Source organism: Pleurodeles waltl, chromosome 8, assembly GCF_031143425.1.
Source record: "Pleurodeles waltl isolate 20211129_DDA chromosome 8, aPleWal1.hap1.20221129, whole genome shotgun sequence".
Taxonomy (NCBI): domain Eukaryota; kingdom Metazoa; phylum Chordata; class Amphibia; order Caudata; family Salamandridae; genus Pleurodeles; species Pleurodeles waltl.
In genome coordinates, this window is record NC_090447.1 from 262,644,031 (window position 1) to 262,788,209 (window position 144,179).

Here is a 144,179-nt window from a genome sequence, read left to right on the forward strand (position 1 = left end):
TAGTATTGTCTTTGTCTTTTTGGGAGTAGTGTTAGTTTGGTTCTAGTTGGGCTGTTTTAGTTGTTTAGTTTAAGTTTTTCATATTCTACTTTCCCCCTATTCTCCTTTGTTCCCCTTTATCCCCTATTTATCTTTTGCTGCTAAAATGTTGTGTAGGCCTCGTCTTGGCAAGATGGGTGAGGAGGAGCTGGGTGGTTTTATATGGCTGGTGTGCCATTTCCTCCCCCTTATGATTGAGGCATGTGGGCGGGTGATACAGGGGTATCACACTGAGGCACGGAGGCTCCTGTGGGCAAAGGTCTTGCATCACCTGCAACACATTTATCTGACACCAAGGAATGACCACCAGTTGAAGCACCGCTAGGCTGACCTCATCTCCAGGGAGCAAGATCTGCTGGACCACCTGGGGATTGTGATTGGTGGCCCTGTTGGTGAGTATAAATCACGTATATGTGCACAATTAAATGCTCTGTAGTGACATCCGATGATTTGTACAATATCTGCAGGCAATGTTGTTGAGAGTGTGGAATGCTTTGGAAACATACAGGGTCATTTATCGACTATGTTAAGGACCAAAATTTCTAGCTGTTAGGAAGCAAGAGCTCTGCAAACTTACTGAATACTTTTGCTTTTTGTAAGTTGGTGCCGACTTTGTGTCAAACAGCAACACAAATCAGGAGCCAATTAGGTCACCAGGCAGGTCGCTCCCCCCATCTGCCACGCAGCCCCCTGTGGGTTGAACCTCCGTTGCCGCTTTTGCCGCCTGACTACTCGCTCCCTTTTTTCTGTACCCCTGCGCTTGGCTTCTGTGCCACTTTGTTTTTTTCATTCTGTGCCCCTGTGTTTTGCTTTCTGTACCCCTGTGCTCTGTTGTCCGTCTCCCGCCGTCTTTTCCCGCCGTTTTTTCCCCAGGTTTTACCTTGGGTTTTTCCCCGGGTTTTTCCCTTGCTGCTGAGCCCCTGCTGCCCCGCCCCCTTCACTCCCATTGGCCGCCCCGCTCCCACCTCCCAGCTGCTTCTCCCCCCCTCTGCCCTCATATGGAGGCCGCGAAGCGGGCGCGCCGCTGGCACTCCGAAGGCGCGCCTAAGGCAAGCCCGTCTGCGCCCGTCCGCACCTGGACCGCACCCAGCACCAGAACCCCTGGAACCCGCACCCCCCGCAACGCCAGACTGCACTACGACACAAGCACCCTCCACGCACTCAACACCAGACGAGACCACCCCTGCTACAGGGCCAACCCGAAACGCACCCAGGGGCCTTTCACCTGCCGGAACTGCAGATTCACCAGCATCCAACCCTCCACACCACCAGCCAGAGAACCCAACCACCTCCGCTGTATCCTCCTCAACACCCGCTCCGCTCGCAAGCACTCCATCGAACTTTGGGACCTCCTAGACTCCACCGCCCCCGACGTCGCCTTCCTGACGGAGACCTGGCTGAACGCCACCTCAGCACTAGACATCGCCATAGCCATCCCACAGGGCTACAAGATCTCCCGCAGAGACCGCACCAATGGAGTGGGAGGAGGAATCGCCATCATCCACAAAGACTCCATCAAAATCTCAACGAACACCGATGACACCCTCACCACCGCCGAGCACATGCACTTCCAGATCCACACCGACCCCAACACCACCCTCAGAGGAACTCTCATCTACAGACCTCCGGGACCACGCCCACAGTTCAGTGACACCATCGCTGACCTCATCAGCACCCACGCATTCGCTTCCACGGACTACATCCTCCTCGGGAACCTGAACTTCCACCTCGAGAACTACAACAATGCCAACTCCACTGCCCTGATTGACAACCTCGCCAACCCCAGACTCAAACAGCTCGTAACGACACCCACTCACGCCGCTGGACACACGCTCGACCCCATCTTCTCCGCAAGCCCCCACGTCTCCTTCAACCACACAACCGAACCACACTGGACCGACCACAGATGCGTCCACTTCACCTTCAGAAAACCCACCACACCACACCACCCAACAGCTACCACGCCGCTGCAGGGGCAAGGTCACTGAGGACCAACTGACTACTGCCCTCGCCCTGAGACCACCCACCGACCCCACCGACCCAGACACCGCCGCGACCAACCTCACACAGTGGATCAACGACTGCGCCAACATCCTTGCTCCTCTCAAGACCTTTACAACCAACCACACCAACAAGAAAGCCGCCTGGTTCACCGAGGACCTCTGGATCTCAAAGCACACCTGTCGTAAGCTAGAGAAGAAATGGCTCCACGACCGAACACCAGACAACCACACAGCCCTCAAGAGCGCCACCCGCAGGCATCACCAACTCATCAGGACCGCCAAGAAGAACGACTTCAAGCAACGCCTAGACAACAACGCACACAACACCAAAGAGCTCTTCAGCATCGTGAAAGAACTCTCCAACCCCAGCTCCATCACCAACGCCATCCCGCCATCTCAAGACCTGTGCGACTCCCTGGCCACCTTCTTCCACCGCAAGATCACCGACATCCACGACAGCTTCAACCTTGACCCCCCGCACCCACCACCGAGTCCACCACCCCTGCGACTACCACTCACATCAGTCGCCTGACCGTCTGGTCCAGCGTCAGCGACGAAGACACCATCAAAACCATGAACTCCACCACGTCTTCAACAAAGCCAGCGCAGCCATCGCGCCCCACCTCTGGAAAACAATCAACTGTTCCTTCGAGACAGCAACCTTCCCAGAAAGCTGGAAGCACGCCGAGATCAACGCCCTTCTGAAGAAGCCCAAGGCGGACCCCAAGGACCTCCAGAACTTTCGGCCCATCTCCCTGCTCCCTTTCCCGCCAAAAGTGATGAGAAGATTGTCAACAAACAGCTGACCCGCTACCTCGAAGTCAACAACATCCTGGACCCTTCCCAATCCGGTTTTCGCAGTAACCACAGCACCGAGACCGCCCTCATCGCCGCCACTGACGACATCCGGACCCTGATGGACAAAGGAGAAACAGCCGCCCTCATCCTCCTGGACCTATCAGCAGCCTTTGACACGGTATGCCACCGCACCCTATCAGCACGCCTCCATGACGCCGGTATCCAAGAGAAGGCCCTGGCCTGGACCACATCCTTCCTCTCCGGCAAAACCCAGAGCGCCCGCCTCCCACCCTTCCGCTCCAAAACCACTGAGATCATCTGCGGCGTCCCACAGGGATCCTCCCTCAGCCCGACACTGTTCAATATCTACATGGCCCCCCTCGCCCACGTCGCACGACAACACAACCTCAGCAACATCTCCTACGCCGACGACACCCAGCTGATCATATCCCTCACCGAAGATCCCCACACCGCCAAAGCTAACCTCCACCGAGGAATGAAGGCCATAGCCGACTGGATGAAGGACAGCAGACTGAAGCTGAACTCAGACAAGACGGAGGTCCTCATTCTCCGACCCACCCCATCAGCCTGGGACGACTCTTGGTGGCCCACGTCACTAGGCACAGCCCCGGAACCCACGGACCACGCACGCAACCTGGGGGTCATCCTCGACTCCACTCTCTCTATGACCAGGCAAGTCAATGCCGTCTCCGCGTCCTGCTTCAACACCCTCCGTGTGCTCCGCAGGATCTTCAAATGGATCCCCCTCGACACGAGAAAAAACGTTACCCAGGCCCTCATCACCAACAGACTCGACTACGGGAACGCCCTCTACTCAGGAACTACAAACAAGCTCCTGAGACGACTCCAACGCATCCAGAACGCCTCGGCCCGACTCATCCTCAATGTCCCCTGCCGCAGCCACATCACACTCCACCTGAGAGGCCTGCACTGGCTCCCTGTCAACAAAAGGATCACCTTCAAGCTCCTGATCCACGCACACAAAGCACTGCACAACACCGGACCCACCTACCTCAACAACCGACTCAGCTTCCACACCCCCACCCGAAGCCTCCGCCCAGCCAACCTCGCCCTCGCCACAGTCCCCCGCATCCGAAAAACCACCGCCGGCTGTAGATCCTTCTCCTACCTCGCCGCCAAGACCTGGAACACTCTCCCCATCATCCTACAACAGACCCAGGACCTGCTGGCCTTCAGAAGACTCCTCAAGACCTGGCTCTTTGACCAGTAGCACCCCCCCTCCCCAGCGCCTTGAGACCCTCGCGGGTATGTAGCGCGCTTTACAAATGCAGTGATTGATTGATTGATTGAATTATGTATAGATATAGGTCACATTTGCCTGTGAGGTATAGACATTTCCAATTCATTACCAACATTTGTTGATGCAACAGCTAGACTGACTTTTGAAACACTACTTGAGGCTGTAAATGAGTGCAGGCTTCAGGTAAATTGATGATAGCAATGTGGCCCAAACATATGTCTCATGTGTGTCTGGTGAGTATGTAAGGAAAGCGATCACGGAAATTCCCAAAATCTTAGGGATTATTGTGGCCCTTCTTCATTTCGGATACATGTCAGATCTGGATTTGGAGAAATAGGGAACAAGTTCTAGCTGCCCTCAGCTAACATCTTAGACTGGTATTTGGTGTTTGTTGTTCCACCTTTCGTTTAGGGATGGCTGGCCAAAGGTATGCACATGGGTTCATATCTCTATGGTTGGTGCAACTCATCATAGCTGGGCCACATCAAATGAAGCAACTGTAACAACATGAGGGCTAACAACTGTCCCTGCCCCTCTATACATTGTACCTGTGTGTCATATTTTTGTCATGGGCACAAAGGCTGGTTGACTGGTAATGCATTCCTCAAGGAAAGTGGCTTTGGATGTCTCTCTTGGATACACATGATGAGACGAATACACTCCATTATTATGTCTGCTCACTAATGAAGGAGCATGTTTGGCACCACATGACAGTTAGGGCCATCTGCATGTGTGCAGATATGTGTGTAACACTCAAAGGAGACCCATGGTATGTACATGTTAGCCATGCTATATCAGATGCAGTATCATCATGTCTGAGTGGCTTTACTTACTTATGTAATCCTACACATAGTATTTGTCTTTGGAATTGTTGGACAGTGCACAGAAATTGAGCACATTTCTCCCTTCCATGCCTTACAGGTGGACCGGGAGGCGAGGTGGCTAGATTCGAGGACCCAGACAACTCCAGTAAGTGTTGATATGTCTGTTATGTGTTGTGTTTGCTGGTGATGTATGATGGACTCCTGTGTGTTCAACACATAGCAAGGTGTGATGCGCTGGCCAATCATTTGTTTTGTTCCATGAGTGGAATTTCATTTTATCACCATCTTTGAGTTGGCCAATCCTTATCCTATTGTCTTATTTAGGGATTCTAGGTCAGTCCTGTAGTCCCCGCAATGTGAATGGGGATGAGTCATGTGGATAACACTTGTATCAGAAAGAGTCGCACTGGACCTAATCTGTGATTTAGTCAGCCTGTCAGACCCACATTCTCCCAGAATGGGGCTGCTAAATGCTTACCCACAGATTTCTGCTTCCCAATTCACTAATGTACTTATTAAACTGTAGGTTGAACTTCCTAGCAGCATGTAGCTCCACATGTAGTGCTACAAGTATGTGGCACTTGAGTGCAATGGCCTAGGTGTGCATGCAACTCATGGCCAGGGTTTGTTGTAAGTCATGGCTTACTGGAAGTATATTGTGTGGCCAAAGGTCTGCATTTCCAGACATGTGTGGCGCCGGGATTGGTCAAGGGTTTGCTGTCTCCTATTTGTAGATACTCCTTACCTGTGGTGTGTGTGTTGATCCGAACACATGTCTAGCTTTCCTAAGCTTCCTGGGTGTCCATGTTGTTTGAAATTGTTAGTTGTTAGTCCACCCCCACCCTCAAACATAGGCATGGGTTTGTGAATAGTGTACCTAGGACTAATGATGCACGTTTGGTACACAGACATATAAATCAGTGAATCTTTTGTCTGAACCTAGTATACACACTTATTTTTCCCACATGATTACTATACTAGCAAGTCCATTGACAACTTGCAGATCATGTGGCCCTAGATTTCCATCCCGTACAATGACATTGTAGCCCTGGTATTGGCGGAGGATGTGCGCCATGATTGTTAGCTGACAACTGGCAGAACTATAATGCCAAATCATGCCAGTTGTTACCCATCTTGTAGGGTTTGGATGTGCTATGTGTGATAAAACCTCTGTAGGCTGGCCTGCCATGAACTTCCTCAGGGACAATCAATGATCTGTATGATGATAAGAGCTGTTCCAAGTACAATTGATATATTGTCTGATTTACTTCTTGTGCCATTTCACACAATTCAGTTCCTACTGTTAGTTTTTCTATTTGTCTTCATAGCTGCTAATATGACACCCATCCAGGTCCGTGAGTTTCAAAGGCGGGCAATGAGGTGTCAGCACACACTTCAGGTAGAGTCTGGGTACCGAAAAATGGCCCGCAGATACCAGCATGAATGGGCCTCTGGAGCCTGGAGGGCATTCCCACAAGGCAGCCCTTCTTTGCTCACCACAGCCACCACTAGCACCACCACCACTACCACCCAGGTGGCACCACCAGCAGCTGGAACCGTTGCGGCAACCACCTCAGCAAGTGCTCCAGGCCCTAGCACAGCACCACCTGCAGGGCAGCCCACAGCCATGAACACTACACGGTCCCACACTTCCTCAGCTAGCACCCAGACCACCCCAGCTGCAGCTATTGACCCTGCTGCTTCTGTACAGATGCAGCATAAATTGGACCGTGTCCTGTGAGAAATGAGTCGACTGCGGCAGGAGGTGCGAAATGTAAACCGGCAGGTGCGGTCATTCAAGCGGACCCTCCGGAGGGCCAACCTGTAGCAGTGTTGACGGACATGATTCCCTCCCCTCCCTCCCCTTTCCTGATTCTTATACTTTGTGGGTTTAGTGGGCTTAGTGTTAAGTTAGTATAGGATGTTAGCTTAGTTAGTGTTAGTGGGTGGGGGGGTCCTGATTATTTCTACTGTTTCTTTTTGAGTGTGTTGGACAATATTGGGGTTCCTGTGTGTTTAAAAAAAACAATGAAAAAAAAATATATAAAAAAATAAATAAAAAAATATATATATTTGTTTAGTATAGGATAGTATGTGTTTAGGTTAGTATCTGTTGTCCTCCATGTGTCATGTCTCATAAGGGGGGTGGGGTGATGATGTTTAGAATGTTTCGTTAAATGTGATAAGTAAGTTTAGCTTAGGTTAGTTAGGGACAGTTGTGGGTAATGAGTAGTTAAAGTAGATTAGGGTAGGTAAGGCTTTTCCCCGAGTTTTCCCTTCTGTCTTTACAGTTTAATAAATATGTAGTAAACCCTTTACAGTATGTGTGACAGACCAGGGCCTTTGCATGAGTGTACAGTATTTCTACTGTATTACATTTTGTGTCCTATGCTGCAAACAAATCCCAAATGAGCTGTAACATTGGCAGCTACCCCAAAGCTACCTTGCAAAGATTAGACCATTCATTGCAACCACCAATTACAGTTACTATGGATCCCAACATGTTTTTTTTCATTAAGTATGTTTTCAATGTCACATACAGTGCTTCCAGATTTATGATTGGGGACACTGTGTTATGTCTGACTGCAGTCTCATGTCCAAGGAAACCCTTATAAGGTGAGTGGTAGTAAGCTCTCTTGTAGTATAGTGTACATGGCTCACATGGATCATTTGTTACACTGTTCTGCATGATTACTTATTTGGATGTAAACTCATACACCTCCATTGATGCAGTTTGGTGACTGTTCGCTTAGATTTGTGGGCAATGTTACATGTGTTAGTTTTGCATGGAGGCAACATTTTGAAGGCACTATTTTATGGTTTAGATATCCCGTGAGGAAGCATTATTCTGTCCAACACAGCATTATGGTGTATAGTTTCTCTTTTCATCAGATATTACACTCAGGAAGGGCAGAGCATGGTAGAATCCAGGCCACTGTGCATAGTTATCAGACTACATTATTTCAGGACAGTTGTATTGACAAGCTATGTAATTTGACAGGAGGCAAAATTCAGTGGTCTACTGCACGGTTGATGTGTCACATTACACAGAGACAAAGTGGTTGTGTAAGTGCTATTTATTGAAAGGTGTTGCAGTGCTATATGTACATTGTCCATGATTGTGAGTCCATTATAGTGACATCTCCCATTGTGATCCTACACAAGTGCTAAAAGACAATTCATTGGACATGCTGGGGTGATGTGTCAGACAGTGCAGGGGGACAGGATTTGCCAATGAGTTCGTGAGAGATAATCACAAGGCAGGCTGAAAAGATAGACAGTGGTGTGCAGAACAGTACTTGAGTACAGTTGTTGCAAGATTGGCATGTTAGGAAGCGCAGGACCTTGGTAATAGGTGGCCATGTGGCAGGGACTAGTGCTTCCGGGTACTTTTATGTGTGAAGGTGATCTGTTCCATGTCTTCATCTTCTGATGTGTGTGTTGCCTCCTCTGCCCTTGGTGGTGGTGGTTGTGAAGGGGCAACACACACCTCAGTGTGTGTGTAGACGTGGAGTCAGACATCCCGGTAGCTGCTACCTGTGGGGGTCTTAAGGGCAGTACTGCTGCAAGGAGGATCTGCTGGTTCTTAAGACTAGCAGCCACATCACAATGGTAGGCAGCCAGGTCGGCCCTGGGGGGGTCATGATTGCATTCATGCATGCATTGGAAGGTTTGGGGTGTGAGGTGTTGTGGCAACTCCCTTACTACAATGGTGAATTCCTTTACAGTTTGTTGCAGTCCTGGCAGGATGGATGTTACCGCTTGCATGGCTTCTGCCTGATGTGCAGATGACATCATGCACAAACGCATCCCCTCAAGGCTGGCTGCTGTTTTTTGCATACCCACCCGCACCTCCTTGGCCAGCTCCCGCCGTACTCCGACTACAGTTCTCTCAAAGTTGATGCCTGTGTCGTCTGAGTCCTCAGCTGTATTGGAGCTGGCAGGTCTTACAATTGGGGTGGTGGGTGGGTCCTCTGTGATGGCTGCTTGTTCTGTGCTCCTCCTTGTGACTGAAGGTGGGGTCTGGAGGGTTCCAAGGACTTCTTGGAGGGTTTGGTGGCTGATGTTTTTCAGCTCGTCATCCATGTCATCAGGGTAGTCCTGGACAGGCATATCCGCAGGAGATCCATCGTCCTCTGCAATGAAATTGAGTACAATTAGTGCGCCTGTGTTGTGGCATTTGTGATGTGACATGCCTGCCTTGTGATGATTTCACATTGTGATATTGGTTCCTGTTCATTGTTCCTGTCTTTCATATTAGCATTCTCCCAGGCCTATGCCTCACCTGCATGTCACATGTATCGTGGTCAGTTATTAGACTTGTCGGCATCATCTCCTCTAGGTGTTGCTTTTGGACAAATAGTGAATTGCCACCTTCTTGTCCCACTCAACCATCCGTCTACTTCCATTCTCCTGGTGAGACCTTTCACTGGCTGTGAGTGCTCTGATGGCACTAGCAGCACACTCAACAATCTGGACCTGCCTCAGTCTCTGATCTTTCACATCCACCTATATGTAGTCGAAATGTAGTGTATGCAATGCATAGCATTGTTATGGCACAATATGGATGTCAGCATTGGTAATGTGTACAGCTGATGTTGGGGAATGTGTGGTACATTGGATTGCCTTGATAGTCGTAGCAGTGTCCTATTTCCTCCTCTGACTGTGCAGGTGTATTTCAGTGACCAGTTACATGTGTCCTCCCCCTCAATGCTGCTGTCTGAGCAGTATGACATTTGGGATGTTGCATTTTGACCCAGGCACAGGGTGGACCCTGACATATGCAGCATGGGTATGACATTAGTGCTGTGTAGCTCCTAATGTTGATGACATTGGCTGATGTTTGCGGCAACTATGGGCATTCACATTTGACAGGACTGGAACATTTGTTTTGTTTCAGGGGATTGTTAACGTTGTCATCCTAATCCCTCTAATTTAGGTGTGTATGATCCATGGGGATGTTACTGCCATTGGCTATTTGACCAGCACACACAGCGGAGGTGGTTGTGGCAACTGTTGTCAATGTTACATTCCAGGTGTCGATATGGCTAGAGGTTGTTAATTGGTCCCTAGTTAATGTAGGGAGCATAGTGGCTGACGTGTGACGGGATGTCAGTTTGACGTTGTGCCCTTCCCTCCTGGTGTGGCTTTACCTTTGCTACATTGTTGGCATGGCAGCATACCCCCATGGAAAGGTTGTTGGTGTTGTGTTATGGTGTGCCCCAGCTATTCTCTGAACGGGCCATGCCCCCGTGCCGTACCCATTTACCCATGCCACTCCATGTATATGATGACTTACATGCATTGTGTAGTAGGTATTCCCCTCCCCCCCCGGTTGCAGTTAACATTAGTGCATTTTAGCTTCCCATGCGACTTACCCTGCATGTGCGTTGTCTCCTGGTAGTCTGCGCTGTCCTGTCCTTGAATCCCTGTGATGATCTCCTCAGGGATGACGGCTGCGACCATCTCCTCCATGTGGTCCAGGGGCTTCTGGTGTGCTGGACTCCCACCTCCAGTCTGCAGTGCTGCCTTCCTGTTCCTGGCCATCTTTTCCTTGGTCCTGCGCTTGCAGTCATGCCAGCGTTTCTTGCACTCGATGACTGTTCTGCGTACTTCTGCCACACAGTTAATCTTGTCAACAATTTGTTGCCATATTGCCTCTCTCGTACTGATTGGCAACTTTGAGGTGACAAACAGTTGGTGCTGGTGTTCCGTCACCTCTTTTACCAGGATTTCATGCTCCTCTGCACTGAAGCGACACTTTATGTTCTTCTTCTCCCTGTACTGGTTCTTGTGTGGGTCCTCCTGGCTGGTTCCTGGTCTGTTGTCATCTTCCTGGGGTCTGGACAGGCATCTGGGATCCATTTTCACTCTCCTCTGCAGAAATGGCTGTGTTTGCTGGAAATTTTGACGCTATTGCGTCAAAAAACGCTGCATATCCGGTTTGCGGTGTCGTAAATCAGCTCACAGTCATTTCTGCTGCGTTAAAGTTGTTTTCCTTTACGACGTGACGCTGCGGTGTGCATAAACAAAAATGACTTACGCCTGTGGTTTGCGTCAATGTATGAATTTGACCCCCGCATGGCACACAGTAATGGCGTTAGCCGGTGGTAATATTTTTTATGCAAAAATGCATCGGTGCAGTTTTGCGTCAAAAAGTATAAATATGGCCCTTAGTTTTCTCCAACCCGGCTGTATACACAGCCGGGCTGGAGAAACTCCACAACTCCACAGACCACAGGGCTGTGTCTGTATGGCAGTGACTGCTGCTCAGACCAATCCTGGTGCTGCTTACATGCTATGTTTGGCAGGAAAGCACCACCAGGATTGCTCGGGAGCCTGTGCTGGTGTCCCAGTAAATCCTGGGACACCACACAGAGGGAAGAGGAGCGCGAGGCGACAGGAGACGGCATGAAGGGATTTTTTTGTTTGTTATTTCCTCCCCCTCCATCTCCATCCCCTCACCCCTGCCTTTGAGATTTGCAGCATCCACCACTGCAAATGGGTGCAGATTTACAACATCTTAAAACGCACAAAACATTCACACTACAACTCATTCTTTCTAGGTATAAGAAAGGGAGTGTCATGTGATGTATTGCTAGGGCTCTTATTTCCCTAATGCTTACATCTACATAACATAAACGTAGGTACCAGTGAAATGGAGTCTGTTGTGCAAATGCACGCTTTCTATTCTTTTCTTCCTCAACAGTAAAACATTTTGCAGATGGACCAACACCTTTCCTCATACCCCCTCCAAGTTTGGTGGTGATCCATTCTACGTTCTAACCTTGAAGGAGAATTACTCTAGCCTTTTGCTGGAGTAAGTCTCTGACCATCACCAAGATGGATAGGGTTGTCTTAGTGTTTGTGAATTCCCACAATCATACAAGTGTATGTGCATTCATTAATTTGGAAGGCTAATCATGACTTGTCACTCCCGCTTCCCACACCTTTCAGGATTTGATCTGTCTCCAAATGTATGTTTATGACTGAAAATGCCATTCTGTATTGCCTCCAGTGTATCATGTGTGCTACTACCTTTCGTATGTATGTGATTTGTACTTAAGGAAAAGGGGAAGGGAAAAAAATGGTATTGAAACGCTCTTTTCACAAACAGTTCAACAATGTTTCCAAATGAATAGTATTCCAAGGATCTCAAAACCATGCTCAGTAATGCCCTTCATGATGAAAAAACATCCACTATTGTATTAATTGCAATGATTTCTTATTTCTAGTCAATGGGGGATGGAGGTGGGAATCCCCAACATAGCCGGCCTTCTTACTCCCCGTCCACCCTCTCTTTGTCTTGTTTGTATTGGAAACATCGGGAAAACCTCTCTTCCCCTCTCCTTTTTGGATTAATTTTTATGTATTCAAGGACGTTCCCCCATTATTACCCGTTTTATACCTCTCCATGCATCCCAGCACATCTTCCCAGGCCTACTCGCTGTTTCCTCTACCTCTATTGGTACACTACCATCCCTGCTAAAATCTCTACCATTACTTATATGCCAATATCTATAGCCCTAAATATGCTCATGTGCCTTTGCCCTTGCCCATACTACAATAATTCTACCCCTGTCTATACAGTAGTAGTCTAAAAAGTCTAAAAAGTCATTTAGCTGTCTCAAACCCAGTGATTAGAAAATCATAGGGTTTGCGACCACTTATCATTTTTCAGATATCGATAAAATAAGCACTGTTAAGTCGAATGATAATGTCCTAACCACTTTGGCAGTGATGGAGCACCTTATGAGTAGACTGTAATGTTATAGATGCAGTGGTTGAACTGCAAAGTAGATCCCTCATTTCAAGCTGCAGCGTGTTCATGAGTGATGAGTGCAATCATGGTTAAGGTGTTGCATTCTGCTGCACAGATAACTAGTTTCCTGTCCATGACGAATGCAGTTGTAAGAGAAGAAGAATGCTATGTAGGTGAGCCCAAATGCCCATCTTACTCTTCTCTTCTAGTACCCGTTCTCAATATGCGACGGATCTTCCGTCCTTCTCTTCCTCTGTCTTTCCTCTTGGTGTGCTTTTCCCTCTGTTGCTCTCAGCAAATGTCTGCTGTGAAGAAATAAGTGCTGGTCGCCACTGGTAACCATGGCAACACTACAAAATAAAATGATGGGCAGAATGTTGAATCTTTTCAAACAAGTCAAACACTACCCCCCCTCTCCCCAGTGGCATATCTAATCCACCCATTGCCACAGGCAACTAACCAGCTCAAATTAGGCACCTGTTTTAATGTTATGCATTGCGCAAACAAGTTAAGTTACACTTTTTTACGTTCTTAGCATGAAGCAGGCTTAGGCTTCCATGCTGGGAACACGTAATAATATATTTAGCAAGTGCAGATTCTTATTATTGATAGCAACACATCCTGGCAGCCAATAAGGAAAATATAAACCGATGTTTTATTCAACCCCCTAGGGAAGAGAGTTATTGGAGAAGTCAGCCTCTCTCAACTGAAGTGATCTAATGAATGCAGCAATGCACAACTCCTGTCTGACCCCTTCCCACTCTGGAAATGGTCGGAGATTTGCTACAGCAAAAGGCAGGAGTAAATTCTCTTCCGAGGTTGAAAGGTGTTTCAGAATAGCCCTTTACGGGTGTATAAAAATTATACATCGGGGGGGGGGGGAGGGGGGCGTTTTATCAATGCAGCATAGGACTATGTGTACAATATTGCATTAAGAAAATAGCAACTTAGTGAATGAATTATGTAATTATAGAGCACAGTGCTACCCGAGGCTGGACGTTCTAGCAGGGATTTGTCGAAATGTCAAATGATCCTGCAGGTAGTAGGCCTGGACTATTGTGAATGGCTGATATTACATTACTCCTTGCAAGGTTCGTGGATTGCAAAAAGTAGTAAATCTGGACCCCGTTCGAGTGACTCTACTCCGAGTGTCAATTTACTACTTTTTTAATGAATCTGGCACATTCTACCCTTGAGAGAAAATGCGTTAGAAATACAATTACAGTTGCTCATTTTAATTCCGGTACCGATATCTGCGGACAAGAAATATAGCAGTGTTGGTTAGGATGTATACATTGGCCGCTTCAGAATGATTTGGGAATTAAAGCATGAAAAACTAAATTAATATATTTTTAATGGTTGGATTACCGTGGTAAGATGTTATTTGTCATCTTCAGTCATGTTTATGTTTTCATTTTGACCTTATGTTTTAAGCTAATAGGATCACGCCTTTGAATAAATAAAACAATGAATAAAGATATAGAGTGATAATTAAAACAAGTGTGAAATCGCTGAGCAGTGTGTTTAGAAAAACCTGCACCATTAATTAAAAGATAGAAGCCAAACAAAAATAATAATGCACATACAATGCAATTAACAAGCCTTATCCCGGTAGGATGCACCATATAATTAAAAATACAAATGACGTACTGCGACAGGCTTTTAGAACTGAACTCTAATCTGCAGGGAAACCGATTCAGTATTTTTTTAAATGGATAAATATTTTATACTTAATAGTGGGCAAGCATTTTAGTGACCTCTATGAGTTATATATAAATAATTATCATCCTTATATAACCAAGTTACATATGAGCGTTTTACGTAGACACATAAGCCAAGCAGCAGGTGAGGCTTTTAGAACTGAACTCTAATCTGCAGGGAAACCGATTCAGTATTTTTCTAAATGGATAAATATTTTATACTTAATAGTGGGCAAGCATTTTAGTGACCTCTATGAGTTATATATAAATAATTATCATCCTTATATAACCAAGTTACATATGAGCGTTTTACGTAGACACATAAGCCAAGCAGCAGGTGAGGGTTTCTAGGTGAATCAAGTTTGCTCATGTTCTCTGTATTTTGAGAGAAGCCTCTTTTTGCATGGTTAGCCCCACACTTTTTGCCTGATGCTGATGTGTCCTGGAAGTTGTAGTGCCCAAGGCCTCTGTTCACCCTACACTGCATTTGTTATGGGTAAGTCACCCCTCTGGCAGGCCTTTCAGCCCTAAGGCAGCATGCACCATACTATATGTGAGGGCATAGTTGCATAAGAAATATGCCCCCACTGTGACTGTGCCAAACCTGGGACATGGTGAGTGAACAGGGCAACCATTTTAAGTACATGTACTGGACACTGGTCAAACATGAGTTCCCAAGTTACATCATGTCCACTCTGCACACTGGGTTGTTTGGAATCAAACTCGGAATGATGAATCCAAAGTGGTGCCAGTATTGGATTTATCCCTAAATGTACCCAGGGGTCACCTTAGAGGTACCCCCTGCAAAAGTTAACCTAATTGGCATGGTTGCTGACTGGTTCCATCCAGCATGCTACCTACAGACAGCCAATATACAAACCTTGTGGGAGAGCCCTGTCCCTCTGGTTTGTAAGACAATGCCCTTCCTGGGTGGAGTAGCTAACACCCCCTACCTCAGGAATGTGCGCTCTCCTGGCAGTGAGCTTCAAAGGGCTACTCGAGCCTCCAGGCCTGCTTCTACTTTGTCAACCCCCACTTTTGGAAGGAACACATGTAGGAAATCATGCAAAAGATAGGAGGGGGGATCTTACTGAGAATGCACCACCCCTAGGGGCTCGCAGGTGAAGTGGACCCCCCATTTCATTTTCCTCCATGTTGGATGGCAGGAAAATAGCCAATGAGGTTTAGGGAAGTGACCCTTCCCACAGGAAGTGGTGACTGTAGTGGGTGCAGCCACCCAAGGGTAAGTGTCCCATTGGACACTACCAGGTTCCCCAAACACACCCACTAAATTCAGTATTTACTGGCCCCCCTAGACCAAGAAATCAGAATCATCAGGAAGAAAAGAAGCCAGCACCAAAGAACCTGACAGGACGAGAACAGAGGACCTGCTGCATCAGAAGAGGCTTCAAGACCCCTGCTTGCTGGACCAGAGTCCCGGCAATCGCCTCTGCGGAGGAGCTGACCACTGGACCAACCTCAAAAGACCCAGAGGAACTCCAGGAGTCACAAATAGCCCATGATCTCCCTCCTGAGTGGAGGCACCACTCAAGAAACTAAAGAAACCTACAACGAACCAGCAAACTGGTAAGGGTCACCTCACCGACTTGATGACATTTCCGCAGCCAGAGGTTGAAACTGGACTCAAGGACACACTGATGACTGTGGAGACAATAACAAGTGTGCAAACGTTGGTGGCACTGCACTCTCCTGTGGCTGAGTTGTATCAATACCCCAGGTACTGGTCAATGCACTTTGGATAATAGGAAAAACAGCTTCCCCAGAGCTGCAACTGGACCAGGAGGAAATCCCTAACTGAGGTACTTCAGGAACACCCTGGACCTCCCACAAGAGGGCTCTCGTTGTCCTGCAAGGCCCCCAGAAGAAGACCTACGTCCAGCTCCAAAGGGTTCCATTGTGCACAGACTCCAAGACCTCCAACTCACCCTACATCCGGCTGCCCTGAGCCCTGCATCACGGAACCAGCTGTGTGCAATCTTAACAGCCCAAGGGGACCCAAAAACACCACCTTTAAACCTGCAAACTAGCTCCTTTTCAAGGTGGCCCCTTCAAGTGGAGTGCTTGTGCCAATAGACATTCCAGCACGGCTCCGGTCGGAACTTTGAGCCACCTGAGACTCTCCAGCTGGCACAGTGTGCCCACAAAACTCAGCAACCATCCTGCAAAAGAAGAGACTGGTAACTCATCTGTGTGATTTTATGTGCATTTTTCTAGGTGGCCTTCCATTGATTCCTATGGTGCGCAATTAAGCACAGAAAGACTAACTTGTTTAAAATTAAAAACATCATAGCCCAAAAAGTACTTAACGTACCTTGACCATTTTGGTCTTAAAAAATATAAAAAAGTTTAAAGTATTTTAATAAATTCTCATCTCAGGTTATTAATTGACTGTGTGTGGTGCATAATTGATTTTGTGAATACAACACATGATTAGCACATCTCCTGAATTAGCCTAACTGCTTGGCCAACTACCTCAAAAAATTGGAGCATTAGGTGATCTGATTTTTACCTCTGGAAACCAACGTGTGGTTGCCTGGACCCTCTACACAGTGTGCCTAGCTTTGCACACTTCATAGAAGGCCAACCTCCTACATGTATCCAATACAAATGTCCTAAAGGGATCAGGATGTACAATCAGATACTGAGGGCCTGATTCACAAAACCATTTTCACACCAATTTAGTGTGCGAATGGAGTGAGTAACGAGTGTTTATGCACAAATAAGATTTACAAAATTAAAATGTATGCCCATAAAAATTTTAAGACACAGAAAAGCATACTAGAGAAGCATAAGTTTACATGTGATAAATCTGTTTATATGTGGTCTGGGAGTCATAGATAGCCAGGAATTGTCTCCAAAAGGAAAAATTAGAAGGCACCAGAGGTACAGGGGAAGCTTCTGCAGCTGGGGTGGCTAACGAGCAACTGCTAAACATAATAATTAGCTGCAACACAAAAGCCCATTTGATCAACATTTGAAGTCTAAGAGTGTATACTATTTGTTGCTTGCTCACATGGCTCACAGTGTTTGTGGCTAATGTTTTTTCAAAATGGTGCACACAATTCTCATCAATGTAGGAGATGACAGGAACAATAAAAGGGAAATGGATAGTCAAACATGACTTGAAGGAGTCCAGAAGGGAAAATTAGCATGGATGTGCTCCGATGGCATAGAATGATAGGGCTCTCAAGTCAGTGTGGTAATAGGGAAAATAGGCTGGAGTGCCATGACCGGAAGCTTAGACCCATGAATGGAGAGTGAGAAAAAGAAAGTCTCCGATCTATCCACCCCAACACTTTCACAAGTCTCTTCAGAAGAGGACAGAAGATTCATGGAACGCAAGGGAATCTTTGACTGAGAGTACAGGATACCATCTCCCACCCCCATAAAATCAGTTGGAAGACATAGTAACTGGAGGGAACCATAAATCGCTTTCTGTTTCCTCCCCCACCCCTGTCCACATGCTGAGATCAAGGCTGGTAAGACCTTTTACTGTCTACCTGAGTGTGACTGTTCTATGAGGAATTACAATGCAGGTCAGACTGTGTCCAAACATACCTACCTCCCACCGAAAGGGACTATAACCCATAATATGTACCAGCAATATGATAAACACATATGGAAATAATTATAGGATTGGATGGGACTAACTAATGATGATGGAACAAAGTCCTTTCTGCGGCATGGTACCTTTGACACATCAAGATTAGCTGATCTGCAGAAGAGGATGAAAGACCCCAAGAATAAAATAGGTTCCAAATATTGGACAGTCTCCATTGCCAATGGTTGGACTTTATTGCAAATATTCCTAGCATTTGTGTGTTTGGTATTCTGCCCTTAGTGTCAAGGGTAAGGCCGGACATGGTCCTGTGATCACTGTGCAACTGGAGGCAAACTACACTCAACTGAAGAGCCCCAAATAGGGCAAAACTGGACTTGGGTTGTTTGTTTGTAGCTAGGTCCAAACTGAGGTGGCAAGGTGGACAAAAGACAGAAGGGTTGGAATGCTACCCTGAGCAATTGACAATGGTTATATGTTTGCAAGCCTTCCACCGGTTACCTTTTTTGTGTTTCATGTACCAGCGTGAGTGACAGGGGTTTGGCCAGACCTGGGTCATATTCTCACTGTACTACTAGAACCAAGCTACATCTGACTGAAGAGGACCAATCGGGGTGAAATCGGCCTTAGGTTGCTTGTGTTCTAGTTCAGTGAGGATGTGGTCTGGCATTTCAGATTGGACTGTTTCAATTGGATAAGGAAACATACAAGCCAGATTTGCAAAGTGATTGTGATTGCTTGGCAGTAAAGTCACCAGGTCGGAGTATGATTCTACTACTTTGGATCAGTCTAGGACACATGTATGTTCTGCCCTGGGGCATAGGGGCCGGCAAAAGTAAAATACTACAATCAGCCACAGGGCAGCTGTCTAGAATACCTCACCCTTCTCTTAACTCCAGTGGTGTTGATGATGAGAGTCTATCTGCTTCAAACCTTCTCACTTTAAATGAACTACACAGCATCTGGGGGTAAAGTTGGGGTCTACCTGCTCTGTACCCCCTCTAACTTACTGAGTATGAATAAACAATTTCCCAACATCCAGGAGAACCTGGCTCATTTGAATTGTACATACACAATTGGGCAGATGTGAACCAATTATTGCAAATGATAGTGGCCAGTAAGTATAGAAAAAGATTTCTGGAGAAGGTGCCATGGCTGAGAATGGACCCTGGGAATGATGCAGAGTTAAGTGCAGTGACAGATGCTTTGTTGAATGCAATCCCAAAGATATGTCTGGTGGAAACTGACTGGTCATAGATTTAACTGCAACCAGAATAACGGTGAGGTACCAGCTGATTATTTGGACAGGCTTAGTTATGTGTTTGAAAGATTCTTGGGCATAGCTCATCTGATGGAGATGGCTCAGGAAGCTGTGTGCAGGGATTGTTCCTAAATCGTTTGCCCACTATATGTATTAGATGGAAGACAAAGATGTTAGCATAGTTAGTGACTGTCACAATCTACTGTGTCACGTCACAGAAGAAAAAGACAGAGAATGCGGAATCATAATTGATGTTATTGAAACTGGACAATATGGAGGGAGTGACTGAAGGAGTAGGGCAAAGTGTGCACCAAGGGGAAGAAGCTAAGAAGGTGAATTGAAAGGAATTGAAAGAGGTAACAGGAGGGTCCAAGGAGATACCCCGAAATCAGAAAGTTCTTGTTTTCCATGTGGTCAACTGGGGCACTAGAAGTTAGATTACACTAACACTGCATTCAGTGTGTCAGAGCCTCTGGATTACCCTCAGTAAATCCAAACTGTGCAGAACCCCTAAACCAAGTTTAAGGACAACACAAGATGTTTTGCCTATGAAATCACTACGTTAAAACCAGTAAATCAAAGAAACCTTTATAAGACTGTGTCATCAATGATAAACACAGCACTTGCCATATGGACACAGGTGGAAGTCACTCTGCACTCAAATTCACTGAACTCCTTTCTTTGCCTGTTTTGGACATGTCCATTTAGACAGTAAGTATTTTCAATGAGTTACCCACTACATCACATATCCGTTGTCCATTTCTGTGGGACCCATTTGTGATTAACATTCTTTCTTCTAATTTCTCTACCTATCCTTCTGGGCAGAAATATTCTCTGGAAGCTCAAATTCATTGTACTCTTTACCTCAGATGCACTGTTTTTGCAAGTACCTCAGAGAACAAGAGATTAAGGTACTTGCCCTCTTATGTGAAAGTTTAAATTGCTCAGAGAAGGCAGGTCCTGTGTACATGTGTCGAGTTAACCGGATTGTTTTCAGACATATCATCCCCAAGGCTCATCTCTTCGATGAAGCCCATAGAGGTGAAGGTTGAGCCACTGAAGAATTTACTCAGAGTACTTCGGTTCCCACAAAACATGAGGCGAGGAAGGTATCCACGCTGTAACAGCAGATTTGAATAAGGAAGGAGTTCTAGTACCTCTTGTTGGTAGATGTAGGACACCATTTCTCCTAATGCCAAAGGTGAGGAATGCCAGAGTGTACAGATTTATGCAGGGATTTAGGTCTAGGAATAATATGGCTATTTCAAGCATCCTTGGTGTTCCTACCACCACTATCATTCTTTCCTGCATCCCTACCACTTGCCAATTGTTCACAATGGTTGATCTTTGTTCTGTCTTTTTTCCATTGCCATACATGAGGAAAGTCAGTATTTCTCCTTTCTCACATTCCAATGGTCTCAACTTTTGTTAATCCAAATCCCACAATGATTTACAGAGCCTCCCTCAATCCTTTCCCAAGCCCCGAGCAAGAATTTAGATTTGTCAGTCTTTCCCAGGGGTCTTTTCCTATTCAGTACATTGATGAGTTACTTCTGCCATCTATTACTCTAAAGCAGTGGAAGGAAGACTCAGTTTTCCTCCTCATTGAATTGGCTAACAAAGGGCATAAGGCTTCAGATGAAAATTGCAGTTTTGCCTTTCCTGAGTGAGATAGCTTGAGTCATGAGATCCTTGCCATCAAAGCATCGTTTGCCCTTTAAAAGACTTGAAGCTATTTGCAAGTTGTCCCGCCCTGTAATTGTTTCCCAGAAATATTCCTTTGTGGGAATGGTGAGATACTTTAGATGATGGATTTTGGATATATCCAAGCCTTTACAAGAATTTGTCTAAAAAGACACTGTCAGACCTGACAGCCTTTGGGTGGTCTTCCCCAAATCGTTTTGCCTGTTTGCCTCACTTTGAGCTATATCTTATTGTTGGCCTTAGGACTCAGAGCACTATACCACTGCTGACCAGTGCTAAAGTGCATGTGCTTCTACTCTAAACGTGGCAACCTTAGTGCATCCCCAATTGCCATATTTAATTTACCTTTAAGTCCATTGTAAACGGGTAAAGTAAATGGTTCTGTACATTAAATGCCTCTAGTGGGCCTGCATCATTGATTGTGCTATCCACTCAAATAGCCCTGTAAACATGTATCAGGCCTGCCATTGCAGAGCCTGTTTGTCTAATTTCACTGCAACTCTCAGATGGCATTTTAAACTTCTTGCCAAGCCTTAAACTCCCCTTTTATTACATATATGTCACCCCTAAGGTAGGCAGTAGGTACCCCATTTGCATGTTTTGGTATATGTTCTGGGGCTCTACCCCTGCCAAATCAGATCACTGCTGGGCTTGTGAAAAACTCTGCTGGAGGAAAGACTCCTGTGCTGTAAGGATTACCACTCTGTCTGGACTGATTGTTCCATGGAAGTGCTTCTCTACTTTGCTGTGCTGCCCTCCTGCCTGCTGATCTCTGTCCTATTGAGGACTAGGATTAGACCCATCCTGCTGACCCAGAGTAACTCCATAGGCTTGTTGGCTTGTCCCTTGTTCTCCTGCAGTCTCTGGGACTTCAAAGACTGCCTGCAACTGTTCTGATGCTGCTGAACTCTGTCATCTGTGAGACCTATCCTTGCTTGAGGTGCCCCTCTCCAGTCCTAGGCCTCTAAAGTGGGTTCTGCCTCTGATTCCTGCAGAAACCAACGCATATCCTCAAGTGTGTGTAAAATCTTGCTGCATCGCCCTTTGATGCAGACGCAGAGGCTGCTTGATGACATTAGCTCGACAGCCTGTCAGGCTCAATGATGACGCCCTGTGCAGCTCAACTGAATTTGCACTGGTCCATCGTTACCTCAAGTAACATTTTGACTGCTAGTGTCTTCTAAGCACTTTTTCACATTTAATCTTTAGAAAATAATATTTCAGCTTGTACTGATTAGATTTTTATTGTTTTGGCCTTGTTTTACTCAGATTAACATTCTCTACATTTTATACATATGTAGAGTCTTTTTGTTTTCACTGAGTTACTGTATTTTAATTGTTGCACTAATACCTTACACATCGCCTTTTGAGTTAAGCCTGTCTGCTCTGTGCCAAGCTTCCAGAGGGTGAGCACAGGTTGATTTATAGAGCATTACTGTCTTACCCTAACTAGGATTGTGGTCCCTACTTGGACAGGGTGCATACTAGAGAAGCAATTTCTGACAGACACCTTTGAACCTTTGCAGGGGTCTTGTTAAGAACTAAATGCATTTGTAAAGATCAAGCCTGCACCCGAACTTATGGTTCCCTGATTATGCAAAACCTTTTATTTTGTATTGTCATGAGCTTAATGGATTTTCACTTGAAGTATTGGTACAAAGCAATGAGATCAGAAGAGACCAATAGCCTACTATTCTTATATGGTAGACCATGTCACAGCTGGGCTTCAGCCATGCTTACAATCCACAATTCTTGTTGAAGCCTCAAAAACAATGTGCTAAGTCTCCCACTAATGGTTATCATTCCACATCCAGTGGTTGCACTTCTACACACCACCAAAGCCCAGGATCTATGCCCAGCATGACTGTCTCAATATGAAATCGTACTCTTATCTGCCTTTTATATTAATTTGGTTTACAGTCCTGCTTTGAACCCACCTTTTTTGGTTCCTATTAGTGAAGATAGAGAACCGCTTGATTGTATTTTAAGTACTTTGTATGTTATTAAGTCAGACATTGATCAATGTGATAGCCCCCTAACTGATTATGAGCAAACATATTTTGTGGACTGTTCCTGTATCAAAAATGAAGAAAGTCATCTAGTTCCTGGATGCACTATTTGCGCACTATCCCATCTGGTTGAACTTGCCCTCAGTATAATCGCCTCAGAATGATGAGCTCATTGCACTCACCAAGGATTGCAATCTACCCAAAGAACAAACTATTAGTGTGTACAAGATTTGGAGCTCCTCTAGTTGCAAAGGGGGTTGCTGACATCACTTGGCCTCACATTAAAATGAGCAATGTGCTTACAATCTTTTAAATGCTTTGCAATTACCAGAGAATGAGGATGTGATAAATTGTCTAGCTCACCAACAGCCTCATGATGATTTTGCAAGATGCAGATCCCTAGGAGATTCTGCAGCTAAAAATGCTGCCATAATTAAGACTACTGATGTTGCCATGTATGTTGTGAATACCGATTTATTTCCTATACCATCACTGTAGGGTGTACTGAGAGACAGCACTGGGCGTGTGGTCACACCAAAATTTCTACTCCCCAGCCTCGCCAGGTTGTGTCATGGAACAGACCACACCTCTAGGTGTGGCATGATATGTGCTGCTTCGTGTAAAGACATTGACACGGCACCACTGCTGCACTGCCAATATCCCAACAAAATGGCCCTTCCAGCCACTTTTGGAGTTTCATCAGGTAACCCTCACAGTAGAATGCAATCTGATTTTCAAGCTCACACTCTCCCTGAGCGAGCAGCTTAATGGTCTGTCACTCACGACTGGCACTAACTTTGGGCTCTCGCATAAAAGAAGAGTGTCGCAGCACCTAAAGCACCTAAAGATCAATGGGACCGTGATGCCTCTTTCCATAGCATGGGCTGGAGAGATGCTGCGTGCCACCTCATATGGCCATTTTACAATCTGTTAGGGGAAATATATTCCGTCTTCTTCTGGGGGTCACGCGTTCAAAGCTATTGAGAGAAACCCCGCTTTATACTGTGTTGGCACCTGGGATAAATTCTGTAATCCGTCCCCCGGCATTTTATTAGACTGCATGTTCATATTTATGTCAGATGAGCCCCACCTTCGTGCGAGTTACCCTTATTTAAACGAGATTTAGAGGTTGGAGCACATTACATGTTCAATGCACATCCATTTTAACTTGTACTTTTATTTAGCCGTTCCCCTCGTAATTCTAATTGATTTTCCATAGAAGTTAAATGTCAAATAAAGCACAAACTATTATAATACAGCCACTGGGATGGACGACATGTAGTTTCATTAAAGTATTTCATTTATGATTATTTCAGTGACATCATGCTTTCGGCTATAGAGGAATGTAAAATTCACCAATTTAAAGCAAGAGTACTTTATTAATACTTACATGTTCGCCTGTGTGTATTTTCGGTATCGAACTCCTCTTTTCACTTTCTGGGGAATCCAAGTATTGCATATCTTTGAATTCATGTGGAGATATGGACAGCGATGTAATCAAAATAAATCAACATTCTTGTCAAACACTGACAAACCGCTGATGTGTGCCCAGAATACAGATAGTAGCCTATGAAGAACACTACAATTTATCTAAGCAAAGAGGAGACAGTTGAGTGGCAAATTACCTACCCCGTTTACAACCCAGCGGGCAGCCCTGCTTGCCAGCCATCAGAATTGTTTCTGGGCAATTTGATATATTTCTACCTTGTTGCGCGATTTCTTTTGGAATTACTTTGATTTTTGCGTTTTCCTGTTGTGAGGAGACTGACCAAAATAGAGCAAAACACAAAACTTTTAAAAGCGAAGACTGCAATCATTTTTAAACTGAGACGCCTGCAGGCCTAAAGCAGATATTGCCATGATTTTCCAATTATGACACTTTTCCTGCAGTGGCCGATTGTAGACGTTTTCTGGTTCCAGAGAACAAAGGGCCTCATGTATAAAGCCCTAGCAGCACACTGCGCCTCCAGAGCATCATTTTATTGGATGCTCCAGTGGTGCAGTGTGCCAGCCCATATCTACAAGGCCACACAATGCCACCTTGCGTGGCTTTTCATGGCCTTGTAAATATGGACCCCCTTTCATGCATTACATTGTGTGAAAGGGACATTCCATGGGTGTTGCTTGGGTTGTTCCCAAGCAACGCCCATGGAACCCAAAGGAATCGGGTGCATTCCCAGATTTACAAGTCTGGGAATGTGTTAGATTCCTACGTCACCTCAGGGACAGCGTAAGAATGACGCAACGGGGAGAAATATATTTATTTCTCCCCAGTTTTCTTCTTTCTATGTGTGCTGCATTTTGTAACAAACATTGAAACAGGAAAACACCTCCTGTTTTTCTTTTCTGCAGGAAGGTGCCCCTTCCTGCACCAAAACCATCATCTGACAACGCAGTCACCCTTACACCAGGATCCATTAGTATCTGTATCGTCAGTGAGGCCCGACAATGGATCGGCCTCTGGGTCATCCCGGACAGTCTTTCGGGATTTGACCTTGTTCTTGGTCGCCTTTGGAGTCCCATCACTTGTGGAGAGCTCTGAAGTTGTTCTGAGCCGCCTTCTGGCAGGTTTGGTAGTGTGCCACATCAGGTATGTAACAGCTCAGTAAGTAATTACGATTGTCTGTGACTGTGCTTTGCAAACCTTGTTGTAGCCGCATTCTGCATTAAAATTCAATACTATGTATAACTTTATTTTGCGTGGCATCGCTGTATCTTTTAGTATGGTCTTGGTCGTAGTTTCTTGATCAACAACACATAGACTTCTCAGTGAAGATTTCTTTATCTTTACTGCATCACACTGGCTGGATTTGTACTTTGACTCCTTATACGCCAGCCATCGACTCGGCATGTCAACGAAGGTACACGTGGCACACATGAGCAGTCTGCTTGGACAACGGTAGACTCTCTGAGAAAGCACTGTCCTTCTTCAGGGAACTTATCCCATATCCCATCACCAGCTGTAGCATTCTGACCAGCCTGGGTACCCACCAATGACCACACCTACACTAGGAGCGGTAAATCACACGTCTTTATTTCCTCTGCTTGTACCTGTGAACTCCAACATTCTAAACCAGGCCTTCATTACATTTTATTCTAGCTATTACGTCAAACTTCTACAGAGTCTGTTCAGAGGTAAAACAGCTCTGTTTTAAACTTACAAGACACTACAGAATAAGACTGGTTCCTAATCAAGAACGTTTACTAATTTTGAAATACATTTAGGGCCTGATTCTAACTTTGGAGGACGGTGTTAAACCGTCCCAAAAGTGGCGGATATACCACCTACCGTATTACGAGTTCCATAGGATATAATGGACTCGTAATACGGTAGGTGGTATATCCGCCACTTTTGGGACGGTTTAACACTGTCCTCCAAAGTTAGAATCAGGCCCTTAGTCTTGAAGCACGGCTTCTTTGGAGCAATTACAAGATTTTTCAGAGAGCCTTATGGTATCAGGATTCAGACCATGGAGGAATGCACCTGCAGGGTTCTGGTGACATTTATTGTTGAGTTGTTAGGTTTAAATTATAAGCAGATTTCAAGATGCTCTTCAAAGTCATTTAGCTTGCATCTAATGTAATAGCTTTATGTCTTAGAACCTGTGCCTCGGTTGCTTTGTCACCATTATCTGCTAACTATAGTGAAGGCATATGTAGATAGTCTCCTTCAGAGATGGTTTGAGATTATTTTGAATATTCTGACTGGGAGTTTTCTCTATGGTGTGAGACAATGTTGTTGATATTGTTCATATTGCCTTTTTCAATGCCCTATCCGCCTGTATTCTCCTCTTCTCCTGAAAGTAACTATTGTATTCAAAGTTGACCCTCCATCAGATATCTTGGAGGGATTTTGTGGGAATTCTCTACTGTGCAGGATCATGCAGCTTATCTGATACAGATGGCTGCCCAGTAAAAATCAGTTACTTGCAAACGTCAATGGATTTTCTGGATAACAGAATGAAATAAGGGCCTGGGGAATCCCTGAGCCTCTGAAATCGGGAATGAAGATGAACAGATTTCTCACTTGGCCCTATTCAGTTATGGACACTTGGGGACCCACTGTACTCAGTACCAAAGATGTACTATGCCTTTTTTAACTCTTAAGTGTGGAAAACCTTTTTGTCAAAGGGTGCTGAATTAGCATTGTAGAAGACTGAACTATGAGTTGGTTTCAGTATCAGAATTTAAATGTTTGCTTTCTTGAATAAATGTAAACAACCTGTACTGTTAAGTCTTAGGGTCTCATTTAAAGCTTGGTGAACAGAAAACTCTGTAAAAAAGTAATGGATATGCTGTCTGCTGTGTTACAAGTGCCATAGGCTATAATTCAATTGTATTATGTAGGACATGACAGTCACCAAGTTTGTGATGGAATATTCTGACCAGCAAATCTTAAAGAGTGCACTGAATCCTTGTTGAAAGATAAATTATCCCAGGGCAGTGGAAGACAGTGCTGAAATAGACTTCCTTATAGACTGTATTGTTTGCCTGCTGTGAACAGCCTGCAACTTGTAGCTCAGGTGTTTGGTGTGCAGGGATCCAGGAAAAGAGAACTCTGCAAAACATCTAAAGCAATCTTAAGTATCAGGTGTAGGGCAGGGATTACATATTGGGACTGTCACCAGTTATGATTATCATCCTAAACTTCACAGAGCTAGATTAAGTTCAATGGATCCAGGTGCAAAGGAAAAAAAATGCATTTCTCTTCAAATTTCCATCTAGGGGTAATTTGGAATTTTTACAAGAGATTTGGAAATTTTGTTGGAAGCATAGCCAACTTTCTTGGTTTCAATAGACTGACAACATTCAGAAACATCCTTTCAAGAAAGGTGTGACGACCCCAGATATAATACAGTGTTTTTGACATGCCAGGAGCTTCTTATCACTCAAATGTGTGAGCCTTGAAATCTACAAGCTTGCTTTACTAAAAAGTGCCTACCACCAAACCTGGTCATTGATAAAAAAAAGTTTAAGGTTTTTTAAAGTACTTTTGACCTATTGTGAATTTGTGTTGACCTATTTTGGACCTAATTCCTGGTTTGACTTTTCTAATGACTTTTCTAATGAGACTTATAGGAGACTTGTACTGATACAATTGACAAACACTGAAATAATATTTTTAATTATTTCTTGTCAAGCAGGTAGATTTTGTCAAGAAATTGTGAACTTCTTGATTGATTTTCACCTTTTTTATGGCAAGTAAGACCGCAGTGGGTCCTCTTTCTTGAACAAATACAAGAAAGTAGAGGTGTATGGCTTTCAGCTAGTCCTATCTTCATGTGGCCAGCTATATGTGTTTTGGGTTGATTTAAAATACATGTCATATTTTGCCATTTAATGTAGTCTTTGCTTTCAATTCCACCCTCAGGTGGTTGTGTGGTTATGGAGAACAGAATCCCCATTTTTGTTTCTAACCTCAAAACAAAGCCCACATTTACACGTTGGTGTGTCTTCTTGTTTGTAATATTGCATTGAATTGACATGCAATTACACATTCTAATCAGGTTTCATGAAAAGCAAGGTTTCTGTTCGATGTAAATAGTGGATGTACATACATTATGCTAATTTGCACTGTTGTGAATCAGTTTCTTTATTAGACCCTCAATCTTGTAGCTCCAGAAAAAAACAATTATCAAAAAGACACAGTTTACAGAGAGTTTAAAACATATAAATCTGAGGATGAGTGCTATTGTTTCTTCATTTTGGGTCTGAGAAACAAAAGAGAATTCACAAAATACCTAGTAATTGTAAGAGATGACCTAGTAGCATTGTGGCATTTTTCATTTTTGACGCTGTAGCATATGTGTGTTACAGAAATGGGGAACTAAGAGGTGAAAGATGCAATTTTCTCAGCTTGGTCTTTAAGAGATGATACATTTGGGGTCATTTATATTGTTTTGCTCTTAGTTGTTGTATCCTTTCATAATCCCCAACAATTGTCAAGAATTGTAATAATGGTCCGGTGGACCCTAAAGACTTTGTTGGAAAAATAAGTTAAACTTCCAAATCGCTTCATTTCACTTCAAAAGGCAAAATGTGCCCGTTTCTTGCAGACTACTGTGCTTGACTAAAATCAAAATGCACAGTTGACAGATTTTCACATCCCAATACACCAATGGGTTTTTATCCACATAGACCTCTTTTGGGTCATGCAGATACCCCTGGAACTTCCTCTGAATGGTCATTGGTGCTGCCACTTGGTCAACCTCTTTTGCCTCCACCTCTGCACTGGACTTAAGACCTGCCACTTGAAACCAAGCGAATGCAAAGGTTGGGTCTGAGTCTTCTGCTGCTGTTGTTCCCAGTGTTCTTGTTGCTGCTGTAAATGCCTTATTTTGTTATAAATGGTAAAGAATCATTGAAACTCAACCATCAACCTGAGGATGCAATTTGGATTAAAAATAGGCCCAGGTGGAAAACTCCGATCTGCTTGTGTAGTTTTCCAAATTTGGGCACTTTGCTCTGTGAGGAGTAGCACGGAATTCCCGAATTCTGCCATCCTGTGCAAACCAGAGTTTTTTACCCGTTTATGCACACAAGTTTTGTTTTTGGTGCTTGTGAGTGAGCACCAGAATATTCTCAGGCCGCTAGCGAATGCATGCGAGATTTTGCATCTGCTCGTGCACCTTCCGACAATGACAGCACCACAACTGCACCAATGCCACTCACAAATGCACCTCCCAAAACAAATTCTCTAATTGAGAAGCAACTAAATCTACTCAAAAATAGGTTTTCAAGTAGATTTTCTTATCCAGCAGACCACTCAAGTTGTTTTTCAGTGTGAGAAGCCTTTTTTTTTAAAAAAAAATTCCAACGGGAAGGAAGCACCCCAGACACTCCAACTTCCTCTTCCTGTCCATCTCCTGGTCACTTTTAACTTGGATTTCAAGGTGGAAATATCACTCTCTTTGTCTCCTGGATATATACCTTTACATTTAAGGACTTTGTTTTGTGATATCTCACAAGTAAGCTAAAAAAGTATCATACAGGAAGGTGCTTTTTAATAGGACATGCTCCGGTATTTCTTTGTACTTTTATTTGTTCGGGCTGGTGGCATGGGGATTAAGTAGAGGCCTAGGTAATTTGTTTGCATTTCATTCATTTTTCATCTTTTGAAAGAGGAAAATTGTTGCACAGCTCAGTACCTTTTCCTCATGATTGTTACGTTTGCTGCATCCATTTATTTTACTATGAGACCTAGACTTCTCGGGCGGCATTAGATTAAAATAAAAATGTTGGCTATTGTTTGCATTTCATTTTTTTTTTGCAGAAAGTGCATATGAGGAGTAATATTTGATGTCATAGTAGGATGTGTATAAAATTATATTGCTCAGTTTATTTTCGTGCTTTGCATTGCTGAATTAATGGTGGTGTTTTCTTCTCTGTTACCACCATGCCTCAGTTTTCTGGAAAATGTGTGTGTGTGTGTGTGTGTTTGTCATTGGCTACCATTTGTCTTTGTTCTCCCTCATGTGGCCAGAGGCCATTTTGTGTAGTCTATGTCCATAGGCCTGAATGTTTTCTTTGTTCTCCATGCCTCCTTCTTGCTCACTGTTGTTGTTTGACTATGTGGCTGGCGGCCATATTGTGCATCCGGCCAGTGTGCTTTTGCCATAAGCTTGCACGTGTTCTCTGTTCTCCATGATTCCTACTTGCTCGCTGTTGTGGTTTGCCTATGTGGCCAGGAGCAATTTTGTACATTCACACAGTATGCCTTTGCAAAAAGTATGCATGAATGGAAGTGATATCAGTTGACCAATATGATTGAGGATCATTGTAGTATATGTATATTATTATGAATGTGATTTTCATGAACAATGTTTATCTTACATGCATTTTTTGCATTTTTTTGTGCCTCTCTGCCTCACAATTAGTTTGTTCTCATCCTCCGAAACAAAGGTTGGCAATTATTAATAATTTGTTTCATTTTAACTTTTATTTTTATTTTATTTAAATGTAAATTTTTTATTTAAATTTGATTTTTTTTATTTTAATTATTTCTTTTCATTTTAAATTTTTACATTTTTTTATATTAGATTTTATAATTTTTTTAATTTAAATTTGTATGTTTTATTTTTTTAATTTTTAAAATGTATTTATTTATTTATTTGCATTCTGCCTCAATCTGTCCATTCATCCATCCACCAAGCGGCGCAGCTGTGCAACAGCATTAATTTTTTTAGATATAATTCCATTTCTTCCTGGACACTCTACTTGCATCTTTAATTTTTATTCCATTTCCCACTGGACCACATTGCCTGCCATAGGCATTACCATTTATTGTTTTTAAGAATATTGCATTTCTGATGCACTTCTCTGACTGCCAAAGGTGTCTCCTTTAAAGTAGATGGACATAAAGCAAAGAGATATATCTGTACTATGTGTTATGTTCTCCTGATTGGAAATTAAGTTATATGTTGTAGTGGCATGGTTTGACTTTAAATTGGTTGATTTATTACTACCCAGTTAACCAACCACACTAATAATGCCTTTGTCTGTAATAATTCAAACTGCAACAATACCACATTTTACTAAATGTTTTTCTTGCCTGTTTGCTTTTAGGTGCACAAGAGAAGAACATACATAACCAGCAGTACAGAAGGCCTGTACAATGACCTCCATCCTCCAACCTCTTCCACTTGTGCAGCTTAGTGCCACTGACAACTGAGAGCTATAAGCTGGCCCCAAAAGAAAAATGCTCCCAAGAAAGTGGTCATTGAGAAGAAGCAGCTTTCCATCACTGGTGTGCCAACCACAACCTTTTTCCAGAGACATGTGCCTGCTGCAACGGCCTCCAGGGAAGAACCTGGGAGCAGCACTCCCACATCAACAGCACCACCCCAATCTAAGCCCAAGATCATGTCTGTCAGTGAGGCAGCCACTGAAATTGTGGCGATGTGGCCAAGTAGTGACGTTGTATTGGATTTGTCCCTTTTTCAAAAGAGTACCCAATCATTTCAGGAAACAGAGCAAAGTGGACAGCAGCCAGAGCCAGCAATAGTACATTTTTCTGAAGCTGGAGCAGAACAGGGGCTCAATCTTCCTGCCGATCAAGGCCCTCCTCTTTTAGAATCATTGGCTCCCAGATCTCCAGCAAGGAAAAGGAAGGGTACTATTCCACCATCTTCTCCAACACCACTTCTGATGATGATGAGAGGGACATGGAGGGGACCCCTGCAGAGTCTGTGAGATGCAAGGAGAGGCAAGGGAAAAGAAACCTCCTTAAAGCCTTAGAATTATGAAAGAAGATGATGACAATGATGAGACAGTCATTGTGGACACTAGCACAGAGGAGTCCGACACATTTATGCAACCTGCTCTAAGCGATGTTGCACAGGTAGCACCACAAGCTCCCATATTTGTAAAGCCATAGCTGAGGCCTGCACCAACCCCTACCTCAGTAGAAGCATGCACTGCAGAGAGTCAATTAATGACACAGCAACTTACCACCAGTTCTTCAGGCTTTGGTAGTGGCCCACTAAGAAAGCACTCCTCCCAGTTTGGAGTTTTTTAATGTTTAGCAAACAGGAGGAGAACACTGCAATATGCTCCATTTGCCATGCAAGTGTTTGTTGAGGTAAACCTGGTTCACATTATGGTAATGGAGGCCAAACGACCCACATGAAAAATATCATTCAATCCGGCGGGAGGAGTACAATGAAAAATTGCTGAATGTGGTTTGTGGTGGTGAAGGTGAGGAGAGCCAGGAAACATCAGCTGCAACTCCAGTCACAGTGGGAGGTGACAAGGAAGAAGAGGGTGACATCCTCACACAAAGGAGCCCTGTCCCCAGCAATGCACCGGAATCACCCACCTCAGTAACCTCAAAATGGCTCAATAAGACTCAGAGTCAGATGGAGACACCATGGCATACAGTGACTGCTCCACAATACATATTGAGTCTACTTCCACCTACTTCATGAACTCCATTTGCATCAGTGTCCCCAGAAGAGAAGAAAATCCAGGCTACTATTATGGGCATGTTTAGGTAGGAGGTCCCTCAGACCGCTTCCACCGAACCACACATTTTTACACTTGGAAGCTGACATAAATGATAGCACCTGACCTCCTTCTTTTTTCTTTTGTGGAAGGAGTGTAACTCTTATAATTTGTGGCAACCATCTACCTGAAATGGAACGTTCTAAGTCAGACCTATTTTGCTAAAGTTGCTGTCTCAGAGCTGCATCAAAATGTGCTGTGATTGGTTGGACAAGCTTTTCTGCAAAGTGTTGTCCACACTATCCACCTGATGACTGACATGTAGACCAGTTGTCAGGTGACCGAATATATGTGCAGCACTGCACACTGGATCTCTTTTGTGGAGCTAAAGCAATAGCTATCTACTGGTCTTGACCATGAAGAATGTTTCAAGAGCATTCAGTGGAATGCAGCTGTAGCCATGTTCCCAACAGGGAAATCACATACAGCTGCAAAATTCTTGGACAAATTTAACAGCAAGGTGTTGGAATGGCTGTGACCCATAGGTCTCCGAATTGGATTTGTTGCCATGGACAAATGCAGTAACATAGTCAAGGCCATGGCAGATGGTGGGTGTTTCAGGGTCCTGTGTTTGGTTAACTGCATCAACCTGATTGTGCAAGACTTTCTCAAAAAAGAAGACACAGGAAACAACATTTTGACCACCTGCAGAAAAATCTACACACATTTCAGCAATTCTTTTAAAGCCCGGAAGCATTTGCAGATTATTTTGTGAAATAGTCAAGTACTAGTAAAAGTCCTGATGCAAAATGTTACAACACTCTGGAACTTGACCTGTTGTACGTTGCGGCATCTGTTTGAGCAGTACAGACAGATCAATAACTATGTCATTCAAAGGGGAGGGGATGCAATTGGGAATGATGTGACCATGGGTATGGGCAAATGGGGCCTAGCCAAATGCCTGCCACAGATGCTACTACCCTTTGAGGTTTTTACACAGGAAGTTAGCAGAGGATGGTATGATGGGCCAAGCTATCTTATGGTTGCATCTGCCTTAGGACCAGCTAAAGAATGTGTCTGAAAGGTTTGCACTCTGAAGTGTGAATGAAAGCACAGAAGCATATGCCTTGGTTGAGAGCTTAATCTTTCACTTGGCTTGTAATCCAAGGTTGCAAAATGACATCATCTCATCCAAGGAGTACATCAGTGCCACATTATGTGATCTATGGTACAAATAAATTCTGCCAACTTCCATTCCTTTTTTTGAAGGGGATGTTTCAAAATACAAGAGGTGGATTGATGAGCAAGCCGGAGACCTGGAAGAAGAACAGCTGGAACTTGGAATCCCACTGCGCAGTTCTGAGATGCTGCCTTCAACTTCCAGAGAGGGCAGTCTTGTCTCTCAGCAGCCAACACCAGCAACACGAACACAGCAACAAAAGCAGCAGAAGAGTCAGATCCAACTTCTGCAATGGCTTGGTTCAAGTGACAGGTCTTAAGTTTCGTGCACAGGTGAAGACAAAATAGGTTGAGCAAGTGGCAGCACCAATGATCATTCAGAGGATGTTCCAGGAGTATCTGAATGACCCAAAAGAGGTGTATGCAGATCAAAACCCATTGGTTTATTGGTATGGGAAGATTCACCAATGGCCAGAGCTCAGCAGACTGGTAATAAAGTATACCGCTTGTCCTGTAGCCAGGGTATTTGCTAAGCATGTGTTTAGTGCAGCTGGCACAGTTGTTATGGCGAGAAGGACCAGTCTCTCACCTCAAAACATGGAGAGATTGCCCATGATCAAAATGAACCAACATTTCATACCACCTGATTACACTGTTCCTGAAACACCACTGGAGAAGGAGGAAGAGTAGGATTGGGCAAAATCAAGTGTGTTAGCTGACCAGCTTGTGGGTGAGCCACCTAATTGGAGGACAAACTTTTCTTCCTGAACTGAGTATGCCTGTGCCACAATAGTACTTTTTAATTATTTCTCGCTGAACCTCTTTCTTTGCAAAAAAGGTTATAGTGCCACATTATGTTTGTATTTATGTTGCCCTACCATTTTTAGTCATATATGTGGACAGATTGGAGTTGGACCAGTGTGAAGTGAAGAAGCCTCTACATTCCCTTCAGGACATTGGAGACAATGCCTGCCTCCACACATGTTATTGCCTATCCTTTTTTGCATCACCTAGCAGGGCTTCCCCAGAAGATCATTGATTAAAAGACTGCCAGGTGCCAATGCCAAATTCCAATGTGTTGCTAGTATCAAACAGGAGATGCAATTTTGTATCATCTACCACTGTGCTTGGATTGGAAGAGGTAACTATTAACCATTACTCCAATAAGTGATGACATTTTATTGAGTGATTGTGAGTGATGACTAATGATGTATGTGGTGTCAGACAGTGAAGGATGGTGTTCAACTAATTTGTAAACTTGATTTTGATGGTTTGTGATGTTTGGGGGCTGATGGGTGATCACTCTTCTTGAGGGTGTTTGGCCTTTCAAAGTTAGTGAAATTTATCTGCAGGGTTGTAGGAGGCTGGACTGGTTTGTAGTGAGTACCAAGGGGTACTTGCACCTTGCACCAAGCCCAGTTATCCCTTATTAGTGTATAGGGTGTCTAGCAGCTTAGGCTGATAGATAATGGTAGCTTAGCAGAGCAGCTTAGGCTGAACTAGGAGACGTGTGAAGCTACTACAGTACCACTTAGTGTCATATGCACAATATCATAAGAAAACACAATACACAGTTATACTAAAAATAAAGGTACTTTATTTTTATGACAATATGCCAAAGTATCTTAGAGTGTACCCTCAGTGAGAGGATAGGAAATATACACAAGATATATATACACAATAGCAAAAATATGCAGTATAGTCTTAGAAAACAGTGCAAACAATGTATAGTTACAATAGGATGCAATGGGGAAACATAGGGATAGGGGCAACACAAACCATATACTCTAGAAGTGGAATGCGAACCACGAATGGACCCCAAACCTATGTGACCTTGTAGAGGGTCGCTGGGACTATTGGAAAATAGTGAGAGTTAGAAAAATAACCCTCCCCAAGACCCTGAAAAGTGAGTGCAAAGTGCACTAAAGTTCCCCTAAGGACAAAAGAGTCGTGTTAGAGGAATAATGCAGGAAAGACACAAACCAGCAATGCAACAACTGTGGATTTCCAATCTAGGGTACCTGTGGAACAAGGGGACCAAGTCCAAAAGTCACAAGCAAGTCGTAGATGGGCAGATGCCCAGGAAATGCCAGCTGCGGGTGCAAAGAAGCTTCGACTGGACAGAAGAAGCAGAGGTTTCTGCAGGAACAAAAAGGGCTAGAGACTTCCCCTTTGGTGGACGGATCCCTCTCGCCTTGGAAAGTCGTGCAGAAGTGTTTTCCCGCCGGAAGGACGCCAATAAGCCTTGCTACACGCAAATCGTGCGTTTGGCGTTTTTGGACGCTGCTGGGGCCCAGGAAGAACCAGGAGGTCGCAAATTGGACCTGCAGAGAGAGGGGACGTCGAGCAAGACAAAGATCCCTCACTGAAGCAGGTAGCAACCGGGGAAGTGCCAGAAACAGGCACTACGAGGATGCGTGAAACGGTGCTCGCCGAAGTTGCACAAAGGAGTCCCACGTCGCCGGAGACCAACTTAGAAAGTCGTGCAATGCAGGTTAGAGTGCCGTGGACCCAGGCTTGGCTGTGCACGAAGGATTTCCGCCGGAAGTGCACAGGGGCCGGAGTAGCTGCAAAGTCGCGGTTCCCAGCAATGCAGCCCAGCGAGGTGAGGCAAGGACTTACCTCCACCAAACTTGGGCTGAAGAGTCACTGGACTGTGAGGGTCACTTGGACAGCGTCTGGTGCAGAGAGGAAGCAGGCTACCCCCACAGCATGCACAAGCAGGAAAACAGTCGAGAAGGCGGCAGGATCAGCGTTACAGAGTTGCAGTAGTCGTCTTTGCTACTATGTTGCAGGTTTGCAGGCTTCCAGCGCGGTCAGCGGTCGTTTCCTTATCAGAAGGTGAAGAGGGAGATGCAGAGGAACTCGGCTGAGCTCATGCATTCGTTATCTAAAGTTTCCCCAGAGACAGAGACCCTAAATAGCCAGAAAAGAGGGTTTGGCTACCTAGGAGAGAGGAAAGGCTACTAACACCTGAAGGAGCCTATCAGCAGGAGTCTCTGATGTCACCTGGTGGCACTGGCCACTCAGAGCAGTCCAGTGTGCCAGCAGCACCTCTGTTTCCAAGATGGCAGAGGTCTGGAGCACACTGGAGGAGCTCTGGACACCTCCCAGGGGAGGTGCAGGTCAGGGGAGTGGTCACTCCCCTTTCCTTTGTCCAGTTTCGCGCCAGAGCAGGGGCTAAGGGGTCCCTGAACCGGTGTAGACTGGCTTATGCAGAATTGGGCACATCTGTGCCCAACAAAGCATTTCCAGAGGCTGGGGGAGGCTACTCCTCCCCTGCCTTCACACCATTTTCCAAAGGGAGAGGGTGTCACACCCTCTCTCAGAGGAAGTTCTTTGTTCTGCCATCCTGGGCCAGGCCTGGCTGGACCCCAGGAGGGCAGCTGCCTGTCTGAGGGGTTGGCAGCAGCAGCAGCTGCAGTGAAACCCCAGGAAGGGCAGTCTGGCAGTACCAGGGTCTGTGCTACAGACCACTGGGATCATGGAATTGTACCAACAATGCCAGGATGGCATAGAGGGGGCAATTCCATGATCATAGACATGTTACATGGCCATATTCGGAGTTACCATGGTGAAGCTACATATAGGTAGTGACCTATATGTAGTGCACGCGTGTAATGGTGTCCCCGCACTCACAAAGTTCAGTGAATTGGCTCTGAACAATGTGGGGGCACCTTGGCTAGTGCCAGGGTGCCCTCACACTAAGTAACTTTGCACCTAACCTTTACCAGGTAAAGGTTAGACATATAGGTGACTTATAAGTTACTTAAGTGCAGTGTAAAATGGCTGTGAAATAACGTGTACGTTATTTCACTCAGGCTGCAGTGGCAGGCCTGTGTAAGAATTGTCAGAGCTCCCAATGGGTGGCAAAAGAAATGCTGCAGCCCATAGGGATCTCCTGGAACCCCAATACCCTGGGTACCTCAGTACCATATACGAGGGAATTATAAGGGTGTTCCAGTAAGCCAATGTAAATTGGTAAAAATGGTCACTAGCCTGTCAGTGACAATTTGGAAAGAAATGAGAGAGCATAACCACTGAGGTTCTGATTAGCAGAGCCTCAGTGAGACAGTTAGTCACTACACAGGTAACACATTCAGGCACACTTATGAGCACTGGGGCCCTGGGTTACCAGGGTCCCAGTGACACATACAACTAAAACAACATATATACAGTGAAAAATGGGGATAACATGCCAGGCAAGATGGTACTTTCCTACAAGGGTCCACTCCTTTTTTTGGTTCTTCAGAGACCAGACCAGTGACTTTAGTTAACAAACACAAATCTACGCAAAATACTCCAATTCTGTTTCTCTATTTATTCTTCAACAGCAGTGCACTACACAGGTCTATTACACTCAAGTTGGGAGTGGGATGGAGTTAGTCGGAATCAGGAGAAGGAAGATGGAAGGACTTAGGTCAGGACTACCTTAACAGCTAGGAGAAGAAAAGTATCGACTTCAAAGTGAAACCATGATGACGATGAAGACTCTTAGGCCTAGTACACACTCAGCTCTGTGGACTGGAAAGAGATTTGTTGATTTGGAGAATGGTGCTGATTGTGTGTTTGCTGCATGGCTGGCTCAAACATGAAACTCCTCTTTATGTTCTTGCTATGAATCATGTTGGTACACTCCTGACTCAACATGAAGCTTGCCTTGCTTCCTTCTATCCTTCTCCTTTACTCCGTAACACAGTTTTTGTTTTTCATTATGCAGGCCTTCTCATCTCCTGGATGAACGAAACTTGGTGAGAGCTCACCACTCCAGCTCACCTACCAGATAGGCTCAGCCAAGCACCCAAGAGTTACAGACATTCTGAGAAGAATGCAGATGCACAACCAAATTTGGCAATATGGTATCATTTGTCTTTTAACAATCATATTTTTTTTAGAACTGAGAGGGCTAGCTTCACTTTACCATAATTTGTATTTTTCAAACATAGAAGACAGAACATTTAAAGAGTCTCCCTGAGGCTGAAGGACTGTTTGCAATTCATTTAACTGTCATACCCATTCCTTCATTTCCTTCCTTAACATATTGACGATGGTGTGGTTCTCAGAGCCAGATGAATATTGTTGTTGCTGGTTTTTGTGTAGTATTTGTCTTGGTCACACCTTTCCCCAAATCCCCTTTCCCATCCCTTCATCTCTCACCTAGCCATCTTCCCCCGGGGTGTTTGATTTTTATTGAGGTGTGACTTAATTTTCCACTGTAAATTGATCTCACATTTGCTGGGGTGGATGCAGTGAAAGTGACACCAACTCACTCCATGATCTTCTATTACCTGAGCAATAGTCCAAACCGGCCCCATTTATCCACCCTTGCATCATTCGTCACCATCATCATTCAAGCCTTATGTTGTGTGTTGCAAAAATGTTGTTGTTTGTTGTGTAAACCTGCCAACACCACTCCGACTCTGAGACCACTTCTCTTGACTCAAGGATTTCATTTTCTAAGTTTAGTTTTCAGTGAATACTAGCTCCCTATTGCTTAGAAAAAGTTGATATTGCTAGTTTTTATTTTATTAGGTCATCTTTTTGTGTGTCATCAATCACACTGTCATCATGGTAGTCTGGTCTCATTATTTCTATAGTTATGATATAATATAACCTACTAACTCTCTGTTGCCTTTCAATCTAGTTGACAGTGATGTATAACCCTTTGACTAATCCTACAGTTCACATAGGTGGAAGTGGCACCTTGCTTGTGATGTCTTCCCTGTTAGCACACTAGCCTGCTACAACTATTACCACCACCTTAAGATGGCACCTTAGGAAAGAAGTAAGAAGTAAGCAGTAAGAAGACTGCGGTAGCAGCCCTTGCTTCATTTATTCAGCTAATAGAACTATGGATTGAAGTGAACGTGTTTAGTTAGTAATTAACTTCTACTGAACATGTTGTTTGTGTGTATCTAGGTTTTTGTAGGCATCGTAGCCAATCACAATCACCCCCTAGTGGTCAATATAGCTACAGAGGGCAGTAGAGCAAGGTTATAACTAACTGACATACACATTTTAAGCAGATTTAAAAAAAAAAAAGCTACACTAAAAGACAACAGTGCAATCTAAAACACCAAAATAAAGATTTGAGGTGCAAATAAAATGAATTAACATATTCCCCTTTATATGTACAGTTCTAAAACCCACTATTTCCACCCAAAACAGGCCCACCCCTCTACCCAAACAACTTGCCCCATCTCCAACCAACGTCCAACAAAACTAAGCCCAAAGTCAAATGGCAGTCCAAAAAAAATGTCCAAAGAGAAACAACCCATCCCAACTTTCTTCCCGAATCTCTCCACCCACATCAAGTGTCTCTCCCACCAAAAAAAAAAAAAAAAAAAGGGTTTTAAAGGGGGCACTCTCAATGCCGGTCCGGAGATCTGTGCTAACAAGTGTTTAAAAATGAGAGTGGCACAGTAGCAGTACATTGTTGGTCCCCTAGGGCTATTGGAAATTGATGTGGCTGATTACGAGTCACATGGCCATTATTTTTACCCACACATGCCTCACTGTAGTTGACAAATTTAAAAAGGGTGAAATTTGACCTGGCATGAATCTGTTATTAAAGCCATAAAATATTAAACACTTGTACATAAATGTGTTGCATGCCAAAAAATAAATTTTCAAATTTTTTGGTGGGTGGGACAGAACTTAGGAAAGAATACATGACAGACGTACTAGGAGGTGACATATTGCACTCTGGGAGGGAAGGGAAAAACACCTTGTTTGCAATGCATTGACAACTGCTGCAGCACTAACTAAAGCAGATGCACAGACAACATTATTGTACTGCCAAATTACCTATCCAGTATCCACACTTCAACCATCCTTTCACCCATCCATCCAGTTACCCACACATCAATCATTACCATCAACTAATCCTTTAACCCACCTGAGCATCTTTTTACCCATCCACCCTTCACCCACAGAGGCTTCCTTTCACCCATATAGTCTTTCATCCATCCTTTCATCCACCCTTTCTTCTCCTATCACCCACATACACATCCTTTCAACCACCCACTGATCTTTTCACTCATATACCATTTCACCCATCCTTTCTCTTATTTGTCCATCCTTTCTTACCTTTTCCATCAACCCATCATTTGTAGCATCCGTTCATTATGAGCTTGTCTGCTGAATTGCAGCTTGAAGAGGCCATTACGAACTCAACCACTGCTGTAGCTGCTAAAGTAGGGGGTTCACAAGCAATGCCATTTTACTAATAATTGTCACTAAGCAAGCAATATGACTTACCATCGTCCTCCTCTGCTGCCACCTCTGACCGCTGCCACATCTGGAGCACTGGTGCTGCTGATGGCCCCTTCACTGGTGGTCAGTGCAGCTGGAAAAAAACATTATGCTACATAGATACGCCTCCCCTTGTTATTTTTCAAGAACTAATACAACACAGTACAACCACAATAGATCATTACAGTTCTATCTTCTTCTATCATTCACTCCAGGAATGTTAGAAAAGCCAGGTAATCAAGTCAACCACAAACGTTTTCTAATAGTGGGTCAGAGTTATGTCACTGAAGCACAATGAAAGGATGAAATATTTGGTAAATCCAGGAGGACTTATTGTGAATTGGTGAGGTCTTGGTTGGCAAATCAATGGGACCATCCTCATACTACTTTCCAGTCATGCTACACTATCATCGAAAGTACTGGTATGGTACACTACTGTATAAATGAATAATACATACACACAAAATGGGGGGCCCACCATGACAGTGGCCACTCGCTTGTTTTATTGTTGGAAGGGTACCCTTCCTAAAAATTGTCCTCTTAGTCTGACAGTACCAGTCCACAAGATATATAAGGGAAAGCTAAGCTTAGTAACAAAGCAGAAGAAAGCTACCTACTATTACAGACGGGATGGAGTCAGGCACAGAAACATGAAAAATAGAAAAATACAGGTATAACAATGTAACAGCTTTGATAGAATCAAAAGAAGTGCAAAAAAAGGTAGAGAGGCAGAGTAAAATAAAATACAAAATATTCTAAATGAGGAGAGGTAAAAGTTAAGAAAATAATGTAACAGAAGACTCACTGGGGCCAGCAGATCTGCCAGCTGCCACACTTGTGGCGGCACTGGCACCCTTGTCTTCTGGACCCACCTGGGATCTTGCTATCTTTTTCCCCTTGGGTGCTGAGTTAAGAAATAAAGAAGACAAAAAAAGATTAGTGGTACACTCCAACAGAATACTTGACAGGCAAAGGCAAACACAGTAACAATGTACTTTTCTAAATCAGATCACCTATATTACTACTATTGACTCGAGTTGACTTCTTAATTTCCTACACCTAAGCCCTACTCCAAATTTTCTATACCTAAACTACATTTGCAACTATGTACCACTACTAATGCATTCAAACTGCAACAAATGATCTTTGCTTCTCAACCATCTTTGATGGGCCAACTCAGTCTCCTTTTTTTCAATGCATAGATGCATACCACACATCACTGGGGGATTGCAATTGGGACTTCATAAGCTACATAAAGAAAGGCACAGAGAAGAGAATGCTGACTCACTGATATTACTTACCACTACTACTACTACTACTACTACTACTAACAACACTATCTTATTCTTAGTGACAGGAGGAGTCTCAGTCCGCATGGCTTCTTAGAATATCAGCCAGAATGCGTGCAGACAAGTACAATTAGGAAGCACTGACTGAGCACCTGGCTAGCTCACACTTGATTATATGAGATTAATTGTAAAACCTCTGAGAGTCAGCACCGCTAGTAGAAAAAAAATAGAATTCTGTAACACCCACAACAAATAAGTAACTATATACTCACTGAGCTCCGACACCTCAAAGCCCAGCAGGTCGAGGTGGTCCTGCTTGCGCTCCCGTATGTCCGCCCAATGGTGCGTCAACTGCTACTGGGTGCGCTGGACCACAGTGTGCTGACGCACACACCGTAGCATCCTCCGCCACAGCAGTTGATGCTCCCGAGTGGCATAACCGCTCCCAGGCCTGCCACCTGCTGCTAGCATGGAGGGGAGGTGGTGAGGCACAAAAAACTCAAGTGCTGCCACCTCTGTCTCAGTAGAAATGGGTCGAGCTGCACCCCTTGGTGGGACCCGATGTTTGCAATGTGTGCAGTTAGCAGCCACACCTGTGCCACCACTCCCTTTGCCACCCTGCTCCGCCATGGCGCTGGGTGGAAACAAAGGGGAAGAAACAGAAAAAAGCTTGGAAGAAAGAAAAAATAAATAAGTAAATGGTAAAGCGAAAAAATAAAGTATTAAAAAAAGTCACAAACACACATAAAAATGGCAAAAATGTAAAGTACACAAAGACACACACTGATAAAATAAAGGAAAATGAGGGGTGGATAATTTAGAAAAGGGTTGTATTGAAAAGATAGATTAAGGGTGGATTAAAGTTAGACCCATCATCATATACAGAGAGAAACAGAGAAAACAAAGTGGCCATAAGCATGTGCACCGCGTGGTGCCCTTCACACAATATTTTCAGCACAAGAACGAGCATCATGCTCCTGAATGTGAATAATGTATAGCAAATGGGCGCGTTGAGCTATTTTGCCCACTGGTGGAATTCCGCAGAGCTTGTGAAGTTGTTTAACCATTTTGCTGAATTCCACAAACCCCAATTCAAAACTTGTTCTGTGAAATTATTTCAGCTCATACCAAAATATTACATGTTCTTTAACCTGAATGAGTGGCCACAGCAAGAACATAAACCTATAACGTCCAATAGGGGCATATGAGTTAACCTTAGTACTTCAGTCATGAAGGCACAAATCTTACCTATAAGTAAACAATTTCATATGTCTTATTATTTTATCATGTACTGTATATGTGTTGTTTTTGCAAGTTTCAAGACTCACTAATTTCTCCATTACGCCATGCTGTGCAATTATGCGCGCCACCACTTGTGGCAAAGTTATATCTTAGAAACAACACACACAACTAGAACATGAGTGGCTGTTATTGGATCAACTTGAGATTCTCTTGAAATATTTTAAAGTTAAATGAATTCTTGCCTCAAAATGTATCAGAAGGTCGTACTTCACACTAAACTATAATGCTAACTGTTGGATTTGCAGTGTTTGTAATTATTTGTAATGTTGTGTAATTTCCCAAAATTTCACATACTTACACAAAAGCAATGTACACAAATTTCATACCTACTTTAGTCATGCTTCCAAATTCAAATAACACATTTGTCATTGAATGTTCAGCAATATCAACAGTCTAGATGCCTGCTTTTATTTATTTTCATATACAGTCCTGTGTTCATATCATCTATATTTAAGAATACTCAGCTTTGCTGTAATTGAGAGTTAAATGCTGGATTAAAGAAGGTCACATATTCTGTTTTGTGCCAATATGACAATTTGATATCTCTGTAGATGGGCAGCTTTTATAACATCTGCCATTTTAATGAGATGCACAAACTTTGCTCAAGACATGATAGAGATGACCACTGTGACTAAAGAAATAAAAGCATGGAAAATATATGGCATCTTCTGTTTAGAAAAATAGTACAGTACATGCTACTTTCTAGTAGATGAACCTCAGGAACATTTGCATTTTGTCTTTTGCAGTCATGTAGTATTTTCAGATCGTGCTATGATACGTTAAGCACTGCTGTTGTCACTTTCATCCCTCTGATCCCTGTTTGAAAAATAATCTTGCCCTTTCCAATGATTTAAGCATGCACATTTGCACCCTAACTGTTTAGTATCTTTTAAGATATTTTTTTCTCCAAATATTAAAATTTTCTTCTTATGGATGTATTAATATTGTCTTAACCTCTAGGACAATAATTTGGACCAAAGAAAAAAATCTAGATTAAAAAATATTTTAACATTTGTACTTTGAAAAGATCTTTTCAATATTTACTAACTAACATCCAAATACCTGGTATATATCAAAAGCAGCAGTAGCAGGACCTCCATTTTCCTTACACAAAGTACAGCAAAAATTCAGGAGTGCACACTCCTCTCATAAACAGAACCATAGATTAAGTATAGAGTTGGCATCGGCAAACTGTTGAATACAATTTCACATTGTTTCTCCAGCACAGCAACTCATTCAGCTTCCTTACTGCCTGCCAATCTGCCATCATTTGATGTAACTTACTTTGCCATGTTCACTAATGCATACTGCATCATTTTCTGATATGCTGTATGCTCCCACAATTTTACAATCCTCTGTATGTAGCTACATTCACACTTTAGAAGGCCTTATATATAATCCATACATTCATTCTTCACTTCATTTTACACATTGAGTGCAATTCTGACTGCACCAATGTAAATTACTCTGTTATCCTGATATAAAGGATTAGGGACAGGAGTGAAAGCCCCAATGATACACAAAACATAATTCAGGTCAAGCACAGAAAATACACACACACACGAGCACACACACCAGACACACACACAGACTCTTTCCTATAAAAGATTGTGCATTTTCTCGTCAAACTCCATGTGAGCTTTGATACTGGAGTAGGTTATGAAGTGGATCAAAGCAAATATAACTGCATTTTTAGTGTATTTATACACTCGCTTGAGAGTACCTAAATACACTATGGGGACCAGTACTCATAGAGTGGTATTCCTCATGGATATGGTGTTTGTCTGGTTTTGTCAGGGTTTACCAACACTATGAGCACCAACCTGGTTCTCAAAGTTTAGGTTAAACATACCTATGCACACACATACATGTGCAACACGCACACACACAAACACACATTTTTGAAGCCCACTGGTTTGAGGTCTAAAATCATTGCAACATCCTCATACATCAAAGAACATTTCTGTATGCTTTCTGATTTTACAACTAGGACAGTATAGCTTTCAGATGAGTATGAACCCTTGTTTGAGTTCATTTGCTGCTATATATCTGTTTCATGTATTTGTTTCGGCTTGCAAGTTGTCCTCATACCCATGTTCTTTTCTGGAATTCAAATATTAATTATAAGAAGTTATGTTGGAGAACTCATTTCAGTAGCTTCTGCTAAACAGTTAGGGGGTCATTCTGACCCCGGCGGTCTTGGGTCGGCGGGAGCACCGCCGACAGGCCGGCGGTGCCCCGCAGGGCATTCTGACCGCGGCGGTTCGGCCGCGGTCAGAAGAGGCAAACCGGCGGTCTCCCGCCGGTTTACCGCTGCCCTTAGAATCCCCCATGGCGGCGCAGCTTGCTGCGCCGCCATGGGGGATTCTGACACCCCCTACCGCCATCCTGTTCCTGGCGGTTCGCCCGCCAGGAACAGGATGGCGGTAGGGGGTGCCGCGGGGCCCCTGGGGGCCCCTGCCGTGCCCATGCCACTGGCATGGGCACGGCAGGGGCCCCGTAAGAGGGCCCCACAAAGTATTTCAGTGTCTGCCTAGCAGACACTGAAATATGCGACGGGTGCAACTGCACCCGTCGCACCTTCCCACTCCGCCGGCTCAATTCTGAGCCGGCATCCTAGTGGGAAGGTTGATTTGCCCTGGGCTGGCGGGCGGCCTTTTGGCAGCCGCCCGCCAGCCCAGGGCAAATCTCAGAATCACCGCCGCGGTCTTTCGACCGCGGTGCGGTGTTCTGACGGCGGAACCTTGGCGGACGGCCTCCGCCGTCCGCCAAGGTTAGAATCAGCCCCTTAGTCTTTTGACCTTGTCTGGGTCATTAAAAAGATACATTAAAGATCAAATTACTCCTTTGCTTTATTTCACATCTTTTCTTTAACACTAATCCCGAAGATGTTGCTCTAAAATCATTCTGTTCCACAGGTACATTATTATTGCTGCTGACTCATAATATCAAGCATTGTTAGACCTGTCAGCCTTAGGGTGGCCTTCCCCAAACCTTTGCCTTTCTTCTCGATTTTTGCTGATCTCATTGTTGCTGCCTTAGGACTCTGTGCACTTTGCCACTGCTAGCCAGTGGTAGAACACATGTGCTAACTCCTTAAAACATGGTAATATTGTCCGACACCCAATTAGTACCTTTCATTTCATTTAGTTATATGTCCCAAGTAAAGTGGTACTACCTGTACCTAGGGCCTGTAAATTGAATGCTACTAGTAGGCCTGCAGCACTAGGTGTGCCACCAATTTAAGTAGCCCTGGAAACCTGTCAAAGGCCTGCCATTGGAGCCTGTGTTGTTGTGAGGTTATATTTGCATTTACACAGGCACATTATTTAGCTCTGGTCCTGAAGACTGTACCCTCTCACCTAGGTACATTCCGCTTCTATTATTTTTAGTATTTCAGCAAAACTTCATTTTAGTGGAGATGTTTTTTATTCTTTTAACAGTTGTCCTTCCATGCAGAATCTGTTATTCATTTCTTTGCACAACATTTCCATCCTGTGTTCAATCCAGGACTGTACACTTTATTTACCAGCATTGCCGGTCCAAAGGGAACATTGTCTACCCAACACAGAAAAATGTGTTGTCATGTCAGGGCAGTTCTTAGATAAACATTAATGTTATTATAAAACATTACACTGCCCACAACTTCTCAAAGGGGACATTCCCTCCAGCTTGCCATCTCATTCTGTTTGTCGCTGCAGTTCGGCTGAAACCTTTTAGTCCCCTTCATCTATGGGCAGACTCTCAGCAGACTAACAGACCTCTTCTTATCCTCTACACAGGTATAATGGCTCAGCTTCCTTCCTAGGACCAGAAAGCTGGATTAGGGCTACCACTGCTACTTGCTCTCATGTAGAAATTTATTAGTGTAGGTAGGAATGTTAGGCACACTATTATGACAATGTGGTGGGGCTCTTCTTGTGTTTTACTCTCTTGGTCACTGCTGTAATAACGATGTGCTTCATACTCCTCATAATTACAATTTATGACTTCCTATATAGAACACAGCTGCTTCAATAAATCCTAATGAACCAAGACCATGCTTCTGTCTTGTTGTTGTATTTATGAGCCTCATATAACTGAGAGAAAGGGGTTATATCTGTTCCACCATGACTTTCCTGAGGTGTGTCATGCAATAGGCTACCAAAATCATTTCTACCTCTGGTACTTGTGAGGTTCTGCAAGCTAGCCGGAAAGGGTTAGGCCGACAGCTGTCACATGGTGTGGGATCAGACTCAGTACCCCACACTTGGTGGTGCTTCTGCACAAAATCCAGCAGCATGTTACTACAACAGGAGTCTACAACAGTATGTGCAGTTTTAAACAGCCATGTCTACTTGAAAAAATAAACCTTTTGCCATTCCCAAACCTGCTTTTGAAATACATATAGTACCCCAAGGGTAGTCTGTGGGCAGTTTAGAGGTCAGGGCATAGTTCATTTCAAAAGGAGGACATGTACTTTTAAGTTTTACTAGTCCTGGTAGTGAAAAACTCTTAAATTCATTTTCAACTACTGCAAGGCCTACTTCTCCCATAGGATAACATTTGAGCTAGTAAATTACATTTAATAAGCTGTAATTTCCACATTGGAGCAGGTAACCAGATCATGTTTTGTGTTTTTAGAATTGTAATGAAAAATCCTCCTTCACGGCGAAGTCAGATTTTAAATTACAATTTTGAATATGCTTCTTTAAAAAAATGGAATTTTCCTACCTTAACTATTTAATGCATGTAGCTTGACCCTGGCTCACATGACTGAATGTAGATGACAGTTGGTCTTTGTGTACTCCTCCTAGATAGCCACACACAATAGAGAGCTTAGGTGTGCCTGGATGGGCATTCACTTGCAGGATGGGAGGACAGAGTTGGACACAGACATACTTACACTTGAATAGGATGTGTCCTTCCGTCACACAAAGGGCTGCATACTCTTTGTAGTTAGTCTGAAGCCAAAGCAGGAAAGACAGGATTCCTGTGAACTTCAAAAAGAAACCTCAAAAACCTACTCCCACTTGCTGGACAGCTGCCCTGCTGTGCTGACCTGCTACCCTCAGGACTGTGTGAAAAGGAATGGACCTCCATCTCTTGAAACCAAGAATCCAAAGGTTAGTTGGCCTGCCTCCTGACTAGAGCCTCAGGGGAAGAAGGTGCCAACAACCCTGAACCGAGCACCTGGACTCTGCCATTTGTGAGATTGACCCTGTCAAGTACTGCCACACCAGTCCTGGATCCTTGGAAGGGAGCCTGAAGGTGCTCTGCCAGATCATCTGTGGACCCAGCAGAACTGACACATCTCCTCTGCTGTGCAGCACAAGCCAGAATAGAACTGACACATCACCTCTGCTGTGAGGGTTCTCATGACACAAAGGAATCCACATCGACTTTGCAGCCTGCTTCGGTATTGCTGTCTATGCTAAGCTTTCCCGATGTAGGCCCTTTGATCACAAATCTCCCATCAACATTAGCCTGAATGATGATGCAGGTTCTTACATCTCAGAGCCACAGCTCCTCAGAACTGAAACACCATGCCGACTGTGCACTGCATCCCTGACATCAGACTTTGAACCAAAAGCCCTCATTAACGGGATCCTCAATGATGATGCAGGACCAGAACAGACAGGAACAGACACACCTCCTCGGATGGACAACACATCCCCAGTGTGGGACCTCACAATGCACGACAACCAGGATCTAAGGTACTTTGCTCAACATGCCTAACTGGGTCCCTGTACCAGGCCCACACTCCATTACGGTCAGCCTGAACTTCTGACTTTGTCAGAGTCTAGCACAACCAGATAACCACAGTTTTTGCTCTTGTATTTTTGTCACTTTGGTCTTGTTTTAGTCAATAAAATGTACTTTATTTTTCTCAATAGGCACGCGATCCTTTTGTGGTGTGCTTTCAGAGTGTTACTGTTTGAAGTGTTGCAGAAATACTTCCCACATTCTCTAAGTTAAGCTTGACTGCTCTGTGCCAAGCTAACTGAGGATTGAGCACAAAATGTAGGGTTTGCTTGTGACTTCACCCTGACAAGGATTGTGGTTCCTGCTTGAGAAGGGTTTCACTCCCCCCAACAAGAAACCCAATTTCATATAAGCATTCTAGGAATAATTTACAAGAAATTTCTACCAACGTTATCTGGTGTAATTCCCTGGGCATTCAATGGCACTTTTTACATTATGGGCAAAATAATAGGCTTTCTTTACATATTGAGCACACTTCTATTTTATCAATAAAAAATCACTCCAAAAATACCACAACTTTATTAAACTACAAAGATATAAAAGTTGATCCATGCCCAGTAACACAAAGTTAAACTACACACACACTAACTCTGCAACTCCATAAAAATCACTAGATAATCCATCAACTGCTGAATGTAATCTATTCCTCTCCTTTTCTGAGAAAGTTCTATCTATTAGGAGAAATAAAAGGTTCAACTCAAACACCAATGGACAATCCAGCAGAAAAGGAAGAACATTTATGTTAGAAATGGGGTCTTTGGTTGACAGTCAGGTTACCCCCTGCCCAAGCAAGGACCCTCACTCTAGTCAGGGTAAAGGAGAATCACCCTCAGTTAACCACGCTCACTCCCTTGGTAGCTTGGCACAAGCAGGCAGGCTTAGCTTCAGAAGCAATGTGTAAAGTATTTCTCTAGCTGCGTTGCATTGATCTCCCAGGCTCATTGCAGGCGGAGCGTCGATTTTAGCCGTGAGGCTGGCGGCGCCTCATTTATCAGCCACGGCATGGGGTGCGTCAAAGGTTTCCCTGTATGGCGGACTTTCAGTGGATTCCTGTCCTTTTCCACAAGCTGCACCTTTCAAGGGCCCAGAGACAGGTTAGGGCACCACTTGGCAGGCAGGACTCTCAGCAGAAAGCCTTGGTACTGGCAGAGAGAAGTGTTTTTATCCCTGAGACTTCAACAGGAGGCAAACTCAGTTGAAGCCCCTGGAGAGTCTTCACCAGTGGGAAGTCACACAAAAGTCAGTCTTTGTCCTTTCTCAGACAGAAGCAGCTACTGCAGGCCAACTCAGCAAAGCACATGCATAGGGGCAGTACTTCTCCTCCAGCTTCTCCAGCTCCTCTCACGGGCAGAGGTTCCTCTTGGTACCAGAAGTAAACTAATTTTCAGGGGTTTGGGTCCTCCTTTTATACCCCTTCCTACATTTGAAGTAGGCCTAGTCCAAAGAGAAGTCTCTGTTGTTTTCAAGATCCTGCCCTGCCCAGGCCAGGCCCCAAACACACACCAGGGGGTTGGAGACTTCATTGTGTGAGGACAGGCACAACCCTTTCAAGTCTAAGTGAACCACTCCTCCCTCAGCCCAGAATGCCCATCAGGATATGCAGGCTACACCCCAGCTCCCTTTGTGTCACGGTCTGTAGGAGAGGTGCAAACAGCCCAATGTCAAACTGAGCCAGACATGGAATCCACAAACAGACAGAGCTGCAGAATGGTTTAAGCAAGAAAATGCCTACTTTTTAAAAGTGCATTTTAAAGCACACAATCTAAAAACCAACTTCACTTAAAGATACATTTTTAAATTGTGAATTCAGGGAACCTAAACTCCACATTTCTATCTGCTCCAAAAAGGAATCTGCAATTAAGGATATTTAAAGGCAGCCCCCATGTTAACCTGTGAGAGAGCTAGGCCTTGCAACAGTGAAAATTTAATTTGGCAGTATTTCACTGTTAGGACATGTAAGACACATAAGTACACGTCCGACCTTTAACATACACTGCATTCTGCCCTTGGGGCTACCTAGCACCTACCTGAGGGGTGCATTACATGTATAAAAAAGGAAGGCTGAGGCCTGGCGGGGGGCTACACTTGCTAAGTCGGATTGGCAATTTACAACAGACAGTGCAGTGGTAGGTCTGAGCCATGTTTACAGGGCTACTAATGTGGGAGACACAACCAGTGCTGCAGGCCCACTAGTAGCATTTGATTTACAGGCCCAGGGCACTTCTAGTGCACTTTACTAGGGACTTACTAGTAAATCAAATGTGCCAATCATGGATAGGCCAATGTACACATATAATTTATACAGGGAACACTTACACGTTAGTACTGGTCAGCAGTGGTAAAGTGTTCAGAGCAAACAAAACAGCAAAAACTGAGTCCAGCACACAGAAACAACCAGGAAAGTAGAGGCAAAAAGTTAGAGGAGACCACGCCAAGGATGCCAAGTCTAACAATCTAAAAATACCTTATCCAGTACCAAAAAAGTCAAACCTGTTAAGGTTTAACTTCAAGTTGGTGGTAACCCATTCGCAAATGGGGAGGGGTACCCAAGGAATGGGTGCCACAAACCACTGCCTACTCATTTTGCAAGTTTCTAAACGTGACTCACAAAAAGTCACAATTAGAGACTCTCAAAATGAAATGGACATACATTTGCCCTTTGGGCCGTCCAGGCTTTTCACGTCAATTGTTTTCATTCCTTTTGTGTAGAGTTTATTTACCAGTATTGCAGGTCCAAAGGGAACATTGTCTACCCAACACAGATAAATATGTTTTTGTCATGTCAGGGCAGTTCTTAGAAAAACATTAATGTTATTATAAAACATTACACTGCCCACAACTTCTCAAAGAGGACATTCCTACGCTAACCACATCAGGCAGACCGAAGGGGGTCTAGGGGTCCTCATCTCTCTAAGAATAAGCAACTTAAATGTTGAAGAGCTGTTGTGTACCACTTGTTACCTAATCTTTTAATTGTTATTTCCTGTTTATTTAGATGTTTTATTAATTAATTTCTATTTTAATTATTTTACAAACCAACCTATTGATTTAATTGATGATCTAGACCAATTATCACAGATTATCTTGAGAGTCACCCAGACAGGGATTCCATTATTTGGGTGGTTGACTCTTTAATATCCCAAACTGCCATCCCAGCAGCCCTGTGTCTGGGGTTACTGACTGGCAAGGAGAACATCTAGCGCATTTGACACACGCCCCATATGGGGTGCACTGAACCAGATAGTACTAAACAAAATCTACTTTTTAGCTCAGTTTTTTTTTAAGGAAGGCAATATTTGTCTTCCAGCCTTTTTTGGTAAAGATAAAGGTTCCACAATAGAAATGTATTTTGTTGTCATTACATAAAGCCACGTATATACAGGAATCGCATATTCTCTCTTCCAACATTAGGGATGATAATCCTGTCGCAATAAGTTAAAAATGTCCTCTGGTTAAAGCACAAACATTCACCTGCTCTTCTGAACTCCAGTTGTCTAAAAACAAAGGCGCCCGCATTAAATGGGAAAACCTGGACATTGCTAAAAGTATAATTATCTCAAAGCAAGCTGAAGTCATGTGTTGTTTATCTGAGGAGGCAAAGGCTTGCAATATCCTTGAAAGATTTGACAGCCTTTGTAAATTGGCATCTACCATGCTGGTCATCAAGAAAAATAAGAGGACCCTCCACCATTTACAAGGATAAACACTGCCTGAACAGCTGCTCTGAAATAGTTGAAAGAGGTATCCAAATTGTCACCTTGTAATATTAAGGATGTTAAGCAAGCCAGAGAAAACATGAGATAAGGGGTTGGGCATGGGAAGATCTACAAGCCGCTTCAGAACTCATGCACTCCAGGGCTTTCTGCAAAAGTTATAAATCAACCTGCTTTCTCAGAAGATAGACAGTCCAGAATAAAATGCTATGTTCCTGCTGAGGAGTGGGTTTGCCATTTTCCAAAACATTTTGGACAGAATAACACACCTCAAGTACCAGAGGATGCATTGAACCCTTCTCCTGTTGCTCTTTTAAACTTAAGCATTTCTATAAAAGTGTGTGCACTAGTAAGAGCTATATCAAAGTCCCCTGCAGGAATGGCACCAGACCAGATGGAGTATTTCTAGATGTTTTTAAACAAAACCCTACATTTTGGGCACCCCTGTTAACAAATGATTTCTGATCTGTGGTAACAGGCAATATCCCAAATTTCTGGAAAGAGACCATCATCATCCCAATATTTAAAAAGGGGGACAAAATAGCCCTTCAAAAGCTGGAAGGCTGGTCAGAGAAAACATTTTTGTCTCAGAAGAGCCACTTTACAGCTGAACAAACCTTGAACCTGCTCCTGTTATAATATAAAATATATTCATGCCAGTAGAGGTGCCCTCCTTATGGCATTTATGAACTTCTCAAGTGCTTCTGACCTGGTTAATAAGGGCACTGCAGCAGGGAAGCGCAATGAGGACAAGTAGTCAGTGGCAGGTGGTATGGTGAATTTGAATATATTTAGAGGTTTGTTTCAGGCAGTTCTGTTTTTTTTCGTAGATACGATGAATGTCTCTTTGCTTCTTCCTTTCGTCTTCTCGTTACAGGGCTCCCAGAAAGCGCATGTGGGAACAAGAGTGAGAAAAATACAGGTAAGTGGTCTGCCAACTTGCTATGTTTCTACTTCTCTCCTATTGTTATTCTTATTTCTTCTCTCTTCCCTTCTCTTTTTCCCTTCTCTGTATCTCTGTCTGACTCTCGTTCGACTTTCCTGTGTCCTGTTCTGGCTTCCTTCTCCTTTTTCTTTAGCTTCTTTCGTTATCTCTTCCTTGGCACACTTTGGGTTTCTTTTCTGCAGATGTTCCTGTTTCTCTTTCTCTGTTCTCCCTATTCACCTGCTTTCCTTCTTAGGGTGTCTGTCTGGGCCCATAGCTTTTCCTTATCTCTTCTTCCCCCCGAGCGGCTTTCTTTTATAATTTTATCATGCTGGTTACTGCTATCTAGCTCATATACCTTCTTCGGTACGTTTCCCCTTGTCGTGCCTCCTTCCCCTGGCCCTGGGTCGGATAGTGTATCCTTAGAAACCTCCTCGATTGTTCACAATGCAACAGTCTTTTAATCTGGGATCGTGTCCCTTCCGCTGTGCCGTGCCGGTACGCTACCTTCCCTCCATCACACCAAGTGAGAAAACACAGTTGTTCCCCTGTGTCTGTACTCCCTTCCACCCCCCCCGGTTTAGACTTGAAACGTACCTGGTGTGGCCACGCTTTTCCCTAAGCGTGGCCGGAGTTTGCGCTGGGCGCCTCCCGCAACGCTGGTTCCGTTCTTCGAGTCTCTGGCCAGGACTTCGGTGTGACGGGCTGCCGCAGTGTATCCTTTTTCTTTTTGGTCGTCTTCTTGTTCTTCTGGTCTCCTCCTCGTATGCTTCTCCTCCGGCAAAAAAAGCCTTCTCATCTGAACCTTCTTCCTTTGTACGCCCGAGAAGGGCGCGCATCCGCTTCCCCTGCTCCTCTGTACCCAGATGTAAAATGGGATTGGTCGATGCGGACTGTGCTTCCGGGTCAGAAGAGGCAGTGCCGGTATTCTCCTCCGGGCATGGTGGGTCCGCTTGCTGTAGCAACGGCCTGTCACAGGCACGTTATGGGATATGAGGGGCATGGCTGGTAAGGACTATGCTTTGATTGATCTTCGGAAGTGCTTGTGTTGGGAAATGACCGCACAGGCGCATTTTGGTTTCAATGGTGAATGCACCCATCCCTTCAACTGCAGAGGAGGTGTTAAACAATGAAACATTTTAATCCCCTTTTTAATTCCACTTTTATATAAATGCCCTTGAATCTGAGCTAGCAACTAGAGGCAAGGCCCTACCTATGGTTGGAAGCCCCCCAGTCCCCATTTTACTTTACGCGGATTATGTGGTTTCAATTGCCTGCACTGCTAATGGGTTGCAGTAGCTCCTTTACAACGTTATAAATGTATGTGGGAGCTACATTTAAAAATTAACCAGCATAAATCATGTATAATTATTTGAGGTCCCAAAAAAAGTTGCTTACGGAAACACAATATAGATGGAATTCTAGTTACCAAGGTGCAGACTTTTCACTATCTTGGGTTTTTGTTTGAAGATAATATGGGGTGGGACAAGCTCCTGATCCAGAGAGCCTGCAAATTTGCAAAGATAATTGATGCAATCTTCAAATTTTCTAAGAAACTGGGCCATGAGCCTTTAAGGAAGCTAATTTTGATGTATAAAAGCAAATGCTTTACCCAGGGTAACTATGGGGCTGATGTTTTGGGCTATACTTCCCATGGGAGATAATCAATTACAAAGAATAAATTCCTGTGAAGGCTGCTGGTATCCCCCAAGAGTGTTATTGTTCATCTGGAACTCTGGCTACCTTTTTTGGAGGATATAGTTAAGGCGGCACCCCTCTTCCTTTGGCTCAAGATCTGGCACACCAAATTCTCCTGAAGATTGCATCAGACAAGACCATATGGATTCTCTTCCCTGTTTAGTTTACGTGAGGGACCTTGGTCGGCCAAATTTGTTTTCCTCACTGAACGAAACTGATAAGGGTGAAATGCTTTTTTTTGTAAACACAGAAAGCGGGACAGACTCTCTAGTTGTCTCTCTATGAACATGGTTTTTCGTTACTTAGAGATAAAAACCTACAGAAGAAATGGAATTATATTTATCATGGATAATGAACCGTGAACATAGATTTTATTTGGCTTGTTTTAGATTGGGCACCTTGCACTTTCTGGTAGTTTCCCCTCAGCAGGGCAATTGGTGTTCTACTTTATCTCTTTGCCCCATGATAACATTTCCAAGCAATTGCTCACCCATTTTATGTTATTTTGTGGTTTTTGTTCATGTCCCAAACAGCAATATTTATGTCCATTATTGCGCTCATTTTAAGTCTGCAATCATTACATCTCTTTTTGCCGTATAGTCGTCACACCGTTATTAGTTATGTTCAACAAGAACATAGGATTAGAAGAGAGATTAATTTCAAGAATTCCTGAGAGCCTTGAGCCTATTAATCCTATATACCCTGGCATGAGTTCCCTATTTTGTTGTTAATATCCTATGCATGCTTGCCCAAATTTTTTCTTATGACTAGCTTGATACAAACCGATCAGGTTTCATGTGTGGTATTTTTACTCTGTATCGTGAACCACACCTGTTTCATTTCTCATGTGATTTTATGCTATTTACTTGATTCTATATATTTGTGCTTTTGTTGGTTTTTATCTTTTTATGACTTTTAGCCGAATTGACTGACTGACAAATCATTCATGATCAGACCAAATCTATACTTCCCCTTCTATATTTTCTCAATAAAATCATGTAGCCTTACACTCAATTCCACTGTCTTACTGAGTACACTCTTCAACTGCCCCTAATTATTGTCTAATTATTGTCTATAGTCTCTAAAAACACTGAAAACTGTAGCTCACACTCATGTCATTTCCTTCCTTGAATTAAGGGAATACTTTGTCAGCAGGACTGTCAGTCCTCACTAGCACTGCTGAAAGCAGTTCTGGGCACTAAGCAAGAATTCTAATTAAAAAAAGAATGTGAACAGTTCTGCTATTCTAATAGATTTCTATAGACTCCCATTAGAGGACATGATTAAATGTACAAATGTGTATAGTGGGTTGCTAAGCAATTCATCTAAATAGTTCTATCTAATTAACAAACCTCTTTGTCATCTCTGGAGGCAAAAGAAGATCCAGAAGCAGAATTTGCTTCTACTAGAAGGCTCAAAATTCATATAATCCCAATCCCAAAACCTGATGTCCTTAAAGGCAGCTTCATCATTCTCTCTCTTTTTGATTTAATAACCCAGTCATGCCCCCAGAGAACATTTGAAGACTCAGCTTTCTACTTTGTTTTAGGCATAACACATACTTATCCCAAATGCAAAAGTATAATCTTTGTACCGCAATCCTTTTTACTACCAGCGTATAGTTATCATTAGTGTCGTAAGTGCACTGACACTGGGGCCCAGGGTGATGGTGGGCAAATTGAACCATAATTATAGCTTGCTTTTACTGCTCTGCTATGGTTAGAGAAGCATTTTCACTGCTTACAGTAAAGACCATTTCACCCTTGTAATATCAATGTTCCCTAAGACAACCTAATTCCTTATTATTTCTTGATATGTTCCTCGCAAATCACACTAAATGCAAGCTTTGAACAGTTGCACTATACAAACCTAAAATAAATAAATAAATAAATAACTCTATTGGAGTTTGACATTTGAACTTCCTAGAAGCAAAATCAGGTAGTGTGCATTCCAAAAATATTAGCACCGAGCACAAATTTCACTAATTTTTAATTGAAACTCAAAACTCATCTATTCTGGTTGTTCCTCTATATCTCAGGATACAGCCCACTGATACTGGGACATACAAGGCATTTTTGTTACAAAGTGCTCTTTTTAGTGGGTTGTCTGATAGAATATTGATCCTAAAAATATGGTGTGGACAGATTGGGCAATTACCCCCGATCCACTCCCTGGGGGGGCATAAAGCTTACTAGGGGCCAAGGAATTAAAAAAGATAGTGGGGTTATGGCTACTAATCAATATGGGCATTGTTATGCTCCCAAGTGAAGGAGGTAACAGTCTTTCAGCTCTTCCCCCGGACACTCTTACCCCATAGCAAGCAAGAGGACATTTGATTATTTTGGGTTTTGGGCAATGAGAGTTTGTCAAACTCTCAAAATTGGCCCACTTGGAATGGAGAGGACTGCACTTTTTGGACTTTGGGACACTGTCATTTAGAATAATCTACGACACCTAGATACATCTGAAAACTAAACATTTCGGTGAGTCCGGGGTGGTGTGCTTCATATGCACCCCACTCCATTTTCCTACCCACAATGCCCTGCAAACCTCTTACTTTGCTTGAATTCACACATTTCCCCACATTTTTGTGATGGAACCTTCCAGAATCTTCAGAAATCCACAAAATTCCTACCACCCAGCATTGTCATATACTGATAAAAATTCTGCCCCACTTGTCAGACTAAAAACTTTTTTTTTCAAACTGCCCTTTTGGACCCGCTTTGGTTCCCCCTCAATTTTGACCTGTTTTTGGCTCTTCCCTGTCACGGGCACTTGGCCCACTTACACAAGTAAGGTATCATTTTTATCGGGAACTTTAGGTGGTAGGAAATGTGTGCCAGTGCTGCAATCCCACACAGCAAAGTGGGAAAATGTGAATTTTTTGCTAAATCTGACGTTTGCTGAGGATTCTGGGTAAGAAAACACTGAGGAATCCATGCAAGTCACACCTCCCTGGACTCCTTCGGGTGTCTAGTTTTCAGAAATGTCTGGGTTTGGTACGTTTTCCTAGATGGCTGCTGAGCCCAGGACCAAAAACGCAGGTGACCCCTTGCAAAAACAGGTAGTTTTGTATTTGATAATTTTGATGTGTCCACGTAGTGTTTTGGAGCATTTCCTGTCGCGGGCACTAGGCCTACCCACACAAGTGAGGTACCATTTTTATCAAGAGACACGGGGGAACACTGGGTAGAAGGAAATTTGTGGCTCTCCTCAGATTCCAGAACTTTGCAGCACCAAAATGTGAGGAAGAGGTGTTTTTTGGCCAAATTTTGAGGTTAGCTAAGGATTCTGGGTAACAGACTCTGGTGAGAGCGCCACAATGTACTGCATCCTGGGTTCCCCTAGGTGTCCAGATTTCAGAAATGTCCCGGTTTGCTAGGTTTTCCTAGGTGACGGATGAGCTAGAGGCCAAAATCCACAGCTAGGCACTTTGCAAAAACCATGTCAGTTTTTTTTAGGAAAATGTGATGTGTCCATGTTGTGTATTGGGGCATTTCCTGTTGCTGGTACTAGGCCTACCCACACAAGTGAGGTACAGTTTTTATCAGGAGCCTGGGGGGAATGATGGGTGGAAGGAAATTTGTGGCTCCTCTCAGATTTCAGAACTTTCTATAACCGAAATGTGAGGATAAAGGGCCATAAATATGAAAAAATGGCCTTGCGAATCGCAAATAGAGATTGTTAAGAAATCGCTATTTCCGAGTCGCAATTGGCCATGTAACAAAATTGCAATTCGGAATTAGCAATTTCTTTAAAATCGCTATTTGTGGTCTGTGAGGCCCATTTACCGAATTGCAATTTGCATTTTCGCAAATTGCGATTTTTTTTCGATTCGGTAGAAAATAGCAAATTGCGAGAAATTTTGAGAAAGCACACCTGGAGGAGCCTGATGACATCACAAGCAGGAAATGAGTCATCCCAGGCAGTTTCAGGTGCCACACCCAAACCAGCATCCTGAGAGAGAGCAGCCCAGCCACACAGAGCAGCACTCAGAAGGAGCTAGCACACCTGAGCAAGGATGGACACCCCAGCCCAAGCACAGGAGAAGGGAGAAAGAAAGCGCAAGCTAAAATTCAGCGAGCAGGAGCTTGAGGTGCTGACAGAGGAGGTAGTCAGGAGCCCTGACCGCCTTTTTGGAAAAAGCTCACTCCAGGTGCCTGAGAGTGAGAAAAGGAGACTATGGGTGGATATCCAATCAAAAATCTGCACAATTGGAGTGGTACAGCGCTCCGCAGAAGAAATTAAGAAGAGGTGGTATGACCTGCGGTCCCGTGCAAAGGAGAGGGTGGCAAGGAGACTGCAGGAGGCCAGGGGCACAGGAGGCGGTCCACCCACAGAGGCACCATCCACCCCATTAGAGGACCTAGTCGAGTCCACACTCCTCCCTGAAGCTTTGACAGGGGTCACAGAGATCGACACCTCCGGCACACCAAGTACCAGCCAAGGTAAGTGCAATATTGATTTCTAACCCCATATGTGTATGCACAAAAGCCACTTAGGCATTAGCAAGTATTGTTAAACATTGTGAGAAGTAGTCCAGTCCACATCTTAGAAGCAGCACAACAATGCATTATGGGAGTGGCAGTCCACAACGCAGAGCTAAAAGTAGCACACACAATGTATTTAAGTAGAGTGACACCCAGAGGAACACAACACACACAACACAGTGTAGAGAAGTACCTGTACCTTTATTACCATTGTCTGACCATAAATGTAACAAACATAACTGACATGCTGCATATTGTCGTTGCAGGTGGGCCAGGCCCAGCAGCCACAGCATCAGCACGGGTAGGCGAGACTGACACCCATCCGGCCTCCGATTCAAACACCAGTGGGTCTCTCAACATTGCGACTGTCCGACGCAGGTCCAGGGCACTGCCACTGCCTGAGCTCAGCAACGACTCAGATGAGCAGCAGGAAGGGACAATTTCCCCATCAGCAACAGGCAGGCGCAGCCAGATGCAGGAGGTCAGGTGTCAGCAGACCACAGCACCACACAGGATGGCGACAAATTCCGGGGCACAGCAGCATGAGGCAGGTGAGGGTCCCTCCTTATTTGGTGGGCTGGAAGCTGCTATGTTGCTGCAGCAGCGCCTACAAAACAAGAGGATCCTGGGATTAGAAAATAATTTGCGCAAACATAACAGCAACATGGTGGGCCTGCATCGCCAACTTGAGTCCCTCAATGCCAACATAGAACAGCTGCATGAGGGACAGGTGCAGGCATCACAGGACACCAGAGACCTCACAAGTGCTGTCCGTGAACTCTGCCAGGAGCTGCGCCATGAGAGGGTGAGCCAGCGCAGACAGGAGCGCAGATTTAGGAACATGGTTGGCAGCTTCTGTCGTTCTTCTAACAGGGTGACAAATTCAACTGCACTAATTGCCCGTCGTGCAGTGGCTGCGCAAGTGGAGGCAGCACACAGCAGCAGGGATGTTGTGAACAGACTGGTGCAGATCACCAATGTGATCGAACACATAATGGGACCGAGGTCAGCCACTCCGAGTGAGCTTGCACTGGGGGACACTGAGGACAGTTCCAGCCTCAGCAGTGTAGCTGTACCAGCATTGGACACCAGACGGCGCACTGCCAGGCACAGCACTGCCACTGAGGCGGACAACAGAGGTGCCAGTGAGGTAACTGGGCACCCGAGTGGTGTGCGTGGCCGCAAAAAATGACTGTAGCTGACAGTGGACTTATGTTTTCACTATGAGGTAATAGTGCATTACTCAGGTCCTTCATTGTTTTGAGTTTATCACTTAATCTTTTTTTGTTATTCCTCACACGAACATTACCTGACTTAAGGTAATACATTTATTTCACTACAGGTACAGTTGTCAGAGGATTTGTGTCATTTATACTCACGTCTGAAATGGTTGTGTGTGATGTTGGCACGCCTTTGCCTTCCCTCTGCTGCACTGGTCCTGTCTGCTGGATGTAGGGGTGGTATGGGATCATCATCCTCATCAGATTCAGTATCACATATTTCGACAGGTATGCCCGTGGTGGTAGCTATATTGTGCAAGATAGCACAAGTAGCCACTATTCCACATGTCGTCTCTGTACTGTACTGTAGTGCCCCTCCACTTTTGTGGAGGCACCGGAAGCGACTCTTCAGCAGTCCAAAGGTGCGCTCCACCACATTGCGGGTTGCCCTGGGTGCTGCATTGTATCTCAGTTCAGCAGGTGTTGCAGGATTGAGGTAGGGCGTCATCATGTAGGTGCGCACTGCGTAAGCACTGTCTCCTGGAAGGGACAGAGGGTATGATAAGAAGTGGGCCATCTGACATCAGCACGCCATCAATGCGCCATTGTATAGAGGGACAATACCTAGTAGATATCCTTCACCAAACTCCCCAGCTAGCAGTCTTGTGTGAATCCCGCTGTGGCGAAAGATGTACGAATCATGTGTGCTCCCTGGGTACCTGGCCACGAGATCAGTAATGATGTAGGAGGCATTGCATATCATGTGTATATTCATTGAATGTTGGTATTTCCTGTTGCGGTACACATACTCTGTGGCGGATGGTGGACAGATTGCCACCTGTGTCCCATCTATGGCACCTAGGATGTGGGGGAACTGTGCTATCTGGTAAAATTCAATTTTTGTCTGCTGTATTTCCTGTGAGGTGTGGGGGAATCTGATGTACTCGTGTAGTTTGCTCAGCATGGCGTTGATAAATGCATTGAAAAATCTGGAGAGGGTACTCAGTGAGACCCCTCCAGCTGCTGCTATGACCCCTTGATAGCTCCCTGAGGCGAGTAGGTGAAGGGAGCATAATACTTGCACATGGGTGGGTATGCTGTGAGTCCTTAGTGTTCTGCGCTGCAGTATGGGTTGTAGCTCAGCTATCAGATCAAGTATCATGGCTGAGTTCAACCTATACCTCTCATATATTTCCTCCTCTGTCAGGTTAAAAACTGTAATGCGCACTCTGAAAATGCGCTCCTCTCTCCTCCTCCCTCTCCTCAAACCTGCCAAGATCCTCTTCCTCCGCGCCATGACGTAGAGTGCAGCCATTGTGGAAAAGAGTCTGAGGCATTCTGGGCCTCTTTATATAGGTTGCACCTGGTTACCACCTGGTTTCAGTTAGTGGTATTTTGCATGTGCAAAATGCCATTCTGTGAAAAATCGCAATTTGCGATTTTTTTATGCATCTCTTTGCGACTTGGATTTTGCGATTCGCAATTTACGCCTCGCAATTTCTAACTGGAATAACCGAATCGCAAAATGCGACTCGCAAAATCATGTTGCAACGCAAAAAATTGAAATGTTTGCGATTTCTAATTTTTGGTCTCCAAATGTCTTTCATGCATCGCAGACCAATTTTTTGCACTCGCAAACGGCCGATTTTTTGCAATTTGCACCGTTTGCGAGTGCAAAAAAGTATCATACATCTGGCCCAAAGTGTTTTTTTGGCCAAATGTTGAAGTTTGAAAAGGATTCTGGGTAACAGAACCTGGTTAGAGCCCCACAAGTCACCCCATCCTGTATTCTCCTCGGTGTCTACTTTAGAAAAATGCACAGGTTCGGTAGGTTTCCCTAGGTGCGGGTTGAGCTAGAGGCCAAAATCCACAGCTAGGCACTTTTTAAAAAACACCTCAGATTTCAATGTAAAAATCTGATGTTTCCATGTTGTGTTTCCTGTCGCGGGCACTAGGCCTACCCACACAAGTCAGGCACCATTTTTATTGGGAGACTTGGGGGAACACAGAATAGCAGATCAAGTGTTATTGCCCCTTGTCTTTCTCTGCATGTTTCCTTCCAAATGGAAGAGAGAATGTAAAAAAGAAGTCTATTTGAGAAATGCCTTGTAAATCACATGCTAGTATGGGGACCCCAGAATTCAGAGATGTGCAAATAACCCCTGCTTCTCAACACCTTGGCCCTCATTCTGACCCTGGCGGTCCTAAACCGCCAGGGTCACGGGCAACGGAAGCACCGCCAACAGGCTGGCGGTGCTTCAGTGCCCATTCTGACCGCGGCGGTAAAGCCGTGGTCAGAAAAGGGGATCCGGCGGTTTTCCCCTGGGCCAGAGAATCCTCCATGGCGGCGCTGCTTGCAGCGCCTTTATGGGGATTCCAACCCCCTTCCCGCCATCCTGTTCCTGGCGGTAAAACCCGCCAGGAACAGGATGGCGGGAACGGGTGTCGTGGGGCCCCCTAACAGGGCCCCACAAAGATTTTCACTGTCTGCTATGCAGACAGTGAAAATCGCGACGGGTGCTACTGCACCCGTCGCACCCCTGCAACTCCGCTGGCTCCATTCGGAGCCGGCTTCCTCGTTGCAGGGGCTTTCCCGCTGGGCCGGCGGGCGATCTTCTGGCGATCGCCCGCCGGCCCAGCGGGAAAGTCAAAATGACCCCTGCGGTCTTTTGACCGCGGTGCGGTCTTTTGGCGGTTTCCGCCCGCCGGGCGGCGCCCGCCGCCCGCCGGGCTCAGAATGAGCCCCCTTATCTTGTGTCCATTTTGGAAAAACAAAGGTTTCGGTTGATACTATTTATATTTCACCAAATGAATTGCTGTATACCCAGTATACAATGAAAACCCATTGCAAGATGCAGCTCCCTTTTTGGCTCTGGGTACCTAGGGTTCTTGATGAACCTACAAGCCCTATATATCCCCACAACCAGAAGAGTCCAGCAGACGTAATGGTATATTGTTTTCAAAAATCTGCTATAGCTGGAGAAAAAAAAACGTGGACAGAAATGGCTCTTTTTTTTACCTCAAATTTAAGATTTTTTTTATTGCAGCTGTTACTTCCTGTAGGAAAACCTTGGAGCATCTACACAAATGACCCCTTCCTGAATTCAGAATTTTGTCTACTTTTCAGAAATGTTTAGCTGTCTGTGATCCAGAATTGGTTTTGCACCTATTTCTGAAAGTAACTGGAAGGAGGCTGGAAGCACACAAAATAGTAAAAATGGGGTATGTCCCAGTAAAATGCCAAAATTGTGTTGAAAAATGTAGTTTTCTGATTCAAGTCTGTCTGATCCTGAAAGCTTGGAAGAGGGTGATTGTAGCACCACAAACCCGTTGTTGATGCCATTTTCAGGGAAAAAACACAAGCTTTCTTCTGCAGCCCTTTTTCCCATTTTTTTGAACAAAATGTTTGCTGTATTTTGGCTAATTTCTTGGTCTCCTCCAGGGGAACCCACAAACTCTGGGTACCTCTAGAATCCCTAGGATGTTCTTAAAAAAGGACGCAAATTTGGCAGGGATAGCTTATGTTGACAAAACATTATGAGGGCCTAAGCACAAACTGCCCCAAATAGCCAAAACAAAAGGCCTGGCACCTGAGGGGGAAAAGGCGTGGCAGGTAAGGAATCGTAATAGTGACAAATAATGATTCATAATTTGTGATTCCTTAAATGAAACTTGAGCAGTGACTTCTTACGAATCCATTGGTTTTAAGAGAATTGACCCATGTATTAATGAGTTGGTTCTCAAAATACCAATTCGTAAGGGGTCATCAATATGCATGAGGTAGGTCGCAAATTGAGACCCACTACAATTGGCTACAATGACAGGCATGGTGTCAGCAGACCACCATGTCTTTGATTGATTTTAAATCTAGCAATTATTTTAATGCTGACCGTTTTCCTTAATGGAATACCGCATGCCTTTAAAAAGCAAAAACAAAAATGACAAAAACATTTCTAATATTCAGGTAGTGGTCTCATGGAACAATCACAGAGGGGAAGGGGTCACATTGGGCCCTTCCCAAAATAATAATGTTTGGCAACCTGATTGTGGTCACAAAACATTAATACAAAGTTTAAAGATTCAGTATTATTAGGTTGTGATGCCCTTAAAATGCCCCTTTCAAATACCTAATCTTTATTGATCTCCAGACCCAATTAGCGACTCAGTTGTTACGAAATCACTATTTGGGTGTGGTGAATTAAAAATGCCATTTTGCAGTCGGAAAGGCTCTGATTTTCCAATTCAGAACCTAACAGACAGTAAAATGCTTTTGTACATGATGGCCTTCTTTCTTCTTGTCATGTCACTCGTGCAAAGCCATCATTCACAGATTCAGAATACTTGGGCCCAGATTTAAGAGAAGTGGTGCTTCATGTTCTTCATGTTCTGAAGCACCACTTTTCTTGCAGCCCCTAAGGCCACCATGTGTGCACCATATTTAACATATGGCACACCATGGCGCAGGTTAGGGAGAATAGCGTCATCATTTTTGACGCTTTTGTTGTACTTTGCATGATAAGCCCCAAAAATGCTTCCACTGTGCCATTCTTGCAGGCGGAGTGCCAAAAACTGCCAGGAGCCCAAGGGAAGGAGGCAGAGGGAAGCAGAGAGCCTACACCACTGGGAAAGTGAAGGACGATGAGGACACCCTGGAGGGACCGGGTAAGTCCTTGTTTCTATTTTCCTTTTGTGCACACTGGTGCACAAGATGCCTGAAACTGCAGCTTTGGCTGCCTACAGCCCTGGCTTGAAATGAGGCCAGGGCCGTAAGCAGTGAAAGCTGCCGTTTGAGGCCTCTTGTGCACCGGCCTGCCCAGGCCTCTTGTGCACCGTCCTGCCCCGTGTGCAGTGCACACGGGGCAGGCTGGTGCACTGGCAGTTTTTGCTGCCTACAGCCCTGGCCTTAGTTCATGCTAGGGCCATAGGCAGTGAAAGAAAGCTGATGGTTCAGACTTGCAGTGCACATGGGACCGGCCGGTGCACAAGAGACCTAAAACGGCAGCTTTCACTGCCTATGGCCCTCTCCTGAATGTACCCGATCACGGAAGTGCTAAGCAAGGTCGGAAGCGTTAACCAGGCCCGACCCTGCTTAGCGCTTCCAAGATCAGGCTCATTCAGGACTCCACGGCTCACGGAACTCCACCTCTGCAGAATTCCCTGGAGTTTTTAATCAACTCCGTGGAATTCTGCAGAGGGGAACTCCGTGAACTCTGCTTAAGCCTACTGACATGAATAAATGTTTGAACTTTTGTTGGGCCTAGTAGGTCATGGAATTGCAAATATCCACTAACTGGGAGATTTACACTCATATAACTTTACAGAATGCTTGGGTAATATCATATGTGAATAAATAAATTTATGAGTGTATATTCATTTTTGGAGTCAAAAATCAATTCATTGGCACCTGTGAGCTGAACATTCAATTGTAAATGGTATCGTGAATTTGGTCTTGGTATGACTCTGTACCCTATTGTAACCTACAAGAAAGTCTTTTGTTTCTCCTACTAACAAGATTTTCAGCCTTGCTTATTTTGAATAAACTACTTTCCATTGCATGTGGTGTAAAGTGATTATTCAACTCATCTTTGCAAGTCGTCCAGGGATGACTTTTCAAAGGACACTATTTTGTATGTTGTTGCTTAAAGTTAATGATTGTTCAGAATAATAGAACACTCTTGGGAAAGAGTCTTGGAGCTCACAGAGGTTAGCTCCCCAGCATGTATCAACGACAAACCTCACGCAGGCAAACAACATACCAACCTGGTCACTGAACTGCAAATGAAATAACACAGTTATTGATTCCTGAGTATTGTATCTTGTGTTTTTAAATGATTGCAGCCTTACAAACATAATCAAATCATGTATGTTCTTTAAAAACTCTTAAATATAATCCCTGTAATCAAATATTTTAGCTAGTAAATAGAACTTAAAAAGCACTAATTCAGTAATACTGGCACAGTAAACATCCCAATATGGGTTCAGCCTGAAACCACCTCACCCATAGTGAAGAAGCATTTTTTTTCAATTTTGCACAGGCCTACAATAACAATAAAACAGCAACACAAATAAAATAATAAACAGACTAATAAACTCCTGTGCTGATTATGTCCAACTTGTGAAGGGCACCTATATGTTATGATGCAAGGCCAGGCATTGATTAGCATGGCAGTAATTGGGTTATTTGGATTAGGGTAGTTAGTGTAGACAACCACAACATCACATCTTTCATCAGAGGTGAGAATTTAGAGCAGTTTTGAACAGTGGCAGTGATGAGATTGTTCAGCCGTAACTAGGGAGTGAGTTTCAACATGGGAATCCCAGAAAGTTATGCAACTGGCCTCTTCCTCAGCCTTCGGGACCACTGTGGAGCCTGTTGCTGTGAGTAGGCTGTGGATGGCAATCCATTCACAATGGTAGTGTGAGCAGGTAGGTGATATGTGTATTTTTTGCAAATATCGCTATTTTTTTGTAGATAGTCAGTCAAGCTAATGTGAATGTAGTGAAAGGGATCTTAGAGAAGGATGCATGTGGAAAACGTTCTTCTCTTGTCTAGGGGAGTGATTTCATAGTGGGATAGGTATTAGAGAACATTTTTTCAATGGTCATTTTTTCTCATAGCTTGTGCATTGCCCAGGCTTCTGGCTGTGAAAAATGGAAATTGGGATTGATCTTTACATATTTTCAGTAGCTAGATTCTGGCTGGAGTAGCTGTATTGGATGTGAAAGTGCCATCCTGCTAGATGTCTGCTATCTGTAGAAGTCACTCTTGCATCAATTCTTACATTTTTATTGATGTGGAACACAGTTATTGAGTGGACCCCATTACCTAATGAATTGCATTACAGAGGTGTCTTAAGTGGGGACATATTGCCTCATGAAATTGAGGTTTAACACTATCTCTGTCCAGTAGATCAGGTGGACTGGATTTAGGTAAATTTCTGGGGAGTCTCAATTTCGGGGTACAATTTTTTTTCCCATAAACTGAAATTGAATTTGGAGAAATATTATGAGGGACAATTGAGTTTAACAGAATATTGAGCTACAATATTGTTAAAATGAGGGACTCAATCAAAGAAGAAGCTTCCGATGCTGCCCTCAAGTCATTTCCCCATTCTTTCTGAGTTTTGAATTATACCAGAAGATTATTCTATTGATGAACTCTTAAAATGCAAATCTGGTTTCCCAGATGACCCCTGTCTCCCTTATATTCTCAAATTGGCTGCACACTCGTTAAATCCTTACCTCAATATGATTTGGAACTCCTCTTTGAAATCCGGCATCTTCCTGGTTATCTGGAAACAGGCATTCCTGCTACCATTTTTAATGAAAGCAAATGCGGACCGGGCTGTGCTAAAAAACTTTAGGCCCATCTCACTTCTGCCTGCTGCCGCAAAGAACTTGGAGAAATTGTATATCACCAACTTTCTTCCATTATTAAGGCAAACAATCTGCTCCATGACACCCAGTCCGGTTTCTGTGCTGGATACAGCACAGAGACCACCTTGTTGGAAGTGCTGGAGTCCGTCGGTGGACAATGGCTCCGCTGCTATGGTGGTGTTGTTAGACTTATTGACAGTATTCAATATGGTGGCACACTCCACCTTGCTGAATAGGTTAGGCCTTTTTGGCTTTCAGGGCACAGTTCTGTCCTGAATTTCACATTCATGGAAGAGAGCTCCCAGCATTTTTCCCCCACACTTTTTCCTCCTCTTTCAAACCCCTGATTGGTGGGGTGCCTCAGGGCTGCGCACTTAGTCCTCTGCTATTCAGCCTCTACTTGCCGCCCTCACCACCCTTGTTGAATCCTATGATGTGAAGATTGTATCCTATGCAAACAACATGCAGCTGGTGTTCACATCTCAAAAACACTTAGAAGCGGCCTTTGTCAAGTTTAAAGACTGTCTAAAAGGCATAGTCAAAAGGATAGATTCAAACTTTCTAAAGTTGAAAATCGATAAAATCGAGGTTAACCTTTGGTGGCTGGCTGAATTGAATCTACACCCCGAACCAGCCTCTTAGGCCACAAATTTGGGGATCAGGTTTGACTCTGAGCTCTTCGTCCCCTCCCAGATCAGGCATATCTCTTCGATCTGCTTCCTGAAGCTCCGATCAGTCAGGAAGATGATACACCAGTTACTGACTGAGACCCAAAAGACTGTATTCCACGCTTTAGTGACATTACATTTGGATTATGTAAGCAGCCTTTATTTAGGTCTCCCCGCCTTTCTCATCCAGAGGTTACAAATCATAGATAATGAGCCCTGAGGCTGATCTGACAGGTCCCTTTTCCTCATGGTATCTCGCAGCATCTGAAGCAGCTACTGGGGCAAAAAGAATCAAGTTCCAGTGGCAAAAAGAATCAAGTTTAAGGCTCTGACCTTGACGTTCAAAGCTCATGGATTTGAGAAATAGACTGCATTGGTACCAACAGGAGAGATCACTGAGATTAAACCACCTCCTAATTATGCGTATTCTTAGGTTTGCCAAAGTCCATAAGGGTGGCCATTCTTTCTCAGCACTGACAGCTAAACTTTGGAACACCACTCCATTAAATCTTCACATGACTGAGTCAGAACACTGTTTCAGGAAAGAATAGAGAAACCTGGCTCTGTGACCAAATCTAGAGTTGACTGTCTGGCCTTACTCTCAGCCGCTTTGCTTCAAGTGCCGGGTGGCTTCTCTTGAAGCAGCCCTTTCCTGTATAAATGCTGCTGTTTGATTGATGCACTAATGAAACACACAATTAATTGGAGGAATTGGCTGATGAATGTTGACATCAGCAAAATGAAAAATGTGAGAAGGAATTACAAAATGAATTTGACACAAGATAAAAAAATTAATTGGATTTAATCACTTTTACCATGGCGTCCTACTGAGTCATCGTAAAGTTTAGCAGAGTGGCTTATCATGGCCAGTGAAGTTTGAATTGAACTGCTTTGGAGCTACCATATGTCACTTACAGAGACATTACAGAGGTACATATGTGGTCAATGTGCAAAATTGATACATTTGTGTATGGCAACCTTCCACATAATTAGGAAAGTTTAATGCCCTGAGGAAGTTCACATGTGGTGAACGAAACACGTTGGCTGTTTTTCTTTGGTATATTGAAGTATAAGAGCTGCGTTGGAGCAATGTATTTGGGTGAATCTGTGTTTCCCTGAATTCGGTTGGTGCCCCTCCATCTGTGATATATAGACATTCGACCCGTTTGGTTGCCCCTTTGGAGCAGCTGGTGCCTTGGTGGGGAGCACAACATTACATAATCTTTGGGACAAGGAGGAAGTGCGGTTGCCTTTGGCTCACTGCTCCAGTTGGATGGCATTTGCTTTAAAAACCCATATTAAAGAGTTTAATTGAAAAATTAGAGAATTGAGTAACTTCAGAAGGAAGGTGGAAGAGAGGGACAGCAAGTAAAACGAAAACTACAGAGTAAAGAAGAAAGATCAGTTAGTTATTCAGAAGCATAAGCAATTTTGGAGCTTTCTATTAGTAGAGGAACATGGAGGGAATTTATCGTATATACCTTAAACATGAGCTGGTCTTTATGCCTTTACTACAAATGTTCAGAAATTGCAAGAAGGGTCTGAAAGGTGATATGAGGAAGTTCATAGGTTGATTACAATTTCACAAATGTTGTGGACTGATTTGTATTCATTGCTTGAAATTGTAGTTCCTAGTGATTTGTAGTCTGAATGTAAGGTTGATGTTGCTTGGCCAAATGAAGAACCATATAGGACTGCATCAAATAATTCTCCTGAGGAGATACCTAACACATATAGACAGGTGACTGAACGTTTTGAAAAAGAAGGTGCCTGTAAAGGATATTAAGTGGGCAAAGATTTTGAAAAATTCACAAGAGCCGAAAGAGCCAGTGTATGCTTATTATGAGAGGCTTATAAAGATTTTCAAGAAGTAAGGTGGAGTTGGCATTCCAGAGAAGGATGGGTTGAGAGGATTCATTTTTGCTTTCATTATGGGTTAGTAATCATATTCAGCAAACTGAAATGTGCTGGCAGACAAAGAGCATAGATGCTATTTTAAATCTGGCCAAATATAGTAGTGATGGGTTTGATCCAAAACAACAGACAGAAAAGCTGATGGTTGCCCACATGAATCAATTTGAGAGGAGTGTTTAGTAACAATTGAAGTGCTTTGAGATGGGTTATGGGCAATCTTGAAATGTGGAGTAAACTGGATGTCTGAAATGCAAGATGTGAGAATGGCAAAAGGTGTGAGCTCTGGTCAAGCAGCAACCACAATCCTAGTAAAGGCGAGGCACAAGCAAACCCCAAATTGCCCTGTATTCTCCCCATGGTAGCTTGGCACAGAGCAGTCAGACTCAACTTAGAAGGAATGTGTAAAGTATATATGCAACCCTTCAAAGATTAAACTGTGAAAACACCACACAAGAAACCCCACACCAGATAAAGGAAAAATAGAGCGTATTTTAGTAAAGAAAACAAGACCAAAATGACAAAATTAGTAGAACTAGAGTTATGAATTTTCAAAGAATAAACTGCAAAATAGTGCCTAAGAGCATAAAGTACTAACCGGGGATATCTGGTCAAGCTTGACCATGTCAAGTCAAATGTTTGGGCAGACTGTAATGAAGTGCGGGTCAGGTAAAGTTTCAGATTAGTCCAGCTGAAATTGTACTTACTCAAGTTTTGTGCCAACAGTCCTGTTTGCATTGGAGAGGGTTACGAGCTCAATAGGCACACCAACATTCTAGTACCTGAAGAGCACCACTTGGGGGTCCAGAACTCACTGAAGACAGGCCCATGAACTGTTAGGGAGCCTTTCAGGTGCCTGAGGCTCAGATTAGGAGGCCAGCAGACTAGTTCTTAGAGTCACTCCGGGGTCCTGGGTTTAAGATGGGTTGTAGGTCCAGTTATTCCTCCCCAAGCAAGAGGGCAGCAGGTCAGAAGAGCAGGGCAGTAGCTCCTTCAGAGTAGCAGTGCAGCAGACTGGCAGTCATTGTAGCAGCACACCAGTCCTTCTTTCTGGCAGAGTATCCACAGATCCAGAAGAGTAATGAAGTGGTGGAGTCTGAGGTCCATCTTTTATACAGAGCTGTGCCTTTAAAGTTGGAAGAAATATCTAGAGGCATGCTTTTGAAGTGCACAGATGACCTGCCTTCCTGGCCCTCGATCCAGACTAACTACAGGGAGTATGCAGCTCTTCGTGTAGAGACGAGAAACACTCTATTCAGGTGTAAGTGAGACTGGGCTCAGCTCCTCCTTTCTTCCTGCCAGTGATGGCCCATCTAGCCACAAATAAGCCCCCATTGTCTGTGGCTATTTAGGAGGAATACATAAAGCCCACCTGTCAACTATTCCCAGTTATGTAACCAGAGACGGACGGCAGGCACCAAACAGCTAAGGCAAGAAAATGCCAACTTTATAAAAAAGGCATTTTCAGTATTGTAAATTTAAAATCTTATTTCTCTTTTAGGATTCCAGAGACACTAAATATGAACTAGTTATCTCTTCTGTTAGACTTTATATCCTTGGCGTGGTCTCCCCTAACGTTTTGCCTCTGTTCCCCAGGTTGTTGATGTGTTCTGGACTCTGATTTTGCTGTTTTTGTTACTCTGGGCACTTCAACACTACTACCCAGTGCTAAAGTGCAAGTGCTCCTTTACAAAATGTGTATGTGATTGGCTTATCCATGAGTGGCATATTTGATTTACTAGTAAGTCCATCGTAAAGTGTACTAGAGGTGCGTGGGCTTGTAAATCAAATGCGACTATTGGGCCTGCAGCACTGGTTGTGCCACCCACATAAGTAGTTCTGGAATCATTTCTCAGACCTGCCACTGCAGTGTCTGTGTGTGCAGTTTGTAACTGTAAATTCGACTTGGCAAGTGTACCCACTTGAAAGGGCCTAAACCTTCCCTTTTCTTACATGTCAGACAACCCTAAGGTAGGCCCTAGGTAGCCCCAAGGACAGGGTGCAGTGTATGGTTAAGGTAGGATATATAGGTGGTCATTCCAAGTTTGGCGGGCGGCGTTTGCCGCCCACCAAACTTACGCCGCCACTTGGCCACTCCGCGGTCAAAAGACCGCGGGGGCCATTCAGACTTTCCCGCTGGGCCGGAGGGCGCCCGCCAAGGGAGCGCCCGCCGGCCCAGCGAGAAAGGCCTTGCTACACAGAAGCCGGATCCGAATGGAGCCGGCGGTGTTGCAGGGGTGCGACGGGTGCAGTTGCACCCGTCGCGATTTCCACTGTCTGCTATGCAGACAGTGAAAATCATGCTGGGGCCCTGTTAGGGGGCCACTGCACTGCCCATGCCAGTGGCATGGGCAGTGCAGGGGCCCCCAGGGGCCCCACAACACCCGTTCCCGCCATCCTGTTCCTGGCGGTAAAACCGCCAGAAACAGGCTGGCGGGAAGGGGGTCGGAATCCCCATGGTGGCGCTGCTTGCAGCGCCGCCATGGAGGATTCTCCCAGCCAGGGGAAATCCGGCTGGGCGACCGCGGCTTTACCGCTGTGGTCGGAATGCCAAATGAAGCACCGGCAGCCTGTTGGCGGTGCTTCCGTCGACATCCACCCTGGCGGTCTATGACCGCCAGGGTTGGAATGAGGGCCATAGTAATGTGTTTGACATGTCCTAACAGTGAAATATTGCTAAATGTGTTTTTCACTGTTGCAAGACCTGTCCCTCTCATAAGTTAACATAGGGGCTACCTTTAAAACTGATTGAAGTGTAGATTCCCTTTGGGAGCGGATGGACATGTGGAGTTTGGGGTCTCTGAGCTCACAATTTAAAAATACATCTTTTAGTAAAGTTGATTTTAAGATTGTGTGTTTGAAAATGCCACTTTTAGAAAGTGAGCATTTTCTTGCTTATACCATTTCTGTGACTCTGCCTGTTTGTGGATTCCCTATTTGGGTCAGTTTCACAGTTGGGCTGGTTGCACCTCACAGTAGACAGTGACACAAAGGGAGCTGGGGTGTAGCCTGCATATCCTGATAAGCCATCTGTGCTAGGAGGGAGGGGAGGAGTGGTCACTCACACCTGAAAGGGCTGTGCTGCCCTTACACAATGCAGTCTCCAACCCCCTGGTGAGTGTCTGGGGACTGGCCTGGGCAAGGCAGGATTTCACATTAAAAAGAGGCTTTACTTTGAAGTAGGCCTACTACTTCAAAGGAGAAATTGGGTATGAGAAGGGCACCCAAAACCACAGACTTTAGAATACTTCTGGAAACAAGAGGAACCTCTGCCTGGAGAAGAGCTGAAGAGTTGAGGAAGAAGAGCTGCCCTGCCTGTGACTGTGCTTTTTGGAGCTATCCTGCAGTTGTGGCTTCTGCCATAGTAAGAGGGCAAAGACTGGACTTTGTGTGCCTTCCATCTTGAGAAGAACTCTCCAAGGGCTTGATTTAGAGCTTGCCTCCTGTTGTTTGAAGTCTTAGGGACAGCAAAGACATCTCTCTGCCAGCACCTGGAGTCTCTGGAGAGACTCCTGCTCTGCCCTGTGGTGCCCATCCAGTTCCTGGGACCCTGAGAGGAGAAGCTGGCAGCCTAAGAGGAGGAAATCTACACACAGAGCACCATGCGGGGAAAAGATCGACGCAACTCCGATCTGCGGGTGAAGAAACGACGCGCCACCGGCTCCGCAGCTGAAAATCAACGCTCGCCTGAAACGTGACCGAAGAATCGATGCACGGAGCTGGAGAAACGATGCGCAGCATTGCTGACGGAGGGTGGGCCATCGTAACCCGCGCTGCGTGGTTTTCGGATCATCGTGCGGCTGGATTTCCGACACAAGCACCGCTGGGCATGTAAAAACAACATAAGGCCTGCCCGGACCTGAGAGTGCTGACCGGATCGACGCCTCGCTCTCCTGCGGGGATAAGAAACAACGTGCCCGACCCGGCGAAAGCAGAAACGATGCAAGGTCCCACTTGTGAGTGAAATCAACGCATCGCAAGCCCTTTTTGACACACACTCGCCCGTGCAGGGTTATTTTTGACGCACCCAAGGTACTTTTTCACGCTAACAGTTATTGTATTGTGTGTATATGAAACTACTTAAAGACTCTTTTTGCATTTTTATTATTAACTTGACTTGTGTATTGTGGATTTTTTTCGTTTTGGTCTTGTTTTATTTAAATAAATATCGCCTATTTTTCTAAACTTGTGTTGTGTCATTTTGTGGTGTTTTCATTGAGTTACTGTGTGTGTTAGTACAAATACTTTACACCTAGCACTCTGAAGTTAGGCCTACTGCTCTGTCAAGCAGGGGTTAGCTGAGGGTGATTCTCTTTTACCATGACTAGAGTGAGGGTCCTTGCTTGAACAGGGGGTAACCTGACTGTCAACCAAAGAACCCATTTCTGACAGAAAGTAAGTAATTTATCCTGGTCATCACATTGAAAAAGTTGCAAGCAAAGTCTCAAAAGGAACACATTTCTGCAATTATGAAAAAGATGTCTCCTACCACCTGAAGAGAGATGAGGATGTTCCTAGGAATTGTTGGCTACTGTTGTCAGTGGATTCCAAACTTTTCCTTGATTGCAGAACCTTTAATATGGCTGACACAGAGTAGCTTAAAGAACCCAGTACTATGTGACGGAGAGTGTTCAGAGGCTTCCTGGATACTGATAGAGTTTATGTAACATGCCCAGCCTTGAAATTACTGATTTTAATTTGACTTTCTTTCTTTTCGGTCACAAACAATTGTGTGTGTGTTGTTGATTCTTATGTGAAAGCATAGTAGAACCATGAGACCGGTGGCTTACCACTCAGCTGTACTGGATCCAGTAGCTGTAAGGTTGTTTGAAATTGTCTGTAGCTGTTTGCCTTGCCATTGAACAAAGGGAGGGCATAGTTATAAGCCATACTTTAATTGTATATATCCCACACTCTTTCAAGATCCTGTTGACGTGCACAAGAACATAGCATATGACAAACAGCAGATTTGATATGAGCAAGTCATACAGGCAGTAGAGAATATTTTGATTAAGTAGTGTAACTTCTTGAATCCAGAGACGTTGCTTCCAATTCCAAACAAATGTTGTAAATACAGGGATAAAATTTGGATGATTATGAAGGAAAGCATGAGCATTATTGCATAGCAGTTACAAAGTTATGTAATGAACTAAGACTAGATATCAAGCAGGCCCCTCTTTAAAAGGCTGATCTGACTTTGTTTGTTGATGGTTATTGTTTGAAAGACCAATATGGAACACTGAAGTTTGCCAAAGAAGTGTCTTCCCTTTCTAACAATTCTTGACGCATTATATCTGCTGAATGTAACATCAGCACAAGTAATACAATTTGAATGTGAAATTGTATACGGACAGCAAGTATAGGCTGAAAGGGGTGCATGGTTTTGGTCAACTGTGGTCACAAAGGGGATTTAGTGCATCCTCTGAAACTCCTATAAAGAACAGTCACTGTTTACCTGGTATGTGGAAAGCAAAACAGCAGTCAAATGAGATTACTGCAGTCAAGTGTGCTGCCCATACAGCTATAAAATATATGGTAATCCTTGGAAATAAATATGTGGATCAAATGTCCAGATATTGAGTACTTGAGGATGAGACAGTGGTTCAAGTAGCTGAAAATGACTAGTCTAGAACAAGTTCTGTGCAAATTGAATTGTTTCTTAATGAGTATCTTTCAGACATCTTTAAGTGAGTTGAGAGACCTTTAGGAGGAAGCTAACAAAGCTGAGAAAAAGAATTGGGAAAACTATGTTTCAAAAAGAATCAACAAGACTTTTATGTTACCCCTGATGCGATGTTGTGTCCTACAGCAAGGTATTTCCATGCTCAAAACAAAAGAGGGAGACGGAGGATGAAAAGCTGGGCTTGCCTTCCTAAATAGCTATGTAACATGACATGAAAGTCCAGCAGGAATAAATTCTCCACCAGGAAGACAAGGAAAAAGAAGATGTATCTTTAAAGAACCCTCACCCACCAGGGTTACTCTTTGGTGGCATACTTCATCATTTGGTTCCTCCCGTTCCGCTGCAGAACGGGGTGTGCTACAACCTACCTGTTACATGGGAGCACTTCTTTTGGAATATTTAGTCAAAATAACTCAGGTGGAGGGAAAGATAGGAGTGGGGGGATCTCAAAGTGGTTAAAAATACCTGCCTCCTACGGGCTGTAATACTTGAACAAACGCCCTAGTGGCGGTATGATTAGAAATGGGGTATGTTGAAGTAGGGTATATTATGTACCTGCTTTCCTGGTCTACGATTCAGGGGTGGTGAGGGAGTGAGTCATAGGAAAACCGACAGACTGCGGAGTGCACTTCTGGTAACTCAGGCGGACAGTGGCAACTACCGTTTGGGACCTCTCCTTTCCTCCCTGCTTAAATGTTCAACTGGTTCTACCTGGACGGAACTTCCAAGGGCCCACAAACAATGACTGGGGGCAAGGGAGCTGAAGGTGCCCTCCAAACCAGGCAGGATACATTTTCTCTGTTCAAAGATGCATCCACAGGAACGGAGCCCCAGGACGCTCAGGTTCTAGCAACCCGGTGGCCCTTGGGACTGAAACTTTCACTCTCCAGGATTATATGACAGTGGTTCAAGGGGTGCAAACCTCCCTGGAAACCTGAATTGACTCTGTTTCAATAGAATTTCCCTGGTGGTAGCGGACCTCTGCTAGATGGGAACTCATATGAAGGAGGTGGAGGATTCAATTGTCATCCTTAAGACTGACACAGAGATCCTTCAAACTCAGGTCAGAGAGGTGCATGCTTCCACAAAGACTGTAGAGGTGAGGTTAGAGGACTATAAAGGCTGCTTGGGGTGGAACAACATGAGATTCATTGAGGTCCCTCAAGAGCAGAGGAGCATACAATTGATCTCTTTGTGGAAGACCTAGTACTCAGTATGCTACAGCCCAGAAGCTTATCCAACTTCTTTTCAGTCGAGCGGGCCCACTGGGTCACATGTATCCTCCCAAACCGAGACCACCACCATAACTATTGGGACCGAGATGATATACTGCATATGGCCCGCAGTGCCCTGCCGCTCCTCTACAAAAAAGCAAAAATTCCCTTTTTCCCAGATTTTACACTCAATGTTTAGAGAAAGAAGTGAAGTTTTTTGGAAGTGAGAGGCAGAGAAGTTAAATACTCTATGATTTTCCCTGCAAGACTGTGAGTAGCCGTGGAGGGAAAGAGTTGGTATTTGACAAATCCTACCAAGACATCGGATTGGCTGATGGGCTGGAGGACAAATGTCAGATCTCAACCTTGATCACATCCCAGGCAACAAAGGATCAGCCCTAATGAATAAGCAGTGCCTAGCAACTCCACCAATCCTCAAATCCAGAGTGTCACTGTTGTGATGAGACGTATTAGACAGGTTCAAAGTGGATATAATAATACTTTATTGAATACAAGGATCAGCGTCGCTCCCTCTCGCCGGCTCCTCATAACTGCCGCTCTAACAAGAGCAGCACTCCCTGGCAACAGAACGTAGGAGCCGTCAAGAGCTCGCTCACGTGCTGAATTCAGTAATGACAAATGACAACCTACATTACAACAGTCACCCCACAGAAATAGTCTTCTTGAGTTCTGTTTGACTGAAGACCTTGTAGCATCTGCCAGAAAGCAATTCTGAACTTATTATATTCTACCTACTACTTTCACTTGTCATGAATGCTTCAACTGCATTGTCATTGCACATTTTCTCCTTATTGTCTACCCTATCTTGTTTTGCAGTTAATATGGATAGATGAAATACTTTGTCTAAAGACGCTTTGCAGGGGTCACATTCTTCCTGTTCCTTGTTGGGAGGGTTGATGTAGACGCTCTTGGCATTGGCTTCAGCCACTTGCAGTTGACTATGTTGTTCTGGGGCGACAGACACTCTGCAAAATTGGGGGGGTCAGGCAGTTCTAGGTCTGCTATGCAGGGAGAAAGGGTGGGGGACTGGTTTGGGGTTTTGTTCTTCTGGTTTATTGTGTTTTTATGACATATTGTTTTTGTAGCGCACTCACATTGACTGAGCCCCCTATCCCTCATGCGGGGCTTTCTGTCCGTCCATTGGGCTCTTCTGCCACAAGCAAGGCAAATCCACAGCTGGTAGTTCCCATATACCTACAGCCACTAGATTGACTGCTCCCAGTATCACACTTTTATCCTGGAATGTAAACGGTCTGAGAGATAAAAATAAAAGAGGAGTGGTGCTGCAATATCTTAAACACCATTCCCCAGATGTGCTCTTCCTTCAGGAGACTCACTTCCAAGAGCTACCTATGAGCACTAAACAGATTGGGGTATGAAATGTTGGCTATACCACTGGCTCTAGCGGGGCACACACTGAGGGATGCATGGCACTTTCTGGGATATGGAGGGTCAAACGATGAATATTGTCTTGGTGTACATCCTGCTACGAAATCATGAAGCCTCATTCACCGACTTCAGCACCTTCCTTTTCTGTCTGTCTGATGGTGAAGGGCTAATGAGTGGGGATTTCAATACTGCACTCTGTCCCATATTGGACTGATGCCCCCCAGGCAGGTTGGATCCTCCTGTCGCCCCTGACCAATTTCCTCATGGCTCTGGGCTTCATTGACACATGGTGCACCTACAACCCAAAAGCACAATGCACCTCCTATTCATGCGTACACAGGAGTCTTTCATGAACTGACTACATCTTCACTCTGGGGCAGCAACCCACTCTTTTTTAGAAAGTTTGACACTTGGTCAGGGTCATTTCTGATCAATCCCCAGTTTGATCAATCTACGGTTTTCAGGACTGCTGCAACTACAGGCATAACACACTCAGTCCTTGGTACCTCAAAACCCCCCGCATCTATGCTGATATTCGTGAAACCATGGAGAATTATTTTATAGAGAACAAGAGATCAATTAACTCCTCACAGGCTCTTTGAGAGGCATAGAAGGTGGTTGTCAAGGGCCAGAGTATCTCACTTATTGTGGGCCATAAGAAGGACAAAAGGACCCACTTGGAATTGCTTGAGCTGGAAATCCAAAACTTAGAAACTATACTAACTGACCCCAAAAAAAGGCCTTCTACCATGCCTTGGTGATAAAACAGAAAGTCTATATAGATATTGCCTCAGAAGCCGCTAGGGATCACCACCATGCTACACAACACTGCCTATACGAGGTGGGAGTCAGGTCCAGAAAGCTCTTAGCCTGGCGTGACAGGAGGGAAAGTGCAAACCGCTGGGTCTCTGAAATATTGAATGATAAAGGGGAGTGGGTGAACAATTGGTTAGCAGTGGTAAACACTTTCGCGACCTATTCCAAACACCTCTACTCCCCAGTGCTTCCAACCTTGGCATAGGAGTCATGTGAACTTCTGTTGGCTGCACACCTTCCAGACCTCTCACAGGTGGATGGGGTGCTCCTAGAGCAAGAATTAACTGAGGATGCGATAGTGCAGCCCATTCACAATGTAACCTCATTGAAGGCAATGGGCCCAAATGGCCTACTTATTGAACTCTGCAAACTCACTGCCCCTATAATTGCCCCACACTTATTGTGAAAGTTTCAAGAATGCCGTGACCTGGGTTCCCTGTCCAGTGATGAAAGACTGGTCAGTAAATTTGTCATTCATGAAAATAGCAAACCCATTTCATAGTATGTATGTATGTATGTATCGTGTATTTATAAAGCGCATTCCGGCCCGAGGGCATTGAAGCGCTAACTAGGGTGAGGTTGTGCCGGCTCAGGGGGAGATTCAGGGTTAAGGCTTATCCCGGGAAGAGCCAGGTCTTAACCCGTTTCCGAAAAGTAAGGTAATTATGTTCTCTCCTCAGTTCCAGCGGGACTGAATTCCAAACCTTAGCAGCTGCAATAGTGAATGCTTTGTCACCCCACTTAGCCTTTTTGGTGTGGGGGACTTGAATTTGATAAGTGCTGGCAGAACGCAGCAGCCTTTTAGGTCTGTACCACTGTAGTTTAGTCGTCAAAAACTTAGGACCAATCCCATGTGCAGCTTTGTGGGTGATACAGAGGGCTTTAAAAGAGATCCGTTGGACTACCGGAAGCCAGTGCAAGCTTTCAAGGCTATTCTTAGCAGAGGCCGAGCGTGGCAGGTTCAGTAATAACCTAGCAGCAGTGTTCTGCATCAGCTGCAGTTTTTTAAGTGATCCTTTATTCAGATTGAGCAAAAGCGCATTCCCATAGTCCAATCTGGAAATTACCAAGGCCAGAGTAGCAGTAGTTCTCCATGGTTGTGGGATATAGGGAAAAAATGTCTTCAATTTCTTCAGAATCCACATACAAGTTTTAATGATCTTATTAACCTGGGGTTTAAAGAATAGACGATCATCAAACAGTAGTCCTAGGTTCCTAGAGGTTGACCCTGGCACAGGAAGAGTGCCACACTCTTTGGGCCACCAATTGGAGGACCACTGTTCCCTCTTGATCCCAAAGCAAAGGATCTCTGTTTTTTTACAGTTCAGTTTTAGCCAGTTAGCCCTCATCCAGCTATTCACCGCTATCATACAAGCGTTAAAGCGGGTTGCCACTTCCTCCGTGTCTTTGTTAATCGGAATGATAAGTTGGGTATCATCTGCATAGGAAGTCGGGATGAAGCCAAATGAGCGTATTAGTTCTGCCAGCGGGCCACATAAACATTAAATAGCATAGGGCTAAGCGAAGAGCCCTGAGGAACCCCGCATGGCAGAAGATAGGCAGGGGATCTAAAGTCTCCACTGCTTACTGTAGCCCACCTATTTGATAGAAAGTATTCAATGAGCTTAAGGGCTTGTCTCTGATGCCTATCTGATGTAAACGTTCTAGCAGGATATGTGGAGCAATGGTGTCAAATGCTGCAGACAAGTCCAGCAGAACCAGAAAGACCCCGTGACCCTCATCTACCAGTCTGCGTATAGTATCAGATGAGGAGATGAGAGCTGATTCAGTACTGTGGGATTTCTGGAAACCGTGTTGAGAGCTGTCTAAGCCCCCTGACTCTAACAGAAAGTTGACCAATTCTTTATTAATATATGTTTCCAAAATTTTGGCCAGGCAAGGAAGCAAAGCTATTGGGCGTAAATTAGTTAAATCATCAGGTTTACCAGTTTCCTTCTTTTTTAAGGGGATTATGATGGTTTCTTTCCATGCCGTTGGATATGTGCTAGTCGTAAGGACCTCCTGAAAAATAGGGACCAGCATAGATGCCACCAACTCCGGGACCAGTTGAAAGATGGCGGGGGACAGGGGTCTAATGGGGAACCTGATTTGCATTCGAGGAGCAACTTACAAATAACCTCTTGGGATGGAATTTTAAACTTAGAGAGTAGACATGGATTATTGGGAGCACCAGTGGATGCCATAGAAGGGAGCATCGGCGTAGCTGCCAAGGGTGAGAAATTCCCCTGAGCCTTATCCGGAATGAAGCTAGAGTAGATGTTTCGAATTTTACTTTCAAAGAATTTAGCTATTTTGTTGCAAAAGTTTTGAGAATTCTCCACCTTGGGCGTGCCCAAGGGAGTGGTAAGAACATTAATAACTCTAAATAACTCTCTGGAGGAATTGGCTGCCTCTCTAATTCTAAGTGTGAAATAATCAGATTTAGCCACAAAACAAGCCTCTTTTAAAATTGATTTTAAAGTGGCTTTCTCACTGGCACTAGGATTCAGTCTCCAGCGGCGCTCCTGCTGTCGGTATTTCCTCTGTAGTATTTTGAGATCCAGAGAGAACCATGGTTGGCTGGGTTTTTTCCCAATGCGTGGTGCACAAGCCCTCAGCGGCGCTAATGAATCAATTGCCAGAATAATTCCCTGATTAAAACTGGCAAGCGGCGGTAAAACAGACACCTTAGGATCTTTCCAACTATGTTTTAATTTTAATGCCATTTCCAGAGATTCGGCCTTGATACTTTTCCAAGATCTTAGCAATTTATTCGGGGGAATGGGTGTCAGAAAAGGCTGTCTTTCCATTAATTTAAAAGTCAGGTGCGAGTGGTCAGTCCAATCTAACGGGGTAGGTATACGTTTTAGTTCCTCCTCAGGACGGGTAAAAATCCCATCGAGGATATGGCCAGCTATATGAGTGGCCAGCCCTTCCTTTAAAACCCAGTCCAAAGCAGCCATAAGGTTAACCCCTTAGCTGCTGGGCCTTTCCCCCCCCAGTGCTGAGCCCTTTTTTGGCTATTTGGGGTAGTTCCCGCTTAGGGCTTCATAACTTTTTGTCCACATAAGCTAACCACGCCAAATTTGCGTCCTTTTTTTCCAACATCCTAAGGATTCTAATGGTACCCAGAGTTGGTGGTTTCCCCTGGAGGAGACCAAGAAAATAGCCAAAATACAGTGAAAATTTTGTTTTTTCCAAAAAAATGGGAAAAAAGGGCTGCCGAAGAAGGCTTGTGGTTTTTTTCCCTGAAAATGCCATCAACCAAGGGTTTCTGGTGCTGAAATCACTATCTTCCCACCTTTCAGGAACGGGCAGACTTGAATCAGAAAACCGAATTTTTCAACACAAATTTGGCATTTTACTGGGACATACCCCATTTCTACTATATTTGGTGCTTTCAGCCTCCTTCCAGTTAGTGACAGGAATGGGTGTGAAACCAATGCTGGATCCCGGAATGCTAAACATTTCTGAAAACTAGACAAAATTCTGAATCCAGCAAGGGGTCATTTGTGTAGATCCTACAAGGTTTTCCTACAGAAAATAACAGCTGAAATAAAAAAATATTGAAATTGAGCTGAAAACAACAGCCATTTTTCTTTATGTTTTACTCTGTAACTTTTTCCTGCGATGTCAGATTTCTGAAAGCAATATACAGTTTTGTCTGCTGGACTCTTCTGGTTGCGGGGATATAAAGGGCTTGTAGGTTCATCAAGAACCCTAGGTACCCAGAGCCAATAAATAAGCTGCACCCTGCAGTTGGTTTTCATTCTATACTGGGTATACAGCAATTCATTTGCTGAAATATGAAGAGTGAAAAAGAGGTATCAAGAAAACCTTTGCATTTCCAAAATGGGATCAAGATAAGGTTTTGAGGAGCAGTGGTTATTTGCACATCGCTGAATTCCGAGGTGCCCATACTAGCATGTGAATTGCAGGGCATTTCTCAAATAGACGTCTTTTTTACACACTCTCTTATATTTGGAAGGAAAAAATGTAGAGAAAGATAAGGGGCAATAACACTTGTTTTGCTATTCTGTGTTCCCCCAAGTCTCCCGATAAAAATGATACCTCACTTGTGTGGGTAGGCCTAGTGCCCGCGACAGGAAATGCCCCAAAACACAACATGGACACATCCTATTTTTTTTATAGAAAACACAGCTGTTTTTTCCAAAGTGCCTACCTGTAGATTTTGGCCTCTAGCTCAGCCGGCACATAGGGAAACCTACCAAACCTGTGCATTTCTGAAAACTAGAGACCTAGGGGAATCAAAGGAGGGGTGACTTGCGGGGCTCGGACCAGGTTCTGTTACCCAGAATCCTTTGCAAACCTCAAAAAGTGGCTAAAAAAACAAGTTTTCCTCACATTTCGGTGACAGAAAGTTCTGGAATCTGAGAGGAGCCACAAATTTCCTTCCACCCGGCGTTCCCCCAAGTCTCCCGATAAAAATGATACCTCACTTGTGTGGGTAGGCCTAGCGCCCGCGACAGGAAACGCCCCAAAGCGCAACGTGGACACATCAAAATTTTTGGAAGAAAACAGAGGTGTTTTTTGAGAAGTGCCTACCTGTAGATTTTGGCCTCTAGCTCAGCCGGCACCTAGGGAAACCTACCAAACCTGTGCATTTCTGAAAACTAGAGACCTAGGGCAATCCAAGGAGGGGTGACTCGCGGGGCTCGGACCAGGTTCTGTTACCCAGAATCCTTTGCAAACCTCAAAAAGTGGCTAAAAAAACAAGTTTTCCTCAGATTTCGGTGACAGAAAGTTCTGGAATCTGAGAGGAGCCACAAATTTCCTTCCACCCGGCGTTCCCCCAAGTCTCCCGATAAAAATGATACCTCACTTGTGTGGGTAGGCCTAGCGCCCGCGACAGGAAACGCCCCAAAGCGCAACGTGGACACATCAAAATTTTTGGAAGAAAACAGAGGTGTTTTTTGAGAAGTGCCTACCTGTAGATTTTGGCCTCTAGCTCAGCCGGCACCTAGGGAAACCTACCAAACCTGTGCATTTCTGAAAACTAGAGACCTAGGGCAATCCAAGGAGGGGTGACTCGCGGGGCTCGGACCAGGTTCTGTTACCCAGAATCCTTTGCAAACCTCAAAAAGTGGCTAAAAAAAACAAGTTTTCCTCAGATTTCGGTGACAGAAAGTTCTGGAATCTGAGAGGAGCCACAAATTTCCTTCCACCCGGCGTTCCCCCAAGTCTCCCGATAAAAATGATACCTCACTTGTGTGGGTAGGCCTAGCGCCCGCGACAGGAAACGCCCCAAAGCGCAACGTGGACACATCAAAATTTTTGGAAGAAAACAGAGGTGTTTTTTGAGAAGTGCCTACCTGTAGATTTTGGCCTCTAGCTCAGCCGGCACCTAGGGAAACCTACCAAACCTGTGCATTTCTGAAAACTAGAGACCTAGGGCAATACAAGGAGGGGTGACTCGCGGGGCTCGGACCAGGTTCTGTTACCCACAATCCTTTGCAAACCTCAAAAAGTGGCTAAAAAAACAAGTTTTCCTCACATTTCGGTGACAGAAAGTTCTGGAATCTGAGAGGAGCCACAAATTTTCTTCCACCCGGCGTTCCCCCAAGACTCCAGATAAAAATGATACCTCACTTGTGTGGGTAGGCCTAGCGCCCGCGACAGGAAACGCCCCAAAGCGCAACGTGGACACATCCAAATTTTTGGAAGAAAACAGAGGTGTTTTTTGAGAAGTGCCTACCTGTAGATTTTGGCCTCTAGCTCAGCCGGCACATAGGGAAACCTACCAAACCTGTGCATTTCTGAAAACTAGAGACCTAGGGGAATCTAAGGAGGGGTGACTTGCGGGGCTCGGACCAGGTTCTGTTACCCAGAATCCTTTGCAAACCTCAAAAAGTGGCCAAAAAAACAAGTTTTCCTCACATTTCGGTGACAGAAAGTTCTGGAATCTGAGAGGAGCCACAAATTTCCTTCCACCCGGCGTTCCCCTAAGTCTCCCGATAAAAATGATACCTCACTTGTGTGGGTAGGCCTAGCGCCCGCGACAGGAAATGCCCCAAAACAGAACGTGGACACATCACATTTTTTCATAGAAAACAGTGCCTACCTGTGGATTTTGGCCTCTAGCTCAGCCGGCACCTGGGGAAACCTAGCAAAACAGCACATTTTTGTAAACTAGAAACCCAGGGGAATCCAAGATGAGGTGACTTGTGGGGCTCGGACCAGGTTCTGTTACCCAGAATCCTTTGCAAACCTCAAAATGTGGCTAAAATACCACGTTTTCCACACATTTCGGTGACAGAAAGTTCTGGAATCTGAGGGGAGCCACAAATTTCCTTCCACCCAGCGTTCCCCCAAGTCTCCCGATAAATATGATACCTCACTTGTGTGGTTAGGCCTGGTGCCTGCGACAGGAATAGATCACACAACGGTCAATGTTGGTCCTTACGTGAGGCAGCTGTTGACCCTGGGGTGATCCATTCCTGACACAGGCACTAGGTGTAGGCACTCAAGTGGGGTAGTGTTTTTATCAGGACAGGTGAGGAGTCACTGGGTGGTAGGAATGTTGTGGATCCCAGCATATTCCTGTAGTTTGTGTGACAGAAATGCAAGAAAAATAGAGTTTTTTCTCAACATTTCAGCTTTGCAGGGTATTCTGGGTAAGAAAACTTTGGGGAATCCACACAAGTCACACCTCTGTGGACTCCCCCGAATGTCTAGTTTCCAGAAATGTTTGGGTTTAGTGTGTTTGTCTATATGGCCGCCGAATCCAGGACCAAAAACACAGGTGCCTGCCTTACAAAACCAGTTTGTTTTGCCATAGACAATTTTGATGTCTCCACAATAAGATTTGGGTGGTGGAATTTGGGGCTGAACTAAATTGGTGAGCTCCCAAGAGAGCACTCTCTCTCTGCTTGCCGCCGCATTCACCTGCTCTCTGGGTTGGCCTAACCCACTATTACCCAGTTGCACGAACAGCTTGCGAAGGGACAGCAGGACTGTCCTCATCACCTCCCTCATAATGTACTGGAAGAGGAGTTTTCGAATGGGACTCCTCTGACTGAAAAATCACTCCCAGAGTCTGCGCCATTGTCCTATCCCTCAGATGCTGTCTCAGTATCTGATGTCTCAGTCTCTGATCCTATGTCAGAGCGGTCCTCTATAACCCGAGTGCAGGCAGCAGTCATCCATCAAGATGCCATCTCTGCTATTGGCTAAACTGTTGCTCTAAAACACTAGCCTACGTAGACAGTCACAAAATCGATGGTGTGTGTGAGATACGTGCAACAGTAGAGGCCACCTTACCTGCGCTTCTTCCCTCAATCAGCACGTACTTTCAAGACACTCAAAAAACACCTTGTCACATACCATTCGTCACAGTCTTTAGCACCTCCTGCGCCCAGTCCAACAATCATTATTGGTGCTCCCACTCCCTCCTCCTCGGATTCCCTCATTACCACCCAGCAAAAGTGCCCTTCATCTCTCCATAGACTTTACTAATGTACTCAGCTATTTACATAAAATACAGATGTGCTCTTTGCAGTAGGAATATAAACCTTCTGCGCTTCTTTATGGCACTAAAACTGCCACTAGACAAGTCGGACCCTTTCCCCCCCAGGGAAACCACACACATATTGACAAAAGTGATGTATATATGACAGCCAACCACCTGAAACTCAACTCAAGCAAAACCGAAATAATCCTCTTTGGCCCTCACCAAAAAAACCTGGGACCCCCCATGGTGGCCCACCACGCTAGGCCCTGCACCCACCCCCGCCAACTACGCACGCAACCTCAGCATCATCCTAGACTCCTCCCTCTCTATGACCCAACAAATCAACGCTCTTACCTCCTCATGCTTCAACAAACTCCGTATACTGAAAAACATTAAAATTGATCCCCACAGAGACCAGAAAAACTGTCACTCACGCACTCATCAGCAGCAGGCTTGATTACAGAAACGCCCTCTACGCCGGCACCACTCTAAAACTCAAGTGCAAACTACACGCATCCAGAACTCAGCAGCACGACTCATCCTCGACCTCCACCGACACGAACACATCTCTCCACACCTCAAATCCCTCCACTGGCTCCCCATTGACAAAAGGATCACCTTCAAGATCCTCATCCTCACACACAAATCACTCCACAACACAGGCCCTAACTACCTCACGAGAGTCACCTTCCACACCCCCACACGAAACGTCCGTTCAGCTGACCTCTCTCTCGCCTCTGACCCCCGCATCAAACACACCACCACCGGGGGCAGATCCTTCTCCTACATTGCACCCAAAACATGGAACGCACTCACAACCCACATTCGCAAGACCCAAAACCTACTTCTTTTCAGGAAGGGCCTCAAAACCTGGCTTTTTGAACAGTGAACCTCCTAGCCCCTTTCCCTCCCCCCCGTCCCCCCCCCCCCAGCGCCTTGAGACCCTCACAGGTGAGTAGCGCGCTTTATAAATCTCTTTGATACAGATCTACCTATATATATATATATAAATATATATCTACATAGATATATCTATAGATATATCCATGTACCTAGATATATCTATCTACATAGATATATATATATAGATATATACATATATTTTTTTTTAGTTGTTGTATGGTTTCCTTGGGGGCCAAAATGGCCCCCAGGGAAACCCTACAACATCTAAAAAAAAAATTGCCCCCACAGGGGGTCACCCTGCCCACGGGCGACCCCCTGTCATTTAATTTTTAATTTTTTTTTTTTTTTTTTTATTTTTTTTTTTAAAAATCCCCTGGGGTGGGGGGGGGCGCGATCGCGCCCCCCCCCCTCCCCAGGGGGCACCTACCTTTTTATTTTTTTAGGAAAATTATGCCGGGGGGGGGCGGCCAGTTTTCCGGGGGGGGGGCTGCCCCCCAAAAGTGAAATCCCTGGTGTCTAGTGGGGTTTCCTGGCCCGCACAGCTGCGATCGGGGGCCAGAAACAGTTTCAGAAGGCCTCGTAAGAAAGGGGAGAGTCTCCCCTTTCTTACGAGGCCTTTTCAAAATGTTTCCTGACCCCCCCGATCGCAGCTGTGCTGCGATCGGGGGAGCCCGGAAACCTGAAAGTGTTTCCTGGCCCCCGATCGCAGCACAGCTGCGACCGGGGGCCAGGAAACACTTTCAGGAAGGCCTCGTAAGAAAGGGGAGTGTCTCCCCTTTCTTACGAGGCCTTCCCGAACGTGAAAAAGGCCGTTTTCCCCATGAAAGCAGGAAGCGGCCGCAAGGCTGCTTCCTGCTTTCATGGGGAAAACACCTTTGCAACGTCAGCGCGCCTCGCGGCGCGCTGACGTCACAAAGGGGCGGGTGGGGGGCGGGGGGAGACACGGTAGCTTCCGTGTCTCCCGGGGGGGGAAAAAAAATAAAAAATAAATCCTCGGGTGCGACGCACCCGAGGATTTATTAATGCCCTTCCTGGTGTCGGCCACTGGTCGTGACCCGCACCAGGGAGGGTGTGTGGGCGTCGGCCAGTGGCCGACGCCCACATTTAAGAGGTTAAGAAATTCAGTGACCAGCGGATCGCTCGTATCATCAAAATGAATATTGAAGTCTCCTAATATGATTGCTTTAGGGGCCATGATAAGGGGTTCCAACAGGAAAGTCCATGTTGAGAGGAACTTAGGAAGGGGACCAGGGGGACGGTAGATTAACAAACCTTCTGAGACTAAGGAGTTACAATAAAAAAGTTTAAAGGCCATAGTTTCACCTGCCTCTGAAGTACAACTTGTGCCGCTCCAGGTACAGATGAGGTCTGACCTGCAGATAATAGCCAGTCCTCCTCCTCTGCCCGTAGTCCTGTCTAACCTGTAAAAAGAGAAGCCCGCGGGGGAGGCCTCAATACAATCTGGATCCGAGTCAAGCCTCGCCCAGGTTTCTGTTACAAAAAGACAGTCTATATTAAAGGTGGAAATGAGTTCACTAATTTCAAGTTTGTGCTTGGGAAGAGATCTAGCATTAATGAGGGCAAAGGATCCCATAACTCTGAAATCCCTTGTGCCTCCGCGAAGAACATACTCTGACTTGTTCCCTCCTTCTCCCTGGACTTTCTGCTCTTCCACCGTAAGTGGCATAGGCGCAGTCCAATTGCACTGCACACATTTCCAAGGGGCGGAATTGCCAGGAATCAGTGTGTGAGTGCACTCAGTGCCAGCAAAACTCCTGAGATCTGAGGAGGCATACCTATTATTTCTAGAGGAAGATGTAAGATCCCTGGCCCTCTGGCCCGTTCTGGCGCGGACGGGCGCAGACGGGCTTGCATTTGGCACGCCTTCGGCGCGCCACCAGCGCGCCCACTGTCCGCGCCCACTGCGCGCGGCCGCTGCGCGGCCGCTGCGCGGCCGTGTTGCTGCCTTCATTTATCCCCCCTAGAGCCACTAGACCTAGATCAGCTAGACCGCTAACCGCTGGTCCCTGCCGGAAAAAACGGAAGTGGGATCTGACAGGCCCAAACTTCCTGAAAAGGTCCGTAAACTGAGAGGACCCCCGGCCAGAAGAAAAGTGGTCCCCAACAGCCCCCAGAAGAAACATCCACACAGGTAATGGTGCTTGTTAAAAATCGTTAGTCAATATGGGAAGTGCACGTTGTGAACAAATTACTAGTTGTGTCCAAAAGACTAAGGGGGTCATTCAGCCGGGGATGCAGGAGCACCGCCAACAGGCTGGCGGTGCCCCGCAGGGCATTCTGACCGCGGCGGTTTGGCCGCAGTCAGACCAGGAAAACCGGCGGTCTCCCGCCGGTTTTCCGCTGCCATGGGGGATTCTGACCCCCTCACCGCCATCCTGTTCCTGGCAGTTCCGACCGCCAGGAACAGGATGGCGGTGAGGGGTGTCGTGGGGCCCCTGGGGGCCCCTGCAGTGCCCATGCCAGTGGCATGGGCACTACAGGGGCCCCCGTAAGAGGGCCCCACTTTGAATTCCAGTGTCTGCTTTGCAGACACTGGAATTCGCGACGGGTGCCACTGCACCCGTCGCACGTCCTCCACTCCGCCGGCTCCATTCGGAGCCGGCTTCCTCGTGGGGAGGGGTTTCCCGCTGGGCTGGCGGGCGGCCTTCTGGCGGTCGCCCGCCAGCCCAGCGGGAAAGCCAGAATGGCCTCCGCGGTCTTTCGACCGCGGAGCGGCCATATGGCGGCTCCCTCCAGGCGGGCGGCAGGCCGCCGCCCGCCGGGGTCAGAATGACCCCCTAAAAGTCTAAAAACAGGAACAGTGCCCACAACACTTTAAAAGAAAATAAAAGCACAGAAACACAGATTCAAGTTTAAAAGTATAAAAAATGAGTTAAAATTATGAATGCTGCAAAATGCGATAAAACACGGACACACGCGCTCACCTCGGTCTGCGCGGACGAGTTGCTGCATTCATTTATGCCCACTAGAGCCACTAGACCTAGATCAGCTAGACCGCTAACCGCTGGTCCCTGCCGGAAAAACCGGAAGTGTTCTCTGACAGGCCCAAACTTCCTGAAAAGGCCCATAAACTGAGAGGACCCCCGGCCAGAAGAAAAGTGGTCCCCAACAGCCCCCAGAAGAAACGTCCACACAGGTAATGGTGCTTGTTAAAAATTGTTAGTCAATATGTGAAGTGCACGTTATGAACAAATTACTAGTTGTGTCCAAAAGACTAAAAGTCTAAAAACAGGAACAGTGCCCACAACACTTTAAAAGAAAATAAAAGCACAGAAACACAGATTCAAGTTTAAAAGTATAAAAAATGAGTTAAAAGTACGAATGCTGCAAAATGCGATAAAACACGGACACACGCGCTCACCTCAGTCTGCGCGGCCGTGTTGCTGCCTTAATTTATCCCCCCTAGAGCCACTAGACCTAGATCAGCTAGACCGCTAACTGCTGGTCCCTGCCGGAAAAAACAGAAGTGGGCTCTGACAGGCCCAAACTTCCTGAAAAGGTCCGTAAACTGAGAGGACCCCCGGCCAGAAGAAAAGTGATCCCCAACAGCCCCCAGAAGAAACGTTCACACAGGTAATGGTGCTTGTTAAAAATCGTTAGTCAATATGTGAAGTGCACGTTATGAACAAATTACTAGTTGTAAATAGTAAATGAGAAGGTCAACATTTTGGCAAAATTATACTTGCATCCTGAGTAATACGAGGCATCAAGACACTAGTCCATCCAGACCAATGAGGCTTTATGCCTGGTCCAAATACCGCTCTCAACTTACGATGCCTGCATGGTGTGCTGGGTCGAACCACTGCACTATGAGAAGATGCCCTAGTGCTTCCACTTTACGTACATATGGCATTCTACGCGGTCGACTGGCCCTTTATGTTTGAAGTGCTGGACAAGATGGGCTTTGGCCTGCACTTCATGGAGTGGATACGGCTCCTCTGTACTGACCCACTAGCCCAGGTGACCATAAACAGAGACACATTCAAAGTGCTTGGCTCCCACTGTGCCCCTTGATTTTTGCCTTGGTCCTGGAGCTGCTTGCAGCCTGGATCAGGCAAGACCCCCTAGTATGAGGCCTACAGTGGTCAGCCGATTGGGAAGAGAGGATCTCCCTCTATGCTGATGACATTTTTCTCTACCTCTCAGACCCAGTCTTTACTCTTGATAGGATCCTGGGTATACTCACAATATATCATTAAAACTCAGGCTACACTATGAATTGGAATAAGTCCCTAATGTACTTCCTTCGTGGAGCTGCCCCATGATTCCACCGGGACTGTGCAGCCTGCATCGTCCCAGATGGGTTTTGATACGTGGGAATTTATGTGACCACCAACTGGACTCAGTTCTACACCAATACCCTAGAACTGCCACTGATGTGCCCACGACATGACGTCCAACATTGGAGGACACTACCCCTGACAGAGCATCACTATTTAAAATGACACACTAAAAAATGCTCCTTACCAAATCCCATCCTCCTATTTTAGAGTAATAGAAAGATAAACCTGTTCTTTATTCTGGAATGCAGGTTCTGCATGCATTGCCATCAAGAAGCTCATGAGGGGCTTGTATAATAGGGGAATCGCCCTACTTGATATCAACGAATATTATTGGGCAGCACAGCTCACCATCATTAATCACTGGGTTCATCTACCTCCTGGGAAGCCAGCATATCATATGGACGACTGGGTCCTTCAGCTGGGAGGATAATGCAGAGCCCTTTATGGCAGATCATGCCATAAGTCCTTTCCTTATTCAACAGTAGTCACACTAACCCTCTGGCATTTGGCTCAAACCACTCTTGGCTGGTGCAACAAGATTACACAAGCCACCCCCTTATGTGAAACTGCATTATTAGGCACCCTGGGAGTACAACCTGTTTTTGATAAATGGGCCCTTTTAGCCTCTCTAAGGTGTGGAACCTATGGACTCAAGAGGGAGTGATCCTGCTCGCTGAACTGCAAAATGAATATAATCTATCACCAACTGAAACCTATTGCTATTTACAAATAAGACATGCCCTACAGAAGGTGTTGCCGAAGGGGGAAGAACTCCCCGAATCATCGCCATTGGAGGATAGGTTGTTGACTGAGTATATGCAATGTAAAAGCCATCTCCTTTACCTATAGAAAGTTAATTAATAACTCCCCTGTCACACCGGTGCGCCTTTGTGAAAGATGGGAGGGAGTGATCTGAAGTTTAGAAGATGAGGAGTTGCCAAAAGCCCTGGTGTCCCCCCTGGAAGTAACGATTAGATTGTGGTTTCAACTAGTGCAACTAAAGATTTTCCACAGATTCCACTATGCACACACTGCTATGGTAAAGATGGGTAGAGAGACGTCTACCCTATGTCACAGATATCATGGCCAAACGGGTACATGTGATCTGGAGCTGCCTGAACCTACAGTTGTATTGGGAATCTGTGGTTAACTGCTTGAATGATGTCTGTGGGGGGAATATGCATGCCTCAATAAAATGGTGTTTGTTGAATATATGAGATGCCATTGATCTCTCACGAAAGGATCAACTATGGATGACACTGGGACTGATGGTAGCCGAGCGCATCATAGTGCCGCTGTGGGCAGCGGATCAAACACCACAAATGGGGACGTGGGACATTGATTGGTGCATGCTGGTGGAGAAGGTGGTATATGAAGGCAGAGGCTTCCCAAATAAAAGGACCAAGATACAGGAAAGTGGAATGATTACCAGGGAGGGCTATGTACAACAGATGCAAAAGTCACTAGTGATGCAAAAATGTTTGGTTCAGACTGGACTTGAAGCTGACTCATAAGGTTTGAGGGGTGGGGGTGTACTGAGGGTGGGGGGGGTGATTCTGTCTTGGTGGGGTCCTTGTGCTACAATGCATTCTAAATTGTGTAGGTCTGTACTTTGTTAGCCTTAAAAGCAAAAAAAGATTTCTAAGAGAAAAAAAGAAAACCTGCTGGAATTTAAAGGGAGCGAAAGGTCAGTAAAGTACCAGAACATGCAGATTTCAGTGCGTTTAGCACCAAAGTTAATTCTGCTTGTTATTTCCTATGTTAGGGTAAAATCGTGCTATGTGATATTAACAGTATCAATATTTATCAACCTCTGTGAATAGCGCACATAATACTGTGCCCACTTTACTCTCCAAATAAGATTTTGTGCTTGTATCATGATGACATATGTACAGGAACTTAGCTTAACATTTATTAGCTTCAGATAGATGCCATGGGCCGAGATGGTTAGCTCATTTCTCAGGTTAGCTAACATACCCAATCTCCACCTCTCTCTGTGACTAGACACTGCAGTTATATTAAGCGTACATTAGGGTAGGAAGGGCAGGCTAGAGGGAGTTAAGGGTTTTCAAGATTGTGTCAGTAGGAGACAGGACACAGGGCTCAATTGCTCCATTGTTGCATGTACAACTCATAAGACAGAGGGTTCACCAAAACACAGAAGTGTGTGTACTCAGACCCTGAAAACATTACAGGAGCTTACAAATGGTTCAGTGTGCTACAGAACAGTTGTTATCATCTCACAATAAAAGATGTCCCTTTTTTATTCTGTCAGTTTAGGCTATGTTTTAACATTGGTCCCTTGAATGAAGAGCTGGGTGTGGTTTATTTTTCCTCCTGAGTCACTACTTCTGATTTATATCTCAGAAGAACCTGGCCCACTTTACAATTTGCCTGTCAAATGATTATTATGTGAGCATTTGGCTGAAAGACACTTTAAAGTTAGTCAGCAATAAAAACAGGCATCACACCCTCCTCATTAAACTGTTAAGAATTCTGCTGCTTTTAGAACACTGTGGTGGTCATTCTGACCTCGGCGGTAAAAGGCGCCTACCGCCGGTCAGAAATCCTCCATAATTCCGCCGCGGTCGCGGTAACCCGCCACGGTCATTCTGACCCGCAGCAGCCAAACCTCCGAAAATCCGACAGCCACAACAGACCGCCAGACCAGCGGTCGGCGGAAAAGTGGAGGTGACCAAACCTCCACCGTCACGCCAACAGAAATACGCCCATGCCATTACGACCCACGAATCCACGCGGCGGTCTTTCAAACGCGGTTTTCCATTGGCGGTACACACCGCCGCCGTCAGAATACACACAAACGAACAAAACTCAGCCACATTGGCCGATTTGAATTCCACACACCTGATACACATACACACACCACTCCCACACACACAATACAATATAAAACACACACCCACATCACCCACAAACCCCTACGACCAAAAATTCAGAAAGAAGCACTGAGAGACACATCAGCGATCACAGAATATCATCACACAGAGGCACACTACACCATCACCCACACAATATCCACACACAAAACAACACACACCACCACACTCAACACACTTAACTACACATACTCCACCCCACACATCATACACACCACTCCATGGCACCCCAAAGACACCCCCGCTTCTCAGACGAAGAACTCAGGGTCATGGTGGAGGAAATCGTTCGGGTAGAGCCCCAGCTCTTCCGCACACAGGTCCAATACACCAGCATTGCCCGGAGGACGGAGCTATGGCAGAGGATTGTCGACAGGGTCAACGCTGTGGGACAGCACCCCAGAAATCGGGAAGACATCAGGAAGCGATGGAACGACCTAAGGGGGAAGGTGCGTTCCATGGTATCCAGGCACAACATCGCCGTGCAGAAGACTGGCGGAGGACCCCCACCTCAACCCCCACAATTTACAACATGGGAGGAGGAAGTCTTGAACATCCTGCATCCTGACAGCCTCGCAGGAGTCGGCGGAGGAATGGATACTGGTAAGTTGAAGCTTCACTACTGCTCCCCCCCCACCTGCATGCCAAATCATACCCCAACCCTCACCCCCATCCTCGAACCCCACCCTCACCCCCACCCCCATCCTCACCCCCACCCTCACCCCCACCACCATCCTCACCCCACCACCATCCTCACTCCGACCCCCAGCACACCTTTTCCCTGCCAATGTCTCACCATCACAACCCACACATCCCAAAACCTAGGCCTGCATGCGTCCACTAAGCATGGACACCCATCACCAAAGCATGCCCAATGCATATACACATCCCCCCCACATCCACCCTCACCAAAGCCCCCACACACGAATGCCAGCACTTGGGGACACGGGAACCCACAGATACACCCATATGCCACACATTGAAACTATAACCATACCTCTATACCCCTGCAGGACCCGACCATCAACACACCGCCACGGAGGGCCCAGAATTCTCCACACCCCCCACCCAAGAGGCCGTCAGCGATGACAGCAGCTCTGTCGACCTGGACACTGATGACCAGCCCGGACCATCGGGGACCTCTGGACAGTCGGTTCCCCTCACACAGGCACAGGCCACTACAGACCCAAACCCCTCTGGGAACACCAGCACAGCTCCCACCCAGCGGGCCCATGCCTCTGTCTCCAGGGCGCGTCAATCTGCGGTGTGTCTACCACTACAGGGCACCCAGGATAACCCACCACCCCAACAACAACAGGGACCTGGGGGCAGTGGTAGTGGGCACACCGGCCAGGGGGCAGAGGCCCAGGGAAACAGGGCAACTCGGAGGGCAGCTGTGTGACAGGGGGGGGACGGGCCCAGGGAACCCACTCTCCACGAGGCCCTCACCACCATCATGGGAGCATACAACCGCTCCCAGGAGACGATGGCGACGGTACTGGCCCGGTTCCAGGAGATCCAGGTACTGCAGGAGGAACACTATCGGGGGTACAGGGAGGACATCAGAGCCCTCACCTCCACCCTGGTTACCATGGTAGGGCTGCTGCAGGACCTCATCAACACCAGGACGGACACTCAACAACAACAAAGGGCCCCTGCCACTAGCCTGGACAAAGAACAGCCAACCACCTCCGCCGGCGCTAGTGGACAGGAGGCCCCCGCACAACAGCAGCCCACCAGACCCCCACCTCCTGCAGGAGAAGAACCACCCCGCAAGAGGGCCCTGAGATCTCGCAAGAAGACAGAGTAGGATGTCAAGACCCCCGCCAGCAAAGGATAACACCTGATGTCATCCCACTGTCCCACATTGTCACCCTGTCCATCCTTGAACTGCCCATGCTCCATCTCTCCACAGGCCTCTGGACAATGCACCTGTGTGACTGTTACTCTGGACTCTGCCATGGACATTCCTTCACCATAGCCCCCACCCACTTGAAACCACCCATCCCATTTTGAGCACTGAAATAAACACCTATTTTGCACAAAACTATCTGGAGTCTGGCTGTGATTTCAAAATATTGTAATTGACATGACAGTGCAAATATGTCCTTGTACATAGTGAAGTCAACAAACAGCTGCCACAAAGCTGTAGTCCATGGGGAAACGAAGCACAGGACTCGTAGTGGGGACCCCAGATCTGAAATAGGGAGGGAAAAGCCACAACTCAGTCATCATACACTGGGGCAAATAGACAGGCAGCAGAGATGCAGGAGAGTAGTTCACATTCACTAAATTATGTTTGAATTGTTACCTGTGTCCTATTGGAAGTACTGTTCAATGATTCTGTCCCTGTTGTCTGTTTCAGCCCCGTCGTCTTCCTCCTCGTCACTCTCCACAGGTTCCACAGCTGCCACAACACCACTGTCTCAACCATCCTCCTGCAGGAAAGGCACCTGGCGGCGCAAAGCCAGGTTGTGAAGCATGCAGCAGGCCACGATGATGTGACACACCTTCTTAGGTGAGTACATTAGGGATCCACCTGTCATATGCAGGCACCTAAACCTGGCCTTTAGGAGGCCAAAGGTGTGTTCGATCACCCTCCTAGTACGCCCATGGGCCTCATTGTACCGTTCCTCTGCCCTGGTCCGGGGATTCCTTACTGGGGTCAGTAGCCACGACAGGTTGGGGTACCCAGAGTCCCCCAATAGCCATACACGGTGTCTCTCTAGCTGTTCCATCACGTAAGGGATGCTGCTATTCCTCAGGATGTAGGCGTCATGCACTGACCCTGGGAATTTGGCATTTACATGCGAGATGTACTGGTCAGCCAAACACACCACCTGGATGTTCATGGAATGGTAACTTTTTCTGTTCCTGTACACCTGCTCCCTGTCTCTTGGGGGAACCAAAGCCACATGGGTCCCATCAATGGCACCAATGACGTTGGGAATATGTCCAAGGGCATAGAAATCACCCTTCACTGTAGCCAATTCGCCCACCTCAGGGAAAATGATGTAGCTCCTCACGTATTTCATCAGGGCAGACAACACTCTGGATAACACCTTCGAAAACATGGGCTGAGACATCCCAGAAGCAATTCCCACTGTTGTCTGAAATGACCCACTTGCCAAGAAATGGAGTACTGACAGGACCTGCACCAGAGGGGGAATCCCTGTGGGTTGGCGGATGGGGGACATCAGGTCGGGCTCCAGCTGGGCACACAGTTCATGTATAGTGGCACGGTCAAGCCGGTAGGTCAGGATAATGTGGCGTTCTTCCATTGTCGACAGGTCCACCAGCGGTCGGTACACGCGAGGATTCATCCGTCTCCTCGCCAAACCCAGCGGACAGTGCCTAGGAAGGACAACATGGAGCACAGAGTCAAGCAACCCACAGGTACGTACTCACAGCTTGCACAGTAAACGATTCTCTATGCAGTGAATGGCGTGTCTGAGTGGCTATGCAAGGCCTAGGCCTGTGTGACGCAGTTGAAATTGAGCCATGTGGACCCTCGAAATGGCGGCTGCCTGACCTGTGAAGTGTGACAATGGGATGTGAGGTCAATGCGCTGGCGTGGCACACCGCGGCGGTCGGCGGTCGAAGACCGCGGCGCGAAGCCGCATTGGTTAACATTGAAGCCTATGGGTTTCAGGAGCCAATGGCGAAGGGCGCCGGCGGTGGCGGTACGCACCGCCGCGGTACGCACCGCCGCGGACGTGACCGCCATTTTCTATCTACTTATCCACTTGCGACTTGAACTTTCACAGGAGAGGACCTATACTGCAAGTGTTGCTGTGACCTCGGTCTGGAAGGGACAATGGCTGCTGCGACTGGGGAAAGGGCCCCTGCCTTCACTGGAGAGGAGTTGGAGAAACTTGTGGATGGGGTCCTCCCCCAGTATGCGCTACTCTACGGTCCTCCAGACCAACAAGTGAGTTTAATTCAATATGGATTTGAGGCCACTGGCTGGCTTGGGGGCCTGGCGGGGGGCCTGGCGGGGATGGGGGTCATGTTGGGGCTGGCGGGGGGCCTGGCGGGGGGCCTGGCGGGGATGGGGGGCATGTTGGGCCTGGCGGGGGGCCTGGCGGGGGGCCTGGCGGGGATGGGGGGCATGTTGGGCCTGGCGGGGGGCCTGGCGGGGGGCCTGGCGGGGATGGGGGGCATGTTGGGGCTGGCGGGGGGCCTGGCGGGGGGCCTGGCGGGGATGGGGGGCATGTTGGGCCTGGCGGGGGGCCTGGCGGGGGGCCTGGCGGGGATGGGGGGCATGTTGGGCCTGGCGGGGGGCCTGGCGGGGGGCCTGGCGGGGATGGGGGGCATGTTGGGCCTGGCGGGTGGCCTGGCGGGGGGCCTGGCGGGGATGGGGGGCGTTGGGCCACTGGCAACGAAAATGCAGACAAACTTGAACGTGGTATTTCTCCCTCCCTGTACGTGTCACATAGGTCCGCGCCCATGAGAAGATCGGGATTTGGCGTGCCATCGCCAAGGAAGTCCGGACCCTGGGGGTCCACCATCGACGGGGCACCCACTGCCGCAAGAGGTGGGAGGACATCCGCCGCGGGACCAAGAAGACCGCCGAGTCTCTGCTGGGGATGGCCTCCCAACGTAGGCGGGGGGCCTGCCGTCAACTGACCCCCCTGATGTTCCGGATCCTGGCGGTGGCCTACCCTGATTTGGATGGGCGCGTGAGGGCAGCACAGCAGACACAAGGGGGTGAGTACAAGCATTATCTACTCTGTTGTCGCGCAGTGGAGGTGTCTGGGTGGGGGAGGAGGGCTGTGGGTCCCCCTAGGCCAGGGCGATATCTGTAGGCTGGGCACCCCCGTAAGCCCCTGTGTCCCCAGCCACCACCCTCAGTAGTGTGTCAGTACAGCCATCCCTGGGCCGTGTCATCCATGGGTGCAGTTGTCAACTCTAGGCGTGTAGGGCATGTTCCACGGAATGCGTAGCGGACCCCAAGTGCGCAACTTAGTGCAGGGGGCATCTGTGTCTGTCATGTCCGCTAACTGTACCGGTGATCCATGTACTCAAAATCTCTTTATTTCTCTCTCCCCCCCCTTTTTGTTTGTCTTTCTGTGCTTGTGTGCATCAGCATCATCAGGCGGAGGAGAAGTGGCATCGGGGCAGGAGGGAGCTGCATCTCACATGGCCCAGGAGGGCCATGCCACAGAGTCTGACTGGACCAGTGAGACGGAGGGCGAGGGGAGCTCCACAACGGGGACGACTGGACCCTGCAGCGACACGGACACGTCCTCGGAAGGGAGCTCCCTTGCGGGGGTGGCACCATTCGTGCCCCCCACCATTACAGGTACAGCCGCCACCCAGCGCACCATCTCCGCCCTCCCAGCAGCCCCTCAGCGTTCGCCCCGTGCCCGCTCTGCCAGGAAGCCGGGCATCTCCTTCGCCCCAGGCACCTCAGGCCCTGCCCCTGTTACCCCCGCTGCCCTCAGTGAGGAGGTCATTGACCTCCTCCGAACGCTCATTGTTGGGCAGACTACCCTTTTGAATGCCATCCAGGGGGTGGAGAGGGAGGTTCATCGCAGCAATGCGTACCTGGAGGGCATTCATTCGGATCAGGCTGCCCATCAGCGATCGTTCCAGGCTCTGGCCTCAGCACTGACGGCAGCCATTGTCCCTGTCTCCTGCCTCCCTCTACTAACTCCCTCCTCCCAGTCTCCTGTTCCTCTGCCTGTCCCACCCACACCATCAGACCAGCCTGCACACACCTCAACACCCAAGAGCAGCTCATCCAAACATAAGCACCACAGATCACGCAGACATTCACACAAGCAACATTCCGATGCAGACATGCCAACAGTCACTACCACCTCTGTGACCCCCACCTCCTCGTCTCCCTCCTCCCTCCCTGTGACGTCTACACTCACACCTTCATTCACCTCACCATCAGCCAGTGTTTCCATCACCAGCATACCCTCCACTACAGTCCGCACACGTGCAGTCACCACCCCCACTGCCATTTACACGTCCCCTGTGTCCTCTCCCACTGTGTCTGTCACCCCCTCTTCCACACCACACAAACGCAGCCACCCACCCACCCAACAGCCATCCACCTCACGACAGCCTCCCGCTCCTGCACCTGCACCCAAAGACAGCAAACTTGTCTCGCCTACAACCACATCCTCTCCCTCCACTCCCATACCCACTGTACCTACCACTCTCCATTGTCCCAAGAAAATCTATCTCTCTACTGCTACCTTCTTTCCTGACCCTGAGCCCCCCCCTCCTTCTCGTCGGGATAAAAAGCCACCACCAGCCCTGCAGCCCCCTTGACAAGGGTGCAGGGGTATTGGAGCCCACCAGCCCGCAGGTCTGGATCTTCGCCCAGCAGCAAGGGGACAGCCAGCCCACCCCCTGGGAAGAGGAGCAGAAGGCGGAAGGGCCGCCGCCGGAGCCCGGATTCGATATACCCCCAGGACACTAGCCAGCCACCGTCAACAGCCACAGCTCCAAAGGGAGGAAAGGGCCACAGACTCCCGACTAAGGAGGGCAAGGGCAGCAAGGCGGAGAAGTCAGGCAGCAGGCCTGCTGCCCATGGAGGACCCGTCACAGCTGCCCAGGAGGAGCCCGCAACCCCCATAGCCGCTGCCCCGGGAGGAACCGGCACAGCTGCCCCGGGAGAGCCCACCACCCCCATAGCCGCTGCCCAGGGAGGACCCAGCCCAGCTGGCCAGGAGGGCCCCACCACCCACAGCCCAGGTGGGCATTGAAGGAGCACCATCCCCGCTGCCCAGGAGGGCACCACCAGGCAATGAGCAGTTGGCCATAGAATGGCCGCCGTCTCCAGCACCGCTCCGCTGGGGACCGCCGTCTCAAGAACCGCTGAACTGGGCCCTTCAAGGTAAGAACCGCTGAACTGGGCCCTTCAAGGCAAGAACCGCTGAACTGGGCCCTTCAAGGCAAGAACCGCTGAACTGGGCCCTTCAAGGCAAGAACCGCTGAACTGGGCCCCGCCGTCTCCAGCACCGCTCCGCTGGGGACCGCCGTCTCAAGAACCGCTGAACTGGGCCCTTCAAGGCAAGAACCGCTGAACTGGGCCCCGCCGTCTCCAGCACCGCTCCGCTGGGGACCGCTGTCTCAAGAACCACTGAACTGGGCCCTTCAAGGCAAGAACCGCTGAACTGGGCCCCGCCGTCTCCAGCACCGCTCCGCTGGGGACCGCCGTCTCAAGAACCGCTGAACTGGGCCCTTCAAGGCAAGAACCGCTGAACTGGGCCCTTCAAGGCAAGAACCGCTGAACTGGGCACCGCCGTCTCCAGCACCGCTCCGCTGGGGACCGACGTCTCAAGAACCGCTGAACTGGGCCCTTCAAGGCAAGAACCGCTGAACTGGGCCCTTCAAGGCAAGAACCGCTGAACTGGGCCCTGCCGTCTCCAGCACCGCTCCGCTGGGGACCGCCGTCTCAAGAACCGCTGAACTGGGCCCTTCAAGGCAAGAACCGCTGAACTGGGCCCTTCCAGGCAGGAACCGCTGGCCCTTTGGCAGACGTGGCAGGGCAGGATCTGTCTCGGGCAGGGCTGCAGGATGTCCTCTGGCCAACATGCCTCCTCCAGTGGCAGTGGAGTCTGTTATGGACTGTTTGGACTGTGGCTTTGCTCTCCCCAGGATGGCCCAGTGGGCAGGCCACCCACTGTATGGACTGTTTGGACTGTGGCTTTGCTCTCCCCAGGATGGCCCTGTATGGACTGTGGCTTTGCTCTCCCCAGGATGGGCCAGTGGTCATGGAGTCCCCTCGTGGATCTGGCGTCGTGTACTCAAGTGGCTGAGGTGCCCCCCCTTCCCTTCCCCCTGAGGTGCCTGTCCTTTTTTCTTTCTGATGCCCCTGCAGTGTTCTCTCCGTGGAGTTCTTGTCGTGGGACTGGGCCTTGCCCCTTTGCTCAGGACCCCTGTGGTCCACGGACAGTGGTTGGACTACATTTAGTAGCTGTATATATTTTGTACATAGTTTATTTATTTATTTGGATTACTGCTGTCCATTTTTCAATACATCTGCCCGTTTGAGATCTCTTCTTTTAGTCTTTGCATTATTTCGGAAGGGGGGGGGTTTGTGGGTTGTGACAGTGATCTGTGGGAATGCATTGATGTGTGTGTTGTAGTGGGTGTGGGTGGGTGGGTGTGTGCCGGTAATCTTTTCCCTCCCCTGTGCCGTAGGTGCAGTACTCACCGATGTCTTCCGCGCCGCCGGGCGTGCTCCTGGTACAGGAGCAGGTATAGGAGTGCGGGGATGACCTGCAACTCGGGTTCCATACTGCCGGAATCTCGCATGGAGTATGTGGAGGTGAGCGTTTTCCCGTTCGTAGTCTGTTTCCGCCGTGTTTTTATCGGCGGTGCTCCCGCCCCGGAAAAGGTGGCGGATTGGTGGGTCGTGATAGGGTGGGCGGTACATTGTCTGCCGCCTGGCTGTTGGCGGGGACCGCCGCGCTGTTTGTTTGTTCCGCCGTGGCGGGCGGAGTGTTAATGCGGCGGGCTGTGTTGGCGGTTCCCGCCAGGGTCAGAATTGCATATTTTGGACCGCCGGCCTGTTGGCGGGTTGGCCGCCGCTTTATCACCGACCGCCAGGGTCAGAATGAGGGCCTGTGTTACCAAAATATTATGAATTTAAGAAAAATGTAATTTAAATATGAAACATACTAATTACTACTGATGATTAGTAAGCATGATTTACAAAGGTATTCGTACATATAATTTCAACAATGGATTGCTTTCTGAGTGCATTGAACTGTGAATCTTTTTCCTATTCTACTTTACCAATATCTTTCTGTGGCTACCCCCTAAATCACACTTTTAAATGGTCCCTTGCTTCCTGTTCGGTTTGATCCTGGCTCTCTTGAATCCTTATCCGCCCCGTCATGCCCTGCCACGCTCTTACATTGTGATTGACAGAGGGCCTGATTGGCTAGTTCTTTAAATGGTACACTGTGAATTTTACTCTGTGAGAAACGGTCTGCCATTACTTTTAAAGGGCTAAGGTATAGCACTCTGCTGGAAATCTACAAAGCCTTTGAGCCATGAATTTAGGCCTCACACATGTAAGAGAACATTTTGCATCTGCTCTTTGTACATTATCTCTACATCCTAACATCCTTGGTCCAGTCAAAACCAGGAAGTGGGAGTAGACATGACGTAATCCTATACCTGAGGGATGGTATAAGTTAAAGTCAGGCCAAAACCTCTTCTTGATTTTGTTTGTGATTCATGACTAAGACCAGGACATTAGAAGTTGGATCCCGGCAGGGGTCTGCAGTGAAGACAAACTTAGACTGTGTCTTGTTGTGTTCTGGTTTAGTGAGCAGGTCTGTTGTTGGAGTGCCTTCTCACAGAAGGTATGCCGGATCCCTTAAGGGTGTTGTGGAATATTAGAGACTGTTTCCTGGAAGCTTAGCAAGTTGGGAAACAGACTCCACTGGAGGTTTCTTACATGGCTGGGTTAAAGCTCTAATAGTGTACTTGAAGTAGTACCAGTCATCGTTTTAGGCAGTGCTATAAATACTTTTGATAAGTTAGGTCTGATTGAGGCTTGTACACGTATGCATGTGGGGAACACTGGTAGTAAGCAGATCATGAGTGGTATGGCTGGAGATTATCACACATGTTCCTAGTTTCAGTTTTCCAGCATTCTTTTCCCCTGTTTTTAGGAGCAGACTGGAAGCAGGTCGGAGTCAGTGTACATTGTGCACCCATTACCTTGACCTTGTCAGCATTCTGTACATGTCTGGAAATATAGTGACAGTATATTTACTGGGGGAAATATCATAAGAAGTCTAGACATCTAGACACCACTACAAGCGACTCAATATCTCCATCCAAATCACTTCCTAGAAAAAGATCTAGGACATCCAGAAGAAGATGAATCCTTAAAGGAGGGGGCTAAAAGGAGTCTTTTGGATACTTTAGAAAGGATGCAAGAAGCCCCTAAAAAGAGTGATAAAAAGGGATTGGAGGTATTCTAATGCTGGAGTGATGATAAGGAACAAGAATGTGTTCAAACAGCTGATTTAAAAAGCAAGTATATTGATAAAGACATTTGACCTGAAAGTCTATCCAGTACGTGGTCCAGGAGGGAGGAGAATACTCAGCCCTTATTGAAAGCCTGAAAAACAAGCTGGATTTTGTCAGACATTTTATTTGGTGTAGTAGGAGCTGCGGTTTTGTGAGAAAGGGCAATATTAGCTGCTCCAATAAATATTTTCTTCAAAGAATAGCATACAGATTATGCACAAAAGTATGCTGCCTTTTTGAGCCCCTTTTGGATGTCTCACGCTAATTGGTGCTAAATTATATGAGAAACTGCATAGAATTTCTGAAGAGAAGAAGCACTCCTCATCATTAAGACAATCCCTGTCTTTGGTCTATTTATTGTATAAAGTCAATTTTGAATAAATCTTTCAGACAATCCTGCTGGAGACAATATAATCAAGATTCAATATGACAGAAAGAGAAGTCTTTCAAGCCTCAAACTAACACTAAGGGCACATTTTAGTCTGGTGGAAAATCTCAGATACTACAATGCCAGAAATGACTAAAATTGGCCAATAGGAGGAAGGATTGCTCTCTTCCTGCAAGTTTGGAAGCAATTCACTACAGGATCCTTCAGATAGTGGAGCGGGGTTACACAACAGAATTCCTTTCCACTCCACCTGACAATGGGGCTATTCCTAATGAATGTCCACCGGATAAGAAGAAATTGGCATCATTAAATTCACCAATTCAGACATTATTAATCAGACATTACTCTGCAAGAATTGCATAATTCAAGTTCTGGATCTTTAACATGGAAAAGGGACATATTCCAGGATATTTCTGGTTTCAGTGGTGATGGGAGGCTTCCATCTAGTAATAGACCTAAAGCTATACAGTGACTATAGCCTTAATGGATGGGTATGTCTACAAACCATTAGCATTCAAACATCAGATGTCTAGGATTCTGTGGTTTTGGCATCCACTATCAGTTCCAGGTGCTGCCATTTGGAATATAATCAGCCCCCAGGTCTCCACAACCATGATGGCTCCTATAGTAGTTTATCTCCATCTGCAAGTTCTACAAGTATTCCCATACTTGGACAATTGGCTGCTGGTATCCAGAACAGAACAAGAGACATTGGAAGGAGTAAAACTCATGAAGATTTGTCTGAAGACACCTCGGGCCATATGGACAAAAATCAAGAATTGAGATTTCCTAATGTAAGAAACCTTATGTAGTGATTCCCAGTGGTTTGCAAATCAACCTACCTAAATGAATATTAATGAGGTAGGTGGCAGTTTGCGACCAATTAGGAATGATAAACATCACAGTGGTGACAGCCTGCTGGTTTCTGCAGACCACCATGTCAGAGAGCTATTTTTAACAAATTTATCATTTTTTTTATAAATGCAGCCTATTTTCTTTTTTTTTTAAAACAGGATTATCTGAAAAATAGAAAATGAAACGTTTAGGTTTAATTATTTAAGAGTAGGCAGTGGCCCATGGGACCAATGGCTGCTCTTAAGAAATATTGTTGTTCCATTTTAAAAGGACACAGGTTCTTTGGGGGCCCATCTCCATTTGTGAATGATTACCACTACCTTGTAGGAGTCAGTAAAAAAGTATTGACTATGGACTGTAATACGATCACAAAACATTAATGCATAACACTGCAATTTGGTAGGTGGAAGGGATGGCCTAAACATGCCCCTTCCAAATGCCAAATCACTAAACAAAATAACAATTTTGTAACAAGTTACTGAATTGCTATTTGCCATTTGTACATTACAAAATGATTTTTTAGCAGTCGCAAATGGGCCGATTATGCAAATTGGCTTGTTTGCGATCACAAAACAGGTCTGTACATATGACCCCTTGTTGCATCCTGAATTATGCAAAATGTTAATTGATCCGCTCCCAAGAGAGAGTTTTCATAAGTGCTCTCTTCAAACATATCAAAAGTATGGTCTGTCTCTCTTAAAACAGGGTGGACCTTGCCTCAGCTGTTCAGACTTAACAAGGCCTCAGCGAGGCTATGGTTAAAAGTCAAAAGTTACATGGCCTCATGTGTCTTCCTGGTAGCATGGGCAAGACTCCCTCTGTTATTGCATCTTCTAAAAGTCTGGAAACCAGCTTAACTGGAACACAAGAAGAAATGTCAGGTTACAAAACAACTATGATTGCATTTTCATTGGTGGCTCAAAATTTGTCTGTGAACAAGTGATTAAATCATAATCCTCCTCACATCCTAACTACAAATGCCAGCCTAGTAGGATTCACACCACCGAAGTAAGATGGACATGAAACAGAGACAGCAATCCTCAAACTGGCGAGCATTACCGGCAATATGGGAAGCCTTGAAAACATTCCAGAGCACTCTCAAACAACTTCATGTTCATGTTCAAATGTACAACCATGTAGCCATCCACGGCAAAAGATAAAGGGGATGAAAATCTCCTTCATTTAATCTGGTGGCAGTGAAGATAGGGCATTTGGCAGAGAAATTTATTTTATCTCTGACATCCAAATACATCAAGGGGGAAGAAAATGTTCAAGCTGATTGTCAAAAGATTGTTTCTTTCTGAGATTTATGCCTTACACAACAGACATTCAGTGAGATGTGTTACTGATTCAGAGAAACATACTTGGACCTATTTGCATCTGCCAATCACACAAATCTGAAGAGACTTGCCCTCAAAATCCAACAGCAGGTGCATGGGTGGTGGATGATCTATCAACTCATTGGCTTCAGAAACTCTTTTAAGCATTTTCCTTCCTCTTGTCTCATCCCCAAGTTGTTACTGAGGATTTAAAGAGAAGTGCTGAGGTAGTGGTAATGGTTCCTTTTTGACCAAGAAGATCCTGGTTCCATCTTCTTCCATGGATTTCTCTCATACCTCATTTGAATATTCTAATGCATTCTTCTCTTCTGGTATATCAGGGGTCTCTACCTCATTAGCTCTTTCAGTTTGGAAGTTGAGAGGGTGAGCTGAAAAAGAAAGGAGTTCAGGATCATTTAACTACCTTAATTCAAACAGCACGCAGAGGTGGTTGGAGGCTTCTGGAAGAATTGCACCTGAAGGTAAGTCCTGTCTCTATAGAAACTTAGGGGTTCAACAGTTCACAAATTAAGCACTTCAAACTGTCTTTGTTGCAAGTTCTTGTTTTAGGTTAGAATACCATTAAACTAGACTAAGGGCCTGATTTAGATATTGGAGGACGGGTTACTCCTACACAGTGGTGATGGATATCCCATCTGCCGAAATCTAAATCCCATAAAAAAAAATGGGATTTAGATTTTGATGGATGGGAAATTCATCACGGTTGTGACAGACAGGTTATCCGTCACCATTGTGACGGAGTAACCCATCCGCCAAACTCTAAATCAGGCCCTAACTATTTTAATATTCTACTATTCTGAATTTCCAAAACAAAGCTGTTGAAATAATAGGTGTGAGTGCTTTCTGCTCTTGGAACTGAAGTTCACCACACAAGGAATTCATTGAAATATAATTGACAGCCGTGAAAATGGGAAAACAATGTGCTTGATATTTGCAAAGCTACATCATAAAGAGTTTTCAATTATATGGCTACTTTTTCGAAGGGTATCTTTTCTGCTGCGGTTCTCTCCTGCCTTTGATCAATAATGAGGTGCGGTTTGAGCACAATAGAGATAATTAGACTTCCAAATACCATCATGGTTGGAAGTAAAGCTGGAAGCAGAAGGCACGTAGATCTTTACAAGGATTTCTTTGAAGATTACTCATCAGTCATTGGCAGATGGAGTAACTACTTGCCATACCAGCCGTTAAATCATCCAAAGTAGTTGTATAAAGTCTTTGAACTTGAAAATATATATTTTTACCACACAATAGTGACTACTTTTTGGATGTTGTCACACTTTTAGTTCTCTTTTACACTGCTAAAAGAAAACGTAAAATTCCAGCTGGAGAGAATATCTCGTCTATTGACCTGAATCAAAAGATGAATCATTTAATTATAATGCTCAATCGTGGTGCTTGAAGTGCATGCGGCATTGTAAAATTCATTGAAACAAAAAAGAAATAACCAGAATGTCTCAGGTGTATGTAGTTTTGAGCGTTTGCAGTTAAGCTGTTTACATGTAGTACACCAGGAAGGCACTGAGAGGTGCAGCTTTCCAGGCATACTCCTAAACATGTCAAGCGCCTCCATTTTTGTTTAATTTCACATTGAATTCTCCCCAGTGCAAACTGTATGCTTAGAATAATTACACATTTCGGAAAAAGCAGAATGACTAAGCAATTACACATTCTTTTATTTTTTATTTTTCTATGAGTAAATACATTTTATCCATGGGAAATACGCTAACAAACCGACGTGTTTGTGAGTGATCACAAACTTTCAAAGTGGGTTGTGTATTTAATCGCCCACTCCTAATTCACATACTGTTATATTAATATTGGTAATATTGTACGGCAGTGTATCATTCTAGGACTGCTAAGTCATCTATGGTGAACTAGTCAACTTCACATTTACTTGAATCTGGAGTGGTTGGTGCCTTAACTGAGACAACCAGAAACCTAGACTGTGCCAAAAAAAAAGACCTGGATCAAAAGTAACAAGGAACTGCAGGCACTGACACCTCCCTCCGTGATAGATGCATAATGATCAGGATGGTCAGTTACTCTTAATAATTAAGGAATTTTCATTAGACTTTCTAACAAATATTTATGATTCTGAACTCAGATCGTTTGACTAAGGGCTTGATTTAGAGTTTTGCAGCTCGGCTACTCGTCGCAAACTTGATGGATATCCTGACTGTTGTACTATAATCTCCATGGGCTATTATGGACTGTAATACGGCGTATGGGATATCCGTCACATTTGTGACAGAGTAATCCACTACGCCAAGATCTAATTAAGGCCCTAAGTCTTATTTTAGTTTTCAGATCCATTGAAAGCCAATGTGAGCGATTTGCATGGCCTCAACCATCTAAACAGTGTAAGGCTTTTCCTTCATGACTTATAGAAAAATAGAGTGCAATGCATAATGCTTTAATTTTCGAATTGGCTTCAGGTGCTTTCTGAGAGGCATCAAGGACCTCTAACTGCTGTTTCTCACAACCTCTTTGAGGATTTTAAGATATTCATCATAATCAGATGCTGTTGTAGCTTATCAGAGACGTATCTCTGCCTATAATCACAGCTAATACTTCTAACATACACTTTTATCTTTGTTGCTTGGCCTGTTTCTTCTTTTATGGCACAACAGCAGTCAGCAGGATTTTTTTGCCAGGACAGTACACCACCCCAAAAGGGGAAACGCCTTGAAGGCCGACTCCGGAACAACGAGGTCGTGGGCAACAAAAGCGGAATAGCGCCTTCGTTAACCACGACTTCGTTGTTTTGTGCCTTAACCACGTATGTGCTGAACAACGCACATGCGTGGTTAAGGCACAAACAAGGGAGTCGGCTGAGGAGGACGACACAACGAGTCAGGTAAGTGCGGCGGGGCTGGGGGGTTGGGTTTTAGTTTTAGGGGCGGGGTGGGGTATTTTTAGTTTTAGGGGCAGGGGCAGGGTGGGGGTGGGGGGTTGGAGTTTTAGGGGCGGGGTTGGGGTATTTTTAGTTTTGGGGCGGGGTTGGTGTTTTAGGGGCGGGTGGGCGGTTGCAGTATTTTTTGTTTTAGCGTTGGGGGTGGGGGGGTCGAGGTATTTTTAGTTTTAGGGGTGGGGCGGGGTGGGGGATTGGGGTTTTAGTTTTAGGGGCAGGGGTGGGGGATCGGGTCAGGTAAGTGGGGTGGGGGTTGGGGTTTTAGTTTCAGGGACGGGGGTGGGGGTGTCGTGTTTTAGTTTTAGGGGCGGGGTGGGGGTCGGGTATTTTTAGTTTTAGGGGCAGGGGTCTTAGCTTTAGGGTCGGGTATTTTTTGTTTTAGGGGCGGGGCGGGTGTGGGGGGGTGGGGTTTTAGTTTTAGTGGCGGGGTTGGGGGGTCAGGGAATTTTAGTTTTAGGGGCAGGGGGTGGGGGGTTGGGGTTTTAGTTTTAGGGTTAGGGGTGGGGAGTCGGGGTATTTTTAGTTTTAGGGGCGGGTTGGGGTTTTAGTTTTAGGGGAGGGGGCATCGGGTGGTTTAGGGGCGGGGATGGGGGTCGGGGTATTTTTAGTTTTAGGGGCAGGGGTTGGGGGTTTGGGTTTTAGTTGTAGGGGCGGGGTGGGGGCTTGGGGTATTTTTAGTTTTAGGGGCGGGGTGGGGGTCGGGGTTTTAGTTTTAGGGGCGGGGTGGGGGTCGGGGTATTTTTAGTTTTAGGGGTGGGGGTGTTGGGGTGGTTTTAGGGGTGGGGTTTGGGGTGGTTTAGGTTTTAGGGATGTGGTGGGGGTTGGGGTTGTTTTAGGGGTGGGGGTTGGGGTGGTTTTAGGTTTTAGGGGTGGGTTGGGGGGTCGGGTAATTTTAGGGGCGGGGTGGGGGAGTTGCGGGCTTACGTTTAGGGGCAGGGTGGGGGGCTCAGAGTAGTTTTAGGGGCGGGTGGTTTTAGGTTTTAGGGGTGGGGGTTGGGGTACTTTAGGTTTCAGGGATGGGGTGGGGGTTGGGGATGTTTTAGGTTTTGGGGGTAGGGTGGGGGTTGCGGTAATTTTAGGGATGAGGTGGGGGGTTGGGGTAGTTTTAGGGGCAAGGGTGGAGGGTTGGTGTGGTTTTACGGGAGGGGGTGGGGGGGTTGTGGTAATTTTTAGGGTTGGGGGTGGAGGGCCAGGGGGGACGCATGCTGGAACAATGCATGCCTATCACTAATGCCTTTACCAGGAATGCCTTTACAACGAAAAATTAGTGGTAACAACGCGGTCGTTCCGACCTTGTTGTTCAGGCATGCGTTGTTCCGGCATGCGTTGTTCCGACATACATTCCCCCAAATGTAATCCTACAAATGCAAAATCATTCTTGGATTCTGGAAGAAGATTGAGATGCAGACCCTTAGAAAATGGGAATCACAGATGTGTGGTCCGTACATATTTGAATTTTGTTTCTATATAGATAGATATTACGGGCCGATTCACAAAGGTAAACTTAGACCAAAAGTCTAAGGCCCGTATTTATACTTTTTGACGCTAAACTGCGCTAACGCAGTTTAGCGTCAAAAAGTTTAGCGCCGGCTAACGCCATTCTGAAGCGCCATGCGGGCGCCGTATTTATTGAATGGCGTTAGCCGGCGCTAGCAGACCGGCACTGCCTGGTGTGCGTGGAAAAAAAACACGTACACCAGGCAGCGCCGGCGTTGGGGAAAATGGCGTTAGGGCGTCTTAAAAATGGTGCAAGTCAGGTTGACGCAAAAAAATCGCCTCCACCCGATTTGCGCCATTTTTAACGACGCCCAGACGCCATTTACATGACTCCTGTCTTAGTAAAGACAGGAGTCATGCCCCCTTGCCCAATGGCCATGCCCAGGGGACTTATGTCCCCTGGGCATGGTCATTGGGCATTGAGGCATGTAGGGGGGCACAAATCAGGCCCCCCTATGCCAAAAAAAAATATAAAAAAAATAAAAAATTATACTTACCTGAATGTCCCTGTGATGGGTCCCTCCATCCTTGGGTGTCCTCCTGGGGTGGGCAAGGGTGGCAGGGGGGGTCCCTGGGGGCATGGGAGGGCAGCTGTGGGCTCATTTTGAGCCCACAGGTCCCTTAACGCCTGCCCTGACCCAGGCGTTAAAAAGAGGCGTAAATGCGGGGTTTTTTGCCCCGCCTACTCCCGGGCGTGATTTTTGCCCGGGAGTATAAATACGACGCATTTGTGTCGCAGTCATTTTTTTGGACGGGAACGCCTACCTTGCATCTCATTAACGCAAGGAAGGCATTCACGCAAAAAATGACGCTCTTTCCTCATACTTTGGCGCTAGACGCGTCTAACGCCAAAGTATAAATATGGCGTTAGTTTTGCGCCGAATTTGCGTCGAAAAAAAGGCGCTAATTCGGCGCAAACGGAGTATAAATATGCCCCTAAGTTTAGACCAGAAGTTTAATATTAGACCTAAAGTCTAACTTTACTATCAGTAAAGTTAGGCTTTTGGTCTATACTTAGACTTTTTGTGTATGTTGAGACCAAAAGTCTAAACTTAGACTTTTGGTGTAAGTTTAGACCAAAAGTCTAACTTTACTGCAAGTAAAGTTAGACTTTTGGTCTGTAGTCAGACTGTTAGTGTATGTTTAGACCAGAAGTCTAAACTTAGACCGAAAGTCTAACTTTACTACGAGTAAAGTTAGACTTTTTGTGTATGTTTAGACTTTTGGCCTAAACTTAGACCAAAAGTAAGTTTAAACTTTTGGTCTAAACTTAGACCAAAAGTCTAATTTTACTACGAGTAAAGTTAGACTTTAGGTATAAGCTAGGGACCCAATTCACAAAGGTAAACTAAGACCAAACGTGTAAGTTTAGACCTAAAGTCTAACTTTACTGATTGTAAAGTTAGACTTTTGGACTTAGTTTACAGTTCGATCTAAGTTTAAACAAACAGTGTAAATGTAGACCAAAGGTCTAACTTTACTTGTAGTAAAGTTAAATTTGTGGTCTAAGTGTACACTTGTGGTCTATGTTTAGACCAAAAGTGTCAACTTAGACCAAAAGTATAACTTTACTTGTAGTAAAGTTAGACTTTTGGTCTAAGTTGACACTTTTGGTCTAAACATAGACTTTTTGCCTAAGTTTACCTTTGTGAATCAGGCCCAGTAAGTTTGACAGCCATAAGCCATGTCAATTGCTTCTTTTTCCTTTTGTTAGTAGCTTTGTTAGGGTGGCATGAGGGCTCTGTCAGAAAATGCCAATGTATCATATTGTCTGCTAATCTACAGCTGTAAAAGAACTGTCCCAAGGCAAGTGAGGCTGACATACTCACGTAACTCTTTGAATGGGATCATAAGCCTTCTTGATTGTCTCTGATGATGGATCTTCCTTAGTGTTTCAAAATGACATCTCTTCTTCCTCAGACCATTCCCACAAAGCATCCGTATTCAGAAGATCATTCATAGGTTTTGTTAAAGCATATGACCTGGCACACATAAGGGGCCATTCCAAGAAATCTTCATCCACTACATTGTGGTGTGGCTGTACGTATACACGCTGCTTTCTTCCAAACTTTGATGTGAACCTGTTCCCTTCACACACTCTGTCTGGAGAAACTCACATTTCAGTTTAACATCAAACCACTCTCTCCGATTCTTTTTACCAAAGCTCTCTGATGGGCCTTGTGCAATAGTTGTGACACATGACAGAATGACACCAGAATGAAGCTAGCCTGGCTGATGAAGGGTGATACCCTGAAACCGGTCCCAGGATGCTTGTATCCGGTCCAAGCAGGGCGTGGCATGGTGAGCAAAGGAATGATGGATAAATCCAGATCTGTGACTGGGGGTGAGTGGTTGAAACGTTTCAGCACTCCATCCATCATCCTTTTGTGTTGCTAAAGTGGCCCTAAGTGGGAAGGGTTTTCCCAGTTGTGGGTCCCTTGCTGACTGTGCCACTGGATTCAAGCTAGCCTGGCTGATGAAGGGTGATACTCTGAAACACGTCCCAGGATGCTTGTTTCTGGTCCAGGGAGGACCTGGCTTGGTAGTTTGGGCTGGGCTGTTCCCATGGGGAACAGGGTCAAGACTGACTTGCATATGGCTGGGTCCAAACTGGGGTGGCATGGTGAGCCAAATGACCTTGTCATTTAACTGCTCTGCTTCCCGAAGTTCCACCTGCTAAGTAGAGCCCTCGTTCCTCTGAAATCCTGACCACTGTCAGGAGTTCGAGGCCCTCCTCCACCCACAGGCTTCTGCCTGTGCCTCATCCCTGGTGTCTAGTGGGAAAGCTCTGCTTTCCTATTAGACTGCCTCTCTTATTCTTTTCTCTACTTCACGCTCTGTGTGCTCTCTCTTCTGTGTCTGCCCCCTTGTGCCCCTTTTTGCAGTTCCCTCTCCTTTGTGCTCTTTTTGACTTTTGCTTTACTTCTGTGCTCTTCCCTCCACTCTTTTGCTCTCTCACTCTTGCTCTCCCCCACTCTCTCCCCCCTGCCGCTGCTGACCCACCCCCTCCTCTCACCTGCACTGTATTCCTGCCCTGCTGCCCCCATAGCCCTGCCCCCTTTTTTTACGCCGTTTTCGCCCCCACTCCCGCCTCCCAGCTGTCCTCTCCTTCCCTTCTCCCTACTTAATGGCAGCTGCTTTGTGGTAGGTTGAGCAATATCACTGACCTGGTCAGTGAACTGCTCTGCCTCCCGAAGCTCCACCTGCTAAGTAGAGCACTCGTTCCTCTTTCCTCTGAACTCCTGAGTCCTGTCAGGAGTTGGAGGCCCTCTTCTCCAACCGAAGGCTTCTGCCTGCGCCTCTTCCTTGGTGTCTAGTGGGAGAGCTCCGCTTTCCTACTAGGCTGCCTCTGTCCTCCTCTTCTCTGCTTCACTGTCTCTGTGCTCTCTCTTCCGTGTTTGCCCCGTGTGCCCCTTTTTGCCATTCGCTCTCCTCTGTGCTCTTTTTGACTTTTGCTTTACTTCTGCGCTTTCCCTCCACTCTCTCTCTTTCACTCTCGCTCTCCTCCTTTCTCTCTCGCCCGCTGCTGCTGCCCCTGCGGCCCTGCCCCTTCCTCTCTCTCGCCCTGCACTCCCACCCTGCTGCCCCCGTGGCCCGCCCCCTTTTTTTGCACCGGTTTTGCCCCCGCTCTCAGTTCCCAGCTGTCCTCTCCCCCCCTACTTAATGGCTGCCGCTACGCGGTAGGTCAAGCAATACCACTGACCTGGTCAGTGAACTGCTCTGCCTCCCGTAGCTCCACTTGCTATGTAAAGCACTTGTTCCTCGTTCCTCTGAACTCCTGACCCCTGTCAGGAGCTCAAGGCCCTCCTCCACCCGCAGGCTTCTGCCTGCGCCTCAAACCTGGCGTCTAGTGGGAGAGCTCTGCTTTCCTACTAGGCTGCCTCTCTCCTCCTTTTCTCTGCTTCGCTCTCTGTGTGCTTTCTCTTCTGTGTCTGCCCCTTTTTGGAATTCACCCTCCTCTGTGCTCTTTTTGACTTTTGCTTTACTTCTGCGCTTTTCCCTCCACTTTCTCTCTCTCACTCTCGCTCTCCCCCCTGTATCTCCACTGCCACTGCTGCCATCGTGGCCCGCCTCTTTTTTTCATGCTGTTTTCGCCCCCGCTCCCACCTCCCAGCTGTCCACTCCTCTCCTCTCCTCCCCCTTCCCTACTTAATGGCGGCCGCTGCACGCCAAAGGCAAGCCCGTCTGCACCTGGACTGTACCCAGCACTGGAACCACTGGTTCTCGCCCCCCCACCGCTGCTACACCCGTCTTCATTACAATGTCGCCACTCACCATGCCCTCAACACCCGCCGCTCCTTCGCCTGCCATCAAGACACCCCACAGCTTACCCGAGGACCCTTCTCGTGTCGGAACTGCACCTTCACCAGCCTCCATGCCAACAACCCACCCACCAAGGCAGGACGCGACCATCTCAGGTGCATGCTACTCAAAACCCTCTCCGTCCACAAAGACACTGTTGAACTTTGGAATCTACTAGACTCAGCCTCCCCGGATGTCGCCTTCCTGACTGAGACCTGGATGAACCCCTCCTCAGCGCCCAACATCGCCATAGCCATACCGAACGGCTACGAGATCACCTGCAGGGACAGCTCCAACAAACCTGGAGGAGGCATCGCCATCATCCACAAGAACACCCTCAGGATTATGACCAGCACCGAAGACACCCTTGGTACCACCGACCAACTGCACTTCCGGATCCACACCGACCCAAACACGACCCTCAGAGGGACCCTCTTTTACAGACCTCCTGACCCGACAGCAGTTCAACGACTCCATCACCAACGTCATCAGCACGCACGCTCTCGCATCCACAGACTACATACTCCTTGGGGACTTGAACTTCGACCTCAAGAACACCAACGATAACAACTCTACTACCCTGCTCGACAACCTCTCCAACCTCAGCCTCAAACAGCTCGTCATGACACCCACCCACTGCGCAGGACACACACTCTACCCCATTTTCACCACCAGCAAACACGTCTCCTTCAGTCATACCACCGAACTCCACTGGACTGCATCCATTTCTCTTTCAAGAACCACAACACACCATCACCCGCAACGGATTCCCCACTGCAGATGGAACAAGGTCACCAAAGACCAACTTATCACTACCCTCTCCCGGAACCCACCCATTGACACCACCGACACTGACACAGCATCCCGCAACCTCAGGCAATGGATCGATGACTGTGCCAACACTCTCACCCGATCAAAAATCCTTCCAACAGATGCACAGACAGAAAGGCCTTCTTGTTTACCGCCAACCTCTAAGAATCTAAGCAAACATACTGAAGACTCGAAAAGAAGTGGCACCAAGATCCGACACTGGACAACCACACAGCCTTCAAGAACGACATCCGCAGGCACCACCAACTAATTTGAACAGCCAAGAGAACCGCCTTCAAAGAACGCATCGACAACCACGCACACAGCCACAAGGAGCACTTCAACATCGTGAAGGAGCTCTCCAACCCCGGCTCCAACATCAACAACATCCCATCATCACAAGACCTCTGCAACAACCTAGCTACCTTCTTCCACTGCAAGATCGCAGACATCCATAACAGCTTCAGTACTCGGACCCCCCTGTCAACCATCAACACCACAGACTCACCACCCACCAGCCTCCTGCTCTCCTGGTCCCGCGTGAACGACAACGACACCATCGAAATCATGAACACCAGCCACTCCGGCTCTCCATCTGACCCCTGCCCTCACCACATCATCAACAAAGCAAGCTCTGTCATTGCACCTCAACTCTGAAAGATCATCAACAGTACCTTCAAGTCCGCCACCTTCCCGAAGAGCTGGAAACACGCTGAGATCAACGCCCTCTTCAAGAAACCTAAGGCTGACCCAAAGGACCTCAGGAACTTCCGGCCCATCTCCCTGCTCCCCTTCCTGTCAAAAGTCATAGAGAAAATTGTCAGCTAACAACTGAACCGTTTCCTTGAGGAGAACAACACTCTGGACCCATCCCAATCCAGATTCCGCAGTAACCACAGCACCAAAACTGCCCTCATCACCACCACTGACGACATCAGAACAATACTGGACAACTGCAAACATGCGGCCCTCATCCTCCTGGACCTCTCAGCTGCGTTTGACACCGTCTGCCACCCCACCCTATGCACACGCCTCAGCGATGCAGGAATCCACAACAGAGCCCTGGACTGGATCACCTCCTTTCTCACCAGCAGAACTCAGAGAGTCCGCCTCCCTACATTCTGCTCTGAAGCCACCAAAATCTTCTGCGGTATACCCCAGGGTTCGTCCCTAAGCCCGACCCTCTTCAACGTCTACATGGCATTGCTCACTAACACCGCCCGATCTCACAACATTCAACATCGTCTCATATGCCGATGACACCCAGCTGATCCTCTCCGCCAAGACCAACCTTCACAAAGGAATGAAAGCCATCGCTAAATGGATGAAGACCAGCTGCCTGAAACTGAATTCTGACAAGACTGAGGTCTTCTACTTCAGCTCCACCCCCTCCGCATGGGATGACTCCTGGTGGCCTGCCACACTAGGAACCACACCGACACCCACCGACCACACATGCAACCTGGGATTCATCCTCGACTCTTCACTATCCAGGACCCAGCAAATCAACGCCATCTCCTCCTACTGCTTCAACACCCTCTTCATGCTTCGGATGATCTTCAAATGGATCCCCACTGAAACCAGATGAACAGTCACCCAAGCCCTCGTAAGCAGCAAACTGGACTATGGCAATGCAGGAACCACGGCCAAACTCCAGAAAAGACTGCAACACATCCAGAACGCCTCCTCACGCCTCATCCTGGATATTCCCCCCCACTGCCCACCACAGGCCATTTGAGAGACCTGCATTGACTCCCCGTTAACAAGAGAATCACCTTCAAACTCCTCACCCATGCTCACAGGGTACTTCACAACACCGGACCAGAATACCTCAACAGATGGCTCTTCTTCTACACCCCGACCTGACAACTTCTCTCTGCCGACCTTGCCCTCGCCACTGTCCCACGCATCAGCAGAACAACCACCGGTGGCAGATCATTCTCACACCTCGCTGCTAAGACGTGGAACACTCCTCCCACCCACCTCCCTCAGACCAAGGACCTCCTTACCATCAGGCAACATCTCAAGACATAGCTGTTCAAACAGTAGTAGCCCCCCCTTCAGTGCCTTGAGACCCTCACGAGTGAGTAATGCACTTTATAAATTCCCTGATTGATTGATTGATCACTGACATTCATCTCCCCACAAAATCCAGTAAGGGCTTATCTCAAGTACTATTATGAAACACTTTGACTGGAGACATGAAAACTGAGGAAGTTTTATCTTCTGAGAATGACATTTTTGGAGGAAGTCATAAAGTATAGTGATGCTAGATGAAAGCATGGTTGGTGCTGTGCTGCTTTTGGGTCAATCTTCAAGCACCACTCTATTAATCTCTGTGATAAGGCCTTAAACCGTTGGCCTGATGTGTTGGTCACTGGGAATGGCCATGTTTGGCATCCTTGTCTCAACACTTATTATAATCCCAACTTGTTTAGGTTTGTGGGTGGCCACAACGTGAGCCAAAGGGGTGGGGCCATCAGCTTTTTTGATGATTCCAGTTTTCTCTGATTTACTCTGTCCTTGATCCTCTTGAACTCTTGCTTTATGGGGAATTCTCCTATGTCTTAGGGCTACAAGCTAAACAAAAGTGTTACCCACTATTCGGGTGAAATCTAGCAATAATTGTTTTATTTTAAGACACCTGGCTAGTAAATGTGCCAGCAATGTTAATTGGAATAGTGCTGCTGTGAAAAAATCCTCTTTTTGTAACTTGCCATTGTTGGACCTGGCCCTTTTTGCAGCGTCATCCCCAAACTTTTTGCCTCCTTCCTCCTATTTTTCCTGACCTGTTTTTGTTGGCTTTCGGACTCGGGCACTTTACCACTGCTAACCAGTACTAAAGTGCATATGCTCTCTGTGTATATTTTACTGTTGATTGGTTTATTCCATGATTGGCATATTTGGTTTACTAGTAAGTCCCTAGTAAAGTGCACTAGAGGTGCCCAGGGCCTGTAAATCAAATGCTACTAGTGGGCCTGCAGTACTGGTTGTGCCACCACATAAGTAGCCCTGTAATGATGCCTCAGACCTGCCACTGCAGTGTCTGTGTATGCAGTTTTAAACTGTAAATTCGACTTGGCAAGTGTACCCACTTGCCAGGCCTAAGCCTTCCCTTTTCCTACATGTAAGACACCCCTAAGGTAGCCCCATGGGCAGGGTGCAGTGTATGGTTAGGGCAGGACATATATTGATGTGTTTTACATGTCATGACAGTGAAATACTGCCAAATTGGGTTTTCTCTGTTGCAAGGTCTATCTCTCTCATAGGTTAACCTGGGGGCTGCATTTAAACATGATTAAAGTGTAGATTCCCTTTCAGGGCAGATAGACGTGGAGTTTGAGATCTCTGAACTCACAATTTAAAAATACATCTTTTAGTAAAGTTGGTTTTAAGATTGTGTGTTTGAAAATGCCAATTTAAAAAGTAGGGGAGGAGTGGTCACTCACACCTAAAAGGGCTGTGTCTGCCCTCACACAATGCAGTCTCCAACCCTCTGGTGTGTGCCTTGGCTGGGCAAGGCAGGATTTCACAAACAAGTGAGACTTTCCTTTGAAGTAAGCCTACTTCAAAGGCTAACATGAGTATAAGAAGAGCACCAAAAACCACACACTTTAGATACTTCTTGGGGTAGACACTCTACCTCACAGACACTTCTGGACAAGAAACCTGCTGGTGAAGAATCCCTGAACCAGACCTGCCAAAAGGACCTGCCTGGCTGCCCAAAGGACTCACCTATACTGCTTTTTTGAGAGGAACTGCTGCCTTGCTGTTTCCATGCTATCTTGCTGCTCTCTGGCTGTGCTGAGAAGTGCTCTCCAAGGGCTTGGATAGAGCTTACCTCCTGTCCCTGAAGTCTTGGCAGGCTAATAACGATGCACAGCCTGCATTGCGGTGAAAAATTCACTGCATGCCGAACCAGAACAGCTCAGCCCGACTTCGCAACGAGAAGATCGACGCAGCACCAGCGTAGCGACCGGAACTTCGATGCACAGCCCACTGGATCAACGCACATCCGACCCGGAATGATGCAGCCCGACTTCCAGGGAGGAATCGACACAGCGTTGCCGTGCAGGAGAAATTTCCATGCATCACCCACTGGATCGACGCAGCACCTGTGACTTCCCTGCGCAAGTGCAGGATTCCACACATCGACCCCAAGGTGTCCAAAAACCCCGCAACTCAGAGAGGATCTAAGTCTGTGCACCGGAAATCAATGCAAAATCTTCCCTGGGTGAAAAATAACAACGCAAGTCTGTGTGCGAAGGGGCGAAACCGATCCACACCTCCCTGTTTTCCACGCATCGCCTCCTCTGTGGTCCCTTGCGGAGATTTTGAATGCAAACCAGGTACTTTGTGCTTGCAAGAGACATTAAGGCCCTCATTACAAACCTGGCGGTCGGTGGAGAAATGGCAGTAATTCCGCCAACAGGCGTGTGGAAAAAAATTGGATTACAAGCATGGCGGTGAGCGCCATGCAAAACCGCAATTTCTCCACTCCGACCGCCAGGGTGGTAACGGCCGCTGGGCTGGAGTCTTCTTTCTCCAGACCAGCGGCTGTCACTACACCACTGGCGGTATCACGACCCTGCATACCGCCTGGATTTCATGGGGTTCTGTACCGCCACGAAATCCATGGCAGTAGGCACTATCAGTGCCAGGGAATTCATTCCCTGGCACTGATAGGGGTCTCGCCACCCCCCTCCCCCACCCCGTGTCCTCCCCCCACACCCCTGACTCCCCTACCAACCGCCTCCCCACCCACCCCCCACATCGACACACACCCCCCTTCACGCACACAGACACCACCCCCACACATACACGCACACATACTAACAAACATTCCATCAGACACACACAGTCATACACGCACACATACATACAGTCATACACTCACACATACTCACAGACATAAAAACAGACAGACACGCACACATTTCCAAACACACAACACCCCCTGCATGCATACACGCACTCACACACTCCCTCTACACACTCACACTCACACCCCCATGCACGCACACAACACACAACACCCCTTCCACCCCGCCTCCCCTAATGGACGATCACCTTAACTGTTCCGGGGGATCTTTCAGGAGGGAACGGGATCCATGGGGGCTGCTCCGCCGCCAGCACCCCATCACCAGAACACCGCCATGCCGAATCATGGGACGTGATTCGGTGGGCGGTGTTCTGATGACGTGGCGGTGGAGCAGCCTCCACTTCCCCGCGGACCGCCAGTATGGCTGCTGGCGGCTCTCCGTCCAAAAAAGGATGGAGGGCTGCCAGCAGTCATGATATGCTGTGCGGAAAACCACCTGCACTGGCCGTCTTCAGCACGGCGGTACAAAGACTGCCGAGGTCAAAATGAAGGCCTAAGTGTTTTTAAGAGACTAAAGACACTTTATGTCACTTTTACAGTGATATCTCAACGTATGCTTACTGCCTTTTGATAGTTTTGACCTGCATCTTATCAGATAAATATTATATATTTTTCTAAACACTGTGTGGTTATTTTCGTGGTGCTATACTGTGTTATTGCATGATTTATTGCACAAATACTTTACACATTGCCTTTTAAGTTAAGCCTGACTGCTCAGTGCAAGCTACCAGAGGGTAATTTGGATTGTGTGTGACCTACCCTGACTAGAGTAAGGGTCCTTGGTTGGAAAGGGGGTAACCTGACTGCCACACAAAAAGCCCATTTATAAAAGCTGGTAAGAGAAGAGTATGTGTTGCAGGAAAATACACCAATGGCATAGAAAGTTAAAAGTCACCTGAGGACTGCAGCACATTCTGCTCAATCAATTAGGATGATGAACAAAACATTTCTTCAAGCCTACCTTTGTAGCCTCACTGCTACAGCTTTTAAACTTTCATGCAAACATTACAAAATATCCCTTTTTGATGGGAAAGAAACCTACTTTTATATATCAAGTAAGCCACCCCTAAGAAAGATGTTGTATTCCTAAAGGTAGAGCTCCTAGTATTTAAAAGTGGTGTATATAAGAATGTAGTGTGTGCATGTACCTAGAAGTACCTGGCAGGAACTAGCCCCAAAGAGCTATTTTCACTGTGGGGGGCTGTAGCTGTTCCTGCTGGAAAAACTATACTTCAGATAAAACATAATTTTGCAATATGTGGGACACACTACCACAGTGATTAAATTAGGTTCACTGTTTATTAAAATCCAATACATTGGCGGTGTTAGATTTTAAATACACATTTAAGAAAAGTAACATTTAAAAGGATTGCTTTTTTGGCTGGATCTTCAGTAGTCTAATCAACATTAAATGGCCAGCAGCTGGCTCCTCTCAGTGCTTCCCTTTAATGAGATGTGACAACTACTCCCAGATCAGTAGAAATAATTTAGGTCTTTAAGTCTGAAAGCCTGGATGAGGCTGTGACTTCTCTCAGCTCTGGAAGGGCAGCTGGGAAGGGTTCATGAAAGTCATTAACTTGAAAGGGACCAGAGTGAGCATTGCCCAATCTTAATTACATGTAAAGGGAGACATGTGGAAGAGAAGTCTTTGTTCCCTGGGCCATCTGTAGCTTGGCATCAGCAAAGTGGGAAGGTCAGCTGGTCCTAGATCTAGTTTGGTGTAGATGAGGAGGAGTTGACTGTTCAATTCCCTAAATACATCACTGTCTGACATAACAGCAGCCTCCAAGGGCAGCAGTGGACTGCCATATTGGATTTGATTCAGAATAGTGCATTGTGGGGTAGTTTGCAGTACCTCAAACATGACGTGCTGCAAATGTGGGAAAGTATGAAAGCACTCCCATTGGTTAAGGATTGTCCAGGGTAATCCCACCCACTGGCTAATGAACCCTACAAAAGTGGCACGTCCCCCACAGCTCATCAGAGCACTTTCTGGATCAGCAGAAGAAAATAATAAGACTGTGCCTGCTGTCTGTGACTTGTGTCAGGGACTGGAACCATCCCACCTGTACCAAGGACTAAGAAGAGGGCTCCAATGGTTCAATGGCTGAACCCCGGTATAGCTAGAGGGATAGAAGAACCTAGCAGATGTTGTTTTCTTGGAATGACCAACTGACCAGCAGCAACTGGATAGAGACTGGACTCTGCTGCTGGCCTTTTATTGTGTGAGCCCAGGCTTCCAAGCACTTCCCCATAGACTCTGGGACTCTTAGAAGTGGCAATGAGAATATGCCTCAGAAAGCAATAAAAAGTGACTTGAGAGATTTCTGGACTTTCATACATCTGGGGTATTAGCGGAGCTCCATGGCATAGTTGTCCAACTTCAAGAGGACATTATCAAACATGTCATAAAAGATTGCCCTGCTGGAGGATTTTGAGGTCCAACATAACATACTAATTGTGAAGGTAGAAATCTTGACTGGGTGGAGATGTGAACAATTTCTTCCAGATGCAAGGACGCAAGAACTTTAGTTGCAGCAATATTTGAATTTTCCAGCTCTGAGCTTTTCACACCAAAACCAATGGCTTTGGCTGGCTCTCTTCCAATGTCTATCCAATTTTGAGAGGATTTCAACAGATACAACCTGCAGTAGCCTTGCCTAAACTGCAGGAGTTTGACTTTCATTTCAGAGCCTAAGGGCCTGCCTTAGACTTTGGGGAACAGGATTACTCCATCTCTAATGTGACAGATATCCCATCCTCCATATTACAATTCCACAATTTCCTACAGAAACCGTAATACAGTGGATGGGATATCCATCAGGTTTATGACGAATGAACCCATTCACCAAACTCTAAATCAGGCCCCAAGTGGGAAGGTAAAATCTTTCACCAGGACAACCTGCTTGGGGTATCAGATCTGTGCTTCATCGCGATCAGCCTGAAATCATACCTAGGTCCAGATCAACCACCAACAGTGACTTCTGATTGGCACTTTATGTTTTTTTGTGTTTTCTGCCTTAAACGATTTAATAAAAAATGTCTCTGGTTCTCCTTATTACATTTCCATTGTTTTGTTGTCATTACAATGTTTTTTATTTTTAGAAACTAATTGTGAGATTTCTATTGTGTTACATTTTGACTTTTAAATTGTTTTAATACTGTTAAATGATTTGTATACTTTTCCTTAAGGTAACCTGTAATGTAACTACCATGGGTTGAGCCCTAGTTTCTTTAGTGAACATGTGGGTTGGGCAGGACATAATGTTGGTTTTTTACTTGGGAAATACTCACCCCCTTTCCAATTACTAACCTATTTTCCTACAGCTGCCATATGAATATTCTTTTACGTTTGTTGGTACGAGGCATAGTGATGTTTGGAGTTGACAAAAAGCTTTCCATAACATCACCCATACTGTAGCCACAGTGTTGATTATGCTGACTGTGTTTTTTTCATGGATGGTTACTTTGCAGCTTGGCTTATTGTGATCAACTTGTTTTCTTGTTTTAAATTGCAGATATGAGGTGCACATATTTGATGTTGAGGTCCACATTGTAGTCCACCTCTTCAGTTTTGGTAATCTTCAACTAATCCTGGACATTCTTGCAAAATGATTTGCCTTTCTACACACTGAACAGGTTTTTTTTTGCAGGGTATGCAGATGTTTGTGACATGTGCATTTAACAATATTCACAACTCTTCTGCATTTTTCTGATTTACCAATACTACTTTTTCAGTGTTTCTGGGACATACTGTTAACAAGACCAAACATTGTGATGCCCTTGCTTCTGACAATTCATGTGACCTCCCAAGCATAAACATGACTTACAGTTACATCTTAACTTCTAGGTGATGAACCTTCTTGGTTTGGAAATCTAACATTCCGGAATGGTTAGAGATCTGATTAACCTCATCAGTGTCCTTCAGTTTGTAACTGCTGGCTAATTATTGAGAATGAGCATACAATACTTCAAGTGCTCTTTTTGACCGTGTTTGCCTGCCTGAATATGAAAAGTCAAAAGTCTAGATCTGACTGTGTCCAAACTTCCAATTGAGAACTGCTAGTGCTGCGCCATAGTAATTTCCAAGACCTGCATTCAGTACCATAACGAATACCTTGCGAACCCCCTCACCTAGTAAATGCAGTAAAATTAAAAAAATTCAACAGGGACTGTTAAGTTAGTGGCTACAAATTTCTTTTCAAACTTTGCTTCCGTCATTTTCCATTTTGAAACAATAGAGGCTAACCAGATATCATGATGAATGGTAGGAATGAGTTTGCAGAGTTATGTAAAATGTTGTGGGCTATACCTTGTTTTCTCACACACAGCAGCTTATGCAAAAGAAAAGATCTCACCTCCACATCTATGCAAACCAGAGCTGCAGTTGTTCCACACTCTTGCATGGATCAGAATGATGGCAGATGAAAAAAATGTGACATCACCAAGCTGCCAGCCTTCTACATAAGTAAGTTGAGAAAAAAACTGTACATGTTCTGGCCACAAGCCATCCCCAACCAGGAACTGCTTACCAGATACAAGCAAGATAGCATGGATACCATCATTATGTGAAGAAGATGGAAATGGATAGACAGAACACACCATCTGAAGACTCCACCACAAGAACAGCCATCCACTGGACCCCAGAAGGCAAACAGAAGAAAGGCAGGCCAAAGAACACCTACAGGCGAACTGGTGAAAAAAAAAAGAAACCCTGAACCACAGCTGGGAAACCATACAGAAACTTGCCCAAGACGGCACAAGTTGAGGTCTTTGTTACCATTCCACATGCCAGTCAGCAGTAAGGGCAGTGAGTGTGTGGTATACAGCTTCCAGTCTTGGGTGATAAAAGAAACTCCAGGTAATTCCGTCCATCATACTTCACAATGTGTAATATGTGCTTGAGTCCTGCACACATGTAAAATCACACATTCACTCTTCTATTTAATTTAATTCATCCTCCTCTCATCACTTGCCTGGGCATTCAATTTGCCTCCAAAGAAAATTAATTGTTTTGTGGAGGCCTCCATATTATTTCCTGGGTGCGCACCAGAAGTCTGACACTTCAGTCCACTAGTGTGTAATGGATTACCACCAGCAGGGGATGCAGTTCAGCATTCTAGGTTGCTCAGAGAAGTGGATCAGCCAGAGTCCTGTGTTGCAGTTTACAAACACACCACCTTGAAAGACTGACATACTGCTGATGTGGAGCTAGCGCCTTCAACACACTGCAGACCTTCTCTCCTTTTTGCCAAATTTCGGAGCTTGTCCCAGAAAGCCAGCACAAGCCCTCTCTATGCTGGCAGAGCATGCTGAGAGACTACGACTCAAGGTACTTTTTGGGCTTGCGCTCCTGCACTCAGGGCTCCCATTTAGTGATATATTCATCATAACATAATCTGGACAATTCAGCCTTAACTCAGACACCCCCAAATCCAGACTGTACCACCTTACATTTACAATGGACAGTAAGGTGACTCTTGTGTAACGTGAACTAAAAAATATAATTTGCCAAAGGCAGTTGAGAGTATGTGTCAACTATACAAACAAATTATTGGTATGGATGTGAAACGTTTTTCAAATTTGACAATTTTTTCAAAACTAAAAAATTAAAATGTTTGTCAGATTTACACAACTTTGTCTCTGGGCTTAGTTTTATCTAAACGATAAAAGGCATTATTTCTGGCATTCTTCCTGCAAAACTATTTTTGCTAAATAATATTTCAATATTAGAAGGATTCTGTGGGATATTTTATACTAAAATAGGTTTGCAGTCTTTACAAAATAACAAATGTCAAAAAGATTTGACAAAAACTCCACAAAGAATTACAAAGTGGAGAGAGTACAGCACGTGGGTAACTAAAGGCAACAAAATTCTTGGGGCCGTATTTATAGTCCCCTAGTGCCACAGGAGCTAAGCATTGCTCCGTATTTACAAGGTGGCCTAAGCCCCTTTTTGTGGCTTAACACCACCTTGTAAATACAGCCCCTTCCCACAGGCGTGCAATGGGTGTTGCAGTGGGCGTGCCACAGCAACACCCATTGCATTTTGATGCTGCCTCGGATTTATGAAATTTCGTAAACCTGAGGCAGGGCCAAAATCTAACGCCACCCACAAGGGTAGCGTTGGCAGGGCGCAGTGAGGAGGAATACTTTTATTCCTCCTTGTTATTTGCTTTTTCTATGTGTGCTGCATTCTGCAGCATGCATAGAAAGAGCAAAATGCCAGAAATGATTGTATATGTGCGGAAAGATGTCCCTTCCTGCACATAAATAATCATTTCAACATGACGCTTTGGCACTTCTGTGTGTGCTGAATTGTGCAGCACACACATAAGTGCCAAAGTACCATTAGTGATTGTTTATGTGCAAAAAGGGACACCTTCCCGCACATAAACAATCACATCCCTCAAGTCAGACATCCTTGCACAATGGTACAAGGATGCCTGCGTTGGCTCTGGCAGCTAAATTTGGTGCCAGTGCAGGGGGAATCACAGGGGTGCACCGTATTCAGTTAAATACGGCACATCCCTGCATTTCTAAAGTGACGCAGCGTGGCACTGCCAATTTTAGCACAGAAACGCGCTGCACCACTTTTCAATAAATCTGGCCCTTATTGTTTATACCAGGAATCAATCCATGGCCCGGGAGTCAGATGGAGAACTGGAGGAAACAAAAGGAGAATAAAAAAGGAACACGTAAAGGTAATACAACAATTTGGCAAAACCCTAATAGACAGATTTAAGAAAATTGCCGCTGCACCCAGTACAGCTTTACAACTTTACTTGCTCCCCTGAGCGCCCCACTTCTGGCACCATGTATGCGCCTTATTCAAAATACAGTGCACCATGGGGGCAATAGCATCAGAAATTTTGACACTATTGATGTACTGCAAAGGATTTTGGCGCTAGCCTTGAACAGTACATAGGGTCCCATTATGAATAATGGTGTGCCCCTTTTGATGCCTGCTCTGAGCAGGCATAAAATGCTGAAAAAAATGATGCAAAGAAATCTTTTAGATTTCTTTGTGCTATTTTTTCAGTCCCCCAAATGGAGGAACACCCCCTTTGCATACATTATGCCTGGCGCAGGCATAATGTGGCGCAAGTGGTTGCAAAGTGGTGCAATGCATGCATTGCGCAACTTTGTAAATCTGGAGCTACATTTTTTTGCCAAAATATTGGAACAGTAGCGTCAAAAAAATGATGTAATTTGGCAACATTATGGTGCAAGGACTCCTAAATCTGCCCCTAAGTGTCAATAGGTCAAATCAGAATTAAAAAAACAAAACGTTTGGCGATGCAGGAATAAATGTTGGAGCTTGAATGCAAAGTTGTGCAACAAACTAACATTGCTAGGCATTCATGAATCTTCTAGGACTTCCTAAAATCACATGGGACCCGCTTAAGGATGTTGTTGGGCTTTGGCACCAAGCCCCGATCTTCCTTTTGTGCCACCACAGAAAGGATATGCTGCAACACAGAAATACATGTCCTTCTTGAAACAGTAATCATTTCCTGACATAAAGATGTTGTACACGTTTACCTATCAGGAAACCTTGATGACTCTTACTTAAACAATTCCAGAGGGAACAGAGGGAACATTTTCTTTCTTTTAAATGTCACCCAAGTTCTCTCCTAGAATACGTGGTAGCCATATTGTATCCCTATATCTAAAATAACACAGCATAAAGAAACCACAAGGGCAAAAACAGTATTGTTTGCCTCTGTGCATGAAGGAAACAGCAGCTTAAAATTCATATGACCCCATAGCAGTGCTTAAATTGTGCTTCTTGTTTCCGGTGCTGAGCACCGGGACTTGTTTTTGAGGGCCGGGGCTCATTCTTCTGCCTCAAGCATTTACTGCGAGCAAACGACACAAATGGGAAAGACGGAGGAAGAGAAAAACCAAAAAGCGTCACAATGAGAGAAAGCAGAAAGCTGTAAGAGTGAGCTAAAGGGGCAGGGAGTGGCTCTTCATGGATTAAAGAGGCTCGAGATGGCTTCAGAATTACTCTCTCTCAGTATTACATGCTCGCATATATAAATGCAGCAGCCCCGTGTTTAAGAGGAAGGCTTTGGGCACCGGCACCTTTTAATTTACAAATTAAGCACTGCCCCATAGTCCAGGGAAATAACTCATGCCCAGATGTGGAGCACTACCAGGCAAGCCCCAAGTTGCTCAGGCTTACAATTGCCTTTGGGAATACGGTTGCCATTGCTTTCATTCCGGGTCCCTCCGATAAGAGCTCTCCGTGACTGGTTTGAAGCCCCTTTGGCCTTTTTCTTGGGGTTGCTGTTTGCACCAAAGTCCTTTATATCGCCACAAAAAAACAGCATTGTTTGTGTCTGTCGGTGACGGGAACGGCAGCTCGGAGCTTTTATGAACAAATACAGAAATCAGGGAAGTACACCAGTCTTAGATGAGTCGAAGCAACCAAATGGGCTCTAAAGCTCAACAGGATGTGGGGGTCACAATTAGCCATAAGTGTCATGGATCTGGCCTGTTAACTAACCACCCATGTGAGGACCGCAATGCATGGTAAGTCAAAATAAGAGCAAGAACATTTATCAAAAACATTAAATGGTGGGACAGAGAGGGGTAAGTCCACTATCTTACTTGCACATGTAGCAGACGGTTCTCATGCTGCTTGATTCTCAGTTTCCCCTTCAGAAAGGAGCTTCGGGGAGGGCAAAGGCTCTCTCCATACATGGTAGCTTAAAGGAACCCGATAGGAGCTTATCATATTAGAAAACGTGCATTCCCTCTAGAAAGGCTAGAGACAAAACAGAAATGAGAATGAAGTTGTTATGGTTTGTCCTAAGTGGACAGCACTTAATTTTCCATCTTGTGAATTATATTCTTACAGTAAAATTAAGGGCAGATTTATCATTCAGATTCATCGTCTTTGTACCACTCAAGAGGGCGCAAGGTCAATGTACCTACTCAATAAGATTTGTTAAGTCATGCAAGGTCACCTTTGATGGCCCTACCTGGCATGATAAATCTAACGCAACACAGCACAAATTGCTGCATTGCATTACTCTGCCCCTGGGAGGTGTTCCATGGATGGAGCGTGGTTGTTCCCATGCATCCACCCATAGATTTTGGAACATTACCAGATTTACCATTACTGGAAGACCAGGGAATGCATCAAAATGGTACACCTCCCCAGGAGAGGCGTAACAAGGATAAATATCCTGTTTTTCCTCACTTTTTTCTCCTTGTGTACTGCATTCTTGCAGGCACCTTTGCACAATGGTGCAAAGGTGCCTGCAGTGACACTAGGCAGCCAAAAGAGTGGCAGCACAAGAAAAGACAGGAATGCATCATATGGTAAATACCTTGCATTCCTGCCCTTTCTCTGTCACACAGGACAGTGCATCAAGATGAGTCACTGTGCTGCACTGTGCTGCACTGTGCTGTGTGCAAGCTTCATAAATATGCCCCTAAATGTTTTCTACCAGTGACAGATCGCACTGAAGATTTGCACTAGAAACGTATGTGAATCCTTTACCTTACTTCATTCCTACTAATGTTCACAAAGAGTTATGTAAGCAATGACTGCCAATAATTTCTGTGAGCCTTGTATTTATTAGAAAAAAATAAACACTGAAGCCTCTGTAAATCCAGAGCTCAAATTATAGAGGGAGGCCAATATCCACGTCCCCCAAATGCTACCAGGTCCTTCCAAAAACTGTACATTATACTTCCATCAGCCAGGGCTAGACCACAAATGTCAAGGGACCAGCTGCTTTGTTGTATTAGTTACCATACAAATTGCAGTCAAAATGTAAAAAAGAATATACACATGAAGATTAGATACAAAGGGGAAATAACTGTCCAGATGCTGCCCACTGTGTTGAGGGTTTTATCCTTGCAATTGTTCGCCCAATACATGAACAATGCAACGCAGTGCCTTATGACATTAAATAATAACTGGAAAAAACATCACCACTAGCATTAAAAACCTCATTGAACGTTCACAATATTTACTATTTTGCCAACATCCCAAACTTGTTATTGGATGTTTTGACCTTCAGTAAATTAATATACTATTGAGCTGAAACACAGAGACTCTAGGCTGTGAAGGGACAGGAAGGCACTACTAGAAAGCCCACATACATTATTATTTAGACTAAACCTGACAATCATTGAAAGCATGGAGGTACTGACGGGTGGATAAATGAAAGAATCAGAAAAAAGATTATCATACTTCAAAGCCAATTTATGAGAAATGTATTTGTGGTAGTATCACTTGTTAAGTGCATTGGCCAACACTACAATGAATATCTTGAGGGTGTCGAGCTTTGAGTAGTGGCATGGGCCTATAGCTATTATCAATTCACAAATTATCATACCAATAAGCATAACAGTCTCCTGATGACACCTAACTAGTCATGTGTGTAGGTCAGGCAACTAATAGAGCGTTCAAACTGAGGTGCATGAAAGAGGGGGGATCTCTACATGAAGGAGCCAAGGAAGATGGAAGTCAGTTTATCAGTAGTCATCAGGTTTTGTTCCTTTGTCTGCTTTGAGTCCATTTGCACAGCATTTCCTTGACCGCCTGATAAATCCCTAATAGGACCTTCTCTTCGCATCTATTCTGGTGGGCATTTTAGGGCCCCGCAGCCAATATTTGCTCTGCCCAATGAGCAATGACCACTTCCTAAGTATCTATTGAATAGGTTTGTACATCATCACCTTTAGGGTTTTAATCTAAACTTAATATTAAACCAAACCCTTAATTAAGTTGAATGGAAATTGAATGCAATTTAGTTACATGTTAATTATAATTATAATAAACCAATATTTTAATATACCCATTAGTCTTCTCCATGATAATAATTCAAGGTAAATACCCTTTACAATACATTTGAAATTAGAAATAGTATACAATGGGGTGATATGTTACATAGATTCTTTTTTAATGTTTTGCTGAAGTTTTAATTAAACCATATCCTTTATTGAAATGTGTAACTTCCTTTAGTGGGCATGTCATTGATGTAACTGCTAATTGCTAATTTCATATGAGGACAATGAGATACTATCTCACAATGTAGTGGAGATATACTTATTGTGATTTGCTAATGTTGTATTAAGAATGTTGTTTAAATGTAGCAGCATGGATGTTGGCACTTTCCCCTGCATAAAAGAATAAAAATCAATCAACATTATGGGCCTTATTCACCAAGATGAGCGCAGAAGTAAGTGTGACTTAGTGCTGTAGTATTCCTTAGTTATTTGTGATTTTGAAGAATAATCAATGGATTCATTCAAGTGGTCTGACACTGTCTCCATTGTTTCTAAGGTTAATGATGTACAACACCAGAGTGGTAGCCTAAATAAATATATAGTCATTTTGTGTATCTGGTATCTAGATAGAGATAACTGTATCAAGATGGTAGAAGACTAGTACTAGGCAGCGTGGAAGAGGTAGGTGTTATTTAATAAAGCATTTATTTATTAACAACTTTTATCTTTCCCACTTACTGCCATGTTGACTGCTGCCAACATACCGCTGCCGCAGCGGATTACCACCACTCATATTATGACCCACACATAGCAATCCGTCACTATACAGCCACACACACAAGTCTGCCAGACCATAGGTCAGTGATAAACTGGCGGTACCAAAACCCACACCGTTATGCCAACAGAATTATGCCCACAGCATTATGACCCACGAATCACTGCAGCGGACATTCAATGGCGCTAAACCATTGGTGCTACATGCCGCCACGCTCAAAATACACACACACTAACAAAACAACACCACATTGGACAATTTGAATAACACACACGACACACATACACACAACACACCCACACACCACTATAAAACACACACACACAATACCCACAACCCTTTACCATTACAAACAAGTGCAACATGAGAGATAGTACAACCACAGACAAGACCACAGACACACACCACCATAACCTATACACCATCCACACACCTTACATCACACACCCCAACACAGCACTCCACACACCCTCACCCACACCACCCACAATACACCCATGGCACAGCAACGACACCCCAGGTTCTCTGAGGAGGAGCTAAGGGTCATGGTGGAGGAAATAATCTGGGTAGAGCCACAGCTATTCGGATCACAGGCGGAGGATCGTGGACAGGGTCAATGCCGTTGGACAGCACCCCAGAAACCCAGAACAAGGGATGACATCAGGAAGAGGTGGACAACCTACGGGGGAAGGTGTGTTCCACAGCAGCAGGACACCAAGGGGCATATTTATACTCTGTTTGCGCCGAATGTGCGTCAATATTTTTGACGCACAATCGGCGCAAACCCTGCCCCATATTTATACTTTGACGTCTGACGCAGCGGGTGTCAAAGTTCCACCATGTGCGCCATTTTTTGGAAGGGGGTACCAGCCTTGCGTTAATTATATGCAAGGTAGGCGTTCCCTTCCAAAAAATGACTTTAAGGCCTGTGCCCCATATTTATACTATGACGTCATTTTGACGGACAGGAGGGGGCAGGCCTTAAAAAACGACGCACAGCCTGATGGGCGCCGTTTTTTAACGCCTGGGTCAGGGCAGGCGTTAAGGGACCTGTGGGCTCAGAAGGAGCCCAGAGGTGCCCTCCCATGCCCCCAGGGACACCCCCTGCCACCCTTGCCATTCCCAGAAGGACACCCAAGGATGGAGGGACCCATCCCAGGGAAGTAGAGGTAAGTTCTGGTAAGAATTTTTTTCCGTATTTTTTTTGTGGCATAGGGGGGCCTGATTTGGGCCCCCCTACATGCCACTATGCCCAATGACCATGCCCAGGGGACATATGTCCCCTGGGCATGGCCATTGGGCAAGGGGGCATGACTCCTGTCTTTGCTAAGACAGGAGTAATTCCCATGGGGGTTGTGCGTCAAAAAAATGGCGCAAATCGGGTTGAGGCCTGAATTTTGCCTCAGACCTGACTTGCCCCATTTTTTGACGCCCAACCTCCATTTTCCCATACGCCGGCGCTGCCTGGTGTGAGTCATTTTTTTTACGCACACCAGTCCGCAGCGCCGGCTAACGTCATTCCATAAATAAGGCGCCCGTATGGCGCGTTGGAATGGCGTTAGCCGGCGGTAAAATGTTTGACGCACAACTGCGTTGGCGCAGTTGTGGGTCAAAAAGTATAAATATGGGCCCAAATAGCTGTACAGAGGACTGGTGGTGGACCCCCACCTCCTCCTCCACAACTAACAACATGGGAGGTGCAAGTCTTGGCAATCATGCATCCTAAGGGCCTGGCAGGAGTAGGAGGAGGACTGGACTCTGGTAATTCAAATCTCTATTACTAGCACCCACCCTACCTGCATGCCATCATATACCCCTACCCTTACCCTTACTCCCATCAATCCACCACCTCCTACACACCCCACCATCACAACCCACCCCTCCCAATACCAAGCTCTGCATGTAACACCAATGCACCCCCATCACAGAGTTGCATGGACACCCATCACTAAAGCATGCACACTAGAGAGAATCACCTAGCCCACAAAATGACTACTGACACAAGGCAAAACTGCCAGAGCAAGAACAACCATATAGGGCAACACATCCATGCACAAGATGACACACACAGAAACAATAACACTGCATTTACATCCCCACTGGTCCCCCACCCAACATCACCGGAGAGTAGGTGCCAGCAATTTCCAGTCCACCCCCAGAAGAGGCCCACAGTGATGACAGCAGCTCTGGATGCCTGAATCTAGATGACCAACCTGGACCGTCAGGGATCTCCGGACAGTCGGTTACCCAGGCACAGTCCCATACCACCACAGAGCCTCCCCCCTCAGGAAACACCACCACAGTACCCACCCAGCAGGCCCATACCTCTTTCCCCAGGACGTGTCAATCAGCAGTGTGTCCACCACTACAGGGACCCCAGGCCACCCCACAAACACAGGACGATCAGGGACCTGGAGTCAGTGGCGGCGGGCACACAGTTCAGGGGACAGAGGCACAGGACAACAGGGAAGATGGGAGGGCTGCTGTGCGACTGGGGGAGGACAGGCCCAGGGAATTGACTCTCCAGGAGGCACTCACCAACATCCTGGGAGCATACCACCATTCCCAGGAGACGATGGGTCAGATACTGCACAAGTTACAGGAGACCCTGCGGTTGGAGGAGGGACAGTACCTGGGGATCAGAGAGGACTTGAACGACATTCACACCACCCTGGTCACCATTGCAGGGGTGCTGGAAGACATGGCCAACACCATGAGGGAGGCAGTGGCAGACTACCGGGCCCTGGACACTAGCCAAAATGATGAGCAGCCTTCCAGCTCCCCTGCCGCTAGTGGACAGGAGGCCCCGCCGCAGGTACAATAGGCCACCAGCACCTCAACCCTTGCAGAAGGAGAACCTCCCCTAAAACGGTCCCTACGATCCAGGCAGAAGCCAGAGAACATTGCCAAGACCCCTGCCAGGAAATAAGGCTCTCCTGAATGTCACCCTTGTGTCCTACTCTGTCACCCTGTCCACCTTGAACTGTCATTGCTCCACTTCCTATGCCCCCTTGGACAATGCATCTGTGATACAAATAGACTGGACTCTATCCTGGCCGTTTCTCCATCATCACCCCAGCCCATTCTAATCATTAGCACTTAAATATACACCATTTGAATAAAGTATGGAGTCTGTCAAATCATTTAACCATGTATTTGTTTAACCAGCTCTAAAGACTCCAATATAACTGTACAGTATTGTATACATAGGAATGACCTGTAGGTGGCTGCAGTCAACACACCAGGAGCGATAGTGGGACAGAAATATCTGAAAATAGAGATGCCAAAGGGTATAGTAATTGGCCATAGAAGTTGGAAAATCAGCCTGCCAGTGACAATGTCAAATAGAAAACTGTCAATGTAAAGTGTAATTACAGTGACTTACCTGTGTGTCATTGGAAGTACTGTCTTATAATAGCACTTCTGTTGTCCTCATCCTCTGCCTCCTCATCTTCACTGTCCACAGGGTCCACTGCTGCCACACGCCCATCTCCAGCCTCATCCTCCTGCAGAAAAGGCACCTGGTGCCGCAAGGCAAGGTTGTGCAACATACAGCATGCCACAATGATCTTGCACACCTTCTTGGGCGAGTAGTACAGGGATCCACCGGTTAGATGGAGGCAATGAAACCTGGCCTTCAGGAGGCCGAATGTCCTTTGTATTATTCTTTGTGATCACCCATGTGCCTCATTGTAATGTTTCTCTGTCCTGGGATTCCTCACAGGGGTCAGTAGCCATGAGAGGTTGGGGTAACCAGAGTCACCTGCAAATATCGAGCGACAACTGTTAGACATACACTAACCATTAGGACCCACACCATAGCCATACACAAACACCTACTGTGTGGGAACCAGGGCTCACCTATTAGCCACACCCGGTGCCTCTGGAGTTGAGCCATCACATATGGGATGCTGCTATTCCTCAGGAAAGACATCATGCACAGACCCAGGATACTTTGCATTGACATGGGAGATATACTGGTCCGCCAGGCACACCGTCTGCACATTCATGGAGCGAAAGCTCTTGTGATTTCTGAACACCTGTTAACTTCTCTGGGGGGGGGACAAATGCAATATGTGCACCATCAATTGCCCCAGTAATGTTGGGATTATTTCCCATAGCATAGAAATCAGCTTTCACTGTCTCCAAATCCTCCACCTGAGGGAAAACGATGTAGTTGCACATGTGTTTAATCAGGGCAGGCAGTACTCTGGTCAGCACTATTGAGAACACTGGCTGAGACATTCCTGCTGCCAAGCCCACTGTCACTTGGAAAGAGCCACCTGCCAGGAAATGGAGAACAGATAGGACTTGCACAAGAGTGGAACCTCGGTGGGCTGACGGAAAACAGATATCATGTCAGGCTCCAATTGGGCACACAGCTCTGTGATTGTGGCCCTGTCCAGTCTATAGGTGAGAATAATGTGCCTGTCCTCCATTCTTGCCAAGTCCACAAGGAGCATGTACACTGGGGATGTCTCCATCTCCTATTCATCTGCAGAAGTTGCAATCTAGGGGGCAAACGGTGTGTAGCTGGTCAGTATTCCATATTTACAAACACTACACTGCATTGCATGTTGTGACTGTAACACAATATTGTTGTATAGACCCAAATGGTGCCTATGTGTACTGTGACGCAGTTAGGTGCCATGGCCTAACCACACCCCACTGAAATGGCATACGCCTGTCCTGTATGGAGGAACAAATGGAAATGAGGTAATTCCGCTGACGTTGCGGGAGGTGGTCGAAAACTGCAGTACAACCCCTCATTTGATCACATTGGGCCCTATGGGTTACAGTGGCCAATGGAGATGTATGCCGGCGGTGATGGTACGCACCGCCATGGACGTGACCACCATTTTGTATCTGTTCACCCACTTGCTACCTGACCTTCAACAGGAGAGGACCTACACTGCAAGTGCTGCTGTGACCTGTGTCCGGAACTAATCATTGCTCGTGTCACTGGGGAAATGACCCCTGCCTTCACCACTGCAGAGTTTGAGAGACTGGTGGATGGGGTCCTACCCCAGTACCGAATGCTGTATGGGCCTCAAGACCAACAGGTGAGTACACTGTGAGCACGATGCATGAGGCATGAATGCATGGAGTGCTGTGTGTGAGGTCATCGTGTTGGGGGGTGGTGGAAGGGACCTTGGCTGCGCGCTGCATATATGGTGGGCAATGTCTGTTAGTAAGGGGATGGGAGGGCTATGGTGGGACATGAGCATAATAGGCCGGACGGTCTGACTGATACCTTTTGCTATGTGTAAATTTCTTCAGGTCAGCGCCCATCAGAAAAAGGATATGTGGTGTGCCATTGCCAAGGACATATGGACCCTGGGGGTCTAAGGCAGGCGGAGCACCCACTGTTACAAATGGTGGGGGGACCTGAGATGGCGGGCAAGGAAGACGGCGGAGGCCCAGCTTGACCTCCACGCCCTCAACACAGGCCGCTCTGCCACCTGCTTCAAAGCCACCCGAAGCTCACCTATGGACCCTTCTCCTGCCGGAACTGCAGCTTCACCTGCCCCCAAGCTGCCAAGCATCCTGCCAGAACCAAACACAACCACCTCAGCTGCATCCTCCTCAACACCTTCTCCGTCCACAAGCATGGCGTCGAACCTTGGGACCTACTCACCTCATCATCCCCAGACATCGCCTTCCTAACAGAAACCTGGATGAACCCCTCCTTGGAACCCGACATCGCTATAGCCATCCCGGAAGGCTATAAGATCACCAGCAGAGACTGCACCAACAGACCAGAAGGAAGGATTGCTATAGTCCAAAAAAACACCATCAGAATCTCGACCAACACCGAGGACGTCCTTGGCATCGCCGAACACTTACATTTCCAGACTCACATCAACACCATCACCACCCTCAGAGGAACTCTCATCTACAGCCCCCCCAGCCCCCGGCCCCAGTTCAGTGACTCCATTGTTGACATAATCAGCACCCACGCCCTTGCCTCTACAGACTACAACCTCCTCGGCAACCTGAACTCTCATCTCGACAACGCCAACAACAGTAACTCCACTGCCCTGCTCGCCAACCTCAGTCTCAAACAACTTGTCACAACACCCACCCACTCTGCCGGCCACACGCTTAAACGCCATCTTCTCCGCCAGCAGCCACGCCACCTTCAGCCACACCAACGAACTTCACTGGACCAACCAACGTTGCGTCCACGTCACCTTCCAGAATCCCGCCACGCACTACCAACCACAACAGATCCCCGCCGCAGCTGGAACAAGATCACTGAAGACCAACTGATCTTCACCCTCGCCCAAGCCCCCCCACCTATCACCACCGACCCCAACACTGCCGCCCTCAACCTCAGACAATAGATAGACGACTGCACCAACACCCACGCCCCAATCAGGAAACCCCCGACAGCTGCACCAGGACTAAGGCCATCTGGTTCACCACCGACCTTCAGGCCTCTAAGCGGGAGTGCCGGAAAATCGAGAAGAAGTGGCACCACGAACAAACAGAGAGCAACCACACCACCCTCAAAATCTTCATTCGCTAGCACCATCAGCTAATCCGGACCACCAAGAGATCCATCTACAAGGAACTCATCAACAACAACGCTAACAACAGCAAAGAGCTCTTCAACATCGTTAAGGAACTCGCCAACCCCGGGTCCTGCTCCAACGACACCCACCATCACAAGACCTCTGAGACTCCCTCTCCACCTTCTTTCACCGCAAGATCATGGACATCCAGGACAGCTTCAACTCCTAGACCCTCATGATCACCACTGCCACCACAAACACCAATGCACCGGACCCCAGCCACACCAACCTCTTGCTCTCCTCGACCCACATCAACGATGAGGATACAACCAAAACCAGGAGCACCATCCACTCCAGCTAACCCTCCGATCCCTGCCCCCACCATGTCTTCAACATAGAAAGCTCCATCATCGCCCCCGAACTTCGTATGATCATCAACAGCTCCATTGAGAAGTCACCTACCCGGAAAGCTGGAAGCACGCCGAAGTCAACGCCCTGCTGAAGAAACCCAAAGCAGACCCAAGTGATCTCATGAACTACTGGGCCATCCCCCTCCTCTCCTTCCCATCGAAGGTCATCAAAAAGATCAACGGTCAACTGACCTGCTTCCCTGATGACAACAACTCGCTGGACACTTCTCAATCTGGTTTTTGTAGCAACCACAGCGTGGAGACCACCCTCATTGCTGCAACCCATGGCATCAGGACCATGCTCGACAAAGGTGAAACTGGGCACAATGCCCTCTCAAAAACCAGTGGAAGTAGCCATCCACTTACCACATCCTTCACAGGATGAAGCACACTGGGCACAATGTTCCCTCCAGAACCAGTGGAAGAACCCATCCAATCACCGCATCCTTCACAGAATGAAGCACACTGGGCACAATACCCCCTCCAGAACCAGTGGAAGAAGCCCTCCACTAGAGAGACTGTGGCCTTGCACTACCCAGGACCAAGAAGTTGGCAGACCACCCACTTGAGAGACTGTGGCCTTGCACTCCCCAGGATCAAGCAGTGGGCAAACCACCCACTTGAGAGACTGTGGCTTTGCACTCCCCAGGACCAAGCAGTGGGCAAACCACCCACTTGAGTCTGTGGCCTTGCACTCCCCAGGAACAAACAGCGGACAAACCACCCACTTGAGAGACTGTGGCTTTGCATTCCCCAGGACCAAGCAGTGGGCAAACCATCCACTTGAGAGACTGTGGCCTTGCGCTCCCCAGGACATCGCACAGGGCATGTAGCTCCCACCAGGACCAGTGGCGTTGTACCATCTTCCTGCTGAGGTGCCCCCCCATTCCCCATCCCCCTAAGGTGCCTGAGGATTTTTGACCTGATGCCCCTGCAGTGTTCTCTCCGTGTTGTTGCAGGAGTGAGGTGGGGCCTTGGCCTATGTGATGAGGCCCTGTGGCCCACGGACATTAAGGACTGGGCAGTGTCCCTATATTTGTGAATATGTATATACGTTTGGATTTTGATGCACTTATTCATGTTCTTTCTTCGTATTACACTCACTTTCTTCCAATCATTTTGTCCTTGCATTATTTCTGAAGGGTATGGGGTGGATATGTAATGTTTATGCTTCTGTTTGTGTGTATGGTGTTGGGGGTAGGGGCTGTTGACTGTCGCGTTTGTGTCACTCTCTTTTTCCTCCCCTCTCCCCTGTGTGCTAGGCAGCAGTACTCACCGTGGTCATCTTTGCTGGCGGTGCTGCTCATAATGCAGGAAAAGGTAGACGAGCATCTGGAAAAATGTGCAACTCGGGCTCCATGGTGTCAAGGTTGTTCCTAGAGTCTCTAGAGGTGAGTCCTTTGACTTCTGTGTTCTGTTTCCGCCGTGCTTTTGATATCATTGGCACTGCCCTGGAAAAGGTGGTGGATAGGCCTGTTATAATACAGTGGGTGGTACATTGTCTTCCGCCTGGTTGTTGGTGGTTACCGTCGTGGTGCTTGTTGCTACCGCCGTGGCGGTCGGTATGTTAAAGTGGCTGTCTGTCTGAGCCGTTTCCGTTGTGGTCATAATTCCTTCTTTTTTTTTTACCACCGGCCTGTTGCCCGTATTACCACCGCTTTATCACCGACCGCCAGGGTTGTAATGATGGCCTATATCTGCCCCTCTGTTAAATGAAAAATTGCACGTTTTTAGAAAATCATGAGACATACACATTATCTACATATATAGAAACATTGACAACCATATCTCTTCAAATAATATTTTTGGTGCTTTGATCTGTCGACCTCATGTGTTTACTGGAAGCTGTAAATGGTTGCCTTCTATGTCAGAGATTGCAAGAGATCGTAAGGAATCAGCAACAGCCATTGAGTTTTTAGAATCAATGTTTATTTTACCACCTCAAGTTGAAGACCGATTAAATGCAGGCCTGAAGTGAAAAAAATCTATGGTAAGAGACTTCCCTGGTCTTTGGGCAGTCACCATGTGTCCTTTACTAGACACTGCTTGAAAAGGTTCAGTATCGTAAGGAGCATCAGATTTTCTTTTCTGTAACTGTCGAGTGATCACCAAATCTCCTTTTTGGAATGAGAAGTCTTTTGCATGTCACCTCTTGTCTGCATACACTTCCATTTTCTGTTTTTGAGCCAAGTCCCTTGTCTGAATCCGGTTTTCATTTCTATCTCTTTCTGTAGTCTATTGAGGTAACTTGGTTATCATTACTCTCTCGAACATCAAAGTCACAGGACTTTCATCTCTTGTCAAGTGTGATCTTAAACGATAAATTTGAAAAGATCAGTACTGTTTTTA